Here is a 106,080-nt window from a genome sequence, read left to right on the forward strand (position 1 = left end):
TAGTGACTAGAGAATCTCTAAATGCCCAACCTGCATACTGTCGGCTGAGGTACTCTAAAGGATTAGTTCATCCATTTATTATCCAAGTTAGTTCTCTTTTCTCTTTTTATTTCCTTTCTGGTGACAATGATTATTTAAGCAATGAACACATCTTCAAGGCCAGAATCACCATCTTGCCAGTTTATACACTTCTGTGAAAGCTGAGAACCAGAGTGGACTTGCACAATCTGTACCTGTATTTCATGGATTAGGATGTAAACTAAGAGCCTGCCTTTTTCTGTCCTGTGTGTTTGCCTCATGGTTCTGAGGGTGACAGTGTTTAGCTATGTGCACATAAATAACTTAAAGGATTTTGGTTTGGTGTTTGTTTTTTGGTTTTTGAGGTTTGGTTTCGTTGTTTTGGGTTTTTTTTCTTTTGGTTTATTTTTTGTCAAAAAAGAAGAAAAGAGTCAGGCTTCCTTCGTCTTTCTGATATTTCCTTGTATTTGCTCTCTGTTCCTTTAGGATGACAAAGGTACCAACTGCATTAATCCTTTTGGATGCTAGAGGGAGCCCATGGCTTGAGCAGTCAGAATGAATCACTATACCTTGTACAATTCTTGAGGAAACACAGATGGAAAGTAAAGTGCTATTGATGACTGTAATGCACCTTTTTCCATCACTGGCAAAATTAGAAGGGCTGAATGTATCTGCTTAGGAAATTACACATGGCTTTCAGAGACACTCAGATGATGAAATGCTGTAGCTGCAATTTCTTCTATATCTGAGCAGCTCTCTGTTGTGACTGGATTTATCTTCCCAAGTTCCTCTGAGGAAATAAGTTGTCTCTCGTATCCCTGTGAATACACGGGAACTGTAACACAGGGAGCACTCGTGTTACTATGTGTGTGTATATATATATACACAAAGTAGTATTCCAAGCAAAATTTTCCAAAGCACCCAGGAGGAGGCTTGAAAACACAAGGTAACATCGTGAAACGTATTGACTGACTCTTTTGCCATCTCGTTGTTTTGCACTAGGGATCTGTCACTGTAACAGTGCAGCTGACAGCACATTAGCAGCCAGAATTTGGGGTCTTTGGAGGCTGAAATACAGCCACACTTGAACTGACCTAGCTTAAATATATTAGTTAACTTTGCATAATCAGAGCAAATTTTAATTTACATTACATCTATTTCTACATTCAGAGTTCTTGACATGTGGACCTCTAATCCTAGTGAGCACCACCTCTATCCTGTTTAGTTGTATTTCAGCAAATCATTACTCCTCAGAAGTAGCTCAGCTGTCACTGTAATGCTTGGTGAGGTTACTTTAAGTGTCAGGGCAACAGCAAATGGACATTCCCACTGCTCCAGTGCCTGAGGCAAAGCAATCTTACTTGCTGTGCAGAGCTTTGGCAAGCCGGGCTTGGCGTTCTTTTTGGGGCAGCTCTGCCCGGGAGAGGGCCGTGATGCCCGGCCACGTGCTCCAGCAGAGTAGCCATGGTGGGGAAAAGGTAACATATCGGATAGGAAGGTCCATATAGACAGGCAGATATGAGATATGACACAAAATCACTCAAATGCAAGTCACAATACTTCAGTGGAATATTGCTGCCAGAAACATGATGTCCTGCTGGATATAGATCCTGTTAAGGAAGCCAGACAAGGGGGCTCTTGCAAAGGGCTGAAGATGGGATGGCATTACAATGGCACTGACTTCATAGATACCTATGCACAAGTATTACAGTTTTCCCAGCATTAAGTGTTGATGATTTGCAGCTCAGTCTGATTTGTGGAATAGAAGATACTTCAGCTCTCTTCAGGGTATACTCGGATACAGAGTGGCTAAGTTTTTCTCCTTGGTATCTTGTGACACAGTTGCATAAAGCTTGATTGCTTGGGCTTTACTCTTACAGGATGCAGTAAGTACGAAAACCAGCTGTTACTCTCTTAGAGGTGACACTGTAGAGACTCCTCTGCCTAAGGCAAACTTATGTTCCTTTATCACCTAAGAGGTTCATCTGCATGAACACCAACATGTAATAAATGAATTGGTTTCGGGGTGTTGGTTGTTACTGTTTGGATGAGATTTGAAAGAGGGGAGTTGATAGTTGAATAAATGGGCATGTTAACTGAGGATATTGCAAGACTGTCCGGGTGTAATATCAGAATGTGAGCACCAGGTGGAGACGCAGTTGGGGATGTGATGATGTGATGGACTAGAAAATTACCTCATGCAGGTGATGTCAACATCTTGGACCGCTACTGGATAAAGGATTATCCAATCATTCTGCGCCCTCGGGAAATGATTGGACAAAAATGCTTCTTGATAAAGGCCAATAGAACCCCTGGAAGCGAGCCAATCAGAAGAAGGATCCAAAATCCACCCACTGTGAACGGACAGAGGGCATAAAAACGGACCTGGGACTTTATCCGGGGTCCTCCTGCGGAACTTGGGGTCCAAGGGAGCACCCAGTGGGTCGCACTGTCCCAGCTGTCTGTGTGTTGGTTTACTCTGGCTTGTCATGCAGAGCCTGGGCTTATCCTGGGTTCCTGCTCTCAGCTGTTAATAAATAAACAAGTTGGCTTTTCTTTTCAGAAAGTCTCAGCCTTGTTTATAACAAACACATCATTTTTATTTACTTGGATTCCCTGTTAATTCTATCAGCCTTTTCCCCTTCTTTTTATTTGTTCCCTAGCTTTAGAAGTTAGAATGAAAAAGGCCGAGACTATTATAACACATACTATTGAGGTTGACCATATTCTTGGATGTACTTTGAACATGAGTACCATGATGGGTAGATAGAGTAAAGAGGATTTTAGGTCTCAGGATAGTATTTGTATAGCAGTTGTAGCTATGGGGAAATTATACCTGTGGGCCACATTTATCGTCTTAAGAGCTCTGGTCCTCATACAGAGAGAAAAAGAGCCCTGAGGCTGCTCTAACTTCTAATTTCCATGTAACTGCAGCTGCACCTGAAAGGCTAAAACATCAGCCAGAGTTCCCTGCTCTGCTACTTGCTAATTAAATTAGCATTAAGATGAAGACTCACTGTAGAGGAGTGCAGAGGCAGACACTGAAGGTCTGTCTGTAACTTCTTAAGAGAAAATAAAAGCAACTTTCTAGCAGCAACAATTATAAGCAGTCAATTGTTATAGACTTTTTCAAGGTAGAGTCAACAGATTATATTTGTGAAAGCTTTGGCATCTCAGACTTCTTCTAGATGGGATCTGGGTCAAGGCTTTCCACGGGAATTGGGGTGGAAGTTATTCCTGTATAACATCTGTTCACTCATCTCACTCCAGTTTCAGTATTTCCTTCCCACAGCATTTGCATCCCAGCAAGGAGCTCACATAGGCCGTATCCACACTGAATGCAAGCAGTGTCTTGTGAGACACCCCTGAATTGGCTGGAGGCTCCACACGGTTGTGCTGCCATGCAGAGGGACTGGCCCAGGCTCTGGTGCAGGATGGCTGCTCACAGGGCCCCACAGGTAGGTGAGTGAAGTGTTACACAGCACTGAGGTGTCAGTGTTCCTCCCAGTCCCAAAGCTGGCAGGATTGGTGCTGGATAGGGGAATCTCTGCACTGAGCTGCCTCCCGTGGTATAGATACTCCTCTGCTGTATTAGAGACCTCACAGGGCAAGTGAGCAATGTCCTGACATCAGAATAAGGTCTATGCCTATGACTGGGAAGCTGGAGAAACCATGAACTGCACCAAAACAGGTCACAAAAGGCCAAGGGACTGTGTGGGACCAGGACAAGGAGAGAGATGGACCTGGAGCAAAGGCAGGCAGGGAGAGTTCATAGGTAGAGCAGAGCAAAAGACATCTCAGGAAATGAGAATACTGAACATTCAGCAGCATCTCTTAAGGCTGCCTATACCCCCTTAAGGTGGGGAGGCTAAACACGGTGCAGGCATACAGAAGCCCCTCCTGGTCAGGACAGGATTTAATGAACAAATTGATTTCTCAGTCTCTATCAGTGTAGAGTTCAAGTGTTCTCAAATGTATCCCTGCAGCAGCATTCCCCTTTCTGGACAGGGAAATTGAGAGGTGGAGACTAAAGCAGCTTGCTTAAACCCACACAGGAAGCCCATGGCATACCAGAGGAGTAACAGCAGAAAGTCACCACCCTAATCTGGCATTCCTGCCTGTAAACCTTTCCAAATGGGGCTACATGGACAGGCAAAAATGTCACATGGTTGCTACTGTCCCCCCTGTTCTAGTGGGCCCTTGGTCTACCAGGTTGCTGAGTGAGTGCTTCTCTGTACCACTCCTGTTATCCAGGAGAATGGCCTGCAGGAATGAAAAGGAGGTGCAGGAAACACCAGTTGAGGGCATTAGAGGGACAGGTTTTTGCTAAGCTGGCAGAACAAGACCTGTTTAGTAGAGAAAGAAGAGCTCTAAGGATACAAAGACAAAGCAGGGAAGTTGCATTGAACTAAGCCAGGATGCACTTGCAGAGATTAATAGCTGCTTCCTGTCCCATATAATATGTCTTTCTCCTTGCAAACATACACAAAGGATTTTCTGGAAATGTATACTTTACTCCTCCTTACTCCAGTCTAGTTTCCCCTGGGTTTCAACACAGAGGTGCAATTGAATAAATGGCACAAGTCTACATTAAATGAGATCAAATGCAATTCGAGGCACAATCCAGAACTACACAGCCAATGAAGGCCTTTTCATTGTTTTAGTAGGATTCAGATCAGATCCCAGTTAGTTTATTTAAAGTGTAACAGGATAGCAACAGTAAAGTGAAGTAGAACAACTTGGATGAATCCACTTATTGTCTGTTAGCTTCAAATGCTAGCAGAATTAATAATAATAAAAATAAATAAATAAAGGGGGAAGGTGGTGAGAGAATATCTCTGTACTAAACTATAGGTGGTAAAGAGCAAGGCTAAATAGAACTGGCTTGATGAGATCTGATGTAGTCATTCCCTGCTCACTGCAGGAACTAGACCTGAAGGAGAGTTAAGTTGGACAAAGACTTGCAGACAAGATGGTGGCTCTTAGACCAAAGCTTTGCTTCCAAGACCTTGCTTGCTGAGTTTCCATCTCTTTTGTACCTGATGCCTCACCTTCAGCTGTCCTAGTCTGGCTGAAGTTCTAAGAACTAGATCCACCAGTCTCTCATTGCCCATCCTATCTCTGTCACTGGGATATAGGATACGGTGAGCTCTCCTCCCTTCTAAAGGACCATCTCATTTCAGTCTGCCATGCACAAGCTGCTCATTGAGCTTTCCTTCATGTGGGGTCTCAAAACTCCCCTTTCTCATGACAAATCTCTGCCTTGACCATCCCTTCTTTACATGCTGCAATTACTTTTTTTTGTGGTATCCATTTCTTCCAAGCCATAAACTAACTTTTTTTTTCACCTCTCTATTCATTTCCCCTTGCTTTGGATATAAATGAGATTTCAATTCTTCCTTCTGAGTCGCTGCTTTGTTTTTGTTCAAATATTGTCTTCATTTGCAACAAAGCTGGCAGTATTATCTGCTAGTGGCAACGAAGGAGGACTTTCAAAGACACTTATAAAGCAAAACCCATGCCAGAGGCCAGGTCCTGTGCTACTAGTAATCATTGCTTTATGCATGTTTAATGATTATTCTTTTAAGAAGAAAAAAAAAGAATATAAACAGAAACTGATTAACACAAAGAATGAAATGCTGAAAACAGGACGGATTTTCTGTATCAGGAGTGTGATCCTGAAGTGTGACTCAAAAGAGGGAGAAGGAATACCAGTGATCTTGATACACTGCAATAAGACTCTGGAGAAAGAACTGTATCAACTTCATAGCTCTGGCAAGAATTTTAGGTTTTATTTAATTTCACTGAGGCTTAGCTCTCTGTGTGTAAAGGGTGATTGCTCTTTCTTTGACCTGCAAGGTTGTTCTGAGGTGTTTTGATCCTATAGAGATGGTGTTCAGAGGAGCACCTTTGAGAAGTTTCTTTTGTTAGAAGAGATGCAGTTACTGGTGAAATGTTGAAAAGGCCAAAATCATGAAAATTTCAAAACTACCAAGCCCTGAGGAAACAAGGGTAAAATCCTTTGTGGAGGCAGTTTCTTCAAACAAGAGTCATGTGATTTAAGAAGTGAGGAGTCTGTCTCCACATACCTTTCTTCCTCTGCTTGTGATAAACCTTTAGTATCAGGACATTTGCCTAAGTGGAGAGGACTGGGTGGGTGCCTATGCAGAGAATTTTGTTATTCCATACCTCAGCTGAATGAAATGAAATAATTGATCATACCAAAAGAGGCTCAGCAGTGAGGTTCCCAAGACTAGTGCCCTGCAAACGTATAGGCACAAAGGCACTGCTTTGTCTCTCCAGTCCATGGACTGGTTGTACAGTACAAACATCTATTTGAAGGTGAGATAGAATAGCACAGTGTCCATGGCTTGGCATCAGTAAAAAACCTTCCCAAATATTGGGAGAATAATTTCCTTTTATTGTTCTTGAGCTTCCTCATTGGCTAAAAATGAGTCTAGCAGTTTTCAGCCTTATATCCACAACACCTTGGAAAAGGCTGTATAGTTTATCATTCGTATCCGTGTGTACCATTACAGTTCCCTCTTTCAATGCGGTCTTTTGCAGAGGCCTCCTGAGACCTCTTGGCCCCATTTCATTGTTTTAGTGACCAGCATGCACCTGACCCTGTAATATTGCATATGGCCTTAAAAATTGGCCCCTTACAGCTGGTGGTTGAAGATGGAGGCAGTTTAGGAGCCCTCAGAAAAATTTTGCTGCGTGCTAATGCAAGCGGCTCTGAAGAACGTCAGGATAGAGGTTCATGCTTGCTTTTGCCTCAGTCCATCTCTTCATCACCAGAGAACTGCCCACAGCTGGAAGGCAGGAGACACTGGCCCATGCTAAATCCCAGCCTGCCTTCTCTGGCAGTGTGGGAAGGGGAGGCTGCTCCAGTCCTGCCTTCCCAGCAGCATCTCCCACTCACAGCTGCTGGATAATGGACAGCAGCCCCAGGTTTTGCTGCGAGAACTTAATCTGCACTGTCGTCCCTCATTACTGCCACTCAGTGCCGTCGTGTCTAGCCATGAAGGGTCACAAGATGACATGAGGGAGGTCGGGCAGAAGGTGTACAAAAGGGTCTGGCAAGCATCGGGAAATATGGAAAGGCTAAAAAGAGAACAGCTACCCAAACGATGCTCCAAGCGGCTCGGTGGGGATGGGGCTGAATGCGGCTGGGTTCACACTAAGTTTTCCCGAAGGTCACTCTGCAATATGGTAACTCCCAGCCCGGCTGTCATTGCCCATAAAGGCAGCTCTCCTCACAGTGCGGGGGTGGGGAAGGGAAGGAGGTTTGTTTAGAAGCATTAGTGCGCCCCTCCCCCGGCCCCATTAGTGGCCCTTATTAAACCAACACAGACAAAGAGGAAAGATGCCCTCGTTAATGGAGAGTCTTCGATAATTACTCTGCTCTGCCGCTTCTTTTGGGGTCTGAATAGCCTTTGAATAATGTTTCTCTTGCTGTGGTTGCAGACAATACCCTCGCAGACTGCTTTAAGCGGTGCCAATCCCATTAGCAGAAGAATAGCAGAGCTTTCTGGTTGTGTGGGTGTGTGTGCTCACGAGAGGACAGCGGGCTCGCAGTGGGAATAGACTATTCTGCCCGCTGCTTCGCCCGCCACTCCTGCCCTCCGGGGCCCAAGGAAGCAAAGCAGGCAAGTGCTGGGCGAAACTCCATCTCGGAAACCATCTCCGTGTTTGGGCAGCCCCCGTGCCAGGGGGCTTGTGAGAGCCGTGTTGCTACTCACTGCAGGATCGCAGAGACGGGCACGTCTGCTCGCCAGAAGGGAAGGGAAGAGCTGGGAGGCAGAAACCCCGCAGGACTGGAGTGCCTCCAGCCTTTCCTCATCTTCCCCAGGGACAGCTCTCGTCGCGCCCACACAAAATTCCAAAGGGGACGGAAGCCAAATAATCCCCAAAATCAGAATCAGGCAGCGCTGCTGCTTTACTATACAGAGATGAGACATTCATCCATCTGCATCCAGTTCATTACAGAGCATGAAAATGGTTATACCACCCAATTTTGGAGGGTTAATTTTGTGCTGCACACCCCACGCAGGAAGCTAATTAGTGTGTTCAGTGGGTAGCTATCAGCCAAACTTGGAAGAGTTGGGATAATTCTACCTGAGCCTTCTCTTTGATCTCCCCTTCTGCATGATAAGTGAAAATAGTGTATAGCCGGGCTGGCTGTGGAGTTTAATTTAATCATCTGATGATACTTATTTTCACAAACATGAATTCAAGGAACAATTATCAGAAAGGCTTCATCTTGTGCTGAACGTTCCAGTTAATGGCCTTTCTTTGAGGAAATAGCTTCTATGTAGGGAGTCAGTAATTAAAACGTGTGAAAAAAGGCCACTTTTTCAGAGGCAGTGGAAGACGGTGGGTCTAATGCTCAGCTGGTATGAGCTGTCAAAGTCAGTCAATGGCCACAATAAATAGGCATTGCTTCTTCCACATTATGCCAGCAAAGGATATGCCCAGAGAGTTGTTGAGAGTTTCCCAGTTTGAGAAAGATGTTTGGATTCTTTTCAACAGGAGCCAAACTTAGGAATACATGGTGCAATGATCTGGTCTTTGAAAGATGATTCTGCAGTACTCCTGGAAGATGTTCAGATTGAAGGAGCACTGCAAACTGTCCCACAAGGAAAGCAGCTACAGTAAGTTTCTAGTATTACTAAAGAGACCCATTTTTTTCCCTCTTTCAACACAGTGTTAAAATCTCTCTAGACTTGCAGAATCATAATCTAAAACTAAGGAAAAACTGACATTTGACACATTCCAAGTAGCAGGAAGATGGGTTCCTTTATGTCTTTGTCACATTGACAAATAAGGTACAATTCTTTTACTCACACAGGTAACCACCATATGGCTCCATGCACAGTTCAGTGTTGAGCCATGTGCTGATGGTTAGTGAGTAACGGGGACAAAGCTGGAAGTCACGTTATGTGGAAGGTTCTGATAGATAACCACCACTATGTCTTTAACCAGTATACCTTACTGGAAACATCTTGTGATTCCATGTTGGGGGACAGTGATATGCTTAAACAATGAAAATTGCAAAATCTGGAGCTTGCATTCTGAAAGACATATATAGTAAAACAACAAAAAACATTTCAAAGGTTCCTACTTCTTTAGAACTGAGAGTATTATTCTGCAGCTTTGAAAGATAATGTCGATAATTGGTTTTTTTTTTTTCCTTTCTCCATTAGCATACAGACTGCAGGAAGAAAAGTCTCTACTAGAGAAATCGACTAGAGGAATCAGAAAGGAAGAGATGGATTTTTATACAGCACACACTACGTGCCTGCTCTTCTCCCCTGACTGCTGTGTCCCCACAGGTAATGGACCAGCTCGCCCTGTGTACGATTTGGTTGGGCCTCAAAGGGAAACTTTCAGTTTGTAACTGAAAGAGGGGCAAAGTTCTGAAACACTGTCAGACACATGAGTCCTTGAGATTCTCTTTCCTTCTGAGGAGCCCGAGAGATAAATGTCTAAGTACCATTTGAGAAAAGGCTGTCTGGTGATAAATAACGTGGCAGGTAATGATACTGCCTTGTCCTTTGTAGGATCTTGGTGCATACAGCTGAATTGAATAAAAAGATCAATCCTTGACTGTTACCCAGTGAAGAAGCCATTCCTCTTTCGGAGCAGGACTTGGAATGTATGGTGGTCTAGTAATATGTTATTCTTGAAGGCAAAGATCAATTAATTTTCAGCCAGATTAACTGGTATTTTTTGTGCCAAAGGCTCTCATTTATCCCTGCTGTCAGTGAAGTGAGATAATCTATATAAATACAACTTCCTTAATTGTGCCGGTTACATTTTGCAGTATACACTAAATGATCGATGTGTAAGGAGATGAAAAACTACTGGTGGAAGCTGTCCAAACACTTGCCTTTTGCTGTGGATTGTGAATCCTCTTTATGGAATCAATTCAGCACCACATCTTCATGTAGTTCCACTTCAGCACTAACCTGATCTCTGCTGCTCAGCACAGCACCACCGACTCCCCTGGGGCGCAGCCAGCGAGACACCACCATGCCCGTGAGTTTTGACATGTGCGTGGTGCTACTCAGAGGTGGTCTGCGAACAGGGCACGTCAGAATTCAGGTGCATCCCTAATCCGGACGTGGCTATTTCTTGCCGTGAGGTTATTTTTACAGGACCAGTATTGCCGGGTGGGTTGCCATGCTACCTGAAATAAGCCATTTGTAATTGTCTTGTAACTCTTTTGTTTTCCTTGGGTTACAGGTTCTGCTAGAGATCCTTTTGCTGCCCTGTGGCGATATGAATTCATGCACCACGCTGCTCCTGCAGCCTTCACGCCTAGGTAAGTGAGCTTGCACTTGGGACTGTTAAAATCCGGTTAGGATTTTGCATTTCCCATCTCTCCTGTAGTCAAGTGCCAGCCCCCTGAGAATCTCGGCTGCTTTAAACTTGGAAAGGTGCAACTTTACCCTTGATGTTTATACAGGAAAAGCTGTGGTTTTTCTACTGCTGTGTTTTTATGGGAAGTGAGACTGGTGGGTTGCCGGGACGGGCGGCGGCCGCCGAGCCGCACTGCTGCGGTTCCGAGGGCTGGTGCGAGGCCGGCGGGCCGAGGCGGCTCGGCCGGGGCTCCGCGGGCGCGGCGCTCCGCGGGCGCGGCGCTGGCGGCGGCAGGAACCTTGGTGCGGCGGAGCCGTTTCCCGCGGCGGCCGGGACGGCTTTGCGGCAGGACGCGGCGGCAGGAGGGGCGCGCTCGGCGCCGGGCCGGGCCAGCGCGGGCCCCTCCCGGAGCACGGGCACAGCGCGGCCCGGGCGGCAGGTAAATAAATCCTCCCTTCGGTCCGCGGGCGGGGCGGGGCCGGAGGGGGCTGCGAGGCTCCCCAGCCCGTCCGGGCCGGGCGGCCGGGCCGGGCGGCCGGGCCGGGCTTCCGGCAGCCTTCGCCGCGCTGCCTGCCCGCCCGAGCGTACGGGGCTGTGTGCAAGGGCCTGGGCGCGGCCGCGTTTGCATTTATAGCACAAACACGCCTGTAGTCATGTGCCCGTCTGAAGGACACGTTCACCTCTGCATAAAAAGGCTCCGTGCTTTTGTTTTCCTCACCCGGCTCACGGTCTCAGCAGGAATTTGGGTGCTCCCCGAGTCAAACTCCAGTATGTGTAGGCACAGGGTGCTGACATCCCTCTCTATTTTAATAGCCCGGAGTATGACATAATGCCGTGGTCTTCTTACCTTACAGTAAAATTGCTTCTTTTAAGAAGCAGGCACCAAGACACAGACAGTGGAATTATACCTTCTGGAATCAAACAGGCCTGACAAGAGTCTCTGTTATGTGGGAATGAATGTATGCTAGCTGGAGCATCAGCAGAAGTGCTAGGGTCACTGGCAGTGTGAGGTAAGATAAGGGAAGAAACTCGACTGTACATTTGTGTAGGGCATCATGACTTTCTCCTGATCTGTTCTGCAAATATGCACAAATAGCCGTCATCCCACAAAGTTTTATAGGCAGATCTCATTTTCAGCATTGCATACCGTGCTAAGTGACTTCAAAAAGTTGCAATGTGTAAGAGTAAGCCTCTGAATCTTAGTGGGTCCAATGCCCATACACTTTAAGCAACAGTAGTTTTCATCTTGCCACTTTTACATCTTATTTATCCAAAATTAAAGAATTAAATTTGGGACTTAAATCAGAAATCTAAAATGTGAAACAGAGCACTGTATAGTGGAATGAAAGTTCTTATCAGTCTATAGTAGCTAGATACATCATTCTGTCAGGACCTTATCAGACTGAAGTCAGGTTATGTGTTAGCATTTCAGTATCATCAGAAGCCTTGACGTTTCTACAGGGCTTCTGCTATGATTTTCTGTAATGAAGACGTAGTTCAGTTTAGAACAGAGCAAGCACTTGTGCTGAGTAGTCACACAACTCTGTAGTGGTACCTGTCGTTACAGCCATCCCTCAGGGTCAGCTGTTGTGGCAGGGCTGCCAGGACCTGAGCACTTGGACCGAACTTCAGAATGATTTGGATCATTGCTTCTTTTCCTTCTGCCAGTTTATGTGACAAACCACTGTGGTCCTGGCTGTTTGAAAAACAAGAGAAGAGCTTAGTTCGAGGTCTGAAATGAGGTTGTTATTAAGCACTGTATTTCCATCAATGTCAGCATGCAGCCACTAACAGTTATGGGAAATCCAGGTCTCACTGTAGAATGGCTTGTACTGTCCCAGCTGATTCTTAGGGTACTGCAGCTGGAGAGAGGAATTAGCTCCAGTTGCAGATCAGGGTTACTTAGAAAGCTGTGTGCAGTACAGATTTGGATGTCAAGTGTACTGCTGTGCCAGGATCTCAGGGAAGAAATGGTCTCTTGTGTTCTTGTGGGAGATGCTGTGTTTCTTACCTTCTTTTGGGCCTCTGGGGCAATGCAAGCTGTTATTTCCAGCTGTGCTTTTTACTTCTGTTCACAGCTCAACAACGGCAAACTGAAAAGTCTTACTTTCTGAACTTTAAAAAAAGAAAAAGTATTTAAGGACTGACTGTCTTTCCTCTTCAACCTAGTCCTAGGAAATGTGGAGTGAGGAGGTACTTATAAAATTTCAGTTAGCATTAAATGGAAATGTTTTGGGTTTTTTTAAAGAAAAGTTTTATTTCACCTGACATGTACAAAGTTGCTCCACATCCTAGCAGGAGCCAAACTGCTCCATAGAGGCAGATACAATTAGAAGTATTAGACTGAGTCATGTCGTTTGTTGTTTCCTGCTTGTCTAGTTTAATCATGTTTTGTCTTGTACTGGAAGAGTTTGTATTGCTCCTCTTGGATACCCTGTTCCCTGACAATTTCTGTACTCTGTGCTGAATTCAGGAGGTGTTCTGTGGTTTCTGTGTGCCTTGGCAGAACAGGCAGTGTTCGAATAGACAAGGACAGCATGTAAAATCCAAGTTATACAACTTTGGACAAAACTGGAGTATAAGCACAGAAATCATTCCCTCCCTTGGGTTGTTATTTGAGGGTTCATGTGTGTTTAAGACCACAGATCCGTGTCTCAGGCCAAATCACTACACTGCTTTGTTCTTTTTGTCCCTGTGGATTTTGTGAGGTTGGGCAGCCACCAGGCAGCATGTAGAGCGGGGTGGTCTGGATTTCAGTCTGATGTGATTTAAGAAAGTGCCCACGTGCTGATGGGTTTGGCTGGCTGCAGCCTGTGCTGTGTGTCACCACCAGCTACTCCCCTGTGGTCGGTCTGCTTGGCTTTTTCTTCCTTTCCATGCTAAAGGTCCTTCATCCTTCATCCCAGTCCAGCTGCTGAGATTTTAAATGGTTACTCATCCCCAGGAAGTGATACAGCCCTTCATTACTTGGTGGTGCTCCACAGCCAGGCGGGATGTGTGTCAGATGGCTGCAAGGCAAATGAGTCAGTGATAAAAATCTTGGGAGAGCTGTCCAGCAGTCGGTTTCTGGAAAAGAAATCCTTCTGGTTGTCTGTCTTCCGCCACTCCTGGGTGCTCCTCAGCCTCCGGCCCTGCTTTGTTCTGGTGCAGGCTCTTGTGCTCTTTGCAGCTTAGTGTTTTTTGTGTTTTAATCACTGTTTCCGAATGGCAGTTAAAATTAAAGACAATGTATCCTGTAAGCACTGTTTATTGTGCGTTGCTGTGGCTCATCACTGGATGAGCTGCTCTGGAGCTGTGATATGTTAGTTCTCCACACGGGGAGGATGCCCGGGGAGCTTCCTTGTTAGAGGCACTGGGTGAGATCAGCAGCCAGGGAAAATCTGTGCTTCACAGAGCCAGACTCGTGTGTCCTTGCTAAGGGTTTGCTTCTCCTCAGAGAACATGGCTTTCTTCTTCCTGCCTGTTTTCACTTCTTTCTTCAGTTCATCTTCTTGCAGTTGATGAACTGAAGGAAGTTCGGTTTCTTTTTCGTTTTGTTTTCTTGTAGAGTAGAAGACATCACCACTATCTTCCAGCTTGACTGTAATTAGGCTCCAAGTTAATTGTAGCTGTTCCTGCTGTTTGCCTCTCCCTGGGTCTAGCAGACAGGATGTGAGAGCTCTTCTTCATTGATAAGTGTTGGCAGTTAATGTCATCCTTAGGCAAACGGGGGTTTGCAACATGGAGATAGTTATGCTTACATTCAGCTACCCACCCTTCACCTGTAGCCAAGCATTCCTGACCAGGAAGTCTCTTTCTCCAGTTTTTGTGAGTTTTTCCTGAATATTGCCAGTGGGTTTGTGCAGGAATATCAGTCAGAAGGTATTTTTGTGAGACACTTTAAAGTTGGGATAGTCTGAAAAATTTTATCTATGACTTTCTCAGTTTGTCTGTTGGGGAAAGAGGCCTTTGGAGAGGGGCTTTAAAAATGTGATCTAAGGACAATTGACCAGGTGATGTTGAACCAACCATTGACTATCATATGGCAACCTTTTGAAACTGTGATCCCCTGTATATGAGGAGTTTCCTGTAGTTTTCTCTTCTTTTCGAGGCACTGTAAATTTCCTCCAGCCATTGAAATGGTGAATCTAGCAAGCTTGTGTGCTCTGTCTCACTTGATGTAAACAGCAGTAGGTCATCTGGGGTTTTGGAATCACTTGGGAAAAGGCTTTCCTTGTGCCATGGGAACAAATACAGCCAGGATCCAGGAGAATGTGATAGCTTGCACAGGGACAGAGTCCCAGCTGATGCTCACTCTGTACGGTTGTCCCTTGTGAAATTCCTCCTTATCGGTTGCCTCTCCAAGATGAGTGTGACAGGCAAGCAGGAGTGCAGCCTTCAGCTGCTGCTCAGAGAACTGGCTATTGCATTGCCTGGGGTTCATAACCACTTGGAGTGGAAGTGTTTTGAACCAGGACTGCTCTTTGATTACATGTGGATGGCACGCAGTGCAACAGTTCTGACTGGGGATGCTGTATTCTGAGGCTTCATCCACAGCAGCTATGATACTGTGCTTCTGTACAGCTGAGGGAGAGGGGGCTCTGCCTGGGAGAGACCAAGGTGCCATCATGCTTTGAAAGAGCTTCTGGGCAGAACAAGATGGAGAGTGTTTGCTGGGTCAGCCTTGCTATACTGCAAATAAAGAAGGCATCAGCTGTTGTCTAGTTGCAGCAGGGTGGTGCTGGAAAGCGGGCACTCCACAATACCTGTCACTGTCAGCTCCTCAGCTCCTTGTGCAAGCACTCCGTGCCAGTGATGTGCAGAACTGCACAGGCAGTGGTAAAGGCTGTGTGTGTGACAGCCATCTGTGCATCCTTTTTCTCTCTTCTGCCCACTCAGGTGTGCCCACCTGACAAATACAGCTCAACTTCTTAACTATTAGGGAGCACGTAAGTCATCAGCTTCATAGCTTTTTTCAGGGATTCTGCACAGCAGAGCCTGGTTTTCAAGGATTGTCACTAAGTGTGTCCTGTTTAGATTCAGGGCAATACTTATCTGATGTGACCCACAAAGCAGATCAGAAATCCTTGTAGCAGCAAAACCTGTAGGTTGTGATTGTGTGAGGTACCACTGGAAGACATTCAGGTCGCAGTCTGAGGTTGCTCAGACTGACAGGTAGAAAAGCTCAGTTGGTGCTTAGCTGCTCCAGCCCCAGTGGATTGTATTCAAACAGAGAGTGGATCCACCTCTTCTTCAAATGACCTGTTGTTCAGGTTTGTTGCAGCCCGTAAACTGGACTGTAGTGGTCCAGGCCTGCAGCATAAGACAAATGAAAGTCCCTGAGGCTCCTTGAATTTGCTCTGCTACCCAATTATTACCCAACTGAAAGAATCTCTTTCTGTTTTCCTTCTTGGCCTTGGAGTTTCAGCCCACAGTTGTAGTGTGGTGTGAGATTATGCAGAGCTGGTTCCTGCAGCAGGTTCCAGTGCATTGAGAAGGGGATAGGGCAAGCTCCTCAGTGTCTGAGGGACCCCTGCTCTCCATTTGCATACAGGTAGCTTGTAGAACTCCTCCTGTGCCCTTGAGATAAAATTCTCAGAAACCCGAATCTTTGCCAGGAATTTGAGCCCAAGAGTCATTAAGAATCAATGAGACTTGAGGGACTTTTTATATTACCTGTCTTTTGCTACCTTTTACTGACTGAGAGCTCCTATAACTTACGCATTTTCTCATGAACATCATTGATTGTGGGTGCCTGTTGTGGTGGTGCATACCACCTGCGAGATTTACTTTCTGCCCTTGCATTTTCTATGCTGTTTAAATTTTGCCATGCAATGCTTGGATATTTTCCATGACCCATGAGGATCCAGAAAATGTATCAGGAAGTTAAATGATCTCTTCCAGTGTATGTTCCTTGGCATTTGTCATACATGATTTTTCTCTGCTGTCAGACTGTGCTGTCACCTAAGTTAAGTCCATGTGGCTTCTCCAAGGGAGGTAATCTTTACTAAACTGAACTTCAGTGTCTTATGTGCTATGACTAGTAATCCTTGCTGTTTACCTCAGCCATGTGAGTAATGGGGCCACTATAAACTTGTAATAGTAAAGACTACTCATGTTCCAAATGCACATTAATTATCTGACTGCTGCTTGTTCATGCTGGGCAGATATACAGAAAACTGTTTTTCAGCTGCTGCAATTCCTGTATCCAGCAGTTTTTGCTGAGTACAATGCAGCATGTTCCTTTATCCTTTTTTCAGTAAGACTGGTTCCCAGGGGCCTGGATGAGCAGAGATCCGTGTTTATAGTTGCCCATAGCTACATCAGTCTTTAATAGTTTGGGCTGATGCTTCTTTCTTCCTCTCATATTCACTGCCTTAGACTGAATGTCTTTGGAAAATTTAAGGTGTCTCAAGAAACAATACATAAGGCAATACATTTTATAGTAACTTAAAAGGAGTTTAATTTATGCCATTGTTTGCCTTTTTTACCCTTCACATGAAGGAAGTGATTTTCACTGCTTTCCCTCCTGGAGGAGATTCTGATGAAACTTTTTGCTGCCATGTCAGAGTTTGCCTTCACTTGGCACCAAATCCATGCAGACATTTGAATTAAATTTTTGTTGAGTGCCACTGTCAGAAAGTGCCTAATTGTGTTTATGGAGGATACGTGATTGCAGGATCCCAGTGCTAGTGGGAAGTACTGGCACAACTCTGTTGGTGTAGGAAAGGATGAGCCTGCCACCACTGACGTCACCTTTCATGTCTTTATTGAGCAGGGCAAACAGACTAGTTTGGAAGGTATGAATGCTGCAGTTTGTGAACCATGTGATACGGGGGGGGCTGTCATCTTGTCATGACCGTGTGATTCAGCATCCTACTGGATATGAGGTCAGTTTGTAGTTTGGCATCACCACACTCGGCTGCGTGGCACTGGATAGCTCCAGTCTCACAGGATCCAGAGAAACATTCAGCCACTTGAAGCCTCCGGCATTTAAAAATGAACTTGTTAAATGTAAGTGTCAATTTTTATCCCTTGCTTTCCACCTTTTCTAGTGACTTAAAGAACAGAGCAACATTGTGTCTGCTGTCACTAGAATGCTGCAGTGGCGTGTCACTCTCTTCTGGAGTGATTGCCACTCCAGTTGTGTGAGGGAGTGTAAGGCTGCATTCTCTGCCCATCCCTATGAGGCAGCATCTTCAAATGGACCAGGCTGTAGCCTTCACTGCAGGCCTATGGTTATGTTAGTGCTAGTTTTGTTCAAGTGAATGCCTGTTGCAGTTTGCAACTTCAAAATACCATTCTTGCTTTAAAAATATGCCACAGAAGGACGTAAAGTAAGTGGACAGGTTGCACCAAATTATGTCCCTTAGGCTGTTCATTGAGCTCCCAAGCTCTGTGGTACCAGGGAGCAGAACACTGTTTTGGGGCTGCTGGCAGGAATGAGCTTCAGGAGTAAGTTCCATGCTGCATAAGCTGACAATGCAGATGTGCCCAGGATGACTTAATTTCCCACTACTGTCAACTGGCACAGTTGCACAGCTTTGCAAAGAGTCTGCTCCCATACTGTTCTGATTTGAAATAACTCCAGGTCTGTTTTGTTCAGCCCTCTGGTTGTGGTTTTGTCTCTACCTTCAGTGTCTTACTCTATGTTCACTTGTTGAAGCTGATCCTACCCTGGTTCACTATGAGACTAGCAAAGTGAATCCTTGCAAAGAGATAGGGGGAGAAAGATCTCAGTGTAAAGGCTCGATGTTCCAGAGTTGTGTATGTGATTAGTTATTGCTTTCGAAAGTTACTTAGTTGGAGTGTCTTTGTGGAGATCATAGTCTGAACTGCAGATCTGTTAGGAGGGAGGGTGAACTGCTGCCTTTGAGCACAACTGTGTCATGGCTGGCTACGATGGAAGCAGGGGTGAGAGGACGCCACTGGGGGATTGTGGAGGGGATTGGTTTGTGCTACAGAATTCTGTGCCCCCTTCTTGGAGTGCTGCTGGCCACCTTCCTCTCTCCCTTTGGCTTGCTATAGTAAAGGGTGCCTATTTAAGCAGCTTTCCTAATGGAACTTAGGCTAATAGACTGTTCTGGATTAAAAAAAAGCCACCTTAAATAGCAGTATTATCTGGTTTTGATGCTGTTTAATAGATGTTTTTTCCTGCTAAGTGTAAATCTTCATGGGTCCTGGTAGCACTTCGGCAGCACTTACAAGCTAATGAGCTGCTAATTATCAGCCCAGCCTAGGCTAATTAGTTTTGTTTAGGGTGTATTAATCTAGGCAGAGTTCTGAGCTAATGCAGCTTTGCTGCTTCTGGGACTTGAGCTGATGTGTTCAAAACTCTGACTTTAAGCTGTTCTGCATGTACAGGCTCTGGGTACTGTGATTTGTTTTAGGAGACGTGAGGGCTGTTCTCCTGCCAGTACAAATGCCCAGTCTCCAGGTCCCAAGAACTTGCAGGGTTCATTTGACAGGTTACCCCAATTTAAACATACCTACCATGCATTTCCTTTCAGCATGGCAGCACTGTGGATGGAGCTTCAAGAGTGAGAAGCTGTATGGCAGCAAACTTGGTGTGACAGAAGTCAGCAATGGGACACCCCCTTACTGCACCACAGGGAATAGAAACTCTCCTCCTTTCCTCCTTACAGGTGTAAGCTCAGGTGATGAATACAGCTCTCAGTAGTTCTAGCCTTAAATCTCTTTGCTTGTCTTATGTTTTGACTAGTTAATCAAGAGTTTGGAAGTAAAGATCTGCGGATTTGAGACGGTGCAGGATATAGTGTATTTTGTTTTGCTGGTAGGATGCACTGTTTCTCTGGGGCTTAGGTTGCTACATGGCTTCACTTAGGTTCACAGTGATATTCTGGAAAGAAACTATATGCAGTTCTGTGCAGCAGCCTTGTAGCACTGGTTTAATTGATAAATGTCACAGTTCTGTTCATGCAGACGAGTAGGCAAAGAAGCCGCTGTAAAACTCATGCTGGTCTCCATAAAATTGGGAGTTCAAGCAATCTAGGACAAAAAGACAAACTATTTGAGGCTGGTTGGCCTATTTTGCGACCCTGTAGTTTATCAACTTTTTCTTAGAGCCCTAAGGGAAACTGTATGAAGCATTCCTTAGGTGGCTACCTCTCAGTGCAGCTTTCTAAAACTTGGTTGATAAATCACTTTGGTTTCCTGTCATCTGGTGCCCCATCCTGCTCTCTGCAGCTTTCAGTTCAAAAAGTGATTATACACAGAGTTCATACAGAGTGTGCAACAGAAACCACAAAGGGTTTCTGCATACAAGATAATATTGGTGCCAGTTGAAGGACAAAATTGAATGAAGGGGCTATGACTGTGAAAGGAGTCATTGGATTAAACATATTTACCTGGGAAGACTCTTAACTGATGTGATGTTTTGTGTTTCTTTACAGGTACTCTTCATCACTATGAGCTTGTTTTTTACAGGGAACATAGCCCACTTGTTCAGTGGGTGTTAGGTCTTCCCTCTGAAGACAAATTGAGTTGGTTACTTCCTACCACTATGGTTTGGGGTTGGTGACTGTATTTGCCCACCACATCTAAGTTCATGGTGTGCCAAGGACTGATGTGAAGCAGGTCTTTCTCTCAATATTGATGTGGTATCTTCTTAACACTTCGCAACGCCTTGAGCCCACAGCAGCAAAGGATATGGAGGCTCTTGAAGTGGATGACATTAGCCCTGCCTTGGAAGTGACTGAAGACTTTTTCAATAGTTTTGATACTAAGCTTGAAAAGATTGTGCAGCCCTCTGAGGTGTATGGTGTACAGGAGGTCCCTGAACTGGTTGGGCACGAGGTATTTGATCAGATAACAGAGAGCAGGAACCTGAGGAACGTCGCCTCCTTAGCCAAAAGTAGCCTTATCTGGGATCACTGCAAAAATGGCCTCTTGGAAACCAAAGCTCAGACAGCATTCCCTGGTAAAGACCAACTCACAGCACAGAGGAGAACAGCTGCTGATAACCTTGCTTGGGCAGGGGAAGGGGAGACCACGGCTTTTAATATCTTCAAGATCTGCCAGCGGCGGAGAGATAGGCCTCGCTCAGTGAATGACATCCTGGTGCAGAATGAGGAAGCCTCCATGTTCAAACCAGGACACAACAGGTCACGCTCTGATATCAGCCATGTAAACTGGGGAGTGGTCTTCACAGGCACCTCCCTGCAGCAGCCACCTGCACCTGGTCAGGACAATAACTGTGCTCTGCTCTCCTACCTGGCATTAACCAAGGGAGAGGACATCCAAGGAAACACAGGTTTGTGCTGGTGCTTTGTTTCTGTTTATGTGAGGAGTTTCCTGTTTGGTTTTAATATTTGTCTTGAAAGAGGAGCTGGATGTTAAAACCCACAAAAATACCACCCAAAACCCAACTGTGAGGTAACTCTTAAAAGGAGAAAAATCAGTATGGCTGTGTTGTCTTTGATGTGGCTCTGTGTGTTTGCCTGCCTAAGGATCATTTTTTAAACTTGATTTCTGTTATGGTTTAAAAAACTGAGCTTGTTTTACTTTTTGCTTCTATCTTGTTCAGTTTGACTCAAGAAAAAAAAATTCATTTGCTGTGTATTTCTGATTATTTCCTTGATTGATATTCCCAAACTTAAAAAAAGCTTTGAATGCTGAAGTTATTGGAAGAATGGCAAATCTAAACAAAAGCAGTTTTCATAAAGTGAAAGAGCGGCCATTAAAAGGAGGGTGTACAGAGCTTTACTGTAAGGCCTGACATCTCTGCTCTCTTTAAGTGATGCTGACTGTTCAGTCCATAAACAACAGAAACTAAAGCACTCAATTTGTCAATATTGAGGCATCCCTGCCAGCTTTGTGAGGGGTACAGAAAGTGTTGTTATCAGACTGGGGCAGGCGTCTCCAGTGAGCCATATGAAGCGGTGTTTCAGCAAGTGATACTTCTTACTTTTCCTTTCCTAAGCACTGCACTGGAAGAAGTTGTGCTCAGGGCTTTGGAAACACTGACCCAGTGTCTCCATCTCTGTGATTTATTTTGTAGATGCCAGAAGTGGACTGGGCACTTACGAAGAAGAAAAGCAGCTAGTGCCACAAAGGTTTTTATAATCTAAATAAAGGCAGGGCTTAACTGAAAATCAAGGGATTGTGAAAGCGTGCATGTATGCATATGGTGGATTGACTCCAGTTACGAGTAGGTGGCCTGCTAAGGCTTAAAACAAACTTTTTGTGTTGGCTTTTCCAGGTAAGTCAGCTATATTGAAACATGAAAAGCAGGTGCCTAAGTGTGTTTGGGGAGATGTGTGCATGTATAAATACATATAACATGTAAGTATGTATAAGTGTATATATAGGTACAAACATGTAGGTTATTGTGTTACATTGTGACATAGTTGCTATATCCCAGAGAAGGGTGTTCTTGGTTGACAAAAGCAAGTATACCTGCTGTTATGTTTGTTTAGGGAGATATATTGCTTCTTGTAGAGTGGGGTCTCTGTTCTATATCCTTTCTATGGAAAGGACGCAGAATAGAAGTGCATCCACAGGTCTGGAGACAGAGCTCTTAGTTTTTGTCAGCTGTATCCTGAACATCTCCTGGGTTGGACTTGATGTGTAACAACTTCATGTGCCCACAGAAACTCCATTAAAATGTAGCCATTGAACGTCCTTACATGTCCCTAATAGTGTTTTAAGCTTAAGCTGTGATTCTGTGATATGAAATTCCCATGGACCCACTTCTCGAGGTTGTCAGTGCTTGCTGTGTGCCCTCCAAGAGCCTTTCTGTATGGAATGTTTGAAGGCAGGGGTACCTTCTTTGAGGAAGGAGAGCTTCTGTACTCTGAAAATACACTTTTTTTACCTGTTTCCTTTACCTGTTCTGCTCAGCTGCTCTGCAGGTTTTACAAGGTAGCCATGCTATTTCTTCCCTCTGTGTTTACAAGAGAGCCTCACAAAGAGTTTGCTGCTACTGTGAGCTGAGCTGAAAAGAGAAGCGCAAAAAGCAGGAAAGTACTAGGTTTTGCAGATGTGTGTATCTGTGACTACTAATTATTCTTCAGAAAAGATGGAAGAATGTATTTTGAGGTTGGATAAAACCTGCTGCAGTGGTTGAAGGGGTCATAATGGCTGCAGCCTTAGGAGACATCCCTTTTCAGGGTTTTAATCCAAATTAAATGAATGCAATGAGATACTGAGAGGTCCTTCAGCAACTCCTGTTGGTCGTCAGTGCGGCAAAGGACTTCCCTCTGGAGCCTGCAGAGGTCTCCCAGTCCTCCGAAGCTGTCTCAGTTACTGCATAGATGAACTCTTCACTTTTTTTTTCCTTACCTTCATAGTATCCTCAATACTATGAGCTTATCTGTTCCTCCTGCTTGCTTTTTTATAGAATCATAGAATCATTTAGATTTGAATAGACCTTTAAGATTATCTGCTCCAACTGTTAACCCAGCACTGCCAATTCCACCACTAATACAAGTAAAATGACACTGGATCCTTTCCATGTGCTGAGAAAGAAAAGGAGCTAAAAAGAAGCTGTGCCTTTTGGGGCAGTATCTTCTTAGGCCTGCTGGTAAAATGGCTCATGTGCTAGAAATAAACCCTGTTTGTGCTATGAGACACAAGTGGGAAACAGAGCTAGCAAAGACAGAAGTTGTAAGCAAACTCAAGGCAGGCTCTTGTATTTCTGGGCATGTGGCCTGGCAAAAAAAGAGAGAATACTTCTTCTGTAATATATGGTGAAGGCTGGCTTGGATTTTTGAAACACAGTGTTTTAAACACGGCATGGTTTGATAGTCGTGTGGATGTTATCTTTCAAACACCACCACTCCTGGCAGTGTGGGTGCTATAGTACTTTTTCCAGGTAGCTGTTTGGTTTGCCTGCTGTGCCTGTGAGCTTGGGGAGCACTAGAGCTGTCACTGTGTTGAGCACGTGCACAGTGACAAACCGAAAGATATGTATCTGCAGAGCCAGGTGGGAAAACAGGTGGGAAGAAAAAGACTGTATTTTTAAGTAGGAAGATAGTGGACATTGTGGATCTGAGGCACAGTTTGTCCTGATCAAGCAAATCCTGCCAAGGTGACTAGCCCAACCCAATTTGAGAGCATTTTAGGTCCCAAACATGTTTTGTAAAAATGCTCAGTTTTGTAAAAATGAGAGAGGAAAACTATTGACAAAAACTCTGTAACTTACACTCATCACTTACTAAGCATTAGAGAATTCAGAGAGGAGTGCCCCTCAAGATGCAAACTCCTCCCAAACTAGGCATCTCTGCTTCTGCTCTTTTCCAAGTTACTTGGAATGACTGTTGTCAGAAACGCTTGGTGGAAAAAGAGTCAAGTTTTCCTGCCATGCCAACTGAGATGCAATTACAGTCAGTTGAGCGTGTATCTTTTGGACATGCGGATATAACATTTGGCCTCTCTCTCCAGGGATGCTGGTTGCACCAGCTGCCCCCAAGTGTGGCGAGTGGTAGGTGGGTGCTAGGCTGTCCTGCTTTCAGTGCTGTGTGCTGGGTTCCTACCTGGGACAAGCGGGAAGTTCCCAAGGGAGAGGAGAGGTGCTGAGGAAGATAATTATTCTGTCCCCAGCTGCTGAGTCTCTCTTTGTTTTCCTCTGTCTTCTTCCACCTCTTTCCTTGAAATTATAACTCCAGGTGGCTCAGATGTGGGCCATTTACTGTGATTATTTACTTTTTTTGCTCTTCTTCAATTTACTCTGCCTGTGTCCATAAGGAGGAAAAGAGATGCAGTTTCGGTTTGGAAGGTGGATAGAGAGATGGTGCCATTTGCTCTCTGAGTAAGAAGATATTATCTGGCACACTGCTCATGGAGGAGATGAAGGAGCAGAGCCGTAAGGTGTGTGTGTATGTGTAGCATATGGATTCAGCCTGTCTCTGCCAGCATCTATTGCCCTGACCTAAACAATACGAGGCATTTGAATGTTAATCAAGGTGGCTGCTGGTTCTGTCCCAGTTAGAGCGAGAGCCACTGGAGCCAATTTCACAGGGCTTGAAGGGAAGGAGTGGGGTGAAGGAGGGAGAGGGGAGTGCCTCTGTGAAAGACAGGGAGAGAGATAGCCTTTCTCTAACTCAACAAAGGACAAGCAAATCTGTGTGCAGATGAAGGAGGGGTGACTGGGGGAAGGTTATGAGTTGTCTTATTATGGAGAAGCTTGAACTGTCATCTGTACTTGATGGAAGCGAGAGAGATTGCAGTTGGAGCTGCAGAAGCGCTGCCTCCCTGATTGGACTAATAGAAAGGGAAGACGACTCTAGAATGGCTGTCCATTATCTGCACTACAAAGGGATTAGTGTGGGTTTCAGAGAAATTAATGGCTTTTGAGTTAGCACAGAAATACTAATGAATGTCAGGGCCAGAGATGTACGGTGAACAAAATTGGTTCTCTTTTAGTGTGTCCATGTGTGTGCATATCTATCCATTTGGGCTATCAAAGTGTGCTTTTTCTCTACCATTTTGGGTTATAGATTAGTCTTCCAGTTTTCGTATTTAGCTGAAATACTCTCAAGTAGTTTATTGATATGCAAGGTGTAGTTATACTGACTTTTTTAGACCTAGTGCCAAAGTAGCGATTTAAAAAATTTTTGTTATGGTTTTAACCATATCTGCAGGAAATCTTTGTAGACGGAGTGCTTTGAGAATGGTGTTAAAACCAGGCTCCATTCTGAGTATTTGGGTGAATGGGGAAGCTGAGGCTGAGCTGTCAAAGTGAAACCTAAGTGCCTCCTTTTCGTTAGTGTGGCTGCAAGGTAGCATCCTTCCCCCATTTTTAACCCCCATGAGATTTCCATACTGACATTAAGTATATCAAACAATTACTTTTCATGTATGTTCATTAAGTTTAACTGGAGCTTGTCTACTTAATCCTTTTAAATCCTTCAAAGTTGGTCTTTGCTGAAGAACTGGCAAAAGCCTTTACACTGCTGCTATTCTGATTCTTTCTCCTGCCCATAAAGGAAACAGAATTAGCTACAGGAGTACTTCCAGCCAAGGGCAGGAGCGTCTTCTTAGAATGAAGGTTACAGTCCAGGGTTGCACCAGTTGGTATCAGAAGCCCCTGGACAGTAACTAAGTTCCTCAAATTGTCAAGAGTCCCTGACTCTGCTTGTGCTCCAGGAGGACAGACAGACTCACCCCTTAGCCAGCAGTGGTGAGAGCAGTTTGGTCAGCAATCTTGGCTGTATTAGCTGGGAAGCCCAGTACGGATGGGGATGGTAGTTTCCAACCTGGTTTTGTTTCCAAGCTTCATCCAGTCTAGATGTTTCTGTTCTCTTAGCTCTGTGTTGAAGACATCCTCAGTATACTCAGAGATGGTGTCTAAAGCTTGTTAGGGCGTGGCCTGTTAACATGAGTGTAACTGGTTAAGCTGAGATGCTGAAAATGTTTTATGCCTCCAGCTATCCCTGTTTCAAAGGCTGTCAGCCCCAGGGCAGAAATCTTGAGTAGAACAGCTCTTGTGTTGCTGTGGTCTGTAATGCTGTGTGTTAAGGTCAATTGATGCTGATTTTGTTGTGACCTAATTATGCTGGGGAGTGGATGAGGAGCTGTTTCCAGGTGGCTACCTTGCTGTTGTGCCAGGAATAGCAGACTCCAAGGGAGATGGACAATCGGAGGCAGTGCCCTTTACTTGTGTCTGCTAATTCTGTCACTGTAAGTCAAGACGCATCACAGGTACCCTTACTGGAAAGGTGAAGTAGAACTCAGATGGGAGTAAGAGTTTGTTCCTCAGGCCTGGGTTGTTTTGGGGTGCCAAGTGTTACAGTTGGTACTCCAGTGTGACAGTGAATGCCTCTGGATTTATGCAGGGACCAACAAAAATTGCATAGAGCCACATAACTAGCCCAAGATGAAAATATGATACTTGCCTGTGGTGGCTGAGGTGGTGCAAACCAGATTGGAACAAATTTTGCATGGAAACCTTTTTTTAAATTCAGAAATGCTTTAGATAATTCCTTTTAAATTTGCATCACTTTAGTGCCTGGAGTAACTTGTGTATGGTTGGTTTTCTGTGGATGAAGAAATTCCCCTCGACTTTGCCTTGAGCTGGGGTTTGTGAAAGGGTCTGCTCCTAAGTACCTGAAATGCTGAGATGCTTGGGTTTATGTGTTTGAATCTCTCTGGGCAGCCTCTTACTTTTCAGTTTTGGTTGTGTCTGCTACTCCTGACCTGATTCTCATAAATCAGCAAAACTCCGGAGTAAACAGAGCTGCACAAAATGTTGTGGTCCCAGGTCGTGCTGAAATGTGGTAAGAAGCTGCTGTGTTGGGCACAGTTCTGCATTCCCCGGGTCCATCCAGGTGCCAGGTGCTGTACCCGAGTGCTGGCAGCAGGGCTGTTCCAGCCAGTTCCAGCAGCCCCTCCACAGGACACAGCTGTGCCCATCAGCCACAGGTGGGGCCTCTTTGGCAGAGCACATCTCAGAAAGGGCACAGCACTGACAGCTGTGTCAAGAGCAGCTGAGGGCCAGAGGATGAGAAAGTGCTCCAGCCCCTGGGGAGAACATGGTGGAGCAGGATCTCCCTGCAGCCCCATGTGGGATCCCATGGTGGAGTGTGGAGATTTCCTGAAGGAACTATGGCCATGGAGAGCTCGCGCCAGGGGCATGTTTAACCTGAAGGACTGCAGCCCCTGCAGGGGAAAGGTGTGAAAAGGAAGGAGCAGCAGAGAGGAGCTGACCAGATACCACTATTCCCTTTTCCTCTGAGCTACTTAAGATGGGGGAGGCAGAGGTGGTGTGTGTGAAAACATGAAGTTGAGCCTGGGAAGGAACAGGAAAGAGAGGGTAAGGTGTTTTAATTTGTATGTGTTTCTCACTGTCAAAATCTATTTTAGCTGGCAATAGATTACTTGATAGTATTATCCACTTCTGGACTGGGTTCTGGGAGACTTACAGTGTTTTGTTGCTCTGTCACTGTTGTCCTGGATGTCTCAGGAAAATTGTTTTGTTCCCTTTTTGTAAAGTGTTTTGGTACCTCTGGGTAAAAAGTGCTGTGTTCTCGGTGGCTCAAATGTAGAGTCAGTGCTTGTGTTTGATAATCGTAACCTATTAGATGAAGGCTCTGTGATCCTACCCTCAGATATGCTGTGTATGAGTAGGAGAGATGTAGAAGCTGGAATGATGCAGTAATTTGAGACAACTTAAAAAGAAGTAATTAATCGTAATATTCTCATTTTGTTTCCTTCAGAACACAAGACAGTGTTCCCAAATCTTCTGAAGAAGGGATACTTAGAAGTTAGAAGAGACAATGACAGCTACTGGCAAACCTGTTATGCTGAGCTCTCCCAGTACAAACTGTACCTGTATTGCTTGGACAGCAGTGGCAACCAGACACTTCCCACAGTGTATCCACTCATGCGTTTTCAAAGGGTCACTGTTACTGGTGGCATTGAAACCAAGGTGGTGGACACTGTCCTGTCAGACAGCTCACAGCTACAGCTGAAGGCAGAGTCCTCGTGGGAGACTATGGATTGGGGACAGAAACTTTGGGAAGCGGTGCGTGCTTCTGTGCCTGCTTTTACAAGACAGCAGGAGAAACTGGAGAATGTGCCAAAGCCTGAAAATAACAGTGACCTTTCTCAAACCAATGGATTATTAGAGAAGCCTATGGAGCTCTTCCTATCCATGAATTTGACTGAAAACACTAAAGAGTACCAAAATATTCTCAAATCAGGGACTCTTTACAGGTTAACTGTCCAGAATAACTGGAAGGCGTTTACTTTTGTCTTGAACAGGTCCTATCTCATGGCATTCCAACCTGGTAGGCTTGATGAAGATCCCCTGCTGAGCTACAATGTCGATGTGTGCCTGTCGGTCCAGACAGATACTCAGGATGGCTGTGACTCGTGCTTTCAGGTCATTTTTCCCCAAGATGTGCTGCGCCTGCGTGCAGAGACCCGTCAGAGGGCCCAGGAGTGGATGGAGGCACTGAAAGCAGCAGCCAATGCTACTCGAAGCTTGACTCAAAACCCACAGGTTACACTTAGGAGCAAACCTGGAGATCGGCCCTTTGGAAATGATCTTAGAAAGACCAAGCGCCAGTCTGTGACCACCAGCTTCCTGAGCATCCTGACCACACTGTCTCTAGAGAGAGGGCTCACAGTTCAGAGCTTCAAGTGTGCAGGTGAGCAATCAGGCTGCAGCATCTGCATCTACACCCCTTCTGCAGGAAAAGAAAATCACTGGAAAGAGCATGTGTGTGTTTTAGCAGCACAGCTGTTCCCTGCCTCTCACCGTGGCTGTAGTAAAATGTGGAGAAAAACCTGTGGGATATTCAGAGGTTCATCTGTTTTGATGAGCAGTGCTGAAACCTTAGATCCTGCACATACAGCACTACATGGGCCAGGACTGCCCTACAGGGTGGCTGAGCTGTTTTCTTGATGCAGGACACTGTAGAGGTGCTTTAGTTACACTCACTTAGAAATTGTCTGCTCAATCAGAAACAGCTCTTTTGGAGAGTTTTTCTCTTGTATTATGGGAGCTGTGATGGTCCTGCCTCCTCCCCATGCTGCTTTGGGGTGGGGTTCTCATTTTGCTCTGGAACCACACATGACTCAGGGGAGTATCTTTGTGGGCCCAGGACCTGCTGGCTGGCCTGAATCCCTTCCAGGGGAGACCTGGGCCCTAGAAGTACTGGACTGCCCTCAAAATTTACTGTGGGTGCAAGCTGGATTTGTTGCTCTCTGGGTAGTCACCTGCAGGTCATGTTCCTGCTTGTCTCTTCACAGTGCATGGCAGCTGGAGCATCATGAAGGTTGGCATCATTGCAGTTTTTGGTTACAGTATTTGGGCTTTGCCTCTGTTCTTGGCCACATTTGTATGATTTGATGTCATTTTTTTATATTTTGCTACATTCTCTGACTGAGGTTCCGGAGAGTTTCAAGTGAATATTTTCAATTATCTCCTCTAAAATAGGATCAGGCCCTGGGATGGCAACGAAGTATACATGTCTCCAATGTGCAGCAGGTTTTAGTCTTGCTTTATGTAGTATGGGAGCAGACTTTTCTCTGGGAAAGGATGGGTTCCCTCTCCCAAACATGGGATGATCAATCTGTACTCACTCGTGTATTCCCTGCAAAAATGAGGTGCTCTGACCAGAGTTGCATGATGTCTTTTCCTGATACACCTGAGGCATTCCCAGTACTCCTGTGGTCTCTCTTTAGTCTGCCAAACTGAACAAATGTTCTTGTGCAGAGAAATGTGAGTTGTGGAGGGTCTGTGGGAAGCTGGTCACTGGGATTCTCTGTCCCCAAGGATGGGGATTCACAGCACTTACTGTGGGAGCAGATCCTTTGCCACTTCCTGGGACCCTTAGAGCCGGCTGGAACTTGGAGCTGTTACCATGGTGCAAAGAAATAAATAATATTAGTTATAACTGGGGAAACTTGTTTGGCTCAGAAAAGTTTGTGCTGAGGAGGCACACGAGCAAGCTGAGCCTTTTTCCTTGTTCCTTGCTCCCTGCGGGCAGTTGTGCCGTTCCGGGCATGGGCTGGTGTTTAACCTGAGGGGCCTGCTGTTGGTAATTACGGCTTGCAGGCATTGAGAGTGGTTTTCCCCAGGGCTGCTGGGAGGGGTAAGCTTGGAGAAAGATGAGGAGAGGGGAGGAAGAAAAGTTTTGCTGTGAATTCTTCAGCCATTTAGTGCAAATTCCTGTAATTACCGTCTTTGTGTCCTGTCCCAATGGCACATAATACAGCAGAAGCCTTTCCTAATTGAGACCTTACAGGAGGTACAAATCCCTCCTTTGTTCAGCCTGACAAATTAGTGCCAGAAAGTGGCAAGGTCCGAGTGGGAATCAAAGGCAAGCAACACAAAGATGGAACTTAAGGCTACAGTAATAACCCTCTCTAGTCCTGCAGGGGTGGGAGGGAAGGAAAAGTAATGACCAATGAAAAATGAAGGGGTTTTTTGTTATAAATTCCCTTGACATGACAGCACCTCAGGGCTGCTTTATTTATTTAGGAAAAGTGATTAAATAGTAATACAACAGGGCAGACCATTGTCTCTAAAGCTACCCCCCTTCCTACAGACCCCTGCTGCCTTGGCTAATTGATTGACAATGAACCTCTGATAAAGAAGGTTGCTGGGAGGACCTGATGGGGACAGGCTTTTTAAAATTTATTTTCTCTTTGCAGTCTTTGTGGGGTTCCCCCCTGGGTTTTTTTTTTCTGTTTGAAATGCTCTCTGCATCCCCCTTTCCTTTTCTCCCTCAGTAAAAGCTTTTCAAGGAATTGCTCCCAGACAAACAGCTGATATTCACAAGCAGGTAGGGAAGAATGTGAATGTCTGTGCCTTGCTATTGACAGGTTTATCTTGGAGTCTGACTAGCACTTTTCAACTTGTGATATAAGCCAGGGTGGTGGCATCAGATGTAGTCATGGGGCAGGGAGGACAAACTGTTGATACACTGGAGTCAGAAGGGCAGTTTGAAAAAAGTTGTCTTGCTTGATCAGCAGATACAAAAGCTTTTCTCCACATTTCTAACTCTGTTTTACTGTTGTAATTTGAAAAAATGAATGATCAGGCCACTGATTACCAGTGGAGAGGCAGGGGGTTTATAAATGCTTTTACTTTCGCGGCCATTATTTATATTTTTGGCTTAGAGAAAGGATTCTGGGGAAAGGTAGGCAGTTATTCTGGAGGTCTGTAAGGAGCAAATATCCCCAGGTACCCTTCACTATCGTTATTTCTTTGTCATGTGGCATCACTTTTCCATAGATGGGGAGGACAAATGGCCTTTGCCCTTGCCTCCTGTTTTTGCATAGCTTCTGTTCTTTTGATGTCTCTCTTTTGTTTTGCCTTTTATTTTCTTTCCCCATGTCATTTATTAAAACAAACATTTTTTCCAGAGAAGTCAGTTGTGTCTGCCAGGAACTCTTGTTACTTAGACAGCAAGTCCTAATGGATGTGGGAATTTCTGCCTTCTGGAAAATGTGCTCTGCACCGTTTCATTTATCTGTGTGGCTTTCCTTGCTCCTCTTCTGGGGTGCCTTCTGTCTTTTCCTCCCTGCTTTCTCCATGTCTCCTCACTTGCCAGAAGAATAAATACTGCTATTAGGGCTTCAATGACTTGGCTGGCTGAGCTGAACACTAGATGCAGAGAAGCCAAGGTTAGTAAATGTGCTATTTCCTGTGCTCGAAGCCCTGTCAAATGAAGCAGCAGGTGGAGAGCTGTTGTCTTTCAAGGAATCATTCTGCACCTAGGTCTGTGATCATGTGTGTAGCTGGGGGACAGCCCAGTGCAACATGCCCAGCTCATGCAACCTCTGCTCTAGCTTGGCCTGTTGGTCTGGAATCGGTCCCTACTGCAGTAAAAGTAAAATGCTTTTTTTTCCCCCCCTCAGTGAAAAGAAGGTGTTTCCTAATAGCTTGCAAGCTGGCAAATGTGATTTAAAAACAAAACAAAATAGTCAGGTGTAATGTCAACTTTGTTCAAATTCTCAAAAAACCTTATAGTTGAATCTTCTCAAATACAGATAGTTGAGAAGCATCCTTGAATTTAGCAAATGCTTAGTGACCTGTCATTGCACCCAACACTTACTTGTAGCATGTCACTGAATTAAAAATGCTAGAGGATAAACCCTAGAAAATGCAGCACAATAATAAAATGCCCTAAGGTCCTTTGGAAGGTTTTCAGCACTCTTGTCGCCTTTTAGTCCCAAATAACCATTGTTCTCACCTGTCCAGGGCTTTTAGGATTGTGCTTTTTCTAAGTGCTGTATTTGTTTTGTGCTTGGTTTCATTTCAATTGATGTCTTTCTTCCAAGGCTTTAGCAGCTTTTTACCTTCCCTGTATTTGAGACTGTAAAATCCCCTAGGAATGTTTTGTACTGTAAAGGTTTTATTGTTTAAGTATCTTCACGTAAGGCTTTGGTCTTCTAGTCTTGTATGTGACTTTCATGCCCTGTTTCTATTCATTTAAAAGTAGAACTTCCACTGCTAGCAGTGGTATTTCCAAACCAGCTGAACAGAAAAAACCATGGTCTAAGTTAGTATTTGGAAAATACACCACGTTTAAAAAAGGTCACTGACTTCTTGGGAGGAGTGGGGGGAGTGTTTCCAAACAAGGGCAACTGGAATTTGTGTGGCAACGAACACTTTATTTGCAGTGGCCCTACATGCTTCAAAACACGAGGTTGCTGGGCCCCAGTGCTTTGCCATATGACAGCTTGTTTCAGAAAAAGATCGGAACATGCTTGAGTTGATTAAACCTGTTTATCAGTGATCAGTTATGATCACAGAGGCCATTTAATCTTCACTGATAAGGTGAGTTCTTCAGTGCAGTTTTAGGATGGCTTGACTAGAGGAAGTGACAGTGAAAACTGTCATCTTTGGTAGAAGTTGGGTCTTTCACCCTCCTGGGATTTGGCTGGCACCTTCACAGAGTGAGATTTTCTCCTTCATGGGATTCGGTTTGGAGTTGGCCTGCTGCTGCCTGGAAGTGCAGTTTAGATAAGTGCTTGATCAGTTCAGTGCCTATTCTGTGCCCTGATGTGCACTTCGCAATCGACTGGTGTTTAAGTGACTTCTTTGTCTCAGTCCTGCAAGAGGAACTGCTGATACAACTGTCTTGGCTGATGAATCTACATATTCCTCCTGGCAGGCTCGAAGGGAGCCTTTGCTGCCTGTATGGGGGTAGGTGACCCCTTGCTCTAATCTGCCCCATCAACAACTCTGCAGGTTTTCAGTAGGTTCTTGGGCTAATTTATTGTACTGTTGTGAGCCCGGTTCTGCTGGATGTGAACACATCTCTACTGTAAGCATAGGCTGTTTGTTCTTGGCTATGCCTTGTTTCTTCCTGGCTTGTGGGTCCTAGATACGAGTTCCACTGCCCCCAAAGAGCTGTTGGTTGCCTGGGGATTTTTTTGGTTCATTTATTGTACAAAACTATTCTTGAGGGATCTTTTGGCATAGAGTTCAAAGAAAAGAATGCCCAAACCAGGGAGTCTAAATGTCCAAGTCTCACCTTTGTTGAGATGGATAAAAGCTACATCTGGACAAAAGGAAATATTTTTCCAACTTGAAAACTCCAACATTTATACACCACCCCCACAGTTCTCTGGTGAACCAAGAGGTTCTTCATGAATTGTGTGCAAGGGACAGCGTTATTTGTTGGGCTCGCATCTTTTAAATCAGTCAAGCCAGCTTTTGCTACTAAAGGCCTTGCCTTCCCAGAAAGCCACAGGCATTTGCACAATACTTTCCTGCAGCTGCAGTTTATACAAGGTTCCTAAGTTGGTTTGAGCCATGACTGTTAATTTTGTTTCCTAAGAAAACAAAGCTTATGTTCCAATGCTGTTTGCTACATTTTACTCTTGCCCCATAAAGTTTGGATCTATTTGACTGTTCTAACAAAATTTGACAGAGGAAGAGAGGTAGCAAAGATGTGTGAATCTCAGAGGCGTTACAGAAGCCAGCATCACAGGAGCCCGTCCTAATGCTGCTCTGGAAAAAATCCTGTGATGTGCACTGTGCATTTGCTTGGCATCAGAGTGTCCTTGCAGATGTGCAGCCTTGAAGGAAAATGGCTGCTTTTGGGTCCACTGCTGCAAAACTAGGGCATTTGTGTGTGTGTTGGCAAGGCTCTCCCTCTTCTGTCACATGCCAAAGCAGTGTATTATTGCAAAGCTCTTGGATCGCATCGGGCAATGTAAAAGAAATTACAGAACAAACCAGAGGCCACCTGGTAGGAAGGGTTTAGGTTCTCAGTCTTCTTGTTCTTCTGCAACATCTATAGTCTCTGATACCTGTGCTGTGTAAAATGGGATCATTCATATGCCCAGGGCAGTGCAGTGGTAGTGATGTGTGACGAAGAAGAAATTCGGCCAAATAGCATTGGCAAAAATATGTAACCACGCTTACTGCACAGTTGTTCCTTGTGTTAAAAGGAGATACAAACCCAGCTGTATGTTCAAACAGAAACAGAGCTGGTTATTTCTAGGTATGTTAATGCTGTATCAAATAAATGAAACTTGGTGAACCAGGTGGCCTGCAGTGTAAGTCATTGAGGGAGCAGTGCAGGGGTAAGTGGTCTTCAAACTAACTGCAGAACAGAAATGAAAACTGGGTTAAGTAGAGACTCGTTTCGCTAAATGACCTGGCTGAGGGTGCTGGCACCAGTGTTTGTTCTAATCACACAAATGACTGGCCTGCTCTTTGCTCTGTTCTCTGGTCTACCTTCTCAGTATGTAGAACCAAGCATGAATGTACTCCACTGTACAAATGGGAATGCCATTATTAATTTTGCTTACATTATCTCCTTACTTCCAGCTGGCAGGCAGACTTCAAGAGCCGGCCCAGGGAGTGTGTTCAGTTCCCATTCCTGACTAAAGAGCTGGTGAATTACTGAATCTACCAATAAGTCATTCCATGGTAGATCCCATTTCCTTCCGTTGGGCAGCACTTGAGAGTCTCAGCAAAGCACCAGATACTGCAGAGAATAATCCTCTAAGGGCATGGGGGAAAAGAATACCAGATTAGTTTGAGGTGTATGGTGTTATTCCTCAGCACTGTTGTCCTGGGAACGCAGGGAAAGGATTTGAGAATGTGCAATAGGAGAATGCAAACTGGCCTTGTGTTAAAAGGGTCGCAAACAATCGCTTATGTGTAAAGCATGTCTTCGAAGTTGTTTGGAATTTCCTCAGAGCATGTTCTCTGGGAGTAATATAGCTTTGCCACCTCTTAGAATTTGACACTAAAGGTAAAAGAACCTATCTTCTGATGAAACTCAAATGGGGAAATCCAAGCACATAAAAAAAACTAGTTTCCAAATGTATAGTTTTGTTGCTTGTCATTTGACACAACTAGGATTTTTGCTTCTCATTTATTGATGAAATGTTATTCTTGACTGTTACATGTGAAATTCAAGCTTACACTTTGACCTTTAAGTTTTGGTGTTATATTTGCAGGCTTAACTACTATTAGTTTTACTGGGAAGGCAGAATTTGGCTGTGTAAGCTGCAGCATGCCTGTATGCTGTCTTTCTACAAAGGACATGTACAATACAGGCATGCAGAATGTTGTGTATGCACCCATATGTATATGCTATCACCTGACTTGTTTCCAACATGGGGATTTTTTTCTTGATTGTTCATATTCTTAGAGAAAGTCACCGCTCTGTGCCTTCAGCATGACTGATGTAAAGGGTGTTACTCACTTCACCTACCCCCAGCCATCTAAATATTGGATGGCTACAACAGTCCAATCTTTGCTGATTGGAAGAAAGCCTGAGTGCCTACGGAAGAATTCATCTCATGTGCCTTGAAGAGCTGTTCTGAAGCTGGGTACCTGTGAGACATCTCCAATAGGGAGGGGTAGGTCACTTTCTGGAGTGTCCAGTCTCCCCAGCTCAGAGCCATCAAGCCTACACTGGTAGGCTAAGTCAGCTGATCTGGAATGTGTAAGACAGGAAGGACAGGCCTATACATTGTACCTTCAAATGGTGCTAAGGAAGACGGAAAATCTGTTGTTTTAGCACTTAGCCCTGACCTATAGCTGATAATCGAGTTTTCCATTGACTTGGAACAGTTGGGTCACCCTTTGGAGTCAACTGGGGATGTGTGAACCCTTCCTTATTTCTGGAGAAGCTGATCTAGTTTATAATTAAAGTGGGATCTGTACACTGCTGACATGATATGGGTTTTATATGTTGCTTAGGTAATTATAACTTGATCGGGTCAAACCCACATGGTTGCAGCACAGAAATTTCTTTTACTTTAATCTGTTACGGTTTTATTGTCTTTTTTTAAAGTTCATAAGAAGCTCACAAAAAATGTAGGCAAGGTGAGTAGTGTCAGACTTTGCTTGGAGGTTTATAAGTTTTTAATTACTTACTTGAAATAAAATTGCTCTGGAAAGTAGTGGTGGGGAAAAGGACAAAGTGTAATGCAAAGTCAAACCTGGGTAGGCATAAGAGAGAACTAAGCTGGATTGTTGGTGTGTCTTCCTTGTGAGTTTGAGTTTTCCCATGGTGGAGTGAATTGGAATAGGTGCACAGGAATAAAGGTAAGCAACTGAAGTAATTCTCACCTTATTTCTGTTTGTGCTGAGGTGATAGAGCAATGTTGTATGTCTGATCTAACATTGAAAATTTGTTGCTGTGCTCCTTCTGCTTTATGCCTTTATCAAACTGAAAGCCTTTTGAAGTCTGTGAAGCATTTTCTTTGTATTGTATGTTGTTTCTAAATGAATTAGCTTCTAAGCTAACCTGTCACAGATTTAATTATGGCACACAGTCACAAGGGACTTGCTTTTTCCTGATACTGAGCAAAGAAGCTTACTGAATAAGGAAAACAGTTGTGTACTTGATTCTAATTTGGTCTTCTACTTTCTCTGTTTCACTGTGGAGCTACTCCAGTCTTTTCTTGCTGGAGATTAAAGAGAAAGGTATCTGGATAAAAAGGATAGTTGTGTATGTCTTCCTTGACCACAAGAGTATGCAGCAACCTGAAAGTGGTGTTTTCTGTGCTTCACAGAAGAGGAATTGTGTTCAGATGTCTTGGATTCCTCCTCCATACTAGACCACCACCTTAAGTCAAGGAGGGAGTTTTGTTACAACTTTTTAACCTCACCTTCTGTACTACTTTCTTCCTGAAGTCTTTGCATTTGGACATGAGCCTCTTGATGTTGATACTCCTGCTTTGCTCACAGACATGTTGTTGAGAGAGATTCATCTGTGCCCAACAGCACTTTCTTGCTGCTATTTTTCTAACCCCTATTTTCTTTCCTTGATTCCAAGGCTGTTTTTGTTGTATTTTCCGTGATGAAAGGTTTGGGATGATTCCTTCCCTCTTTGCTAACAGTATACCTTACAGCTGTGCTTCTTCCCTCTGTAGCTTGCTCTGTAACATTCTTTAGGGAGGGATGATTTTAGGTGCTAGCAAATACTGTGGTATTCTCTTTTCATTAGGCTCTGGGTTTGCCAGACCTTTGTACAGATGTTACATAGATAATATTCTGTGTGAGCATTAGGAATAGGTGAGAGAGGTTTGGTGAAAGCTGTGCTGCTTTTTTCTCCCATCCTGTGGAAGGTGCTTTCTCTAGTTATACAGGCAAATAAGTGTTTTCTCTGCAAACATGGTCCCTTCCCAAACCCTAAGCTATTTTTTGAATTGTGTTAATCGATCTCTGAGGTGGTCAGCTACATCTGATTGTCCTGCTGGGAGAGGTGCTCCAGACTTTAAAGCCAGGAATCAGTCCTAGCTTTGCTTCTTATAAACATCATGGCAAGTTTATGTACCTGAATGCCCAGGTGCAGGATTTCCAAGGCCATTAAGCCAATGGCTATTCCTTCTTCCTCTTTTTTCTCTCTCATTCTTGATCTATTTTTTTCCATCTTAAAAAACAAAGTAGCATAAGTGGTCTATGCCACGGAAATATGTTTGTCACACTACATCACTTTGAACTGCATAACATCAAAGAAAATCAGTGCTTTGATAACTTGATTTGAAAGGGTTGTAGAAATAGCCATCATTATGAATCACAACAGAGAGGAATGGAAAAGATGGTGATTTTCAAACAGCAAAGCTTGTAAAGTAGGGGAAAATGTAAGGTGGATGCCAGCGCCACATTATCATCTAACAAATGCCAGCTACACAACTGGTATGTAGCTTTGCAGAACACGTTTTCTTGAGGATATGAAGAGGAATGAAAAATACTAGGTCTAAAGAGGAACAAGGAAACAAATATGGGCTCAGGAAAGGGTTGTAACAAGGGAGGAAGCAATGCATCCTGCTTGGGTAGGAATTTCTTCCACTTCCTCCTCTTCATAGAACCACCCTTCCTGAAGATGAAGGGCATCCAAGATTGCTTGCTGAGACTCTCCTCACCCCAGAGAACTTCAGGTCTTATGGGCTCGACATAGGGAAGAGGAGGGAAGCCCCCAGCATTTCTGTGCTTTGTCACTCCTCTCTGGAGAAAACTCTCTCCATGGACTGGAATGAGTTTCTGGCTCTAGGAGGCTGCAAGAAATTAGGCCTTAAAGTGGTGAGTGGTTTTAATTTAAAATTTTGGCGGTTCTAATTGGACTTTAGACTGAAGGCAAGAATAAGCTAACAGAGAGGAGTTAGGGTATTATGACAAAGTAGCAGCCAGTGGAGTGGTAGGGGATGTACGGTGCTAGTTAGGTGAAATCAGTGTGTCCTGTCCCATCCTCATCCCCAGACAAGTAAGTTTTGGCTAGTAGGGAATGTTTATAAGTTTCAATGACATAGAGTTGAGAGACTATTTGCATTCAGACACAGCTTTACCACTAGTACTTTGTCAACTGGTCCAAACACACTGAGCTAGAAAATATATGACATTTGGTAGTCTGTTTCATCCAAGGAGAGTTAATGGTTGTATGTAATGAAGGCTCAAGTTGGAGCTGTGTACAGACAGATGAGTCAGTGTTTTTCAATGACGGGAAATTCAGAGGCAGCTAGTAAGGAGAATGGTACAGACCTTCCACTTCTTCTAGCAAGGCTGGCACAGAAGAACGTGCTGTGCTGAGGTATGGCTAGAACAAACATGCTTTCTGAGGTCTTGTTCCCATTTGGTTTGGGAAAGGGGAATGCCCTCCTTCTTAGATTTCTTCATCTTCCTCCATGAGGAGAGGAGTGGGCATACTTCTCTATTTCTGTTACAGAGGGGAAAGATCTACCTCTGTTGTGCTATAAAAATCATGGGCTCCCTAGAAACAGTGTGAGTACCTTCTGCAAGCACCTTACAGGGCTGCTAGTCAGGTGAATGTCATGTCAGACAGACAGGACTGGTATTTCGTGTCTCATCAATTGCTCTAAACCTTCACCTTTCTGTATGAATGCATGTAAAAAGATGGGGGAAAAAAAAATCTGTATGCACTACATAGCACTAATATGGGGCTTACTACCAGGTGTGCCAGCTGATTCCATCCATAACAGCACAGGGGAGCAGGACTGCTCCATGGATACCCTCAAGTGACCACTGAGAAAACTGCTTTTATTAAGAAAAGAACATGAGAGAAAAGATAGGAGAATGCATGCTTTGCCATGAGGGAAAGATGAAGTTTTTGGTTTCCAAGTTCTGATCCCAAGCCACAGTCATAGGTAATTTTTTTTGTAACATACTGCTGAATTACTTGAATTTATTTTACCCTTATAAAAAGGATGCCTGATTTTTTTCTGCCTCAAATGTACTGGTTTGCAAAAAACACTGCTAATATTTACCATACAAAATTATTTCTACAATTATAATAGTTTACTGTCATAATATTTGGGGTTTCTGATTATTAGGTGAGATTGCATTTTTTCATTATGTATATTAAGTTATACTAGAGATATGTGTTAATACTTATACTTTGGTCTTATGAAGGGTAAAGGAGGAGACATGAACATAATTATTTCTTTTATCAACTGACCTGTTTACATATTTGCTTTTTTTAAGAAACTGCATGTCCTTTCTTAAAAAAAAAAAATGGGTGGGGGAAGAGAGAGATGGAAACAGGACATATCCCATACTGATTCACTTGGTGGTGTGTATTGCAGAGAATCAGTGGCCAACTGGCTCTGGAGTGTGGAAGAGGAAGAAGTGAGCTAACTGTGTTGGTTAGGTTTTCTAATGATTTTTAGAGCAGAGGGGGTCATGGTGACATCAGTTGATGTGGGGGAGGAGGAGCTCAATTTATGCCTAGAGTAGCTGACCTGCAATCTTTCCTCGAATCAGTGTAACTTCTACTGGGGGGAAAAGATGCCTTCAGCTGGAGAAGTCACATAATTGCTCTAAATGAAATTAGTTATATTGGCAAAAGCAATCGGTCATTTGACTTCTGCTTGAAAAATCTCTGTTTAACCAATGCTTTTACTGCAAAAGTGATGTACAAGGATTCTGCTACTCAGCATTTCTAACCAGCTGCAGCAGAGACCATCTGAGCATACAGCACATGCCAGAGTGGAGTTCTGGTGTTGTGGCTGAAACTATAAATGTCATATAGGGACACTGGCATTTGAAGGAAAAGCAGAAATACCATCATGTGTGCTGTGTCTAGAGGTGTTGTTAACAACCGCAGACATCTTGATGTGTCTTACCCAAACATTTTTAGCCTCACTTCCTGAGCAGATTGTTTAATGTGACTGTGCTGTCTGTCTTCAGCCATCCACTCTAATATTATATTAACCTTTTGGCTTATTTTAGTCACTATTGGAAGAAAGAAGTGTCAAGTACATTGAGTTTTTATGTGTTTTGTGAAAACAGGTGATCAGGTGAAGGAGAACTTTACATAAGTTCTTTCCAAGTAAAGCAGCAGCTTTTGAATACGTTGTTTTACCCCAGAGACTCCACACAAGAAGGTATGGGAAGAGGCAGGGGATCTGGCTGTGAAAAAAGTATTAGGCAGACCTCAGATCTTGTAAGACACAGAGTGATGCAATCGTAAGAAAAAAAACCCTGCTGGAAATTGAGCTGTGTCACTACTGCTAGTCAAGAACTACTCATTCTCAGTGTGACTGCTGCTCAGTTATTATTCATGATCTGACTGTGGTTTGCCTTGGCTGTGCTAATTCTGTGGCTGAGTCTTACCTGCCAAGTCAGCATCCCTTCTGCCTGTCAGCGGGAGCTGGCTTGCACTCCTGCAGGAGGGCAGTGTTGGCCCATTCTGTTGTGGGGCAAATGGGAGCTCTCTGGAAGAGAGCTACTGTAGAATGTGGCCTGTCTAAGCTTCAGGCCATGGTTTTCAGATGGCCATGGCTTTTAAATGCTCAGTGTCTCACAAGCAAGTCTTCTGCCTTTGTTTCTTGAGAAGTGCTAAGTATCTTTTGACTGCTGTCTGAACTCTTTGTCACAGATGCCCAAGTTATCATGTGCTTTTTCAGCACTAGTCCAAGAATACTGATATTTATTTCTATTTTTTATGGAATGAGAAATGTCTCTTAGGTAAAATAAATAAAATATTAAAAGGTCCTCAGATGGAGGAATACTTTTCTGACTCCATCCTGAATGTGTATCTCTGGCTTGATGTACAAACCCAGACTTTTCCCCCCTCTCTTTTCTCTAGGCTGTCAGCGCTCCATAGGTTTGTCCAATGGGAAAGCCAAGGTGTGTGGCTACAGTGGATGGTACTATTGCAGCAGCTGCCATGTGGATGACAACTTCCTTATCCCTGCACGGCTGGTTCATAACTGGGACACTTCCAAATACAAGGTAATCTTCCTCCAGGTTGGATTGCTAGCAAGTGAACTGAGTTGCTGATAGAAACACAACAGCTCAAAGGTTGCAGGCATTGACTGCTAATACTGTCATCTTTGTCCCTCTTGTCAAAATGAGCCACACTCAAGACATGTTTTCATCACAGTTTCCTTGGCCAGGCCTAAGGTGTTCCTTCACAGCAGCAGCCATGCTCCTTCTTGGTGGCATCTTTTTCATCATTGCTTATCTGGCTGTTCAAGAGACAGGGAGAGGTAGCACACAACAAACTCTCTTTTAGCCCCTATCCTTGCAGTTATTGGGCCCTCGAGGAGTACCTGTTTCATGACCACCAGGGACTAAGGATTGGCACTGCTTAGTGATGGATGCTAAATTGTGGAAATGCCCATAGGAAACTGGCCTACCAAATGCAGTATTTGTGAGGCCCAGTCTGTCCTGTCTCTTGGCATGAACATTTTCAGGACACTAGAAGGACATTGCTGTAGCACTTGATTGAACCAGACAGAAAGTAACATAATGAGAAAATTCTACGGTTGTTCACTTGCCACACAAGAGCTTTTCTAAAAGTTTTGTAATCTGCTATTTGCTGCTGCCGTGGTGCTTGGTTGCTAGATAGGGGCACTGATTACATGCCTCAAAGCATTATACCAGCAAACACAGTAACAGTGTTGTTTTGCCATCTCAGGCAGTATATGCTGGAAGAATAACAAACTCATAAGGAATCCAGACCATGTTAGAGCTTCAGACCTAGCAGCCACTGTTAGGGGAGGTTGTTTGATGTTTTGTGTCTGCGAATATTATTATTATGTGCTATTTGAAAAGGAAAAAATAACCAGTAAATGCCCTATTAGAGGAAAAGCAGGTCTCTTGAAGAAAATTTGTCAGATGGGGAGATTATTAAAAGGTGGCCAGAGCCTGCCATCAGGAAAATGATAGTCTTGCGCTGTGAAATGTAAGATTCTTCAAAGTTGCAAAGCTGCAATGCGTGGAGACAAAAAGCCCTCCCAATATTTAAAAGTTCTTTCTCTGGATGCTTTTAGCAAGGACTAAACTTGCTAGCACATGGTAGTATAGGTGGACCTGATATGGGGCTAATGGATGGTAAGGCAAAGATCTCATATCAAGCTGTCAGTAATACTGCCAAGAAAACTAACTGGGTTTTTTTCTAAACCTGCAGCATAAAAACTATGCTCTAGTCTGTTTCCTGTGGTATTGGCAGCTGAGGCACAAAAAGAAACAGGACGTTAAAGCTTAAGCATTCATTGAAAACCTCATCTACTGTCATCTCACTGTAATAGTGAGAAATTTCATTTTCCAGTTTTTGTAGACAGAACAGGTATGAGGTGGCTTGGAAACACAAGCAAATTCTGTGCAGCTGCTTTACCAGTCTTTGTGCCAAAGTCCTGAGAGAGGTGTATTTAAGAAAGGAACACAACCCCTCAGGTAGGAAAACACATCATCCCCAACTATTAGAGCAGGAATTAAGGCAGGGAAGGAAGGTGAAGAGGACATTATCTACCACAGTGGCAATGTGACAACTGAACTGAGATCACTGGTTGGATCTCCTCTACTCCATCCCATACATGTATAGCATTAAAATCACAAGTCATTTTCTTGGGGGCTTCCCTTTTCTCTTCAGTTCTGCATAAGTGTGCTTTTATTTCTGTCCATGCTTTATCTCCCTGGGAACTAAGCACTGCTTTTCTTAGATAAAGTGTATATATATATTTGAATACATTTTCACATTGCCATCTCCTTTCTCCAGTTAGAGATAAGGTTTTGCAAAGTCTAAAAGTCAACTTAATGCTGGCTTCTGCACTTAACAGTTGTAATGAAACTGCGTGCTTCCTTTGTAGTGTGTTGATCAAATGTGCAATCCCAAGCACAAGTACAAGCTGGGCAGAGAATGGATTGAGACCTAGCCCTGGGGAGAAGGACTGGGTTTTGTAAGACCCCACCTGAAATACTGTGTCCAGCTCCAGAGCTGGACAGCAACTGGTCCCTGTTGTCCACCTTCAGAGCTGGTCCCCAACAGAAGGAAGATGTGGACCTGTTGGAGTGAGGCTAAAGGAGGTCACAATGATGCTCAGAATGCTGGAGCACCTCTGCTGTGAAGACAGGCCGAGAGGGTTGGGGTTGTTCAGCCTGGAGGAAAGAAGGCTCCAGGGAGACCTTATAGCACCTTCCAGTACCTAAAGGGGGCTACAAAAGTTCTGGAGAGGGACTTTTCACAAGGGCAAGGAGTGATAGGACAAGGGAGAATGGCCTTAACCTGAAGTAGGGTAGGATTAGATGAGGTACTAGGAAAAAATTCTTTGCTTTAAGAATGATGAGGCACTTGAACAGATTGCTCAGAGGGGCTGTGGACTCTCCCATCAATGGAAGAGTTCAAGGCCAGGTTGGATGGAGCTCTGAGTAACCTGTTCTGGTGGAAGGTGTCCCTTCCCTATGGCAGGGGGGTTGGAATTAGAAGATCTTTGAGGTCCCTTCCAACTCAAATGATTCTATGATTCGGCAAAGACAGATATGTTGTCTCACTTCCTTGAGATAGTCTTGGTAGTAATTTTCTTTTGGCTTACTTTTAAAGGAAAATCACTTAATTTGTCAGCATTTCCCCTCCCATAACTGGCCAGTGTGTCCACGCAAAGCTGTGCAGCAGCATCCCAAAATGAAGATAAACCCTTGTAGGTAGCACAGCACTGCCTTAAAGTGGAGCTTCTGCAGAGGGGCACATGCTCCTGGCTGCACTCCTGGCTGCTTCTGGCTGCACACCCCAAAGAGATCCTGCAGGAAATAAGCACATACCACATTTGATGGTCAGAACTGTATGAGGGCTCCAGGATTCAAAAGCTTCTTTGTTTTACACAGTCTGAAATGTGTCTGTCGATCCACCAAATTGGAAACAAAATTGAATGAAGGGGTTTGCAAACCTGTGCTCCTTTCCACAGCCGCCTATTCCTCACCTCCACAGTTTCTGGGGTCTGTCCTATCTGTTTCTGGCAAAGCAAGCACCAAAAGGTACTGTAGGTCATGAGCTTTTATAGTGTAACTGGGCATGTTTCTCTTTTTATGTTTCATGAGCTCAACATTTGAGCAGCAGCTATAGAATAAGCTCTTACATCAATTAAGTAAGTTTGGAAATTGAGAGGTTCTTGTCTGCTTTTATCATGACAGGTCATGAAAAACAGAAACAATAAACATCTCTAGAGCTGTCTCTTCCCATACCCAGGGTCTTGAAAAACAAAAATGTACTTAACATCTAGTAGCACATGGGTAGGAAAAGAGAAATCCTCTTGGCTGCAGTAGAAGCTCTTTGAAAGGACTTGGCATTTAGACATATTTCTTCTGTCAGAACCAAAGCAGCAGCTCAGTCCCCAGGTTCACTTTTTTGCCTGTGTCTCCTACTGTTTTCATATTTGTGTTTTTTATGTGTTTGTGTGAAGGGAAAAGAAAAGAGGCAGTCTTGTGAACACCCTTTCTGCCTTTTGCTTAGGCCAAGTGTTTTCCCTGTTTGCACACAAAGCCCACTAAGTATTGCCATTTGGTTCAGGTGGCTTTCACCCTGCACAAAATGCCAGACAGGCACAGTAGGAAATGAATTCCCTATGCCAGAAGGTTTCAAGAGAAGCTGACTTCTGGTAAATTGAATTTTGAACTATAAGTTTGCAGGCTCTAGAAAGGAAAGGTCTGGAAATGTTAGCATCCATCCTTGTATGACATTTAAAGCTAAAACCCTGTTGCGCTTTGCATCTTCTCACTCGTCCTCACTGATTTAAAAGGATTGTTTTACTGCCCAGGTAAAGATGGGGGACTGTGGGTATGCTAGGATGTATACTAAAATACTGAATTACTGTGACTGCCTGACCCTTCCCATTTTAAGACTGTGTTTCAACCTCTTGTAACATTGCTGTTTGGCAATGTTAGTTAATGTTTTAAAAGATGCGTGTGCCCGTGTCAGCCATGCAGAGTGGACTGACACCTATCTGTCAGTCAGTGATGCTGGGCAAAGCTACTTTTCCTACAATCAGCACTCCATGGGTGCATTTTATTGGCAAGGAGAGGGAAAGGTGTGCTTTGCTCCTCTCTCCTCAAAGGCTGCATTCAGACCATGCAGCACCAGTGCTGCACAGTAATACTTGGTCACCATAGTGCACACCTATGGCAGAGTCACTCAGGGGACCTCAGCTGTGGCATCTCTTTGTCTCTGTGCTCTTAATGCCTCAGGAGAGATGCCCAACACAGGGTGCAGGTGTGCACAGGTGTGAGTGTAGTGTTTGGACATGAACCACCCTCCAGTTCCCAAGACAGTAGGGCAGGTGGATGAGGAGCCCATCACTTCAACAGAGGCTTAAAGCAAGGAGATAGAAAGACAGCACTGAGCACCTGGTCCTCCTGGTGGGAGGAGCTGGTCACTGTGCCAAGCATTCACACACCTCCTAGGGAATCATGGAATACATGCCTTAATTTGCTAATTGGTGGAAGAGGACTAATAATTACTGTAGATATGGAAGTTGTCAGGGGATTGCTGAGATAATGCAGTCAGATGGTTAATGATTGTAAAAGCAGGTTGTTTAACTGCAGTTTTTAATGCACTTCAGTAAGCATAATAAAATATCAACATTGCTGGTGTTAAAAAACTTGATAAGTTTGGAGTTCATAGAATTTTGTTCTACAAAAATCTGAGGTGCTTGTGTTGCTATGTTACCTCTGATTCCACTCAGATGGCACAGTTCCTTATACATGCCTGATATTAAAAAAAAAAATAAAATAGTGTGGTGTTTAATATAAATAGGTGGGATATTTAATACAGCTTCAGGGCCTAGGAAACCTGTGGAGTTGCGGTCTCCTGTATTTAAAATTGCGCATCTTGTTATCTGTGTAGTTATTGGTGGGAAGGCCGGCCTTGGCATTATCTCTTAGATTTTTATTATTTATTGTGAAAAGGCTACATCTGAGGCTAGCTTACCCTGTCAGTAGCTAGTTAGTCGTGCTGGTTTTGGAAGTGGTGCTATTTATAAGGATGTGTATTGTTCTTACCTACAGCACCAGAAGGGAAATAGCTTCCTAAATCTCAAGAGGCTGTGGTGTGTGTGTGCCCTTTCTACTTTTGTTAGCCTAACTCATCCCTCCCTTGTCTCAGTGTAAACATTGACTTAGAGATCCAGGAGGACTAATTGAATCGTGGAACCAATGGTATTTCTGTAGCAGGTGATTTGCAGCTCATTTCATGTAATCCCATCTTCTCTTTTCCAGCTGTGATAAAATGAAGAAATCAGGAATGAGAGGGAATTTGGCCTTTTCACTTAAGGAACAGGAGTATCTTTTCTAATGGAACAAGAATCCCATTCATTTATCAAGATTACAGTAGCTTTTTGCAGGTGGAGATAAAACAGGGCACTATAATGAAAAACTTCTTGCAGGTGGAACTTTAGGAGTAATACCAATAAGATTTGATTTTATCTATCTGTATTTTAAAAAGCACAACAACTTGCTTTTTGCCAAAAAGAAAGCAGTGAACAAACAGAAAGAAACTGGTTATTCAGATTTTAGACTTAAAAAAATCTAGTAAGCTATGTTACTCTGCAGCAAAAGCATATGTGATTGCAGATATCATTGTACTTTGGGTAAGTAAGTAGCCATGCAGTTTTGAAGGGCTTGATGAAGTTTGACTTGTCTATAAGCAGAGAGAGTTGGATCTCTCTCAACTCTGTCTCCATTTGTAATTGGTAACAGAGTTAAGTTTTCAGATGCATAGAATCACAGAGGAGGAGATCTGCTTAAAAAGAGTTGGGAGAAAAGTCTAACTAAACTGCTTTATTTTTTAGGTATCAAAGCAAGCCAAAGAGTTCCTGGAATATGTTTATGAGGAGCCATTAATTGATATCCAGCAGGAAAACCCCATGTTGTACAAGCATGTTGAACCTCTGGCAACTGTTGTCCGCCTGAGACAGCAGCTAAAATCTCTGCGAGCCTACTTGTTCAGCTGCAGAGCAGCAGTGGCTGAAGATCTGCGGAGAAGGTAAGAACCACAGCCAACCTACAGCACAAGGATGGAGCTTGCCTGCTGTGTTGCTTCTCCTACTGCCTGTTTTGTTTTTCCTCACACTCTGGTTCTGAAGGCATTACCCATTTAGAAAGATGACGTGCTTGTAGCTGACTTCCCTGGGCAGCTGGGTTATCTTCTGCCAAAGAAAATTATTTTATCGAGTCTGAACGTCTGAAGTTGTTCTTGACAGCTGTAAGCCCTGGGGGGGTCACACATTGTGGTGAGCATCTTTTACTCCTCCTCAGGCTTTCTGGCTGTGTGTATTTTCAGTCAAATGTGCTACCTCATACCCCCTGCCATGGCATCACAGTGAGATAACCACTGCTGGGACCTTTGAAACACCTCACAGTGTGGCAAAGCATGAGAGGGGCAGAATCAACCACCTCTCCAGCACTTCTGCCCTCCTCTGTGATATGACCTCAGCCAGAGGCAAAGGCCAGATGTAGTCCCCTGGCACGTGAGCCAACATATGATTTATGCTGGTCTCTTGCTCAGCCGGAGCTGGTCTGCTGTTTGGTACATAACCTATGTCACTGCTTTGATGAGCCATCTAGAACAAGTAGGAGAAGGATACAACAAGGTATCCTTGGAGAACATTGCTGAGTTCTTGCGTCAGACGCACTGTGAGTTGGCAATATGTGTTTGTGTGTTACTGCTCAAATCTTATTATTTGCTAGGGCGGCTTACAGCATTTTAAAAATTAGGATGGTTGCTTCTTTATTCTAGAGGATGGTGTTTTCTTGCAGAGCTGTTTTTCTATGCCATCCTCTTTGGTAAAACTAAAAGGAAAATAAGATTTTTGAAGGTTGTTCAGAAGAAATAGCAGAAAGGAAATGATGCTTTCTGATTAATATTGAAGAAACGAATTCTCTTATTAAAATAGAAGGAAGCAAGGAACTGAATGGACTTGGGTGAGACAGTAAAAGAAGAGAGTTCAAAGGAGGCCTAACCATAGCAATCAATTGACTAGAGGAAAAAAAAGGGAAAGCCAGGAGGAGGAGGTTCAAATAAGGCAGCAATCTCAGGAAATTAAGAGTTAATGAAGAAACCAGGACAAAGGAGGAGCAACCCAAAATCTACCTCCAAAATGGAGAGATGACAAGTGCTGAGGAAATAGACAGAACAGAGAATGGACAAAAATTAGCACAGGAATGTGAGCATGTTCTTTTCTTGGAGCAGAGAGGAGAGAGGAAATGTCCCTGTGTCAAAATGAAACACCCAAAATGGCAGAAGGAGTAACTGGGAAACAATGCTCCAAATGCTCCCTTTTCTTATCTAAGAATTTCTTCACACTGTCTCCAGTTAAAGCTGTGTGGTGGAGAGAAGGACCCCAGCCCAAGAAGGGTTTGGTTTTGTACTAGGGAGGCATCTCCAGTTCAGCAGGACTTGCTACAAGTGCAAAAGCCACTGAAGGAATGTACAGTACACACCTCAGAGTCCAGCTGCTTCTTGGTTTGTGAAGTCTCTGTTGAGGTGACTTTGATGCTCAGTTATTCCCTCAGATGTCCCCTAAGAAGTTTGCAGAGATGAGAAGAAGGAAAAGTTCTTTTCCCATAAGGGCTTATTCCTTGCTCAAAATGCTCCCGAGGGCTTTGCTGCCTTCATCTAGTATCCCGGTGTGCAGACGTTCACTATAAATGTAATGACTTTATAGAGCACAGCTGAAAAGTAAACAAAATATGTGATTTAAATTTTCCTTTGGCTCATCACAGGGATGAGTTGCAAGAAAGGGAGGAGTTCAAACAATATGGTGAGATGGCATTCCTAAATTTAGTACTGTTTCCTAATTAAAATTGAAAGACTGGGAGAGAGAATCCAGTTATCTGTCCTGCTCTAAAAACATTCTTTTTCTGCTTGGTCTTCACCTCAGTATGTGAATAACCATTAATCATGAGAGAGTGAACACAGCATCTTGAAGACCTGTCAGACCCATATAAACAGACTGAAACAAACTGTTAATATTGCTGTCTACAGAGAACTAAAAACAGACTGATTAATTGTATTGGCACCTTGCTGCCTCTGGAACACTGATAGAGCCTGCCTTATTAGGGAAAAGCAGATCACTCCGAGGTTTCTTTTATTAATACTATTTGCATTATCATCTACTTTAAATCTATACCTTGCTCTTCAACCCAGATTGCAAAATGAAGATGGGAATGAAGCTGGAAACTCTTGGTGTCCTCTGTGAAGACAAAACTGTTTACAGTGCTTATAGTCACTTTTTCTGAAGAATTCCAGATGGCTATAAACCAGGTTAGCTCAGGATCCAGTTAGCTTAAATGTGGAAATGTTATTTATAACGTTTGGTGTGCCTAGATAGGTACTTTGAGAACTTCGAAACTTGGCATCTAGCAGGGAACTCAGGACTGCAATCGCATTGTGAACTTTGAAGAAGCAAGTGACTAAGTAGAAAGAAAGGAAGAAAAAAAGGAAGGAAGAAGGGAGAAGACAGAAGAAATCCTTAAAGTAGCTAGAAGGCTCACAATAAAAATGGTCTTTGTCAGTTATAGTGATTTATTCTCACCTATTGCTCCACTGGATTCTAAGCTTTTATATTTGTAGGGCGGAAAAAAATAAGGAACATGGACTCGGCTGGGAGGTCAAATAAGGCCCTCCACTGGCATGTATCAGCAGTGTTCCTCTGATATTAGCCAGATGAGACTCCCAGCCTGTTGCTGAGCTCCCTGTTTTACAAGGGATGTTGTTATGCCTAGTTTGCTGTAACTGTCACCTCAGTATTGCAACACATCATTTGCCTCAAATCTCTTTACTGAACAAGTTCTTGCTTGTTTTGGTTGCCTTGCTCGTGTGGATGCTGTTCAGGCAGAGGCATACAGGACTGAAACCTAGAGCCAGCACAGGATTAGTACAAGTGGAGCTGTACAGATCCCTCCATTGCCTGCAGATGGTGAATGAATGGCACAGACAAACCAAGATGGAGTCAATAAAATTGATGGCTGAGAAGCAAACAGTGAGAATCTCTGAGTCCATTAAATAATGAGGGTATTCTATGACACCATGCTGAATGATGCAAGTTCTGTTCTGGGTGTGCTTTGTTCTTGTCATGATTGAAGATTCTGAAGGTGAAGGAGCTGTGTATGATTTTTTGGGTAGTCTTCAGGTGCCTGCATATCTACTGTAGGGTGGGGTAACCCAGGTCAACCTTGGAGCTTCATCTGGGGAGCCCTCTGGGCTCTGTGCTCTCTCAGCTGTACATCTAAACTTCCAGTTCAGGTGCTGCTAGCCCAGGTACTTTAGACAGATGGCAGTGACACAAGGTAAATGTTTTGCAGCACATTCCCTTATGCGTTAGTGCTTGTTGCAGTGCCCTTGTTCTGTAAGTAAATCTGAATGGTGGTGAGAAACTATATGGAGAAATTTCCCTCTTGTTACTCATCTCTGTCTGAGACCATTTTTCTATCAGCTCCAGAACAGCAATACATTAGTTTTACCCTAGCAAAACTCCAGTGCTGGATACATCACTTATCAGGCTCTAGTTTGGTCTCCCTGTATGGCAGCAGGAGCTGAAAGGTTCACCTCCAGTGCTGCAGACATGTGGTCCTGGCTGAGCCTGCTGGTCTGTCAGCACAAGGTGAAACAAGCCCAAATTCAGTTATGCTGAACAATAGAGTCCTGTCACTTCCTACAGTGAGGCCTTAGACATATCACTTCTGACACAGGAGTAAATTACTTATAAAATATTTGTGTGGCAATTGGGGAACCTGTCTAAACACATCGCGGGAATCCTGATTAATCTTATGCAATCACTATACCTCCAAATACCTCATGTATGTGAAGCTGGGGCTATGTCATCTTTCAAACCGAGGACAATAGGAGGTCATTAAGTCATCTCCAGACGGTTCTCTCTATTTTCTTTGCAATGGTTGGGCCATTTGGGGAGTGAAAAATTCCAAAGCTGGAGAACAAAGATACAGATTCTGAAAGCAGTAAACTGCAGAAAGAAAGTTTGAGCACGGAAGAAACAGGAGGGTGTGGTTTCAGGGCTCTGAGATAATGGCAAGACCAACAGAAGAAGAAAATTTGTTGCATGGGTGTTTGGAAAGAGGTTGAGACAGAAACTCATTCAAAGAGAATACCTACATATCCTGAGAGGAACCAGTGTTAAGAACAAACACCAACCCAGAGTGAGGAAATGTGAGAAAGTAAATGCAGAGAAGTGCGCACAAACAATTTGTTTTATTTAAATCCTGCATGCCTGTAGTCATTGCACTAGCTGCAGTAAAGTTGCCTGTTGATGGAGCTCATACAAACAGACTATCTCCACCTCTTAGCTTCAGCTTTTCTCTCCTTTGGAAGAAGTAACCTTGCATGCAGGATCTTTGCAAATTAGCATCTTAAGAAGTGTTTGGCTAAAACTGAGGGGATGGTGTTAAGGTGGGATTTAAGCTTTCATTTCAGCTAGAGCTAACAAACAGCTGAAGCAATGAGACGTGTGCCAGAGCAGCCAGGGTGGAGGCAGCGCTGCTGTCTGTTCATGTCGAGAGAAGGTCAAAAGCACAAGCTAGTGTTCTACCATGGTAAGCATCCAGCTGAGGAACATGCCAGAACTTTCCACGATAAATCTTCCAGAGGACAGGTGGGTCTTTCAGTTCACGTTAGCGTTTTCCGGTCTAGGGGTCACACACGTATCTCCTTGTCCAAGAGATGAGTCACATTACATCTCTTTCACAGTGGTAGTTTTCATTCACCTTTTCAGACCAGTTTGCTTTAAAGAAAACATAATGATTTAAAAACAAGTTCCTGTTAGATGTGGACACCATGTTAAATATGACTTGTGCCATTTTTATCCCTGTGTTTTTATATCAGAACTTCAGCAGCAAAGTGCAAGGGTTCAAGAGTGCCTGACAAAAGCAAAGACCATTTCCTTATTCTTGTTCTTAATTTCAAGTTAATTGGGGGATCTAAACTATTTTGATTTCAAAATGAAACTGTGTCTCTAGTTCTCATTCTACTTTTAGTAGCAGTGGTACTTGATTAATGAGTTAGATCTGTAGTAATTCTTGTCTTTCACAATGTTACTGTGACCTTGCTCAAGGAACCACAGAAGAGAGAGCTGGTGTACTGCATTTTAGTAGGAAGTTTATAAACTGGTTCAGGATTGCTGATGGATGATAAGAGTAACTGTTTTAACATAGGGATGCTCGTGGGGAATTTCATAACAACATGAAATAATACCTTACCTGGACACGCTGGGTAATAAATCTAGCACTTAGTGTGGGCTGAAGATATGTGGGAGTGACTGTTCCCAGAACATAACCAGACGTGTTCATACCTCACAAATGTGAAATGATTCACAAATGCTTTTTTGCATAAAACCATGGAATTAGAAAAAAAATTAATTGGGTATAATCCCACAAGAATTAAATGAATATGTAGTGTTTTGGTTTGGTTTAAATTCGTTAATTTATTTTTACCTTTTGACTTTAAAAATCACTACGTTTCCCAAGGCCCTACTTTTCTGAATAACTTTTGTTGGCTGGAAAGTTTGGATTCTTCTCTCCCAGCAGACTTCCAGGAGCTAAGATTTCCAAGGAAATACAAAATCAAAAGCCTGAACAAAACTATGAGAATAAGCAACACTGGAAAAAAATCCTACCTTTCCCCCTCACCTCTGATGCTGTTCTCTACCTTAAATTGACAATGTCCATATCAAATGAATTGCAAGAGAAAATCCAGCAAGAGATGTTATTTACCTTGCCACGTATATTTGGGATAACTAGCAGTTCACTGGTAGCCCTCTGTACTTTTAGAACCCAATAGTAACTGAAAAATTGGAGCTGCTCAGTGAGATCAGAGTGCACGCAGGCCCTGCCAGTCTGCTCCACACGTGGCTGCAGCTGGTGCTGGTTCATGGCTGCAGGGACAGGACTAAAGAGGGCTCTTGCCCCTTGTTCAGGGCCAAATAACCACGGGAACAGCGATAATCAGCATGTGCTGGCCTTCAGCTGCTTTAGTTTGCAGTGTGGTGCAGTAGCTCCAAAGGTGTAAGTTGCAGTGCCAGGGTATGAACTGGGCTGGAGGAGGAAGTGGACTTGGTACCCTGGTGCTGTGCCAGCTGTGGGTGTAGCAGCTTCCTGCGGAGGGGTGGAGAGGAGGCTGAATGCAGCGCTGTGCTGGACTGGGGCATCTGCGTCCCCTGTGAGTCACAGCTCAGTCATACACTTCTCAGCCTGGTCAGACGAGACACTCCTGGCTAGCACATGAAATCGTGGTGCCAGCTTCCTCTCCCCTCCCCCCTCACATACTAGGTTTTAGGAGGCTTTTTGGTGTAAAGGAGACTTGGTTGTGCCCACTTGCCAGCTAACTTGATTTCTTTTGATTGCACTGTAAAAAGAAGAGTTCCCCCTGCTTATCACGTTTGTACTTTGGTTGTAGTGTCAGGCATAGGCAGATTAATTGGTTGTAGCTTTAGCAGAGCTGTCAGGGTGTTTAACCCATTGAAGAAAAATTACCTACTCTGGTGATAAACAGGCTTTAAATGCAGAGCAATTACTTAGTGCTAACAAAGCGCCATGATTACACACTTTATCCAAATGCAAAAAGCAAAGTCTTATCAGTGGTTCTGTTTGCAGGAGGACACTAAAAGATAACCTTTGTTTGTGCAAATACTTACCTGATAAGATCATCCAAGAAGGAACAGATGAAATTTCTGTCTTGCCTGATTTTATTCAGATTACAAAGTATCAAGCAGAAAACAATAATAATGAAAAACTGAGAATGCTCACTTCTTTCTTTTAGTTGGATCAAAAGTCTTGGATGGTGTGTTTCTTTTCTGCTTGCATTGATTGTGTTTATATCTAGGACATAATAATAAAGCAATTTAGAGACCTTTAACCAATAGGACTTTGGATTTCATTGTTCACAGTAAGTGGCAAAGCTAGAGGCTGGTTAGCATTGAACGTGGTTTCTTCATTGCAGGCTAAACCCTGACTGGTAGCCAGGTTTTCAGCACAGCAGTCCTGTGACTCATCAATGGTGAAACTGGTCTGGCAGTTTCCAAACTGTGAAAGCTTAGGAGGTGCTTTTAGTGGGACGTGCACTTGATAATATTTGCCTCTCAAGGGTCACAGGTCACATTCTGAAGCTGCAGAGGTTTGAGTTTTTATTGTGATGAGTCTTAACATCTTGTGTTTGACCTCTGTCTAGTTCACTCCAGTTTCTTTTCTGTGTTAAGATTTGACTGAAAGGCCACTGTTTATTAAATGCTTTTAATTGACCAACTTAAAAAAAAAAAATCGAGTTAGTTGTAGCACATCAATCAAAAGATTTAGAAAAGTGACATCTTTTATTTTGCTTTAAAATGATTAATCAGAGATTTCCCATTTGGTGTTTATAAAGGACTATTATATTAAGAGAAAAGTAAAATTCAAGCTGATGTTTTGCTCTTTTTTGATGAAGGCCTTATATTAATCCAGGCATGCTCAAAGCTCCTGGTGCAACCTCATGCAGAAACTAAATACATATTTTCTAGTGAAGTGTTCCTAAGTGTAGTTATCTTAGCCTGCTCTGGATCTCTGTGAGATTTTTTGGACATGAGTGTGATTTTAGGTTGATCTTGATGCCTTGTAATACTTTGTCTGGATGCTAATGCCATGGTGTGGTATTGGTGTGAGCCCCACCTCGCCTGCTGTTCTCTACTGACTTTGGTTTCCTTTGAACAATTTCAGTTGCAGATGACAGAGAGACAGAGATGGCATAGACACTGCTTTCCTACTAGTTATGTGAGAGGAAGTCTCTGTGGTGGGAAGCAAGAAGCTCTGAATTAGTCCTGTGTGCCTCCTACAGAAAAGAACTTCATGTAAGCCATGACCTCATTAGGCTCAGAGAACCTGTGCAGGCAAGCAAACTGTTGGAAACTGGCCATCGGACATTTTCTTGCTTGCTGGAGTACTTGCTCTGTATGGATTTCCTGCCCCAGCTGATTTGCTTGCATTTTGTGAAGAATTTTTTTTTTTAAATGTGTTTGAGTTTAGCTTTTTGATGCCTGTTACACTCTTGTTCCCCATCCACTAGAGGCTGACAAAAACTGGCAATGAACAGACGCATTTTTGGGAGGTGCTTCACCAGTTACATTCAGGTAGCTGTTGTGCTTTGGGTTTTCTTTCCAAATGGGACTAACAGAAATTTTCTGGAGGAGAACTTAATTGCAGACATGCAACACAGCAAGACCTGTTTTTGAAGCAGTTGCTCAGCTCACCGCAGGTGTAGTGAAAGCACTTCATTTATGTGAGTGGGGGCTGAGCTGCCTCCTTTTAGGCAATTTCAGGGTTTCAGAGCCAGAGATGTATGGTTTCCACCTTTGGCGGTGTGGGCAAGTGTTGGAGTGTTTTGCACTTCTGCAGTTGTTGGGAATCACGCAGGGACTGGTCCGGTTGGTTCCTGACATTTGTAAATGCTGTTACATTTGTGAGCTTTGGCTGCTTGGCTGTTTCTCTGTGGCCTACCACAGAGAGCCAATTTCAGTTTTTCAAGTCAATAGCAGGACTGCAAATCTGAAGCTGGACCAGCCTTACTTACCGAGGGGTTTTTTATGCCTCAGTTTCTATAGCAATGGAAATAATCACTCCCCTCACTTGAGTGCTGAGTATATGTGTGTATATGTATGTGATTACGTAAAACTGGGAGGACAATGCCTGTTTTTTTTTTCCTGAAAATAGATTTGGAAGGGAGGAGGTGTATTGGGTACCAGCTCTGCAGAGGTATTGCTGCAAATTAGCATGTTTTAAAGAAGGGGACAGGTACAGGGATAAGATTTGTTACCGGGGCCTGTGCTGGCTGAGACTCGCCTAACAAAGGAATTTGGTTGATCATGAGTTTGCTTTTCATCTGCACACTTTTTACTAGGAGTTAGAACTTGCAGGAAACAGGGAAATAAAAGGCCATCCTTGAAGGCAGGGGAATGTGATGTTAGTCATCAATACTAGCTGTTGACAGTTTTTGCATTATGGACTATTCAGGCTATTTCCTGAAAAAGGAAATCTTGCATTAGCTAATTGTTTTCCTTAGCAGTGCTGTAAGGGCATCAGCAAATGATACAATTCTTGACAAAGCTGTTTAGTGCCTGCCTGTGTGATCAGGGGAGAATGATGGGTAAATTTTAATGAAAGCAATTCTATCTGAGCTGAAAAAATACTAATGCTTCAAAATACTGTTCAGAGTTGACTCCTTAGCTTTTAATGAGTCTGCTATGTGCAAATGAGCAATTCCACTGTCATATGTTGTCTGATGTCTGGATTTTGACTGTTTTTCAGTGGTCTTTGACATTGTGCCAAATGTATTATGAAAGTGTGATGCAGCAGAGCCACTGAAACACAGACCCCTCTAAAAGGAGCAATAGTATAGCCTACAGAGCTGAAAGGGAGAATGGCAGTGTCCTAGTGAGATTGCAGCTGAGCATTGGGTGGGTAGGGTGGATATGCTTGGTGAGTAAGAAGGAGCAATGGCACAGTCCAGCTCCAGAAGAGTGCTATAAGATGGGTGTCGTGCAGTTGTCAGTGCCTTGCTTGCAAAATTCTTCTCCTCCCACCCCAATAAATCTTAATTTTTTTTCAAAATTACAAAAGGAATGATGAGACTTTGTACTGTAGCAGCAGTGAGAAGTCCTAGTCCCTTCAGTACATACAGCTTTGAAAACTATCAATATAAGGTTGTTCTTTAAGACAACTAATGGAGTACCAGGAGGTATTTTCATTATTTCTTAGATTCAGTATTCTGTGGCAAGATTGCATTTGGTAGTCTTGTTCTATCGATCTGTGATTTAGCTGGTTATGTTGTTGCAGCTCCTAAAATCTCGTTTGAGCTACTGTGTGCTTTCTCTACAGTCTCGTATCAAGATCATGTAAGTTCATACTGGCCTTTTGCTATCTTTGGGGTGTTTTTGAACGTTTGCAGTGGTCTTTCTGTTCACTGCCATTCAGCTCTACCATTACAAACCAGTCTTTGCCAGACCTTTGTTCATGCATTTAATAATATAAAGAGCCTTGTTTCTGTACTGCCTTAAAACTATGTGATTGAGATATAGGAACTGAATATACAATTTCTACTCTGAAAAAGAACGTGTAGTGGGGAAATAATTTCACTTCTTAAGATACTTGGTTTCTTTTTTGCAAGAGTAATGTGACTCTCCACTTCCCAGGATACCTGAGTGGGATGGTGTATTTGTTCTGTGTGGATGGAAAATAAAGCCAGCCAGATTGTTGTTTCTCTGTGTGTGCACACAAAGATAGATGTACTTTTTCTATTCCTGACATCTTTATAGCAAATACATAGGTTTTCTTAAACTTTTTTAGCTAATATCCACTTAACTTTCCAATGTCCTTTTTTCCTCTGTGATGTTATATTAACCCAGTTTTGCATTTTACTGCCAATCGCTCTAATTAGGGCATCTCTTCTCGGTTCAGTGTCCTGTAATTTAGCTTTACTTATCAGGTCTGTCAGTACATAAGCAATGGTCTTGCCTGAAACCTTGGCTTATGTAAGGTAAATACTGCTTTCTTAAGTAAGTCAGTTTAGAGTCTATACCAATACATACATTTCTGTATGCAAAGGGGAATTGATATTGCTCTGTGATGGAAGAACAGTATCTGCATGACCTTTTTCTCAGTATAGTTATTTCAGTTACAAAACTGTAAATCACATCTGAAACTGTGTTACAGCTTTGTAGCAGACCAGGAATCTTGTACTCAAAACCACAAGAAATACTTCTAATGTGTAGTTTGAGTTATTTGTTCTTATTACTACATTAATTGTTCAAAGAAACATAATCTGTGGTCAGGAAGAGCTTTCAACAGCTGTTAATGTCTCAGTATATGACCTGACAATTGGAAAATGACGCTGACACAGAATTCATTCCTATTGTGGGACTGTTGGGTCCATGCAGAAAGCTGTAAAAACAGCTGGTGCTTAGAGAGTGATATAATTCCAGTTTCTCTCTCTCTATCACTGTTCCTCTGTTATTTGGTGGGGAGAGGAAACTTTGGAGTTTCCCTGTCAAAAAGGTGTAACACACTTCTATTTTTCTCTTTTCAGGATCTTTCCCAGAGAGTATCTTCTTCAGCAAATCCATCTTTATTCCCTGGCAGACCTTCAGCAGGTAAGTGTCTTCAGTTAATTCTACCTGTTACACATGAAGCCTTGTCTCATCTTCAGTGCTAATTGTACATTTCCCTTCTAGCTATTCAGAGCATAAATAGCTGTACTTCCAAATTGGCTCTGTGGTTTGTAGTTTAGTATAAAAATGGGTTAGCAGGGGCATCGGTTAGGGATGAGAGAGAGAAAGCCTAGAGCATCAGTGTTCAAATGGGGATGGAAGGAGACTGTGAAAGAAAACGGTAGTCTGCACAAAGAACTTTGCTGTGAAAATTTTTCATCTGCTCGATAAATTCTCAATAAAGTCTCAGCCTACAGGTGACAAGTAATATTTATTTCTTTGCTTGAAAGAGTAGTTATTCAGGAATTTTAAAGTTTGTAAAGTCCCTAGTGCAATATGATTATTTACAAAGTCTGCTGAGCATTGCCACAAGAGAGGGGGAAAAAACCTAACCCCCGCCCCCCAAAATGTCAGCAAGCCTGCTACACAAAGCTGAGCTGTGCAGTGTTACTATGACAGATGTGACCATGGAAGAGGTAATGTGCCAGCAGAATTTGTCTTTGCATTGATACTGATTCAACTAAGCAAGCACCTTGCAGTGCATTTACCTGAACAGCAGAATTTTATTATGTAACAGATTAGAAAACAAGAATTTGGAAAAAAGAGCTGAAAAGAGAGGATAGGGAATCGAAGGTGAATGTGCTGCAGATGCACAGTGGAAGAAGAAATGAGATGAGATGTGCTAGCTGACCTGGGCACCTCTGTGTTCACACTAATACTGTTGGCAGTGGCGTGTAAAACAGTGTTTTAAGCTTCTTCCACCTATGTGTCCCTTTTCTAGTGGTGCCTTTTTTGCAGGATATGGGTAGCATAGTCAGTTCTGGATGTTCAGTTGACACATTAAGTTGAGGTAGCTCAGATGCCCCTCAGAGCTGGAGACCACAGAACAACGGGAAACATGGTTTTTGTTGGCTGGTGAAGTCACAGGGTAGAAATTATTCCATATATAAAATAAAAAGGCCAGTTGCCTGAGGTCTAAAACTGTTTCAACATCTTTTCAGCATGTTCTGCTATCTCATCTTTAATAATCAAGCCATGAAAAAGCAAGCTACTTAACTCCAGAGCTGCAGTCTCCCTGGTGGGCCTGTCTCTTAGCCCCCAGTGCTTTGTAAGCTGCTTAATCAGTTCCTAGCATTGGTAGTAGATATTTTAGAAGCAATCAGCAGCTTATCAAGCACCCTGGGGGGGAGAGAAGGAGGGTAGAAATCATAATTCATGCATTGATTTGGCAGTCTCCTTTAACATGTTTCTTTGTGTTTGTGTTTGCAAGACACCTTCTCTTTCCCTGAGGGCCCCAGTCCCAAACTTATCATATTTAGAGGCAATATAATTTGATTACAGTTTCTGCTGGGGTGGGTTAAATTGCATTTACCTTTTAATCTAGCTATATCCTTGTTGTCAGCATAGAGAGGGGTTTCCACATTTCAGAGGCTCCCAAGTTTGAAATCAGATTGCCTGTTTTTGTCAAAGTGGATCCAGAGTTGAAAAGACAGGAAGGCCCCATTGAGAAAATGAATCCAATGGTCAGATAAATACTAATACCCTTAACAGCCCCTCCCTCCTGTCTGCTTTCCCCTTTATTGCTGCTTTCTCCCAGTTGCTCATCATTTTGCACTGACCTGCAGTTTGGGTAGTTTTAATCCTGAAAGTTTTCCCTCATTTGATTCCTCTGCTGCCTATTTCCTCATATCCATGGACTGCTTTTGCACTGTATCCTGCTGTCATGTAGATTGCATGTGTTTGGGGAATTAACTAAAAGGTTTATTAAAGATTAATGGAAAGATAAGGCATGGTGAGTGAATTAGAAAAGCAGAGAGGGGTAATCTGCAGATATAAGCAACCTTTACCCTGGTTAGTCTCAGCTCAATTCTGATTTGTTTCCTGGCCAAATTCCCTTTAAAGATCCCAGAAAACTTGGTTGTTTCCTACCAAGCAGCTGAGTTTCAGAAATGGTGTTTGAGGGTCTGTTCTTAGTTGCAAAAAGGTTGAAATGCCTGTTTGCCAGTAGATGAAGCAGCTTATAATACTATTCTAAGATGAAATCCAATAGAAATCTCTTTCCAAGCTTAACAGGGCCTAGATATTATGAATCTAGCAGAGTATATACTTGAGGTGTCTGGTGGTCTGGGAATGGTTGTTGCTTGGATCCATTCGGATTGGGTTCTAGTGGGGAAGACTTTAACTGTGAGGTTAAAAGCAGAGAAAAAAAAAATGGAACAAAATGGTGCTAACTTTGGAAATTTCCCAAATTCTGGCGAGGCAGTGGTATTTGCTAGTACTTGGGTCATTAACAAATGCTTGTAGTGCAGATGTGAGGCAAAGAGGCAGCAAGTGACAGTCTTTGTTTGTATGTGCACACAAATGCATACGTGTACTCCAGAAGGTTTCACTGCAGACCAAGGCCCCAGGGACTACATTAAAATTTTCAAATGTCTATCTGTGGGCATTCCCGTAGGGTACATGTTCTTAGAATCCTGGTGTCATTGGAGGTGTCAGCAGATGAGATAACTGATTAGGTGTGTTCAGATAGAATAGGCAGAAACACCAAGTGGGATTTAACAGGCACAAACAGCACAGTTTACCTGTTCTGCCTTATTGGCTACACTTGCTTTTCTTTCCAACCCCTGCTTGTGTCATCTGCCCTGCATCACCGATAACCCTCTGCATCTCTGTTAGGCAGTTTATCCAGGGCTATTCCAGTCAATTAAAGCTTTCAAGAGGGAGATCTCCGCTTGTTAGGAAGCAAATATTCACTCCTGAATTTGCTGGTTTTAGCAGATATAGTGCACTGGAAGAATGGATTAGTCTTATAGACCATGATGTGCCGTTACAGTCCAGGGTAGTTTCATCTTAACCCTGCTGGAGGTGTGAACTCTGTTCTCTGCTGACAGTACTAATGCAATTATCAGTGCTTTTGTGTGTGTATGGACAGAGTTCATGCAACAGGAGTTAAATACTATCCATTCAGATTTTACAGATGTGATTATGGGGCTGCTTTTGTTGAAACTGACAGTTTTTACACTGTTAAACATTGGTTTGGACCAAAGCTGACTCAGACAAGAGTCTTGTATTTCTTATGAAAAGTAATTCTTGCTACTTACACTACATAACATGTGAGCTTTTGAAGTAAAAGTCTAGAAAGGGCTATTGTGGTGATTTCCAAATTCAGATGGTTCATCCACAGAGAGTTAATTAGTGTCTTGCCTCTTTTTTATGTTAAATAGCAAGATACACAAGTGTACAAAGATTATTGCAGTGATGTACAGGAAGTTCCACCAAACCATGAGGAAGAACTTATTTACTTCTTAGTGTGCAGTGACCATGCATGGGAACCAGTTGCCCAGAGGTTGTGGAGTTTTCCCTGTCTGGAGATATTCAAGAGCTGCCTGGACACAGTTCTGTGCCACATGATCTGGGATAATCCTGCTTGAGCAGGGAGGTTGGACCAGATGACCCACTATGGTCCCTTTTGGCCTTACCCATTCTGTGATTCTGTGATGGTCTTTACTGTAGAATCTCTCTTAATCACGGCAATTATTTCATCCTGGTTATACCAACTTTAAAAGATACAGTAAAATGAGAAGGATCCACCTAAGGGCAATAATTACTGAATGTCAAGGATGGAAATTGTGAGCAAGATGGGAGGTTTAAAAAGATGGTAATTTGAAGACTTGTTTACACAGGAGCATTCAGGGAAAAATAATGAAGTGACAAAATATGGGAATTTTAAAAGATGAGTTGAATTACATTGAATCACTGTGTAAATACTGTTATTCAAAATATAAGTGGCTTTCATTTGGTTTATCTCCATTTACTTTGGAAGCAAAGTGACATAAATTGTATTAAGGCCATTTTCATTCTGAATGTGTATGTCCATACAGGGATTTAATGTAGTATAATTCATCCATTTTAACATTGTAGATAAACTAATCTGTTGAAATTTAATTAAAACATTATTGACTTCAGATCAACTTTCCTGACTACCTGTAGATGAACCTATGAATAATGTGAAGAACAGTGCAGAGAAAGGATGAACAGGAGAGCACTTTTGTCACAATAATATGGCACAGATCATACAGTGAGTATGAGGGATGCATAAAAATCCTTAATGGAAATGCTTCTTTGCAGAACACAGTGCATATGAGGAACTTAATGCCACAATAATGTCACTGAGGCCAGAAGTGTATAATCTTTGAGAGGATTAAGTATCCATAATGGGAATATCCACAGTTACAGTACCTAAAATAAAAGGATTAAAAGATTTCAGACTAGACATACTATACTGAAGGGATTAGGAAGATGTCTCCCCTATTGACAGACAGATCAATGATTTCATCTTCCTCTGACATTTCTAACACTGATTACATACAACACTGACTACAGCCCCTGGTAGCATTTTAGGCTTGGTGGACTGTTGGTCTCACAGAAGCATTCCTCCCTGGGAAATCTTAATGTTTGTGGTCAAGCTTTTCCACATATAAGGCTCCCTAAAAGAGACACGGGGAATAAAAATGAACTTCAATGAAACAAAAGTTCTACCTAATTTGAGCCTAATACATTGTTAGATCAGGATTAGAAAGCCTGAGAAGAGCAAAGAAATCATTAGGTATCCTTCACTTCTCTAGGCTTTTAACCCACGCTGTACTTTCATTTCACCTCCTAGACAGAAGTGAAGGAGGAGATTGGAGATGCTTTTTCTATTCTTTTTTATGTATGCAAAGCTGTAGGTTGATTTAGACAAGTTGTTTCATCAGTCCCAACAATAGCAAAGAATGCAAGATGTGGACTTCTTTTGCCTTTTACTTGCTGTTTTTTTCAGAAGGAAAGCTTCTTTTCTGATAACTCGGTCCTCAGTTACCAGTTGCTGATAAATGCTTAGTATAGATCTGTAACATGCAGCCTGATGAATTCCCAGCCCATCAGTGGTGGTGTCTCTGCCCAGCAGTTCCTTTTTATTCATGCATTAAAGGGATGCAATGTAGCATCTAACCCACATGCCTATGCATGTGGCTGTATTGATTGAAAAAATGGGGTTTGGCTAAGATACTTCAGGCTTCCTCTAGTTCTAGAAGCATTACTGAGTTAGGTACATCACAAACACCCCTGTGCTCTTAGTGGATATAGCTGTGCCTGTGAAAGCATTAGTGCAAACTCAGTTATATCAGTGAGAAAGTCTGTTGCTGTCATTTGTTTCATTCAGTGATCCAATATAAGCTGTATCATCTTAAACTTTTATTTACCAAAGTGGTTTACCCATGTAGCTGTACCAGCAGATCCTTTTAATTTTAGGCAAGCCCTTTTTCTGCTTGAGGGGCAGGAGGTGGCAAATGGGAAGGAGAATTAGGTTTTGGGCAGGCCTGCCTGTGCTGAGATGACTGAAGATTTGTTCTTCACAGTTCTGTGGGAATTGACTGTGCTCAACAAGGGCAGCAAAATGCCAGGCACTACATCTGTGTCATAGCTGCCACAGTTCAGAGTTCAGCACTGTTGGGAAAACATTGGTTCCCATCCCCAGCCTCCCAAGCAAGCATGTGTGACAGACGTGCAAGTCCTGCAGTGTGTTACTACCAGTATAATAATACCAGATAGTTCTCTACATGAACTATGTAAAGATCTTGGACCACAATGGCAAAATGTTAATAGCTGTCTCTATGACATCCTTTATTGACCTGTGCCTGATTGAGAGTGTTCTAAAGTAACTGTATTAGCAGAGGAATATGGAACTAGTCCTAGGATGGAAAAAACACACAATATACATCTTCGTAAGTATTAAAAGATCTGATAGCAAAGCAGCAGTTAAACAGCTTGTCTGCTTTCCTGTGGCTGTGGCTCCTTTATCACAGACTCACAGAATGGGTGAGGTTGGAAGCACCACATTGTGTCATCTGGTCCAACCTCCCTGCTCAAGCAGGGTCATCCTAAAGTACCTGGCACATCATTTATTTCTGTCACTCCCTGGAGTTTGCCAGCACTGAGCTGCCTTTCAGCAGAACAGGAAGCTTCAGGTTAGCTGATGTTCCTAGTGTGTGTGTAATTCCCCAAAGTGCTGACAGCTCTGGTTACAATTAGTGGTAATGGCAATGATCTTACTGGCGTTTCCTTTTTACCTCAGCTCTGCTGGGGAAGGGAGTTGCTGTCATTCGGAGTGGCTCATGGTCAGGCAGAGAGCATGGCAGAGCCAGCCAGGCTCGGGGATGGAGAGCTGGCTGGGAGCATTTTGGCAGGTGGCTGTCAGAAAGACAAGTTCATCTGAATTAGGTATTGCAGGCAAAGTCGAGAGATCTAGCAAGATTGTTAGTGGATATTTTTAATAGTAGGACTGGTTCCTGCACTGTGTGAAACCATAATTTTTAACAGGGTCTGTTAAATACTTGTGGTCCTTTTCCATGTGAATATGTAATCTAGGTCACTTGGGTAAGTGTGGCTTTTTAAAATGAAACTCTGTTTAAAATGACCCAGTAGTGGTGCCAGTGGTTTGCAGGAACTTTTGAGTTGAGATCTCCAGAGATATTTCAATTTTTTTTAGCTCACAGAAGTGGCAGCAGTAATATAAGTTACCCCTTTTCTACTGCTTTGTGCTAAACAGGTTTCTTCTGTTATTTTCTGCTGTGCAGAATGAAAAGCACAGTACTGGAGATGCAGGTTAGCAGTGTGAAAGATTGGGCTCTGAACTCATTGCTCTACTTCATGTAAAATGATGATTTGGGAGAGCCAGCTGGGTGTTCCTTCAGGACTAACATCCCAAGAAACCAGATTCCCAATAAATAAAATACTGGCTCAGGGCTATCTGCTTGTATGAGAGAAGAACTTTTTTTTAGATTTTTCTTCTGAATAGACTTTGTACTCACAGAGGTTTTTTTCAGAGTAGCCACAGCCATTTTCTTGGTATGTTGCTTTCTTGTTCTAAATCCTTCAGAGGGCTCCTTGAAATGCCCAGATCCAGTCCTAAGCAAGGCAGGAAAGTTTCTAATTTTGCGCTATCACTCATGAAATAACATATTCCTCAGTGGGCATGTAGAGTTAGTTAATATCTCTGCATGCAATTGCCTGTTTAATCTTAAAAAAAAGCGTATATATACTCTCTGCCTGAATGCATATTTGCTTCTGTAGTTAGAGTCACGTATGTTTTTAAGCTAAGTAAAGTGCTTTCTGTTCTCTACCAGCCAAATTCCTGGTACTCTTTCAACCCTGTTTGGTTAAAACAGCCTTTAACCTTTGCTTGAATACCTTTTTCTTAAAACAACCTATAATTCATCCGTGCAACAAGATCAGGAGAACTTGGGGTGTGACAGAATGGACATGTAACTGCCTGGAAACCTTGAGGGAAAGAGAAAGGAGGAAAGACAATTGAAACACAGTAAATGTGAGCCTTATTGCAGAGCTGGCACAGGTGATTTCCAGGCATGTTGTTTATACTGAGACAATTCCATCTCCTCCGTACTTGTGCCAGCTTGCATCCAGAGACCTGCTGAAATTTCTGGCATTTCTTCCTTTCAATGAGAACAGTAGGGGAGGGCTTGGAGGAACCTTGTCATCCTCTCCGTCTCCTGCTATAAATTCACTTGAACTGTCACCAGTTTGTTTTTCCTTTCCCTCAGCCAATGTAAAACTCCATCGTCACCTTGCCCCCTGCCTATGTGTGCTTGTCACAGATTAGCAGTGTTTGCTCTTGACCTGGTATTTCTTCCTCTTCCCAGTGCCTGTTCTAGTTAGGAGCTAATTTGTGGAATATCTGGAATATGTAGAATATTGTGTTTAATACCAAACTAAAGTGCAACATATTGAGGAGTTTACTCTGGAAGGACCATCAACAGCAAATGGCTCTGCCATCAGTGCAGACTGCCTGGTGCAAACAAGTCAAAGGGGGCTTCTGACTTCTGTTTATTCAAATCTCACTCATTTACTCTGCTCTGCTTTAGTTTGATTTATTTGGCAGTTGGTTTTGTGGGGTTCTTTTTGTTCTTTGCAGTGTTTATTGCAAGGTTTCCTTTCAGGTTGCTCTCTGCTCTGTGTGGGTGATGAGTTAGCGCGGCACAATGTGCACTGGTGTCAGCAGTGGGTGAACAGAGTCCCTGGCCCTGCCTGCTCGTGCCCACCCTGCTGTCACCTGTACCACAGGCTGAACAGGCTTTTGGGACATCGAGGGACCTGCGAAGGGTGTAAAGGGAAGAGGAGAGAGAGGGTGGGGTGTATCATTGTTGCTTTTGGGAGTTGGGATTGTGGCCCACAGCATGCCTGTCGCAACAGAAGATGGGGTTCTTCTAAAGTTACTGCTGTGTTCTTTTTAAATTTGTTTTGTAGCAGTGCACAGTGACTGATTCTAATATTTGTTCACACAAATAGTAAGAGATCATTCTTGCCTTAGATCACCTGTAATTTAAATAAACAAGACAGGCAGTCTGAAAGAGATGACTGGGAGTCAAAATGGAGCAAGGAAAGCCAGCTGACTAGTATATTGCACAAAAGATGGGGCAGACCTAAGATCTGCTATCTGCCTCTCTGCAACTTTTACCTCATGATCATCCTTCCTCCTTCCATTTCCCTTTCCTTTGAGCTAAAGATTAATTGTGCATTGAAATCATAACAAGAATTTGTGGTGTTAAGAATCTGGCCAACGGAAGAGAAAAAATCCTCAAGGAAATTAGCAGTCCACAAGCATTGTCTGTTCCCTAGATATAAATGACTAGGAACTTCCCAGCCAGGGAATGTTTTCCCTTTATTTTCTCTGCAACTTGCATTGTCCTTAGCTAAGCACATTGTAGCACGCTTGTCTCTGAGTCTGTGTTTTATCACAGAAATCCTGACCCCACTGAAATCTTCATGGGGCAGAGATTCCATTTACCCTTTCAGCTTTAATGCCCAACTGCCATGTTTAATGAATGCAGGGAATACCTGCTTGTTCTCCAGTAAACAAATAGGTAAAGGCAACCATTGTATATTCCCTGCAGCCCCAGTCCACTTTTGCTCGTCCTGGCTTGTGACAGAGATTACCTGTGACAGACAAGAGAGTTTGTCAGAAAAAAGTTTCTGAAACAGATGTTGCAGTGTAAGGATAGGAGGTAGAGTGCAGAATAAAGATAGCTGACTGAAGCAAAAGAGATCCAAGGCAGGCATTAGGACCAACTTTCTGGCTGTTCTGTGCACTGGCCTGTTGTGGGAGCTCTCTTGGTGAGAAGCTCTCAAACAAATCAGACAGTCATTTTGGTTGTGCTGGAGGGTGAGGAACAAACTGGAGGTTTCTGAAGGTGCTTTTTCTTGTATCATTGCTAGTTTTTTTAAAAGCATGTTTCTCACCTGTCCTGGAGGTGAAGAAAGATTATTGAGCCTTTAGTCCTCCTCTACAAAGCTTCCACCGGTGGAATTTGGAGGGTGGTGAGCATCCAAGTGGTGAATTGAAGACAGTCTGTTCAGGATATTTTATCTGCCCTTTCATTCAGTCCAGGAAGCATGTTCTCTGTGATGCTTTAAAGTCTAGGGAAAGCTGGAGCTTACCTAGGAAAAGGCCGGATTCAAACTAAATGTTTCTGGAGAGGTAGAAAGAAAACAACCAGTGGGGGCAGAAACATTGTCTTTAGAGGATGGTGGAAGGCTGTGCACAATTGTTGACTGCTCCTTCAGGTAGCTTCCTTCTGCCAGACATGCTTGTGACATTATTCCTGTGAACTAGAGTACTTTCTATCTCTTCAATTTACATAATTGGGGATCATGAATGAGTTTCGTGTCCACCACCCCTTCTGTTTTCTCAGTGCCTCTTGGCCTTTCATGTCTCTTCTGCATTGCATCAGTGCCTCCTGGCAAAGTCTGTCTATGTCTGTCTCTCAGATAGACCCAAGTGTGTGTCTGGCCTTGAGAAATAATCATGAATTTTGTTCTGGCAGGAGGAGAGGCCAGGACAATCCAGTTTAGATTTGAACCTGTAGTTCAAGGTGTTTTAGGGATTTCATATCGCTTAACCCATACCCTCCAGACATCACTCGTGTGTGACATGTAGATCAGACTGGAGGAATAAGAGGAATGGATTGCTCAGTGCACCAAAAGGAGGTTTTGAAGCAAACCTGTGTCTTTAAAGAGAGTGCCTTCTAATAAATGTTATCTGCAGAGAAATACACCAGCCCCTGCATAAGTAGTTAATGTTACTGCTTCACTGTTGGCTCATAAAACAACTTTATCACCTCTATGACAATAATGATTAACAAGCTGATTTACAAGGGTGGGGTCACAAAGCCATTTGGCAAATTTAGCTTGTCTCACAGTGGCAGGAATACAGAACATGAGTTTCACGGTATTTTTACCACTTTACTTGGAATACTTAACCATGGTGTCCAGGCTCTTAAGCAGAGCAGTAGCAGCAGGTTCTCCTTTACGAGGATATTAACCAGGGTTTCCTCCAGTGCTTCTGGTACATGAGGAAATTGCAGGTCTCAATCTCAGGATTCAGGAGTGCTGGGGAGGTTTCACAAGTTCCCGTCTCAGTGTTTATTCCCTGATCGCTTAGGCACAGTGAAGTGACAGTGTTCCCAGGCACTCTGTTACATGATGCCTCTGCTTGATTGCCCCTTGTGCCAAAGCTGGCAGAATATCTACCCAGAGATGTGTGTAGATATATCCTCCTGCTCTTAGTTTCTGGATAGCTTCCATTAAAATATCCTTCATCTGTTGATTCTCCATTATCTTGGATCCTAATAAAGGATTGTTTTGTTTAGCCTGTGTCAGATTGTACTTTTTTTATCATATGGTAGGAATTACTCAGAGTAGCAAATACAATTTTTAAACTATTTTAATCCAGAAACACTTTATGTTGTTGTAATATACCATGACACTGTTGAGAATCTGGATTTCTTAACCTTGGCAGTGTCTCACATTGAGCAGAACAGTGTATCTGAAAGCTCAGCAAGCTGTATTCCCTTTACTGTCTGTTCTGACAGTCCTAATGTAGGTGATCAAAGGTATTTATGATCTCCATGCTATGTAAACATCTACTACACTTTTAGAAGTTGGTAAAAATGCACAAAGTAGGCATTTTGATGACTCTCACTCAAATTCTCAATGTAGACTCCTGCAGGGATGGAGGTCTTATTCAGTACCTTTTGCTCCTTAGCTAGCATTGCTGACAGAAGCCCTGCCCTCAAAACACTCACTGCTCTCAGAAATGTCTGAAAACTGTTTTTTTCTTTCCTGTCCAGAAAGTTCATCACATCTGATAGACTTCAGTACTGATTTATGTGGCCATGATGCAAAGTTCAGGTATTTCTGTGGCCCTGATCTAATAGGTGGGTGGAAGGCTATTGGAGGTGTTACTTGAAGCAACAGTGGATTACAGCTAACTCATTTGTCCTTCTGTTTCTACACATCTGTCCCCTAGTTCTCCCTAAAGTTGTTGGGATATTACATCTTTGAAAACGACCCAGTCTGAGTTTGGAGGGGTCTTCTATGCTTGCCTTGTCCAATCAGTATTTGATTGCTTTTCAGTTAGTCCCAGCCAGAGACTTCTATTAATGTCTTTTCTAATTTGAACAACTCTCAGGAACTGGAACAAACTCTAATTCTGTGATAGGGTTTTTTCATGCCTAGTTTTTGGTCTTGCTCTGTTTCCCAAACAGAAAGTTTTTATAAGTCATGAGTTTAGGATACCATCTCTCTGGGTTAAAACTCTCAACAGACTTGAGAAGTTTTGCCACTGTTCCCTTGGCCACTTTTCTAGTTTGGTTTTTTAATATGAAAACATACATTGCAACACCATATTCACTACATTGCTCTCCCATGGGACTGGTTTGTGCAACCCTCCTTCATGCTGGTAAGTAGGTTCTCAAGGCGACAAGGAGTCTTTGTTGACTGAAAAGGCAAGACAAAGTGACTTGACTTCTCTGCTGTGTGTAATGGGGGCTGGGGGTTTGTGCTGCACAGTGGCAAGGCTGGGGCTGGGCAGTGGGGCCTTCAGAGGTGGACTTCTGCCAGCACTGTGCTCGGCCCAGGGAGCTGGGATGAGGGTCAGGACAGAGCTGTAACTCAGCCTGTGTCAAGATGAGGGGACCTCCTCTCCTCCAGTGCAGGGCAGTGTTATGGGCTCAGAAATGCGTTGTGAAGGTCGGACACAGGGACACCAGTCAGAGGCCGCTGGGAAACACCCACTGCTTTTGAAAGTTGTCTGTGAACAACAGCCCTGTTGTGCACACAGGGGGCCACTCAGAAGGGTTTCTCTGGCTTGGAGGATACTCTGGTCTATGGCCTTTACAGTTCTTGTTCTCTGGGAGAGCTGGCTGCCCATTTGTTTGTGAAAACATCACCTTGATAGAGCGAGGGAACTATGAGTAGCTTCCAGTCTTTGAATAGAAGGATCAGGAAACTTCTGGGGGCCAGCAGCCCTCCTGACACATAGTTAAACTTTGACTGATCACACATTGCCCTCATAATCATATTAATGTGATATATCCAAAGGGACTTCAACTTGCACCATAGCCACCACTGCCTTTTATCTTCTGTCTTCCTGGTGAGTCAGGAAACACATAACGCAGTGCGTGTGTCCTGTCTTCCCACTGCACAAGACTCTCGCAGCCTTTGCCAGCACTGGTTTGTCTGCTGGTGTTTGGCAGTCCCTGTATTTCCCCCTCACCTCACTCATTCTGAGCAACTCTTTCTTCAGAATTATACTGCTCCCCAACTGAACAGTAGCACAAAGATATACCAAGAAGAAAGTTTGAGTTACCTTTATTCATAGCTTTGACTTGTATGAGAAGCCTCTGTTTCAGAAATCATCTAAAATAATTGTGTCACCACCCTTCCAGCACGTGTTCAGATACTGTGTACCCCTTTTGTTTCTCCCATTGCTGCAGACAAGTCTCTGCCTTCCCCTCTTGCTTTCCAGTACAGCTTGTGCTTTCCCAAGCCAGGTGCAGGAGGCTGGGCAGTGTTGGGGTCCCTCCCCCGCCGTGTAGCCCTGGGAGAGGGGCCCTGAGGGCACAGACACGGGGCTTCCCTGTCCCTGCTCAGCCTCGTTCCCATTGGTTGGTTTGTGTTCCCTGCGCGGGCAGAAGGACCCTCGGTCCCGTGACTGGAACAGTTCCTCAGCAGAGCCCCGGCCATGCGGCTGGAGAAATAAACATCTCTGAAACAGCTATCAAGAATCTGTCTGTCCATATATATTTCCTTTCCACGGGACTCCTGGTTTGATATATGCGTGTTGCAGGATCCCCACTGCAACAAATGGTGGAGAATTGAGAGCAGAACGATCCCCGATCCCTAAGCGACTGATTTGTGTGAGTAAACCCTGGAAACTTTGGATTCCTCTTCTTGGTTTTGCTTTGCTATTCCGTATCTAAACTATGGAGGAACCGTGGGAAGACTCTTGGCTCTCAGAGCCGCATATGGACATTTATCTTAAACTTAAAACGATTCTTGAACAACGATTTGTAAATTTTAGCTTGATTCAAGCTCAGAAAGAACTGAAACACTTCCTGGCATGGTTGTTTAAGAACTTTTTCTATGTTTCTTGGGATTTAATTCTTACCAAGGGCTTTTGGAAAACCGTTTGGACACAGTTAATACTGGAGTCAAAATATATGCCGATGGAAGAATATTTTCGTGAATATTATTTAGTTACCGAGACGGTTGAGCAGTGTCAGCTGTGTCCTGGTGAAGGGAAGCCTGGCTCAGGGACCGTGCGGCCCAGGCCACGTGCACCGAGCGCTCTCCGAGCAGCAGCGAGGCAGTTCCCGCGCGCGGGCGGAGCCACGCGAGCCGCAGTGTCGGTGGCGGAGCGAGGAGCGGCGGGACCCGGCGGTGCCCGCACGGCCGCGTGCAGCGTGTGGTGGAGCGAGCCCCGGGAACGCCCGACCGAGACGGAGCCGCGCCGAACTGAAACACGCGCTGGAGCAGGGCGCGGGGGAGTCGTCGCCCGGGGGCCCGGCCGAGACGTGGGTGCAGCGCCCGGCATTGGCAGCGAAGCTGCGACCAGAGGAGGCGACGCGCGGAGAACTGAGCGGCGCGGCCCGGCCCGGCCCGCACAGCCCCGAACGCGACCCCGGGAAGAGCGGGCAGGCACCAGCAGCCCCGACAATTCCAACACGGGAGCGACCGAAGGAGAGAGCAAAGACGCAGCGAGACAGAAAACAGCAGCCACTCAGAAAAAGGAAAAGATCATAGGAACTAAGATCTTAGGGATAGTAAAATGGTATAATGTTAAGCAAAATTATGGTTTTATAACAAGGTGTGACAACCAGCAAGACATATTCGTGCATAGAACTGCTATTAAAAAGAATAACCCTGAAAAATGCATCCCAAGCTTGGGAGATGGAGAGGTGGTGGAATTTAATATTGTACTAGGGAGAAAAGGGTTACAAGCATCGCAGGTCACTGGGCCTGATGGTGTTCCTGTAAAAGGCAGTATATATGCAAAAAATCGTAGTCATGTTAGACAGTATCTCTATTGTAAGTCCCCCCTACAGTCTCCCTTTCCTAATCCCACCTTTCCCTTTTACCCTATGTCCTATTACCCCCAGTGTATTCCCAATCCGTTTTTTCATCCATGGTTTCCCTCACAAAACCATGCTTTTGCCAATTGTTTCCCCAAAAATCCCTTTCCAATGCCGAGTGGGGGATGAAAAGGGGGAGGGAAGAAGTTAAACCCTCTCCTGCCTCAGTTTCCCCACAAAGCATGCTCAGAGAATTCTGTCTCCCTTCTGTCAGCCCTAAGATGTTCCAGAGAATCTGTTTGGACATTTAAAGACTCAGGAGGGTGGCTTGTTCTGTTCTGAAACTGTTCTTGTTATGTTTATCCAGTTGTTTTCATTCTCCTTTTATTAAAATAAAACGGGTGAGGTGTTGGGGTCCCTCCCCTGCCATGGAGCCCTGGGAGAGGGGCCCTGAGGGCACAGACACGGGGCTTCCCTGCCCCTGCTCAGCCTCGTTCCCATTGGTTGGTTTGTGTTCCCTGCGCGGGCAGAAGGACCCTTGGTCCCGTGACTGGGACAGTTCCTCAGCAGAGCCCCGGCCATGCGGCTGGAGAAATAAACATCTCTGGAACAGCTATCAAGAATCTGTCTGTCCATATATATTTCCTTTCCACGGGACTCCTGGTTTGATATATGCGTGTTTCAGGATCCCCACTGCAACAGGGCAGTGGGGCATGTAGCTGCTCATGCTGGATTTCCTGGCTTCTCCTCTCCCTTCCCTGGCAGCCGTGGCACCTGCAGCCAAACTCTGGCCAGAGGGATGCTCTCTGCAGTGTGGGCAGGGAGCCTGTATGGGAGGCTCATCCAAAATGCAGCTTGTCCCATTTCAGGTGGGAGATATGTGGCAGTTACTGTAAAAAGCAGTGTTTGCTTTGTTGGTTTAAGCTGTAAGTGCTTTGAGGGCAGGGCCTGGCTTTTATGTATGCACATGTTAACGTGACACACACAGGAGCTGCTCTGTGCAAAGCCATGGCTTTCTGTCTTGTGGAAGCTTAGAGAAATGATTTTCCTGATCCAGAGAGATGAACAGTGATTCTCATCTGAGCGCTGGGGCTGTTCAGGGACACAACTTGCTTTGGACCTCTGGACACAACTGTTTTCCTTCTGTTGTCACCAAGTAGGGTACACCAGTATATTCTGGGTACAGCCTGGCTCTGTGTCCGCAATGATGTTGGGATGGAGTCCTTGACCAGTTAAGGAAGAAAAAGCTGCATTGTACCCTCTGTCAATTGCTGACTGGGAAGCCATCATTAATCACTTCTCACCCATAGTTTTGACCATTTAAACAATTGCTTGCTTTGCAAAGAATTTGGATTAGAAAACAGACTTTGCTCTTTATGTGTGCTGCAGGTAGAAGAGAATCTGAACTCAGCAAAATTTTAATTCGTTTTAAGCTTGTTGCTTTTTTCTTTTTAACAGACAGGAATATATTTTTAAGCCTTTGCCAAGTGTGTGCTGAGACATCCCCTATGTTAAAGGGATAAGTCAAGGGTGAAAATTTTGGTTTCTGTTCCTTTGGCATACTCTTAACTTAGTTTTTGTGCTAAATTGCCACACTTCTGAAATGTGATGTACTTTTCTGCAGCTTGTAGTGTGTAATTTCACAGTTGCTCTGTTTTGTAAACTGAAATGTTCTTAGGAAAGGTTCAGGTCAAAGCTTAGGAGCGACTCCAGCAGTGAGAACAGACGTGTGCTGGATTAGACTGCATGGGGGCTGTGAAGTCTTCATCACTGAAAGGCTTTAGGAACAGATAGAGCTGTAAAGAGTGATATAAATATTAGTGGCTCTGCTAAGACAGCCTCTTGAGGTCTTCCTTTTCCTCCCATAATTTCCATGATACCTGGATAATGCATTACATTTGACTATCGCACTTCTATTCTTTAATCAGTTGTGTTTCCTTGAAACTCAAAATCAGATTCTAGCATCAACTGGGAACATCCTGGGACTCTTCCATCATGGTTCTGGGGTGTCTAAACTGACTGACTCTGGACCTCTGGCCGTTACAGGGGAAGTTTTGACACCTTTGATTACATGTTCTGTGCTCTTTTTCCCAAGCCATAAAACACTCACTGCAGAACTGTTACCACAAAACAGTGAGTAGACAGCAAGTAGACTTGAGACAGCAAGTAGAAGTCTTCCTTTCTGCTTGCCTAGCATAAATGGAGATGAGGATTTTATTCTTATTAGCTGCAAACAGGAATGAGAGAAGACTGCAAGGAAAAATCATCCTGTGCACAGAGCCTTGAGGTCTCTGATGAAACAAAATAACACAAAATTTACAGATGCTAAAACCAGTGATAACATCGATTTGATGCTGCATTTTGTCTTCCTTCTATAATACAGTAAAATGGCCTGTAATTCACATTGCAAAATTGGCATGCATGGCTCTTTGAAGATACCATCTTCTTTGTATGTCTGCAGTGGCCAGAGTAACAAGCCCACCCACTACAGTGCTACAACAAGCCATACAAATAAATAAATAAAGAGGGACAAATAATGCTGTCTCCTCAGGGCAGCTACCCACTCGATGCGTCTTGCTTAGGTTGTGAACTCTTCAGCACAGGAAAGCTTTTGTTCCTTGTACAGTCTTAAATTCTCCCTCAGTGCTTAGGAAGGTAATAGATTATGATGATTGTGTTTATTATATATTATTTTATATATATATATAATATATATATAAAATATATTATATTTTATATATATAATATGTATATATAATATATTTTATATATATATAAAATATATAATATATTATTATATAAAATGTTACTTAAGAGATTCAACTTTTAAATCATTGCTGACAGTGACATTAGCTCAGATTTAGAGAGTTTGTTTGCAGTGTTTCTTTAGCCTGGCATTTTAAGCTGAGCACTTGTGGCCTGAGGTGGCTGCTATAGCACAAAAATTCTCTGGAAAATTTGTATGCATTGTGGTTTATTTATTATCTTTGTACATGTATTTCGTCTATTAGTGCCTAAAGTGAGTTTTTGGAGGGTGATTGTAGCCTTATCACGAGCTGGGTGGCTTCACTCTTGCTTTCCTTCTGTTTATTGAATATTGTCAACTTCTGTGTCTTTCCCCTACTCTCAGCTTGTGTAGCTTTCAGACCCTCTGTAACTGTGGAGTCTGCAAGCAAAATATTTCTTCCTTCAAAGTGAAAAACAAACCCTAGCCTAGGGGTGCTAAATTAACTTCTGACCATCTGTTAGAAGGTTAGCAGTATCACTACCTTGAACTATGGCTTCATTTTCATATTTCATACAGCAGCTTCTCTGCATTGTTTATATTGTGGTTGAAGGGGATCTTCCTATACCAGGATGCAATAGGAACGTCATTTTTCCTCTGACATGAGCAGATGTCCTATCTGCAGTAGTAGCAATAACATTGCTGCTTCCTGTTGTTGCAGGTGTTGTTAGCAGGCTGGAGCTGAAGGCAAAGAAGGGGCACATTTCAGCCCATGCCATTCCATGCCATCAACACCAGTACTCCCCATGCACCTCCTTTTCCAGGTGTACTTGTTAGTAGTGGCTTTCTTGGCTAGTGGGCAGGAAGTTGCCCTGGAACACAAATTTTTTTCCTTACTACCTGGCATTTGCTTCCAGACTCTCTGTTGTTCTTCTCTGCCTTGATGTCTCTGCTTTCTCTAGATTTGTTTACACTAAACCCAAATTACAAGTGGTGTGTTACCGTATTTGGGGAAGGGATGCCTGAACTGAGTCTGACACTCTTTTGAGTGTAAAACTCCCCTCTCTTGGGTTTCAGGGCACAACCCTGTGCAAGTCTTCAGTCAGCAATTACTACATTCTTTTTCCTTTTAACAGGAGGTTGCTATCAAATCCCATGACACATTTCTATCACTAATCTGGCAAGCTGCCATTCAGACCACAGGAAGCCCCGGAGAGAAGAATACACACTTAGAGCCTTATTCCATCTTCATTATTCCCTACAGCAGCAGAATTCCTTAAACTCTCTAGAAGTTTGATCTGAATGGAAAGTATTTTGCCTGAATAGCACCCCTTATTGGGGCATTGTCTCCAAGTCACAAATTTAGATGAGTGTTGTGATTAGCAGTTTAATGTATATGGCTTGGCCATTTTTTCCACACCAACACAAGGAGTGCTAATCACTTCTAATGGTCTAGCAGGATTCTCTGGGACTTCTTGATTTGAGAACTGGGCAGTAAAGGTAAAAAAAACCCAAAACAACAAAAACAGTTCCTCTTCAAGACTTTAGCTAAGAAGTTACTCATTTTGGCAAGGAGCAGAACATTATATTTGAATGGTTTTCAATGGGAACCACAGTCCTACTAAAGGACTAAAGCCAGGACTCTGTTCACAAAATACATGCAAGAAACGTGTACTTTGGAGGAAAAGAAACAAAAACAAAACTGCAATACGTGCATAAAAAGTAAAAAGAAGGGAAAATTGTAAGGCAGTGTTTGTAGCTGTCAGAGATAATGTGGAAGCCTTAAACTCCTTTCCTATTTACTTCTTTGTACCTTATTGTATGAATGCATTGTTGTACTTAAAATGACTACTAATGTTTTATATTATTGCCATGTAGAAACTTACAAAGTGATAGTAAGTTACTTTTCATGTTCAGATCATTGTTGGATCATTGACTACTATTATCACTTGCGTTTCCATGGAGCTATAATTGTTGGGAAGTAACTTTCCTATTGTTTTAACCAACAGCACGTAGCTGTATTTCTGTAGTAATAAATACTATCTCAGTCCTTCAGGGCATTCTGGTTATTTCTAGGGGGGGTTCATTCAATATTGTCTTCTCATTCCAGGTTATTGAAGGAAAGCTGGCTCCTTTCTTGGGGAAGGTGATCAAGTTTGCCACCTCTCATGTGTACAGCTGCAGCCTTTGTAGCCAAAAGGGTTTCATCTGTGAGATTTGCAACAATGGAGAAATCCTTTACCCCTTTGAGGACATTTCTACAAGCAGGTACTCCAATGTGGTAATGTCAGTCATACATTCGATTTGAGTGTTAAAGCCTTGAGGATTCTCAGCCTCATGACCTTTTATTTAAAGAATTAGGGACTAGATTCTGCTAATGCACATTTCTAGGCAGCTAGAGTAGATCACTGTTCCAGGGAGGCCACCATGAACAGACACGGAAACAAATGAGAAGTGCTACTTCCCAAAGCCCTCTAAGTCTCAGAATAGCTGTTCAAAAAGGGAAGAGTCCCCAGTGTCATCACACAGTGTGATTTATACAAAGTTCTTCTGAGTTTGCAAAGTGTCCTGAAAAGCCAAATGACTTCTCTGGAGTTATCACAGACATCTTTCTGTTCTCTGGTGCCACTGGGCCCATAATGTACTGGGATCATCCATTATAAAGCAATGACCATCTATTCTGAAGTGTCTTTCCCATGAAATGTTATGGCTAGTGCTCTGCTCTCTATCTGCTTATTCCTCTGTGCCTGTGTATGCAAGTTGGTTTTTTAATGACATTGCTGTTCTCAGGTAGCTACAAAGTTAGTATAAGTGTATGCCAGTCCTAAACTAAACAAAAGAAACTTTATTTCACATCATGTCGAGTACTGGATGCCAGGTCAGGGACAGGAGTCACATGGAAAACCTAGAAGCAAAATACAGGGAGCCAAAGCAGACTTGGCAACACAGCAGTGTTACTACTCTTTTTCAGTAGTGTCTTGGATTTTGAATAAAGGAGATACATTTTTTTCCATCCTTAACATAAAGACAGTATATCTGAGAGCACATCATTCCTCCACAGATAAGTATTTTTTGGACTGTTTGAAATACAGTCATTGTAATTTGTTCTCTAAAGTGTACATTTGAAAGGGGGAAAAAATCAAGGACCCACTTTCGGAAACAATTGGGACCAGCTGATTAAAAGGGTTTGTTAAGAATCTGATTCCCTTGCATGCACAAAGATGTTAAATTACAAGTAACCAAGGATTACTCTTAAGGGATTTTCAGTCTGATCTGAGTTTCAAAGATTGTTTGCACATTGTTTTTCCAGAGTCTTATTCTAAAAAATGTATTGACAAAGCAGTGGATAAAAGCTAAACAAGGTGTACAGCTGAGCTCTATAAACAATTTTAAAGAAAGAATGTATCTAGGGTGTTGCAGTGGGGATACTGCAACACGCATATATCAAACCAGGAGTCCCGTGGAAAGGAAATATATATGGACAGACAGATTCTTGATAGCTGTTTCAGAGATGTTTATTTCTCCAGCCGCATGGCCGGGGCTCTGCCGAGGAACCGCCCCAGCCACGGGACCAAGGGTCCTTCTGCCCGCGCAGGGAACACAAACCAACCAATGGGAACGAGGCTGAGCAGGGACAGGGAAGCCCCGTGTCTGTGCCCTCAGGGCCCCTCTCCCAGGGCTACACGGCGGGGGAGGGACCCCAACACCTCACCCGTTTTATTTTAATAAAAGGAGAATGAAAACAACTGGATAAACATAACAAGAACAGTTTCAGAACAGAACAAGCCACCCTCCTGAGTCTTTAAATGTCCAAACAGATTCTCTGGAACATCTTAGGGCTGACAGAAGGGAGACAGAATTCTCTGAGCATGCTTTGTGGGGAAACTGAGGCAGGAGAGGGTTTAACTTCTTCCCTCCCCCTTTTCATCCCCCACTCGGCATTGGAAAGGGATTTTTGGGGAAACAATTGGCAAAAGCATGGTTTTGTGAGGGAAACCATGGATGAAAAAACGGATTGGGAATACACTGGGGGTAATAGGACATAGGGTAAAAGGGAAAGGTGGGATTAGGAAAGGGAGACTGTAGGGGGGACTTACAATAGAGATACTGTCTAACATGACTACGATTTTTTGCATATATACTGCCTTTTACAGGAACACCATCAGGCCCAGTGACCTGCGATGCTTGTAACCCTTTTCTCCCTAGTACAATATTAAATTCCACCACCTCTCCATCTCCCAAGCTTGGGATGCATTTTTCAGGGTTATTCTTTTTAATAGCAGTTCTATGCACGAATATGTCTTGCTGGTTGTCACACCTTGTTATAAAACCATAATTTTGCTTAACATTATACCATTTTACTATCCCTAAGATCTTAGTTTCTATGATCTTTTCCTTTTTCCGAGTGGCTGCTGTTTTCTGTCTCGCTGCGTCTTTGCTCTCTCCTTCGGTCGCTCCCGTGTTGGAATTGTCGGGGGCTGCTGGTGCCTGCACGCTCTTCCCGGGGTCGCGTTCGGGGCTGTGCGGGCCGGGCCGGGCCGCGCCGCTCAGTTCTCCGCGCATCGCCTCCTCTGGTCGCAGCTTCGCTGCCAATGCCGGGCGCTGCACCCACGTCTCGGCCGGGCCCCCGAGCGATGACCCCCCCCGCGCCCTGCTCCAGCGCGCGTCTCGGCTGGGCGCGGCTCCGTCTCGGTCGGGCATTCCCGGGGCTCGCTCCACCACGCGCTGCACGCGGCCGTGCGGGCACCGCCGGGTCCCGCCGCTCCTCGCTCCGCCACCGACACTGCGGCTCGCGTGGCTCCGCCCGCGCGCGGGAACTGCCTCGCTGCTGCTCGGAGAGCGCTCGGTGCACGTGGCCTGGGCCGCACGGTCCCTGAGCCAGGCTTCCCTTCGCCAGGACACAGCTGACACTGCTCAACCGTCTCGGTAACTAAATAATATTCACGAAAATATTCTTCCATCGGCATATATTTTGACTCAAATATTAACTGTGTCCAAACGGTTTTCCAAAAGCCCTTGGTAAGAATTAAATCCCAAGAAACATAGAAAAAGTTCTTAAACAACCATGCCAGGAAGTGTTTCAGTTCTTTCTGAGCTTGAATCAAGCTAAAATTTACAAATCGTTGTTCAAGAATCGTTTTAAGTTTAAGATAAATGTCCATATGCGGCTCGGAGAGCCAAGAGTCTTCCCACTGTTCCTCCATAGTTTAGATATGGAATAGCAAAGCAAAACCAAGAAGAGGAATCCAAAGTTTCCAGGGTTTACTCACACAAATCAGTCGCTTAGGGATCGGGGATCGTTCTGCTCTCAATTCTCCACCATTTGTTGCAGTGGGGATCCTGCAACACGCATATATCAAACCAGGAGTCCCGTGGAAAGGAAATATATATGGACAGACAGATTCTTGATAGCTGTTTCAGAGATGTTTATTTCTCCAGCCGCATGGCCGGGGCTCTGCTGAGGAACTGTTCCAGTCACGGGCCCAAGGGTCCTCCTGCCCGCGCAGGGAACACAAACCAACCAACGGGAACGAGGCTGAGCAGGGACAGGGAAGCCCCGTGTCTGTGCCCTCAGGGCCCCTCTCCCAGGGCTACACGGCGGGGGAGGGACCCCAACACTAGGGTGCATGATGAGATAGGCTGAGTTGAAAAGAAAGACTAAGATAGCATAAAACATAAGATGTCTGTTGAGACTGCATAAAAGGCAATTGAAGATACTCCCAAAAGATTAATGAGAATGTGAAGGAACATTTGGGAAGGCAAGTTTACTTTAAAATTTGATTTGTCTGGGGGATTTTTGGTCACAAAAACATTATTGGGTGTATGTTTCCCCGCCCTTCAGCTGAGATCAGACATACCTTGCAAATACAGAGTTTAAAACCTTCTGGAATCAAACAGAATTTGTCAGCAGCTCAAGGCAACAGAAGCTGCTCTAGCCCGTTTTTATGTGAATTAGAAGCCAGAAAGGACTTTGGTTCATGTTTCACAAATGTGAAGTTATGGTTGATGTCATGCCAAAGACAGTGGTCTTTGTTAATAGTTTTAATTAAAACACAATCAGCATGCAAGGTTCTCCAATATTTCTCTTTCTTATTTTGTCATTCTGCTTACTCCTTTTGTATTCCTTATAAGCGAACCTTGTTTTTATCCCCAGCATTTTTTATTTCCCTTCCTAGTTCGTTTTCTCATCTCAATACTACACATGCACCTATGTGGAGCTAACCAGATTATTTCAGTTCCATATTTTTGCTCTGGAGGCAAGTTATGCCAACAGAAGAGCTTACACAGCTCCATCAGCTCCAAAGCAATGAGGGAGAAGGCCAGGTGGAGGGGTTTTGTGTTTGTTTCCATCTCTTGAAGATGCGAGAGTTTTCTGAAGCAGGTGTACAGACTGCTACAAAGACAAGCGTAAAGTGAGGAGGCTACTTAGAAATAGGGAGATGTACAGGGTAACCTGCAGCAAATGGAATGGCAAGTCCAAAAGGTTCATGTGAAGACTTGCAATTACACCTGAAAATTCTAATGATGTGTTCAGCTTTCCTTGTCAGTTGTCATACAGAGTTCTGAGTAAACAGCTCAAATTTGTGATTTAGTTGTACTATTCTGAGTCCACAGTGTACAGAGATAATTGACTACAACTCCCTTTTCTCTGTCCTGGTTTTCTGGAATTGCTATCTACAGCAGAGTATTCATATTCTGTACACAGTACTGGACTGCCAGGTACCCTGGCTGAAGCTGGTGAGTTAAAGAGGAAAGAGCTGCTGAACTCCAAAGACCATGTTTTTCTTTTTGCATTTGAATGATTGTTCACTTTTGAGCTGTTAACTCTACCAGCAAACTGGGCTCTTAGGTTAGAAATATTCAAAAGCTGGTGCATGACAGCTTTTGCAGACTTCAGCTCTCTGCTGCATGTTTGAAAAGTGAAGCCTGCTTTTGTGTGTGTGTGTGTATGTATATATGTATGTCTGTGTTGAGCTGGCATTTGGTTTTCTGGCTACCTCCCTGACTTTTTTTGCTCTTTGGAGAGAAGAGTGACAGCTGTCAGAGTGGCCATTACAATTCCAAGGTGGCTCTCAGTTGGCTGTTACCTTTCCATCCTCATGGCCTCTTAGATCAGCTTTGAGGTGAAGAGATTGTTTCTCTCCAAAATATTCTCAGCAGTTTCTGGTGCATTGTTCAACAGGAATTTATGAAGGATGGGTATTCTTTAGATAGGTACAGCTGAGAGAAAAAGAGGGCCCCTCTTGAGGGCTGGAGTTTCTCTTTGGTCTGGTTGTTTGCTTGAGAGTCATTTTTGTCAGTCCTTGGGCAAACAGAGTGAATACCTGGGTTATGCACTCCTCAGGGTTTGAATACACATATATTACATACCCTTCTCTCACTAATCAGTGTGACACATTCCTTTGTTGGCAAACGGTCCCAAAACAAACACAATTAGTTCACTTAATTAGTGGGTCTGTGGGCTGTGCTTGGCAGGCTCTTTACATCCCGCTCAACAATACAGCGCAACAGTTTGCTGCCTTGAATGTAAGGGTGGGCTCACAAAGTCATAAGCTTTCTAATGATATGTCCTTTCTCTGGCTTTTCTTGGGAGGTGGCCATTCTGCACAGATCTTAATGAAAGCTGTTATTCAGTAGTTAAACAATTTCTTAAAAATTGTCCCATCCTTTTGATGCCTCTTCCAGTCAGTTTGATTCTTCTGTCTCTCATTTCCCTCTTACCTGTCTTACCCGTATTTATATAATACTTAATCAGGGTTCTTTCAAAATTTCACCATTTCACCATGTTTTTGAAGGCCTTTAAATCATGAGAACTATATTTAAAGCCTCCTGAATTAATTGCACATTTCATGGACCAAATTTTCACCTAATGTGAACTCTCACAGCTCTGCTTTTGCTGGAGCTCTGGCAACTTAAACAAACTGAGCATCTACCTCCTATTTTATTTCTTGTATTAAACTTGCCCTGGGCTTAAATTTAGTGAGTAAACATATAAAATTACCATATTATATCACTTACTTTATATTTACAAGTGTTGTGCAATGACTTTAAATATCCTTGGCTGTAAATTGGCTTGTTAGAGCTATCGTTGCCTATTAGCAAGCAGGCACTTCCCCTCAAGTTGCTGATTTTGCTTGTTCTTCACTAATGTGGGGAAGAGTTTTTGTTTCTTTCTCCTAAAATTAAAAAAAAACCCAACAACCAAACAACAGAAGTGAAGTCTGTGTAGCCGCACAGCTGCCTATAATAGTGGCTGTATTTGTTTTATTACTTAGAACAATTTTTAACAGTTTTTAAATCTTAAGGAATACTGAGAAAATTACCTTTGGAATGAGAATATAATTCATTAAAACGTGTGTTCTGTCCCATCAGTTAATTAAGCATTTAATAATTGGCTATTCATTAATTTAATTAATGGCTATGATAAGATTATTTTCTGTTACCCAGTTGATAAAGTTTTGGTCTTACCTGAGTGTCATCATCCTAGTGATTACTTTCACAGGCAATTAAATTTGTTGTGTTTTGCTGGTAAAGTTACTTGGTTGTTAAGAACAATTTAGTCCATTCCTTTCCTTTCATGCGCTGACTGTGGATGTATGTAAACCATGGAGAGTTGCTCTTTTGTGTTCATATTCATTTATCAAGGCTAAATTGTTTTCACTTTACTAAGTTAATTTGTTCTGCTGCTCACTTAAGACATGTAGACCTTTTAAGATACAAACCAGAAGACCCAAGTTTAAAATAGACTTGCCACAGAACAGGCTCGACTATATCAACCAGCTTGGATGCCTCCATAATCTTTGGCCACCATCCTGATAAGACCTGTGAATGTACTTTGCACATAGTGACAAGTCTTAATAAAGGCTCTGGGGCTGTGCATGCCAGAGTCTTTGCAAGGTTATGGCTTACTGTGTTATGGATGCTGTGTCACTGGGCAAATGCAACTTTGAGCATTTGGGAGAACGTTAAAGATAGATACTAGGTGGAGAGACTGAAATATGTACTGTACGGCATTTGCAGGAAATAACTTGGCACAGGTCAAAGGCATCACTCAAAGTACATAATTTTCCCTCTTGCTTTGATTGGTTTGTCTTATGCTAGAAAGCCTCTCCCCAACCCAGGCTCATCTGAGTTGTGCCAGTAGTTTAGTACCTAATTTTTGAAAGAGCTTAGCTTATCGGATGCTGATAGCTAGTTCAAAGCACTCTGAAGTGATCGGCTCAGCACTTCTCTGAGGAAGTGTGGGCACCTGAGTAGATGTTAAGTTCTCTTGGTAATTTAATTTATTGAATCTGTCAAAACTGATCAAAATCTTCTGGCCCAGATTGTCTTATTTTTGTTTGTTTATGTAAAAAGAAAACAATCAAATATACCAGCTTTTCCATCAAGTATTGTCTTTTGCAACTGAATTAGCTTTAAAGGTCGGTTTTACTTGCCTCCTGTCAGAGTGGTTTTTAACTAGAATGTTCAGCCTAAAGGCAGATACTTATTTCAAGTAGGAAAGTCTCTGCAGTGTTGCCTTGTGCTCTTCCCTGCTGGCTGGACATGGCAACTATCTTGCTTACACTTTCTATTTTGCAGCTTCCTTACTGTGCCTTCTTTTTCACTCTAGATATTTCCAACTTGCCAGTCAAGACCTTTTAATTCTTTCTTCTTCTTTCTCATGCAAGATAGACTTCTCTGTCTCCCAAATATGGTTCCTTGAAGCTTTTTAGCCCATTAAAGCCAACACTGTCAACTCTTAAGTGCTCAGAAATTTTAAGATCACCTTACAAATTTGTTGTTTATATATGTACTTTACTTCTTTAAATGTTTCTTTCTTCCACCTTGGATCCAGGTAGGCATGTCTTCAACCTTAATGCAGAGTTGTAAAGTGTTTTCTTTTATGAAAAGCAAAATCCTGGCTTAGTCACAGGATTTTTGGACTTGAGACTTACAGAAAAATACAAAGTGATAGAATCAAATTATAATAGTGGAGGGCAATATGTTAATATTACTGTTAGTAGTATTGCCAGACTCTGCTTTTAAATCTTCAACCCCCACTTTGTGAATACAGTTTGTTAATAATAGGAGAGGTAGAGGGGTGCAGTGCAGTTTGTGGTGTGGCAGTTGTGGAGGCAGAGGATATGTGCCTGAGCAATGTAAACACCTGAATTTCTGTGGCATTTCAGCCTCTCCAGTGCTTTTCAAGTAATGGATCTATCATGTGTAGGGCTTTTCTGTGCTCCAGAGTAACTCAACTCCACTGGCGGACGTGTAATCTCATGAGTTTCAAATTAAAAGTTTTAATACTGATTTTAGTGTCCCTTCACTGATTTCTTAGGAACTGCTCTTTACAGGTCACATTACTTGGCTTGGGATATCTCTGAGCTTAACTCGCAGAGCACAGCACTGAGGTCAATAGTCAGTCCTTAGTTCTCCTGCTTGGATGCAAGTATGGAAATATATGTAGATAATATAGCATAAATCCCTGAACCCACAGCTGGGAAGAAGCTGAGGACAGGCTTCCCTCCATAATCAGGAGTGACACAGCTTTGCCAAGAGGGCTCTGGGAGCTGCAGGATCCCATTGCTCCTGCTGCTATGTCCAGTGCAATATCTCAGCCTGTGCACACCCCTGTAGGAGGAGAGCAGGTAGTTAAATCAAGCTGTTCTTGTTCAGCCCTGGCCTGTAGCAAGTTGTTCTGTGAGCACCCAAAATGAAGGCCTGCTTTGCCATTTCTCTGGATGTAACAATGGAAGAGTTGACACTGAAGCTCCCCTTCCCTGGAGCAGCACTGGTGGTTTTCCCTCCCCTCCAGAGCTTCCCACTTTTCCCCTCACTTGTGAGGCTTTAATATCTCTGAGCACTTTGCACATCTGCTGGATGCAGTTGACCTTGGCAGTGGGTGCTGGCATGACAGGATGAGGGGCATGAGATGGCACAGATGGGTGAGCCAGGATGGGGGTTTATTCACCCATCTTCCCTGCTTCTTCAGTGCTTCTTCAGCATCTCAGTCTAGCCCATGCTGCATAAAAGGGAACAGACCCCGGTCCAGCAGTTTTCGTGCTGGGTGGTGTGTCCTTTGGCCATCCTGGGATGGCATTACTAGAGCAGCAGGGGTGGTGATGTTCACAGACACCATGTGTGTTTAGACTGGTCCCTGCAGCTGCTCTGGAGGTGCAAGCCATGGGTGCTGTACTTGGTGAGTCCCACCAGTGCAGTCTGGTGGTCACTGTACACCCCTTGCTGGCTGCCCTCTCTAAGCAGCTCATCCCTCTGCGTTGGTTCCCCCAGCACATCAGCTGCTTTCTGTTGTTTCTGTACCCTCCGGGGCCAGCCCGGGACCCAGTCATGCCATTATAAACAAGGAGTGTCTTCAGGCTCTGCTGGCTTATCAAGGGTGACCCCTTTCTGATGAGCAGGTGGATGGAAAGGAAAACTATGACTGTGCTTTGAATCACGACCAGTTCCCTGAACACTGAATTAATAATTTAGAGTGAATTTCAGATATATAATAACTTGAGGGACTGGGTAGTGGGCTCTTCCTTGTTTTCTGCTTCAGAGGCAAAGTTTTCAAAACCAAGTCTGAAAAGTATTAACAGTTTTTAAGTACAGTATATAAAAAACCCCGTAGCTGTGTCTAGTAGAGGCCGTGTCTGTCATACAAGGTATTACCTTAACAAGCTCCTTATAGGGACAAATCAATGTCATGTTAGTGCCAGCTTTCTTCCATTCATTTACTATGTGGGCATCCCTCCCTAGGCAGGCTCCTTGCATTGGTTTCTAGGCAACTGGAATAATATTGCTGCACGTGTGTGTCAGGCATTGATTGCCTTTGGGGCTTTTTTTGTGTTGTAAGTGAACACAGGCTAGTCCTTTTTCCTTTTCTTTGTGTTCTGCTAAAGGTTCAGATTTTTGAAGGGCCCGTCTGTGATAGTCACAGCTGAGCAATTCAGAAATACTTGCAGACAGGCAGGTATGTGTAGTGTGGGATGGTAATCATGCTGGAATCCCCAGGCAATGCTTACTTCAGCTAGTGTGGTTTGCTCTTCTGAGTTTTTTAATAGGCAAGTTACAGGTGATTTAGTGTTTTGGATGCTTGGTGAAGGTTTAGCATCATCTAAGGAAAACATAATGAACAACCTCATTTAATCCTGTTTTTACTCTGCATGGTGGGAAAGAAGATATTGAAGAGTTTAGTCAGTGAAGGGTTTGGCCCTAAATCAATCCGTGCTGAAGTTCATTTCAAGGGATTACTCACTTGACCAAATGTGTGCAAGGTCTGGCACAAGGGAAGTGAATTTTTTAAATGAAAAAATGAAAGCTAATATATAAAATTACAAAAGAAGGGGTGGTGGGTGAATATGGCACTGCAGTGAGACAGGGGAGCTCTTTGCCCTTGTCAGGTCTGCTAGGAGCCCCTGGCTGACCTTGAGCCAAGCCAGTTCACCTCTTGCTTCCCGTTGTGAGGTGGGAATGGTGGTATACCTGGTACAGCCAGTTAGGTACAGCCCATGTGCATGGGACTGAAGGCATCCTAATAAACGTTCTTGGTTCCAGCAGCTTTATCCCGACACAGTCCCACTGGTAAGTCTGTCAGCCAGTAAGGTTCCTAGAAGACAAAAACCCTGTCTGTCAGATGACATCCTGGGCCACCTGTTGATCACCCCTGCTTTATTTTGTCTGTTTAAGGTGAAAGGTCTTTGAGGCCTCTTTGTGTTGTACCCACCACTTCGGGCACCTGATCCTGCTCAGGGGCACTTAAAGATGGTGCAGTACAGAGGAGAAACATGAGCATAATCAATTGGTCGTGCAGCATCTAGAATTACTTGAGCCATAATCCTGTGAAAAATAGGTGGGAAGCATGAGAAGAACATGCCAAAATTTACAATTTACTAAATATTGATATGTTTCAAATGCCCAGACTTAATGGGAGATACTAACATCGGCATTTTCTCAGCATACAAGGAATGATTATATGCTTTTAATGTAGAAAGGCTTTTCTTTTGTAACTAGTAATGGTAATAATAAGAGCATTATAATGCCTGTCTGGCTGTGGAGAGCTTTGCCCTTTCTCTTACACTTCCAGTGCAATAGAAATTGTTTAGAGGATTGAATAATTCTCTGCATTTTTTTTTTACTCTGCACAAGTAAAACTTCCTTAAAACATAAAACACCCCCTAAAGTCTCAACAGAAACTGAGTTAGGTCGGGAAAGAGGGGGAAAAAAAGAGAAAACAGCAAAATAGAGAGGAAGCTATTTCAGCTGCCTTCTTAGAAGACTACAAGTCTGCGTGAAAACAACATGCACTGTTCACTAAGTCTTCAAATACGGATTGAAAAATAGCAAGATGCTATTAATGTGCAGTGTCACAATATCATTCATTAAAGAAGGAAACATGAAAGGCCTGAATGGCTATGGGCTCATCAGCTTATTATCAGTGGTGAATAGCATTCTCACAAAGGATGTAGGGACTTCTTGGCCTCTAGACAAAGAGTAAGTCAGGATTCAGAAATAGCACCTGAATTGTGAATTACCTATGACAACAACAAGGGTTAAGGAAAAGATAAGTAAGTGTAGTGAACTATTAAGTGAGCCTTTTATAGGCTACAAAATATATTTTATTCCTCCAGAGAAATAAAATAATTTTTATATATATTGAGGCTTGAAAACAACAAAAAACCCCATGAAATTCACATATGGAGATAAAATTAGATCTCAAGATTATCTAGGAAGCAATCTGTTTGTAATACTCTAAAAAGGAATATAATGTTGGTGCAGTTTTTGGTATCACTGGAGAATTTCTCGCAGTGAGATTAGAAATGGTCAACCAGTCGGCATTCCAGGGGCAGTTAAGACTGACTGTATTTGATATGAGGAAAAATAAAGCTGTGTAGGTGGCTTGGGGTTGTATAGCTCCACCACTTTAAAAAGAGTAACTTGCCAGTTGGCACAAAAGCAGAGCAAGATCAACATTGCCCCCCTGCCCTGGTGACTTTTTTTGTCAGTGAGGGGGACACAAGCATGCAGTGAAGGCTGATACGGGTGTCCTCTCTACTTGTTCCTGTGCAGAGCTAGAGGCAGCTTTGTTCTCCAAGTCAGAGCACCCTTCCTCCAGGCTGCTGCTTTGTTGTCATCTGCACCCCTTGGCTGGGCTCAGCCTTCACCAGAGAAGGCAGAAAATAAGTCTTCAGAGCAGCAATCAGGGGTGGGGGCACCAGAATGGACCAACCATGGCAGCAGTGGGTGCCGGTGCAGTGACTGTGAGGTCAGGGCTGGCTGGCTGGCTGCTCTGCCTCTGCTTAGTGCCTGACAGTGTGGGGTCCTGGGCAGAGCTTCAGCTACTGCACCAGCTCTAATGAATAACAGTTCAGACAGTTTTTCTCTCTGTTTTGATTCTGAGCGATGGGAAAAATGTTTGTTAATCTTTTCCACTGAGCTTATTTCTGAAAAATGAATTCATATTAATTTGAACACCCATCAGTCTTTGTTTGCTCTGCTGATTGCCTTTGACTTGAGAGAGCAGGTGTGCTGGCTCCTCTCTCATCCTGCTCAATCCATTTCAGCAGCAACTTCTGATAGGTTTTGTCATTTCCATGCCTGCTGTAGAGAAATATTGGGCTAGCATAGGGAGTGGCGATGCGAGAGCTCAAAATTACACTCCTCATCAATCATTACCCTCTAGCAACTTCCAGGGCACTGTAAACTGCTGACTAACAAGGGAGAATTAGCTTGATAAAATCGCCATTAGTGTCAGTTCAGAGTGGTGTAAAGTTTTAAAGACACTGCTGTCTTCTGTCTCTTCTTTGCCCATTAGTGTGTCTGTTTGTGGAGATCCCAACCCAGCAAAGCACGTAAGCACGCTTAATGGAAGGCAGATCGTTAATCGCAAAGAAATCACTGGGATATGAGTCCTAAGCATGTGTTCATGTGCTTCAGTGAATAAGGGCAATAACACACACCCTCTGAGCTCAGAAATTTTAAATGGCTCTGTGCGAGCTGGTTTCTTGATTCAAAACCAGATTTAGACTCTGTAGCTGGACTGAGAAATACAACAGTCAAGTTTTACTGCAAGAGAGCATGGAAGCCAGTAGATACAGTGCTTTATACTTAGCCTCATTCACCTTCCTTTTCTTACTCATATTTGAGTTATCAGTTTATGCTAGTTAGAAATGTGCCTCCTTAAATCTCTGCACAGCCTTCTCAAAGCTCTGCAGTTACTAAAATTTAGGCCGTGTTTGGACCCATGCATAAAACTTCAAGTGCAGCCAGACCATGAACAGTTTTTTTAAAAGTTACAGGTGAGATGCAGCTGATAAGCTAACAGGTTCTGTTAGCTTATGGACTTCTCTCAGTATTGTCAAACCGCATGCCCAATACTGTAGTTGGCATTATGGCTTCTCAATTTTTGGGGGTTTCTTCATGGTTTCAATTTTTCTTCACAGTCTTGAAGACAAGAACGTTACTTCTATGAAACATAGGTTCAAAGCAAACCAACAAAAAACCCCACTAAAGTTATAACAATGGGCACTTGGACTCTCATATACAATAGCTACAAGAAAGGGGAAAAAAAGTGCAAGGCATTTCAAGATGTCTTACAGAATCACCAAGGGTGACCAGAAATCCCTTATTTGAGTTTCAGAATTGCTCTAAAGTTTGATGTTTTGTTGCTTTTATTATTTGATTATCCAACTGAAATCTAAGACGTTTCACCTCTGACAGTCCTCCTTTTACTTTTTCCTTTGGTTACAAAGCTGTAGCAACTTAACTCATCACTACAGATAGTTATTTGCATTGAAAGGCTGAGAATGTCCAATTGTTTAGTTGTAGCCCACTCAGGATTGCCAGATACTTCATTGCTCAACATCCATCTGCAACTGGGGCTTGATCTGCTGTGACATTAAGTTCATTGCCTCACAGTGCCCTGAAAGTAAACCAGTCATCTTGTTTGAGCAGTTGATTTGTTTGAAGTCTTAATGTCACATTTGAGAACAGAATAGCACAGCTTTGAATGCCAGAAGCATAGCTCAGTGTGTTGATCAATTGATCAACATAGATCAGTTGTGTTGATCTAGTCCAGTCTTCCACAGGACACAGAGCAGACAATATCACCTACCTCTGTATAATTTTCCACTTTGTGAAATGACAGCTTCTCCTGCTGTTACAGTGGACTGTTCTTTACTCTTTCCAGAACAGCTGACCACTGGAGCTTCAGTGAGGAATATGTCATATCATGACTGTTGCAAATCACAGAGTCTGTTTCTGCAAATGCTAAAATATACCTTATTGGAAAATAATATTGTTACTCCTCATTTACAAATCAAAGCAAGAGTTGTCTTTCATAAAACAAAGTTGATGTCTTTTCAGTGATAGACCTGAATACTAGTTACTAAGAAGGTAAGTTTTAATCCTTCTAAAAATTTGTTTGTGAAGTAGAAGTGCTGGGACAGATTCTCAGCAACTGCAAAATGGATGCAAGTCAACTTATTTTAGTGGTCCTGAGTAGCTTTACACCAGCAGAGGTGTGGGCATGCCAGTGTATTTTACAATGCCACTCTTATGAAGCATAATGCTCTTTGAGCTCCCAGAATGATTTCAAGGCATACCTACTGCCCTCAGCCCACGTGAAGCCTGTTGCATGCTCTGGTCCTATTTTGTGATTCAATTTTGACACTGATTTGTGTTTGCAGGTGTGAAAGCTGTGGTGCTGTCTTCCACTCTGAGTGCAAAGTGAAGGCTGTACCATGCCCCAGGTGTGTGCGTAAAGAATTGCAGAAGAAGCAGAAATCCTTCTGGAGGCAGCTGAATATGGACGAGAACTTTGAAGAGTCTTGCAACATGTTTGAATTGTCGTATCAGAACACATGAGTTCCTTGAGGCAGTGGCCAGCCTGAAGAGAATCCCTCTCCCAGCTGCCAGCTCAAGCAAATTCTCAGCTTAGACAGGCAGAAATTTTTTTGAAAAATACTACCTGACCTTCTTCATCTGTGAACAAGAGCTGCCAAAGTGGCCATAAAGCCTTGTTGGCTTTGAAATACCAATGGCTGAACTGCACTGAAGTCCAGCCGTTAGCTCTCATACAAAATGTGGTTTACGTGAAATGCTTTAGGTCTAGCTAGTTAAGTACCCAACTTTCTTTTCCACCTCTGGAGAAGACTTTATCTCAAGGCAGAAAATACTTGCTGCCATGACTGCATTATTTTTTATGTTGTTCATTTAGAATTGATGAATCATCTACTTATTTATGTGTATTATTTATTTATTAGTAGCCTTGGCAGGGGTTCTGGTGAGGTGTTTCACAGAACCCAATAGAGCAGGAATTAATTTAAATCCACTGTCCCCTTCTGTTATGGGCATGTGGTTCCATTTCCTCATGTTTTCAGAGAACTATCTTAAAGGATCAGTACATTTACATTTTAGAGGATCTCCTTGCCAAGGAGAAAGGATCTCCGATCAAACTTTACTCGGGGTGCTTACAAACGTAAGATGCAGAATAATTCCTTCAGTTATGTTTATACATTTATAACCACCCCAGTGAACTACTTCATATTCAGATAAGCATGGGACTTGCTATTCTTTTTGTTCAGGCTGGGAATATCAGTTCAGCTCTGTCACTGAAGTCCGTTGAGATTTACACTGGTCACTCTTGATTTATGGGAGGCCGTGTCCTCATCCGTAGTAACGTGATGTTGGTTCTCCTCCTTCCAGTCTGAAACTTTAAGGCATTTTAAATGTTCACATTGGTTTTCTTTTTATTTCATGAAGTTTACTTTAAATGTTTTTCTAATCTGAGCCTGTTAAACTGATAGTCAGGAAAGTGGTCTTGCCCATTTTAGTTAGAAAGTACCTCCAAAATTGTGAAACACTAGTTTGCTGTTTTCATGTGCAACTTGTGTCCTGCATTCTCTTTGAGCTCCAAGGCATTTATAGTTCTGTAATGACTTCTTCCATGGTGGAGAGTGAAGTTCCTCGAGGTATGATTCTGCTGCACACACCTGGAACACAGGGAAGTATTAAACACAGTAAATTATTTTGTAAAGGAAAGTACATGATGGATTTAACTGGGGAGGTGTGTGTCGTTACTGGCAGTATGTTTAATTCATGGCGAGTTCACCTTCAATGAGCAGTTAGATTGTCTTCCCCCATTTCACATTCTTAACTCTTTTTCACCCCCTGCAGTGATATGTGTATTACATACATATGAAAGCATTCATATATGTATACACACACACATCTATATACAGAAAGCAAATAATGGTTTCAGGAGAATAATGCCAGTTGCATGTGTCTTTTTCCTCTCCTCTCACATAGGTTTGTGAAAATACAGAATACTGATTTTTGCTTCCTATATAATCTGCAGACTGTTGTATTCAAGGCAGAAAGCAGTTTTGATTGTCGAAGCATCTCACTAATTGCTGAAGTATTTTAAATAAAAGAACAGGGTACATCATGCTTACATTAAAAGGTAAAATGCTACAATGAGTTGCCTTGTACTGGAATGTAAGTGGTTACCTTTTCCAGCTGCCAGTCAAAGAAAAAGTAACTTAATCTGAGCTTTCTCAAATTTGAGTGCAACTACTATATACATAGAAGCATGTTTATATCTGTATACATTAGACAACCAGTGCCTTTCCTTTCCAGAAATCCTTCTTTCATTGGGATTCTTTAGAAGGAAGTGAGGGTTTTTCCATGTTCTTGGCAAAGTGCTGTAGGGATTCCCATACTTAATAAACTTGATGAATCATGAACCTTTGTCACTAAAATTAATACTTCCCATACACAGTGGTGTCTCTGTCTCAGCTCACTGTTCCTCATGTGAAATGAGTTGCTTTTGGCTATCACCCTTAAAGGTATAATGTTCCTTGCAAATCCATTCCCATGCAAAGAATTCCCTGTGTGTTCAGAAATGCAAACACTGGGGAAGTATTGTAGAATTAGTCAGGCAAACAGGAACTGCACTGGTACTGGCTGAATAAACAGAACGCTCCCATGTTGTTCAGCTTGTGTCACTACAATTACTCCTGTGGCAAAGCCAGTAGCTCTGAAAGTGTCAGAATCTGGCAGATACTATTTTGAATTATCTGTAGACATAATGTTAGGTCATTAAAGAAAAAATGGTGGTGTTTTCATATCACCATGCTCTGGTATTTATGATACCTCACAGTGCTGTTCATGTCCAGCTCAGCTTAGAGAAGGCTGCTTGAGTGCACTGTCAAAAACCGTATGGAGTCAAGGAATCAAGGTTCAGACACTGCAAACTATTAGTTACTTTGACAGATGGCCTATCTCCAAAGTACCAGTCATGTGGGTGGTTGGATACTGGAATTGAATTCTGGAATAACAACACAGACATCATGGGAGTCGCTCTGGGTTTGTACAGGTATTACAGAACAGTTTCTTTGCTAACAGAGATTTACAGGATAAAAATAGTATGATGTTGGCAAAACTGCTGAAATTAGCCATGGGTCTGAAACCACTGCCATTACCAATAGCATAGAGCAAAAGCATGTTATGATATTCTGTCAGTGCCCAGAGCTTTATGTAGAAGGATACTGTACAATACAGATCATGTTATTTGCTTTAAAATCCAATGTTGTTGTAAACCAGCTAGTTCCTAAAATGAATAGACATTCATTTCTACTTTGGAAAACTTTCACAGTAGCTCTAGGAGCAGGCTGTAATGTGAAAGATTATGTCCTCTCAGGGATGCCTAGCTCCTATCTAAAAATAGTTATTCCTCATGAATGGGTAAGATGAAGTATTCTGTCACCAATTTTTGTAAGCATAATGAAAGGCTTAATTCTGCCCTCAGTCGATTTTCTTGCAGGAGCCATCTGCAAGCAGGAGCCTCAGCCTGGGGTTCTGCAGGTGGTTTGGGTTTCAGACAGCGCTGTACCCTTGCATGGTTGTCTCTGCTGTACTAACAGTGCTCCGTGCTGGTCCCCACTGCTACTCCCTGCCCGTTCTGCAGCCCACAGCCTGCACGTGGCTCTGCTCTGCAGCCTTCTGGATGAGCATCAGCTGGTAAAGTTCCTGGGGTCTTTGCAGATTGCACGACTCTGTCTGCACCCCACCCCCACCCCAGGTGAAATTATGTATTAGTACTTCCAGTCTTGTCCTACCCACGCATGAAATAAATTGGAACAATGCTATTTCATTGTGAATCAATAATAAAATATGCTGTTTGTCTTCTTCAAAGAGAAGATGCTTTCATAGCTGACTGAGGAGGAATTGATCTGTTATCCAGTTACTGCTTTAGCATTTGTACAGAACTTACCAATGTAGAAATAGGATGCTTCACTGCAGTGGACTATAGCTTCACACTCTACAGGTACTTATATTTGTTAGCCTGGTATTATTTTAATCTAGGGCACTATAGAGATCCTTATTCAAGTCTTTTCCTCTTTAAGCTGACCATCTACCTTTCCTTTAATGGGAAGATGGGCCTACCTAGGGGATGCAAACTGCAGCTCTTTCTTTATTATCAATCTATGAAGAGAGAAATTTGTATTGCTTGTGTAGGAATCTTCCTATTTTTTTGGGGGGGTTTATTTTGTCTGTCTTATGTGGTGGAAAATGATGGGTTCATGATGTGACAAAACATCCTGGCCGGGACATACCAATATGAGCTCACTGCTGGGATTGATAAGAATTGGCAGGTGTGAGGGAAGATACTTTTTGGTGAGGAACTTAAGTTTTTCACAGTACTCCACAGGCTCTGATGGCCCCGTTAGGAGTGAATCATCAGGGTATCTCTAGAGCTCCTCTTGTCAAGGCTTCTCTTATTATTAGGATAGTGTGTGTATTATAATGGATTGATGATAATGTCCTGAAAGATTTTGTAGAAGAGCAGAGGATGTCTGTTTACAATGAAGAAATGGGGAAGCTGCCCAGTTGAATTTTGCTTTCTAGCAACAGAAGCCACCGAGTTTCCTAGGCTTCTCAAGGTCACTGCCTGGATTGCAGCTGACTCTTGATCTGTATAAAAGAAATTAATTGAATAATCATCACAATCTTCTTATTTTTTTTTCTGCTGCTCAGCTGCAAGCCAGTCTCCCCTCTCTCTCCGCTGTGTCCCTGTCCTTACTCACAGTGCTGAGCCTATAGCCAGACTTGGAGCTTCATAGCTCATTGTGTAGCTTTTTGAACCGGTTGAGTCCAATCATTCTCTCCTTCATAATTTGCCTTCCAATTTTCCCTTCCCAGTAGGAGTGCCTTACAGTACTGTATATTAGCGTCTCTCTTCCTGTTTTGGATTTTCTGATTGCATCTGCTGTTGGATTAACTTGTAGACTTAAACTGAAACTCTCCTGTGGCTGTGCCTGCTCTTTGCAGGGGCAGCTGAGTAATCAGTTTGCTTGTTCTGCCCTCATGAAGTGAGCTCTACAGGCTGCATGTACCAGCTCTGAAGACACCATGCTGTGTGGGAACTCCTCACTTTTGCTCATTTTGGTGCCTTAAATTTTGAGAAGTGAGTAATTTTTTTAGAAATGCTCTGCCATGGTGCAACATGTTTGGCATTGGAGCTTGAAACCCTTGCTCATAACAGTTTCCATCTTGCTAGGAATGGTAACCATAGAATTTGTTTACTATCTATGCTTTGTGAGGGCATTATGAGAGAGGATAGCGTGGAGATGGTATTGGTTCTTAGTATGTGTATTTTTGAGACTCACTGGGCTGCTTAGCCCGAGATTGCAGTTGTGCAAGACCTTCAGAAGCAGTGCATATAATAATGTCAAGTACAGGGAATTAAAACAGGGTCAGGTCACATGCAGTTTTGCTCCTCCTGGAACCCCTGGCCAGTCCACACCACGTGGGCAGGGACTCCCATACAGTGCTGCCTTCTCACTTGCACAGCAGGGTCCAGTGCTGTGGGAGTGAAGACATTTCCTCAAAGCTCAATTTTAATGCAGCCTGGCTCCCAGAAGGCTGACCCAGTGAGGGTTTGGTCGTCCTTACCTTAGAGAGAAGGTTAATGAAATTTTAGCATTATTTGCTAAAGTATGTGGCACTTGTCAGCCTGGGCCACGTGTCCATAGTGACTGTGATCTTACAAGTCCACATTTGACACCAGTAGCAGGAATCCCGTTTGACAACAGCAGTGCTGTTACTGCAGTTTAGCAATACAGTGAGGAGACAGTCTGGATAATAATGTGCAAAGTCCTTCTTTACCTGAAAAACCTGGTGTGGCCATGATGGCTTGAGTCGTATCTTAAAATGCCAATTTCACCCAAATTTCTTAGGGTGGTCGTTAATCCAAATTGCAAAGATGCCACTTGTGGTCAGCATCAGAGATATCTAGGTCTGGAGAGCTATCAGCTGTGTAGGACCAAAGTGTATTAGACTTTGTGCACAAGTGTCAGTGGCTCAATTGTTTATTTATTCCTGTCTAGTCCACATGTTAAACCAATATAAATCCTTGAATACACAGCATTGTTTTGGTGGAAAAAGGAATTGTTGATTCAGTTTTGCTTATGCACTTGTCTGCCAAGTTGATTTTGCTTATATTAAACTGTGCTTTCAGGCTGATTTTTAATCAATACCTGTGATAGCAAGTTACCTTAGTGATAGCAAGTCCCTGCTATACTTGAGGTAAGCAAAAGTAAGAATTCATGAGCAAAATTAAGTGATAAAGGCAGCTTCCAAATCAACTTCAGCTGAGGCAGTTAAAAGCCAGGGAAAGTCAGGTGTGAGCAGCAGAGCACAGTGGCTGATGTGGTCCCTGGCAGCCTGGGCTTTCCCTCCTGCCAGAGCACTAGCTCACCTGCACCACTTTCAGTGAATTTTAGCATTGCTGGCAGTGCACCCCGAGTTTTTGGAATACCATTATGTGTGTGTGCTACTCTGTTAACTTATTTGCAACATCATTATGTATGTTTCATTGTTCTTGTGTTTGCATTGTTGTTTTGGTTTTTTTTACTTTTGACAAGGATTTTTTTTTTTAATTATCTGCAACTACTGGGCAATAGTCTTAATTTATTATTGATGTGTAATGATGTTATAATTTAAATCCATTGAGTTGAATTGCTTGTTGACACTTGAGCAGGGTTTATTTGGGTTCACTTGTGACTGCATCAGAGCACCAGTCCCTCCTGTATAAAGGCAACTCTCAATAAACACTAAAAAAATGTTACTCATCCTTTTTAATTTGCCTTCTGGTGGGTACGGTACCATGGGTAAGGCAATCTTTGAAAGAGTGATAGTTTTCTTAAAAATACTTCTCTGCTGGTTAAAGTCATCCAAATATAAGAAAATATGATACTTATGGTTCCCAGATCTCAGCCAGGAGAGTCTCTGGGGGTTTGGATTCCCAGGTAAATCTCGTGTTTTTGAAAAGCCACAAATTCCTAGACTTTTAATGGTGCTCCCAGGGGAGCTTACTGTGGTTTTGAGGCACCCTTGGATACAGAGCTCCTGGGAGGCTTGCAGGAGGAGCTGCCTACTGTGTGGCTGCCTTCTTCCAGAAGAGTCCAAGGTCAGGGCCTTGAACTCTAAGTGAGGGAGGCATCTCCCAGGTGGACTGAGGGGACCACTGAGGGGCTGGAAGGGCAGGATTTTTCCCATGTTACAAGGGTTTTCACACCAGTGGATGTAGGAGCAGGCATGGTTCTTGCTCTTGGTTATTTCTTCCAGTGCACCAGCTAAGGAGCTTCTGCCGCTCCTCGAATCTGGATTTGATGATTAGAGATTGCAGCACTGAGCTGTGGTGGAGTTCATGGGCCTAAACCCCCTGCCTGAGACTCCCCAGAGCATTCCACACCCAGCCCTATGCTCTGGCAGCTTTCAGAAAGAAGGATATTTCCCCTCCTTCACTATCTTCCTGCCCCTCCTCAGAAAGACCAGAAGTCCATCAGGAATGTCAGTCCTCTCTCCTGCAGGAACCTTTGGACTTCATCCCTGTGATGAAATCAGCCAAAAGCAATGAGTTAATGTTTGACCAGGACCACACAAGCTGCACAAGGAAACCATGTGCAAGACCTTCTCTTCATCCTTATTTGCTTTACAAGGCGAGCAAATTCTGTTATGACATCTCCTTCCCCTTGCACTGCCACGTCCCCTCCTCACTTCACCCTGTAAGAGATGTGAAAAAGCATCCATGCAGAGCAGAGACATGGGGTCTTTGGAGCCCGGGAAAGAGCATGCCAATTCAAGCTCTAGCTCTTCTTTTAAAGTCAGGACAATTAATTTTTAAAAAGCTACCCTTGTAGTTCTCAGATCAAAATTAACAATATTTGGGTTAATATGTGAAACCGACTGGTTTTCTGAAAGAATGGAGCTAGCATCCTCCTTCTTTCCTTAGGGACTGAGGGGAACCTGCCAGGTCTGAGGCTTACCATACCTTTTCAGTGAAAGCACACTGAGGGCAAGTGAAAATATTCTGGGAGTGTGTGTACATAGCTCTGGACTGTCTTGTTAAAAAAGTTCTTGTTTAACTAAATACTCTCCAAAATAGTGGTCCCATCTAGAGGCCTGAGTACTACCACTATGAGAAGGTAGTGAAAAGCATCTCAGATAATCGTGTCACCATTAAAACCAGACAAAGTCTCCAGGACAAGCAGGAGTAAATTCCATCCATTTTAAGCGTAGACAAATACGAAACTTGGCATTGAAGCCTAAACATGCTAAAAAAAGTCATTCCATTGTTTATAGTAAGTGACTTCCAATTTTCTATAATTTAGTTCAAGGCATTAGCATTCATTTAGATATTAAAAATGAAGTTGTAAGGCTCATCTGGAAAGCAAGACAAGTAAGATAAGAGCTTGTGTTAAGGGCTGAACTTTCATTGACTTGAAAGTTCTTGGGTGTTTATCATGTAGGTGCAATATGATGCATTTGGAGGTAAATAAGAAGGAATTATTAGTAAAGTTAGGTACTGTTTAAAAATAAGAAAGTGCACGTTACTGAATCAGTGTAAGAAAAGTAATAGATGTAATCAGCATGACTGGAGCAGTTCAGTCCAAAGTGCTTTCCTAGCATTTAAGATTATAAATTAATCTTGTTTCTGACTGACACTGCAGGCAAATATCTGAAGTGCAGCAACAAAGTCATGAAACACAAGGAGCGTGCAGTTTTGGGGACCACAATATAAGAAAGACATTAGGCTATTAGAGAACATCCAAGGGGGGGTAACAAAGATGGTGAAGGGCCTTGAAGGGAAGCTGTATGAGGAGTGACTGAGGTCATTTGGTCTGTTCAGCCTGGAGAAGAGGACACTGAGGGGAGATCTCACTGCAGTCACAACTTCCCTGTGAGGGGAAGAGGAGAGGCAGACACTCATCTCTTCTGTGCGATGACCAGTGACAGGACTCGAGGGAGTGGCCTGAAGTTGTGTCAGGGGAGGTTTAGGTTGGATACCAGAAAAAGGTTCTGCACCCAGAGGGTGGCTGGGCACTGGAACAGGCTCCCCAGGGAAGTGGTCACAGCACCAAGCCTGACAGAGCTCAAGAAGTGTTTGGACAATGCTCCCAGACACATGGTGTGACTCCTGGGGATGGTGCTGTGCAGGGCCAGCAGTTCAACTCCCTAATTCTTGTGGGTCCCTTCTAACTCAGTTTATTCTGTGATTCTGTGTCTCTTCCCCAGTTTGTACCTTCCCCTGCACTGATTTCTGGGAGGAGGGGTACAAATGCCCACAAAAGCAAGGCTAGTGTGGAAAACAGATCCCATCCCAACACCATCCTGTCATCAGACATTGTCACACAATGGCTTGTGACACTGGTGGATACTTTGTTGTGTACATATTGCAAAATGTCCTGTTCTGGCTTGGACTCTGCATGTCTGAAGGACACTTGTTTCTGATGTAACAGACAGCATGTTCCATCCTTTAAGCAGATCCAAGATGTACTGGCTCCAATGAAAGCTGCAGTTTGTCAAAGAACCAAAGCTGGGCTCTCAGTGGTTAAAGACAGGAGCTCTAGCAGTGTATAAAATTGGCATCTAGCACAGAGTTAACCCTGGGTGATAACAGGTAAAAGAGGGCAAAAGCGTAATAAAATACAGGTCTCTACTGTAGGTATTTACACAGTATCGACATTGTTAGCTGTGCTTAGAGATTTATGTCAAGTGTTAACTGTGCTGTCATAAAACAATAAAGTACTTCTGTGAAGGGCTTAAGGCAAAGGGGAGGCAGAGAAGTCTCACTATATAAGGCCCTTCTCCTGCATCTGTGGTAATCCATGGGAATGTTTCCATAGCTGTCGGCAGGAGTTGTGTGGAGGCCTGCTAGGGGAGGGCAAGCAGAAACACATTTGCTATGTTTAGAGCTGGTAACTAATGATTTTGTCTTGGGGAGGATTTTGGCACCACCAAATTCTAGGAGCTAACACAGCTGATAAGTCCACCTTGCAATAAGTGGAGAGAGATTAGGGTTCCTCCTGGCAGCAGGGATGTCCTTTGGTGTTTCATAGAAATGTTGACAAAGACTCATAAAATTTGAGAGATTACAATAGGAGAACTGCTGTGCTCCAGGTGGCCATGAAGGGAAAAGGGCAAGAGTCCAGTGTCCCAGGGTTTCTACACAGTGTACCCTGGACTCTGCCCACTTCCAGCTCTAGGCTGTTGCAACTCTGCTGCTCACACTGGGCTCACAGTAGGCTCCCGCTCAGCATTTTGGCTGCAGGACCAGACTCCTCAGCTGAGCTCAGTGTTTATATGTAGTGGACCAAACTGAAATGCCAGTCCCAATCAGTCAGAGCACCCGGGAGTTTAGATCCAGGCATGGTGCCTGCCTGTCCATGGGTCTGTAGCTCCAGTTTGTCCTCCCTGCTCGTTGTGTCTGCTCTTCATGAGGTTATGGCAAGATTTCTTCTCCAAGCCATGCCGATACACGAGACTTAGTAGAAAAGTATTGCTCTTCCACTAGAGGTGGTTCCTGTGTAGTTGTTCCCTCTTTAGATGCCACTGTATGGGAAGGTGTTTTCTTGCTTCTTTCCAGATGCAGGGGGTAATACTTTTTCCTGAAAACATTTAGTAGAAGTCTTCCCCACCACAGCAGCCCCACAGCTGTCCTGAGAGGGGTAGGAGAATGACCTGCTTCCTGACCCTGCTCTGGACAATGCTTCTCAAAGGTCAGTCAGCTTCAAATAAGAGAAGCACCTCTGTCAGAGGTGTTCAGAGCCCTTCATAAACTTGAGTGTTGCTGCCAGCCTGGCTTGCTTTGCTTTCACTGTCAGGAACCAGAGTGCTCCACACCTGCTGGTCTTCACTGTTCTTGGAGGGAGCTGATAGGAGCTGTTTGGAAAACAGATGGGTAGGTGTTAAGTGCTTCAGCATGTGACCCCATGTCAGTAAACTGTCTAAATTAATTTTGAGCCAAGGAAACTGGATGAGCCTTCCATACTTCTTTCTCAAAAGCATTGTCCATGCCATTTCCTGTCCTAGATTTTATCTTAAAAGCTAATGAACAGAGCTGAAATCTGTCCCTCACTTGTCAGATCACATCAGCTTTCAAACTCCAGGGCTAACTTCATACTGGGATAGCTTTCCAAGTCCGTGGGTCACTCTTGCCATATTTCAGTGTGAGACTGAGTGAGTCCCTCCTGAGTCCTGGGTGGTGTCACAGTGGCATTAAACAGCTTCGGTCCCATGGCACTCGTCCCTTTCATCCCTTCAGTCCTCAGTTTCAGTGGTGCTGGAGATGTGGCCCAGATTCATTCCCCTACTCCCAACAGCACCACAAGCTTGTACTCCACAAGCACCCAGCAGAGTGCTATAGGACACCCTGTCCTTGCATCCCACTGTCCTGGTGCAAAATGCTGATATGTTAAGCTCAGTTTAGAAAGAGGTGAGCAGTCTCCCATATGTACCCAGAGCAGAGTGCCCCAGCACCAGCATCTTCTTGCCTTTGTGTGCGACCTTTTCCCATGAATATCTCAGTGGTGTCCTCATCACATGAGTTCTTCAGCCTCTGGCCTGGTGGGACAGCCTGGGAGATTGAGATGACCCTTTTAGATTGCACATCTCTTGCTCTGCATAGTCACACGTTAAAATTATTCGCTTTACCCTTCCATGTGGGAATACGGGGGGGGGGGGGGGGCCTGGAGCAAGCTGCCTGGGACGGGCAGGGACGTGCCCGCGGGAGAAACGCGGAGTGTTCTTTTTTTATTGACCAGCCTCAGTGATTGGAAAGGACCCATGTCCCGTGTTCCACCCCCACCCCCCCGCCCGGCCCCCTCTTCTTCCCCAGCCGCACAATTGTCACCGCCAATTAGTGCATTGTTAGGGCACACAATGGCGCTGTGGCCACTGGAATGGGCCGCTTTTGTGCGTCTCCAGTCGGCTGTAGGGGCAGTCAAGATTCATTTAGGGCCTTACACAACATGGACAGAAAATACTATCAGAAAAGCAAAAGGGGGAAAGAAAAAGGGAGAGGTAGCAGGGGGGCGGAGAGCCCGCTATTCAGGGGTTAGCCCAGCCGCATGAAAGGCCCAAGAAGCAGTGCCACATTGAAGACGCCCCTCGGAACACAAAAAGGAACCAGGGCTTAATAGTAATTAGTGGGCAAACTGCAAAGCGCACCGTGGCTCTCCAGTGAATTGTTCCTGCACTTACTGCCATAGCTGCCCCTTCCCCCTTCCCTCCGATCTGACTGGGAGGGGAGCAGCTCGGGGGTGGGAACTGGCAGCCCTCCTTTACCCACCGGCTCTGGGGAGGCCTCACCAAGCTCTTCTTTGTGGCAGGTAAATTGGATTTCATTCTCTAAAGCTCGTAGCCAATTACAGGAGGTACTTTGCAGCCAGGGCAGGGCTTTGGTTTCAGAGTCAGCACCGTGCCTGTGTCCAAGACCTTTAAAACAGCCCTGTCCCTTCTTGCAGCCTGGCACTACACACCTTGAGGCTGAGCTGTGTTTGTCCGTGGCCAGTCCCTCTTTCCCCAGCAGAGACTTGGAGGCCACTGCTGTTGTTTTGCTTCTGTTGTTTCCCCCTTTGCTCATAAAATAATCACCTGCACAGTTTTTTATGATCTATTTAGGGAAAGGCCTGATAGCACCTTGGTCAGCTTAGTAAAGGTGAGGAATCTTCTCTGGCTGAAGACCAAACCTTGTCCATCCTTCCAAAAGTCTGTGCTGTGCAAACACCACTTGCCTCCACTTGCCTCCCCTCACATCTATGCCAGCTCTCAGTCACACTAAGGCCTTCATTGGTACATACAGAAGTTCTTAAAGAACATTTTGGCCCAGCACACCTTGGGATTGTCTTAGGCAGCTGCATTAGCGTGCAGCTGAATATGTTTGATCCCTACTTCTGTAGAGATCAGGTTGCTGCTGCTATCAGTTTCAGCTCATCTCCTGAACTTCTTGTACTAGGTTTAGTCAGGGGCCTATGTGTGTAACAGAGTTAGCTGTGTCTCTGTAATATGCGAAATTAAAAGAGCTACAAGGCAGGTTTGACCTTACATAAACGTGGTAAGTATTGAGGAGAAATTCAGGGCATCTTAGCCCCAATGGAAAGCACACAGACGCACAAAATTAAGAATCATTTCCTTTTATGCTGTTAGGGAATATAAATAAAATCTATGGGAGAAAGCTGCAGGGTCTGATGATTAGTTGGTTGGCTCTTCTTAATGGATGTGTGTTTCAGCTATCCTTGAGTATAGGGCTGCTGGAACAGGTGCTCATCTCAAGCACAACCACACACAATCCCACAGATTTAAACTGGGCTCTTGCAGATTAAACTCAGTGTGGTTAGACCAGGCACCAACTGACCAAATTTAGTAGTCTCAGCTGGAAATGTTTCCAAACTGCAGCATGTGAGATACACACACACAGTTCTGGACCACCAGCTCACTTCTGGTAGAGATTGAAAATGCCTCCTTGTTTCCTCTGGTAGCTACGAGTACAACACTCTCCCATCTCCTAGATACCCAGGCAAGCTTAGGAAATACAGATGCTGCTCCAGTACCAGTCTTTTTCCATGACCTAGAAGCCACAGCCACTCTGAATGTCTATACAAAATAGATTTGGTTGTATTAGAACAGTGAAAATAAGATTCACAACCAAGACTTTTTGTCTGTCCAAAATCCCATCAAGGGTTTCATGTGAGGCTGTGGGCAGTGCTGTGGGCAGCACAGTGGGCATCAAGGGCTCAGCTGGTGTTGCTGGGATGCCTCCTGCAATACAAACACAATCAGGGAGCTCACAGTGTCTCACAGATAGAGCTGGTTGAAGGCGCTGTCTCGCAACACAGAACGTGTCTGTCTCTCACCAGCCACAGCACATCCTCTCTCTGCTAATTAGCAACA

General features: G+C 43.5%; 1 protein-coding gene across 6 annotated transcripts; it reads left to right on the forward strand.

Annotated features, from left to right (window-relative positions):
• The first annotated feature begins 10,211 nt into the window (after window positions 1-10,211).
• PLEKHM3 (pleckstrin homology domain containing M3) lies at window positions 10,212-98,974 on the forward strand. 6 transcript variants are annotated; one of them, XM_032114478.1, is made up of 9 exons: window positions 17,164-17,379; window positions 18,876-19,022; window positions 19,779-20,638; window positions 27,543-28,478; window positions 41,361-41,506; window positions 47,335-47,528; window positions 58,605-58,668; window positions 77,969-78,126; window positions 92,532-98,974. In XM_032114478.1, the coding sequence occupies exons 3-9, from the start codon at window positions 19,981-19,983 to the stop codon at window positions 92,707-92,709; spliced, it is 2,334 nt and encodes a 777-aa protein (XP_031970369.1). In that variant the 5' UTR covers window positions 17,164-17,379; window positions 18,876-19,022; window positions 19,779-19,980; the 3' UTR covers window positions 92,710-98,974. The 6 variants fall into 6 exon arrangements, with proteins under 6 accessions (XP_031970372.1, XP_031970368.1, XP_031970373.1 ...); XM_032114481.1 differs by lacking the exons at window positions 17,164-17,379; window positions 18,876-19,022 and adding an exon at window positions 10,212-10,348; XM_032114477.1 differs by lacking the exons at window positions 17,164-17,379; window positions 18,876-19,022 and adding an exon at window positions 10,741-10,825.
• Window positions 98,975-106,080: the final 7,106 nt, after the last annotated feature.

This window comes from Corvus moneduloides, chromosome 7 (assembly GCF_009650955.1).
Source record: "Corvus moneduloides isolate bCorMon1 chromosome 7, bCorMon1.pri, whole genome shotgun sequence".
Taxonomy (NCBI): domain Eukaryota; kingdom Metazoa; phylum Chordata; class Aves; order Passeriformes; family Corvidae; genus Corvus; species Corvus moneduloides.

What these genes read in the sequence shown, in the direction of transcription:
- PLEKHM3 (XM_032114481.1), top strand. Translation starts at nt 19,981, where the DNA reads ATGTGGTATCTTCTTAACACTTCGCAACGCCTTGAGCCCACAGCAGCA. An exon ending in GCTGAAGATCTGCGGAGAAG is followed by an intron (nt 47,529 to 58,604) that starts GTAAGAACCACA and finishes TTCTCTTTTCAG; the next exon opens with GATCTTTCCCAGAGAGTATC. An exon ending in CCCTGGCAGACCTTCAGCAG is followed by an intron (nt 58,669 to 77,968) that starts GTAAGTGTCTTC and finishes TTCTCATTCCAG; the next exon opens with GTTATTGAAGGAAAGCTGGC.